This window comes from Gymnodraco acuticeps, unplaced genomic scaffold (genome assembly GCF_902827175.1).
Source record: "Gymnodraco acuticeps unplaced genomic scaffold, fGymAcu1.1, whole genome shotgun sequence".
In the NCBI taxonomy this organism is placed as follows: domain Eukaryota; kingdom Metazoa; phylum Chordata; class Actinopteri; order Perciformes; family Bathydraconidae; genus Gymnodraco; species Gymnodraco acuticeps.
The window spans coordinates 7903808-8047986 of NW_022990295.1; the positions used below are offsets into that span (position 1 = coordinate 7903808).

The following is a 144179-nucleotide window of genomic DNA, read 5'->3' on the forward strand; positions in this document are numbered from 1 at the left end:
ACAGCTTTTTAAAAGTATGTTTTCCTTCCTAAACCTTGTCTATTAACCTGTAATCCGGGCGTGACATACTGTAGAAACGCAATCCAACCATTAACTTGTGGTGGACTGTGAATTGTGTGTATTTACTCAAGTACTGCATTTAAGCATTTTGCACTTCACTCGGGTAGTTTCATTTCCTGCTACTTCCTACTTCTACAACACTATCTCAGAGGCAAATATTGTACGTTATATTTATTATCTGGAACTATTACTGTGAAGATTATGATTCAGGTTCAAAATGTAAACTATAATCAGCAATATACAAAGTAACAACATTAAAGTGATGAACACATCAATGCATCAATTGTTATAAATAAATGATATAACGTAGACCTATATATCATCTGAAATGGGAACTATGCAGCGTAAGTACTTTCAATTTTTGTGCTTCAGTATATTTTGAGGTTGTACTTTTACTTTGAACATTTTGTTCGCAGGACTTTTTCTTGTGACAGAGAATGTCAACAATGGTGTATAACTACTTTTGCTGAAGCAAAATATCGAATTACTTCCTCCACCACTGCCAGTAACACAAAAGGGTTTATGATGTTGTAAAAAACAAAGCATGTTTATCAAGAATAAAACCTGCTTGTCCATCTGTCCTGATCGCTGGATTTGATTATATCTCCTTTGAGCTGGAGCTGGACTGCTGTCTGTCAGTAATGGTAAATAACTGTGATTATCTGTGGGTGTATGAATAAGCACACAATGATACAAGCAACTACCAGTTTATGATTCTTATTGAACTTTCACAAAATGATTACATTCACCGTAAGCCAACAACTGTGTAAAATAAAGTGAATTAAAATATATAAAGCTGTGTAAAAAGAAAAACATATAAATACTTTAACGAAATATAGCCTATACAAAATAAAACCAAATAACTAAAAATAGATAATTGTAAACATTAAGTACACAAGTCATTTACAGGTCTGTATTTTATTCTTTGTACTGCTTTTCATCCAGTTCATATATATTAATTTATCTGAAATAGGTTTTACAGTTTCTTTATCATTAATAATATTGGTTTGTCACCTATTGACATAGTGTAGGCATCATATTGACCAAAGCCACTGAATGAGAGCTGTTGTCAGGCAGGAAAGGTTTCTGCTGAAACCAAAACCCAGGGGGGTTTCTACACATTACGTAAGCCCAAGTAATTTCATGACCTCAGCAGCTTGTCACCCTGCCTTCCTCTGTGGGTGAGAGGTGAAGAAAAGGTGGGATAACGCAAGCACAAAGGTCAGAATGAGCAGGTTTAATTGTGCAAGAGAAATAACTATAGCTCAAGATAGACATTGGAAGAGGGAGGCTGATGCTTCATGAGATTTGATCAGAAATGTCCCCCTAATTTTATTTAGGCAGAGACAAGAAACATACTGCAAGCTGTGCACTGAACAAGTGAGTTATTATAGATATACGCACAAATAGCTGTTATAGTTGACATATTTACATGTGATATGAGTGTGTTTGTGTGTGTTTACATATTTTAATGAAAGCAAACAAGATAATTTGGGAAATTAAGTCAAAAAACATTGTAGAGTTGTGTAGGCCTACCACATGTTTTGATATCGTTTTTCCGTAGCTTAACACAGCCAATATTTACTCAAATTCATCAAGACTTTTCTCAGTTGTTGATTATTTGATCATTCAGGCCTTCAAGAAAAACTAAGGTTTTTTTCAAGAATTAAAAAACACAGGATGCCATTTTCTAGGTATTTATTAAAATGGAAAAATGCCTGGCACAGCGTGTGTAAGTAAGTCAATCTGTATCTGATCAACTATTGCCAAAAGTTCTTAGATATAATTTCAGTTGTCCAACGGGGGACATTCCTGAGTTGAGATCCTTTTCAGGGAGTACACAGCCATTTTCATCCCCACCACACAGTTGGAAAACACAGCCCATCACTGAGATACCCTGAGTGTGTCCATCTATTGTCCTTTAATATAGGTTACAGATGAAGTTGTTTAAATAGACCCAAACATGACAGCGTTACTTAAAATAATGGTCAAGAAATCTCACAGAAACATCAAAAATCATTAATAGTCAGATACCTAAACAAATCTATCTGAATATAGACTACTTTTCTTTGTACAAATGTACAAGGCAAACCATTTCCTAAGAAAGGCTGTATTTAAATGCACAAAATCCGCTTATTCAGTTTAAATAGAGAGCAATGTGTATTGGGTTAATGTCTGTTAAGGGCCCCAATTGTAACTGTCAATACTGGGTTGGGCACAGTCATTCATTTCGAAGGAGAGAAACATGTAACTCAGTTTTTTCCCCCAGATGACATAAATAGCAATGTTTTGAAAAGAAAAGTTAACATTTTACTATCAAATGTGGTTTCTTACACTAGGTTATTGTAGTCCTTGTGTGTTGGTGGGAGGAGATTAAGATATTTGGACAACAATGGAGGTCTATGGCACAGATAAAAGAGCTACATCAGGTTTTGACTAAGCAGACCATTCGTGTGAGATGTACATTCATAGTTTATGTTGGTTATATAAACAATATAACATATAATTGTCCGTGAATAAAGATTTGAGAAGGCGAATTGTCTCGTGAGTGCCACACCCGCCTACAGCAAACCACGGCGTGTGAAGGCAGCGAGTGATTGGACGAGCATCACCATGGCAATGCGATGACGTCTTCGTCCCTTGCTCTAATTGGAGGAAACCCCGTGGCCCCAGCCGCTGCAGCGTTCCGGTCTACCAAACTAGCCCAGATGGACCGCCTCTTTCCCCCGCGCTAAACAACTATTCGTTTACACACCTAAATGTTCCTGACAATCAAGTGAGATTTCGACTAGTGATTGGATAGTTGATATCAAGTTGACCCGCCCCATTTGAGCACGTTCAGTTGTATTTTCGCTGCTGTTGCCATTCTCTGCCTTTCTGAGCAACCTCTCAAATCGGATCAATTTCAGGAGCAAATTTGGACCTCAGCAGGTCAGTAACGATGAGTCTTTTTCTTGTTTCTACCCTTTAAGAATATAAACGCTGGTCGTTTACAGAACTGTGATATTGTCGTTCGTTTAATGCTTAGTGTGAGTAACGCTAACGTGACATTTTTTTTTTTTTTAAAGGAGTGGCCGATGTAGCTAACGCCAACTAGCTTTTGCTAACTTGCATAGCTAGCAGCAGCAGACAGCTTTGTGGCTGCAATGGTAGTAACGTTAGCCGATTTCAGCTTATACACCGTGTATAAAGGCAACACTGGGTCTTTTTTATTATTGTAAGTTAAGATAATTGTGGTTGAAGCGAAGCAGTGTCTGTAAACGTCATTTTTATTCGTTCAGCGCATTTCAATGACTGCTGTTAACCTAGATGGTACCACTTTCCAGCACCACCACACCAGGCGGATGTATGTTGTTTCATGTCATGATAATCGGTGGGCCATTTTGCACTGCATTTGCTTAACGTTATATTTATATCCACACCTACTAATTGAATCTTCTCCTTTACGCAGCTTGTAACCTTACTGAGGGAACCGACACCGTCGATCTCTTGCTACGCCCATTCCTTAACTCAACAATCCAACAAAGATTGTAGTGTCCCTCCGGATTTCTAGTCCATACGTCTCCAAGACATACAAACACTATGGAAAGAGCGGATCTTATTCAAAAGGCCAAGCTCGCCGAGCAGGCTGAGCGTTATGACGACATGGCACAATGGATGAAGAAGGTTACGGAGCAGGGAGAAGAGCTGTCAAACGAAGAGAGGAACCTGCTCTCCGTCGCCTACAAAAACGTGGTCGGGGCGAGGCGCTCCGCATGGAGGGTGTTGTCCAGTATAGAAACTAAGAGCGAGGAAAGTGAGAATAAACAGAAGATGGTCAAGGAATATCGGGGGAAGGTGGAAAGCGAGTTACAAGATATCTGCAACGACGTCCTGGTAAAATATCACATTTCTACAATTTATGTTTAAGACTGCCCCCTCTCTCCATGTTATCTGTATATGAGCTAAATATCCCTTTCTTAAAAACCTCATAAGTACATCATTATGATTTAATCAAGTTTCATTAGTAATTGCCATAGCTGCAGTATGGTTTGATTCTTACTCTCGAGGCAAGTTGCCAAGGGGGGAGGTGTTCAAGTGTATTAAGAGAAATATCTGATTTAGCTTAGATATTAAGGGATAGACTTTGGAATTGGTGAAAGACACTATGTGGTCAACTTCAGGTGTGATTCCATGCCTTATATGTAGTCACAACATTTTAAGTGGTATATATTTAGACAATTAAAGATGTGTTAAATTGCATCTTCCCTGTTTCCTGTAAGCTCCTCCTGTAACTATGGCCACAAAGGACAAGGAAGTATTATGTGGTCCTCCCACTGTTCATGTCTTTTGGGAATCTAGAATTAGAACAATGAGCCTGAAATCTTTTGAGGGCATGAACTGACAAAAGGTCATAGTTATTACACCAGCAAGGTGGGTCCGAATGTGTGGAGAGAGAACTCACAGGAAGATATGCTATATTCTCTTGCTCTATAAAGCTCTGATGTGTTAGTATCCATGTAGTCCCATCTGGCCGATAGAAGCTGAATCTGGTCAGTGCAAGAATGACATGCCTAAACAACTCAAACACTCCCTGAAGCCCAGTTTGTACAGATCATTAAAGTGACACACGCCTGCATAGTCACTTATTGAACCCAATGACGCTGTGATTGACAGTGGAGCTAAATGCATTCTCATACATTACACACACATGTAAAGGCTTAGCTTTGCTGGAATACTAGGGGGTTGGTGTTATACTTTCCCCTCTTGTTAAATCTAATGCAACAGCACAGATTGGTGCGTTGCATTTTTTTTCCTACCCAGCCTTGATAATGGATTATAGGAGATCTGGGCAGAAGCTTAGCACTAATATTGAGATAATTTCCATTTGCTGCTGTCTTTAGAAATGCACTGAAACGTTGCAGGGGGCATTCTTGTTCAACCAGATTTCCATAGTGTTCCTGAGAATACGCACTTGCGCAGCTGTGACTCAGCGCTCAGTATCTCTGCCATTGAGTATTGACTGAGAGTTTGTCAGCAGAGAAGGGTGTGTCAGTCCTCATGCCTTAACTTGTCTGCACAAAACCCGACGGGTAGGTTATTCACCCACAAAGGCAGAAGTGTAGACACCGAAATAGTCAAGTAAGATGATTGTGTGCCCCTTTTCTAGTTTCCTTAAAAAAAGACTGAAACCAGAAGCTCTTGCATCTCAGCTAAAGGCAGCAACAGGGACTCCAGTTTCTACACAGGATGTGAATGTAGGCCTCGTAGACTAGACGAGAGGCCAGCCGAGCAAAATTATGCGGTTCACTGATCTTCAGAAAAAGACACAGCATACTTTACCCTGACATCTGAAGCTTTTAAAGAAAGGGAATATATCAATTCCTGACATGTTAAAGATCTCACACGTAAAACCAGGCTTTGATCCACAGCCACTCTGTTTTTGCTTTCTACTTGGTGCCTGAAACCAGAGCATTGTGTTAAAACACCAGGCTACCCCTCTTTTCTCTATTGTGTAGAGCATTTAGTGATAGAGGAATGTTTAGCACTTGAGACATACATGTGTTTCGGCTGAGCTAATCTTTATGTCAGTAAATGACAGGGGAGTGGCTCCTGGGTTGGGTTAGGCTCAGAAAAGCAAAGATTATGTAGATTATAAGTAAATGTATTTAGGTCCGAGCAAAAATGTAATCTTAACAACCCTCTCAGGCAGAACTGTTGTTAGGATGAAGTTATTAGGCATTTTCATTCTGATTAAGTTAATATATTCCCTAAATTGTTTAATATGAGCATAAGACATGGTTTCAATGATGCAGATCAGCCTTGGTTATTTTCCAGGATTTCATTTCATTTTTTTACTGCTATATTACCATTGGTAAAGCATAGATTAAATACATGTTATGCTTTGTAATTTGATTCCAAAAGATGTAGGTGTTCTTTAGTGAAGGAAAATACATTTGCGGTAGAAAACTCACCAACACATTTATTGTGACTGTTGAAACTGAACATGCCAGCAAAAGAGTAGGGTATGGATGGTTATGCCTCATCTGCAACAAGACAGGAGTCAGCAATAAGGCACAGAAGGAGAGTAATGTGTGTACTTTGGGGCAAAAGACAGTTTGGGACACACTTGAGGCCTGGCCTTGTAGAGACTCCAACAGGAGAGACTTAAGCTTTAGCTCACACAGTAAGCCAATACACCTAATAGAGCAGAACTGTTCATATGAATCATTGAACTGAGCAGCCATGAAGTAGTAGTAGTAGTGCTCTCTGGTGGATGGATGCTAGTAGGACACTTACAATGGGTGAGCCCCACCTATTTAGCGTTTGCTCACACACCAATAGTGCCCATTTTGACAGTGGTTTGAAACTGTTTTCGAAATGTCTGCTGTTTCTGTTTATTCTAAATATCATCCTTCAGATTTGTCTCTTCATCTGTCAGTCAAATGTCACAGTGTGCCAAGTCTTACGGTTAAATATTTTCTCAGTGCATCTGATTAAATTGATCTTGTGTTTTCCGTCTTCACAGAAACTGCTGGATGAGTATTTAATTGAAAAATCCAAAACTTCCGATAGCCAAGTCTTCTATCTTAAGATGAAGGGGGACTACTTTAGATACCTCGCCGAAGTTGCCGGGGATGACAAAAAGAGTGAGTTCATGCCTTCCTGTCAAATTGTCTGTGTTGTTCCTGCTACTTTGCTTCTCATTTTATGTGCGGTTTTTAAGATGGGTAGTCATTTAGAGTGCATGTTAAAGGGTTGTGCCTTTTTAACCATCCAAATAGTAGTGTGTCCGAGCTGAGAGCTGGAAATGACGTAAAGTAAGACTTTTGGGCCATGTGACCACCGGTCCCCAATCTCACAGGACGGTAAACACGACTGGGTGGCAGCTGATTGGCCTGAACCTTCTAAACGGAAAAAAATTGAAGAGAAAAAAAACGTCCCTTTCTGCACTCCCTGTTCTCCTACTAGTGCTTTGCATTTCAGATCCAATTATGGAAATAAATATTATACAGACATTTTCCATAGGCATATCTTTTAATACTCATATTGGCTTTGAGGTGTTAAGATTGACTTGTTAACAGAGGAAGAACAAAAGCTGTTGTGCAACTTCATTCCAATATTCCACTAAAATGTCCTGAAACAACCTTTTGCAGTTTGATAAGACATCATTGTAATGTGAACAACAAAAGATGATTTAAAATTGGTTTAGCCCACAAAGCTTATGAAAAGACAAACTCCCTCAGAGGAACCCATCCTGTCTCTAGCTCTCTCCCTAATAGATTTTTTTTTTTTAACGACCTAAAAATACAGTTTCAATTTATATTTTAATATTTATTTATCTCTCAAAACATCAATTGACCCTTTGTGTTTATTCTGTCTGTTACCTTTTAGAGACCATTGCAGACTCACAGGAGGCGTACCTGAAGGCGTTTGAAACCAGTAAGATTGAAATGCAGCCCACACATCCCATCCGCTTGGGCCTGGCGCTGAACTTCTCCGTCTTCTACTACGAGATCCTGGGCTCTCCAAAGAAAGCCTGTGAATTGGCTAAAACGGTCTGTATGCTTCATCGGTCACTTTACCTCGTCGACAGGTGTACTATGTTGCATGTATCAACATTTTTCTTTTTGCTTACAGGCATTCGATGAAGCCATTGCTGATCTTGATAAGCTAAATGAGGAGTCCTACAAAGACAGCACTCTGATCATGCAGCTCCTCAGGGACAACCTGACAGTGAGTGTTCCCTTCTCTCATGGCACAAGAATGATCTTCACTATGTTTGCCTAATTGTCTTTCTTATAGTCTGTTTCCTTCAAACAAACTTCCAATGTGTTTTTGTTTTACTTGGGCAAGGACAAAAGCCTGATTTCATAGTAAGGGCGGAGACGTTATGAACCTTAACAATGATGGCCCGCACTTCAGGATTAACAAAAGGTTTTGGAAAATGTATTTCTTGTGTCAAGGATTATTTACACTTGGTGATGAGCACTCTGGTAGCTGCGTCTACAAAGACCTTACCATTTAAGGAACTATGGCTACACATCTAAAAATTAATAATGAACCGTGGCTCTTAAACTTTGACCTCCCTCGCCTTGTCAGAAAAAAACAACTGCTTATCATCAAGCTCTAAAACAAAAATGACTTAGCATTGCGATGGTCAAACAGAATGGGACAACAACCTTCCTAATCCAAATGTAAATCCTCCTTACAAATGAGCTGGGTGGCAAACAAGTGACGGCAACAAGCTACTATAAATACAAAAGTCGGTACCTCAGGAAAAAACAAGTTGGCAGGACAGCCTATTGGATACTGGATCACTTACACTTTGATGATCGGAAAACTTTCCTCATTTTCTGCACAGTTAAGCTCTGGTTAAGGTGTTCTTTTGCTTATTAACAGTTCATCTTAAACAGTTATGAAAATGAATTCCCAACAGTCCACCCAATCAGCAGTCATGCTATTTGCAGTGTCCTTAGTTAACCAACAGGTTAGCTAGTTAGTTTAAGCAGTTTTTCCCCCCCGCTTGGCAGCAGGGGTAACTTCTCATAAAGTAAGCAATAACCAAGCCCACAATGAGTTAGGATACTATTGGTCATTTTACTCTAAATTATACTTAAATGGGTGTGAATCCTGATTCATGGTCTTGCCAGAAAATGAAACTTGTATCCTAATACAACTACTAAGATTGTTAAATTGCCTGTTTGAGTAAAGTTGTGTGTTCAATGTGTGTTCCTCTCTTCAGTTATGGACATCAGATGCTGCTAGCCAGGACGAGTGCGAGGCTGAGGGACAACAAGAGGCTGAAAATGAAAACTAAAAACCACCAACCCTCGATGTTGGGGTCATCTCTAAAAACAACAAAAGGAAGAAAAAAAAAAACTTTTTACACATCCTTCATTCCTTATTGCTCCACTCAAACATTCTACCAATGAAACTGATTGCTGAAAAGAGTCATGTAAGGAAATAATAATGAATAAATAATTCTTTTCATAATGTAGATTTTGGCAACTGGTGAAAAGAGAAACCCTCCATTCCTTTGGTTTATGTTTGTCATGGCCTTCCCCATTTGTGCAGTTTCAGCCGTAGAAAAGTGATCCATAGCTTGACATGGTATCAAACCCTTAGCTCATTTTAGCGGCAGGAAAAACTAAAGTCCCATCATTAAACAACTGGATGCTTTATCAAATCATTTGAGACCGTTTGGAATTGTTCCCAATAATTAATGTTCAATATAAAAACTAGTTTCTCCCATACCCTTTTTAAAGTGTGTCTGTCTCTACACAATTATGTGGTACGGTTACAGCAGCTGACCCTTAAACTGATTACATTTGAATATTGCAGGGAAAGCTAGTGCACTTTACATGCTGGCAACAAATAGTATAAAACAGAAAAGTAGTGCTAATTGGTTAGATCCTCACTTTCTGCCCTGGTTATGATGCCACTCTTTCACTGAAGCATGCCTGTTGTTTTTTTTGGGGGAGGGAATCGCGTGGCTTGTCTGAACAAATGCTGGGACCTTTTTAATGGGAAGAAGACAATTCTGTAATGCATGTCTCTGGAGATATTACACTGGAATGGGAACAAATGCTGTAACACACATGTCAAAGTCTCAAGTTAAGTCATTTTAAATCCCCCTTTAAGTGGGTGATATAAGTCTGTCCAGTGATTGTCATTAGAGATTTGGGCCACTATTGTTTTACTATTCATTCAATTGTAGTCCCCTAAAGCCTTGTGGAACTGTTCCAATCCCTATGTATCAGCTATGTTAACATAAATAAAACATTTTATAAACCAAGTCTGAGTTGGTATGTTTATTTTATTTGCTTGATAATGTACTTCATGTTGTCAATTCTCTATCTATTATTGCTACTTACTTAACAGCTTGATCACCTTTAAGAATGAGAATGTTTCTTTCTTTGGATTTAACATCATTATTGCCCCAGAATGAAACTTATTTTAACAACATATGCAACTACATTTGAAATGCTAGGTAGAAAATGGATAATTTGCATATATAGTCAATTAACTCCAGTGCATTTAATGTATACTAAGCAAAGCAGCCCCACCTTATCAGCTGCAACATCAAAGTGATTATCACAACAATGCAAACATAATAATCTAATGATATAATATGTGCATTGTTCTGAAATGATCCATTCTGCATATTGAGTACACACTGACATTTGAGTGCACGTCTGGTCCCTATCAGTGGTGTAAAGTAACTAAGTAGATTTACTCAAGTACTGTGCTCGAGTTCAATTTTGTGCTACTTTCTACTTCTACTCCACTACAATTATTTGATACCTTTAGTTACTTTACAGATTTGGATTAATGATGTGAAATAGTATCAACATTTAAATCCAATTTACACCTGGGGTAAATTCACAAGCTACCCTGCAGAATAAAAAATAATTAACACTAGCTGCACCTTTACCAGCTTTGATAACAATTTAATGCAGGGGTGTCCAAACTACGGCCCGTGGGCCAAATGCGGCCCACGCTCCATTTTGAATCGGCCCTCAGCAAATTCCAAAAGTATAATGGAATATGGCCCACAAACTTGTGCTTGTCTTATATTGTACTAATTAAATATAAATGTAAAAATATATTACACAGTAGTATTCATGTGTTAAGACCACTTTTCAAATAAATTCAGTCAATTAAAGTTGGAAACTTTTTCTAACATATCTTAGTTGATAAGAAAAAAGCCCAATGACTTATTTACATAGCAAGCTTGAAATATACCCTTCCTATTTCTCCTTATTGTAATCAATCTGAGGTTTCTGTTTTAAGGGATGAGCTGCCAACACTCACAAGCCTCATTGACCTACATTTGATTGATTTTGCTAACTTATAGCTGAACTTATGAGGTAATGTACCTCTAGTGAGCGGCCCATCCCTTCCTGTATATTTCTGTATGTGGACCTCTGTGAAAAAAGTTTGGACACCCCTGCTTTAATGCATCAATAATTATAATTAAAACATATTATTCTGAAATGGACCGATCTGCATAATGAGTAATTCTACTTTTTGTACTTTCAGTACTTGTTTATGCTAATACTTTTCTACTTTTACTTGAGTAACATTTTGAATGCAGGACTTTTACTTGTAAAGAGTATTTACAGTACAAAGAGTATTCCTACTATATGGTACTTCTACTTTTACTCAAGTACAAGCTCTGAGTACTTCTTCCAGGCCATTTCCATGCTAATATTTTTGTACTATTACAACAAATATTTTTAAATGCCAGACTTTTACTTGTAACAGTATTTTAAGAGTGTGATTTGTTACTACTGAAATACAGATATACCTGAGTACTTTTTGCGCCTTTGGCATGAATAAACTACTTGTGTGTCTCGTCAACGCTTCCTCGCGGGTGGTGAAATCTAAAAGCGGATGTTTTCCACTCGGTGCATTTCCGGGTAGCTCAGCTAGCTAGCTGTCCAGACAAACCGAGCAACTTTTGACAATGATAGCACTAGCATAGCTGGCTGAATTGAGTGAAAATGAAGAGCATACTGTTCATTGCCTTTCTGGCTCCTTGTTGGGTCAACTGTGCTATTAAGTCGAGAGTTATTACGGAGGAGAATCACGAAGAAAACCCGGAGTACGGTGAGTAACGCAAGCTAACTCAGGCTAACATTAGCTAGAATGTTCAGGCTTTCTGTTTTATGAACTATGTGCTTTCTAACTATCTATGTAATTAGTATTTACTGTAATTATCAACCAGTATCAATTACAGTGTAATGCTTAGGCGATGAGTCCTGTATACTTTGAATGAACACACGCAGTTTCTGCTTGGTCCTGGATGACAGTCTCTCCATGTCTTCCAGATGCTCTGAGCTCCATCCTGTCAGATTTTGAGGTGCTGCCATTGTCAGGCCTCCAGCTGCACTCCGTAAGAAAGAGGGACGTCCACACCCAGTCTCACCTGGAGCGCCTGGTGAGCTTCAGAGCCCTGCACAGGTACAGCAGCCCCCTCATGTCTCTGACACAAGCCCACCTCAGAGAACAGCTGTTGTGTACTTTGGAGTAATGATGCAGAATAAGTTCACATTTTAACAGGTGGGAGAACTACTCGGAGTACTCAAGTACCAGACTGTAGGAATACTCTGTTACAAGTAACAGTCCTGCATTCAAAATGTTACTCAAGTAAAAGTACAAAAGTATTAGCATCAAAATGTACTTACAGTTCTAAATGCAAGTGGTTTGATTCCAGAATTGGAGGACATTTCATGTCCCCCATATAAAAAATCTAATAATCCATGCCCAAAATGCTAAAACATGCACTTGTTGTGTTAAACATACTTGTCTTGAGACAAAATGTATATAAAGTTGTAGAAAAAGTGGTTTCAAAATATTATTTAAATTATCAAATAGCTCTCGAACATCCCCTAAAATGGCATTTTTCTCTTGTCCCCGCTTCTTGGTGACCAACTTGCATGTCAAATATAACATTTAAAATAGGGATTTTATTTACTTTTGTTGGTATTATTCTATTGATATATGTCTCTTGTAATGGTAAAATCAATTTGTTAAATCATAAAGATATTTTAAATAACAGTAATTTTGCACAGAAGGTGTGTCCCTCAACATGCGTTCAACCCTGTTACCCAAACCTTTTTAGATTGGCACAGGAAGTGAACAAACTGTAAGTCAGGTGACACAGTGGAAGTGACATCAGCAAGCCATGTGCTAGTGCCATGTGTAGACCAAAACTAAGTCCTCTCTTTTATTTTTCATATTTTTACAATCTTTTCAGTCTTAAAAGAGTGTGGCACTCTGACCCACTCAACCCTGTTACTGATATTATCAGAATAAAGCATATTCATGTCAAAGTTATCTTTCTTGCATTAGATATCCAAGTTTGTCCTTGCCTTGAAAGTAGCATTACATGCTACATCTAGCAATAATTCCTGAGGTTAAAGCTCAAATTAGCATTGATTTTCAACCCTGTTACTTTCAACCCTGTTACTATAATTAGAGTAACAGGGGTAATTCTTCATTGGAAAATATACATTTGATGCCTAGCTGGGCAAATCTCTTTTTTTGATGGTTTATTATCTGTTTTTCCTAAATACATAAAAACAATTATAAAATAAAAGGTTAATTTTTCAAAAATGTTGGTGTCTAAATTGTCCTCCAATTCTGGAATGACGTACATGTGTATATCAAAGGTGGAACTAATTTTAATAACTTTATATGCAGCAGGGTAGCTTGTGAATGTTACTCTAGGTGTAACTAGTATTACGTCTTATTTAAGTATTCTCTATATTTCACACTATAAATCCAAATCTGCAAAGTAACTTGTATAAGTACACTATTTACCTCTGAACATTAGTGGGGTGGAAGTACAATTGTATTTAAGTACAGTACTTGAGTTAATGTACTTACTTAGTTACTTTATACCACTGCATTTTAAACATCATTGGCCAGACTATGACATATAATCGAATGAAGAGATATTATCCTAACAAAAGTACTTTTTGAAGCAGCAATGCAATCATGTTCAGGTTAATGTATATAAGCTTTGTTTTCTTTCTTTCTTTTTTAGAAATTTCAAGCTTTACCTGACCACGAACACACACCTTTTCACTGAGGACTTTAAAGCTGTGTTTGTTGATGAACATGGGAGGGAGGAAAAGTACGATGTTCATCTTCAGAACTATTTCACTGGACATGTTGTTGGTGAGTACAAACTTCTGGCATAAGGGATTCACCAATGCTTCATTTTAAATACAGTTTTTTACCCTAATTTGGATTTCCCAGGCAAGTTTTTTTGCATGTGCAGGAGGAAAACTTTAATCTGAGAAATGATGACTAATTAAATGGCACTATTTGCCATATTATATCAGCAATACATATAATGTTGGGCTGATGTAAATACTCCTTGGTCATTTAATTGATCAGTGCACCTTTTTACTTAAAACATTACTCGATCTAGTTTGCACTTGTCAATCGTTTAATTAAAGCTTTATTTGTTCTGTGTTTCCAGGGGAGGAGAATTCCCGTGTGCAGGCACACATAGAAGGAGATGAGTTTTCTGCTCACATTCTGACTGATGAAGTCGAGTACAACGTAGAGGTAAGAACTGACTGTAACATAATCGTTTTTATGTGTAGAGTCAGAGTAGAGAGGGTACTGACCCATTTTTTAAAAATACGCTTAACCCCAAGCCATTTTATCCAAGGCATTTGACTTAGTTTGGCAGTAGAGAGGCCACACTGTTGAGGACTGTGATGGCCTTTTCAGCATTACCAAGTGCAATTGTATGCTTTACGCTACAAAACAAAAAAGAACATGGTGCTTTTGCTGTACTCAAAATCTGGGATGCTTTTGGTGTTTATGCCGTTAGATGATATTGCTTCTCAGCATAAAAAAGACTAGTCATGGTAGTGCCATCCTCTGTGATTGCCTTTTGGATATACCAGTGATCATTTGTTATATTGGTATAATAACCTGGGCTTTCTGTCTCTGATCATTTTAACAAAGGGTACGATAGTAGTTTGAAGTTATTTCTGATTTGCCCGTCCAAACTCCACCTGTAGTAGCTTATGCAAAATATGTTAAAGCTGCCAAAGAGGAAGAGGAAGGCAGCTTTTATGCCTTGTAGCCCAGTTTATCTCATGCTGAGAATTTCACATCAATCCATTTGCTTTTGTTCTCAAGTTCCACCTGTTTTTCTCTGGACTTCCAGCCCCTTTGGAGGTTTACAGATTCCCCGGCTGATGGCAGGTTGCTGGTTTATCGCTCGGACGACATCAAGAATCTGAGCCGCATCGCCTCTCCAAAAGTGTGTGGCTACGTCCACGCGGAGGCTAACGATCTGCTGCCACAGACTGCCAGGAGGAGTTGGGATGGACAGGAGGAGGTGGACCAGGAAAAGGGTGAGCTCGGCTTCTGTTTTCCTCACTAAGCTGTCGATACCTGCAAATGTGTGTGGTGCTATTCGTAGCAGGAATGTGGAGGAGAAAGAAACGGTAAGTACAGGGTTGGAGATCAAAAAAATGTGTTGATCATCTGCTCTGCGCTCTTGTTTGTGGTTAGTTTAGAGTAGATACAAAAGTAAAAGAATAACGCATGTTTAGGATAGAGAGAAGAAAGGAGATGGCTGTAATGGTGAGACAAAAGAGGTGGGTGTTAGGTTTCTGTAACAGTCACTTTAATAAAAGCCTTTTTATCTGTAAAACCTAGCCCAAGCCATTCACATACACACTGCTGACAAGTGGGTATTATGTAACAGCCAGATGCCTTTTGATTCCTTTGTGCTGCTTTGGAAATGTAAAGCATATAACCTTGATAATGTGCCAGAGGAGAAATCTAACACCTCTCACTGGCTGCTGGTTGAAAGTGCTCATCGGGGATATGATGTGAGGTGAAGGTTCTTATGGAGGAGGCATTCAAATTCATGCAGGCTCTGCTGCCCAATCAGATGCCTCCGAGTCGTCACCGGTCTCCCACCACACAGGGCAGCGCACCCCCACACTTCTGAACAGTGTATGATGTAATGCTCAAATGGGATCTCTTCCTGTTTTTCCATTTCTGTCAATCTTCAACTACTCATTGTTTTAAGACTCAAGGTTTATGAGGCATCTCTGTAGAGTCTATAAATCCCTGTGTCACAATGTTTTGCCCGGCCATATTGTATCTATACATCAAGGCCTATACTGCAAACACAAATTAGGCTTTTTATTTTGTCCACTAGATGGGTCAGTTTTGTAAGTAGTAATTCTTAGTCAACTAACACTTATGCTGTAAATCAAGCCTTAATTTTCTGGCTGACACAATTGCGTAATTATAGCGAGGCTTGTAGACCGTTACTCAGTTGTTTATGTAAATGTGAACTACATGGATCAAAACTGTGGCTTAGCTATGCAACTCTGTCTATAAGGATCTAACCGCCCACGGTTTCACTACTCTACAGCCTTTACATTGTGCAATCAACATCTTCATTATAATACGAAACAATGTGCTTTCAGATTGAACATAACATTGATGTATAGAAGTAAAAAACAGTTAGCTCTAACTGGATTTATTCTTGCTCGAAGAACAGAAGCAGCGTTTAATCAGTTCACATGCGAACTAAAAAGAATATGTGCTGCTAATTGTGAAAATGAGGGCAATTAACAATGTAATACTGGAGCATGGCCTCATTGTTTAACTTCCTTTCCTACATTAGTTTCCCTCGACTGTTGCTGCACCTCAATATGACAATGCTTAATGAACATTAGGGCTACTTTGTTCTTTTGCTTTTTGGCCGCCTGTGACCATTTTCCTTTATCTACTCCTGTGTCTCTTTGTGCCGCTGGTGCTTCTTCAGGCTTCCTCCACAGAGAGAAGAGACAGGCTCACGATCACAAGAAGAACACCTGCCCCCTGCTGCTGGTCGCAGATTACCGCTTCTTTGAACACATGGGCCGCGGACAAGAGAGCGTCACTCTCAACTACCTGGTCTGTTTCCATGATGCTATGTACCAAAAATATTCCAGAGATAATTCACCATGTAAAGCTTGAACCTGCATCCATAGGGTATTATGAGGTTGATGTATGTTTTTTATTTCAACAGTTTAGTTTGAAATCAAATGCACTAATATATGATCAGCATGTCGACTATACATGTGAATATATCTAAGGCAAGTTTATTATGCATCACACAATTCAGCAATACGGCAATTCAAACTGCTTTACATTAAACATCTAAAACATTGAGACAAAGCGCAAAAGAAACCCACCACAATGGGTGCTTTAATCCAAGTAAAACCGTTGTTAAATAGCTACAAAAATGAAACATTTGACTACAATAAGACTGGTGTCAAATAAAAGAAAGAGCAACAGATAACAATGCAGTGTTAGATATTTAATTATTTGATTTCATAAATGACAGCAGGAAGGTTTTCAGTCGGTCTGGATTTCAAATAATCGAGACTTGCAATGGATCTGTAAAAGCAAAAATAATTGTTTTTGTGATGTTTAAATATGTCTTAATGTTAAAAAAATCCTGTTTTTTCCCCATCTCACTCCAGATTGAGCTGATTGATCGAGTTGATGACATTTATAGGAACACAACCTGGGATGATGAATTTATAGGCTATGGGGTTCAGATCCATCAGGTGTGTGTTTGTGTGTGATGATCAACTGCATTTTAATATCATTTCACGCCTAACTTGTGGAGCAATTTGTGGCGTTTTAGCATCAGACATCCCTGCTATCTGACATCAGTGTGTTTGAGAACAGCATTTCTAAGGAGGAACTGAACGCCTTTGTGTTTGCCCTCCGGGGTATTTAATTTGTTCCACTGGCTTTGGGAATGAATGGAGACTCTGTATGTCATATTGTGAGTCCCGGGTTTTCTCATCTTAAAGCTATGCATTCATTTAGCTGCTCAGTTATTTTCCATCCATGCATTTCAAGAAAAACTTGTAATGTTTAGGGCTAGGGTTAGGGGGTTAGGTTAGGGGGTTAGGTTAGGGGGTTAGGGTTAGGGGGTTAGGTTAGGGGGTTAGGGTTAGGGGGCTAGGGTTAGGTTGGTAGATTCCAATACCTATAAAGAAGGCTTCAACTGCAAGCCACAAAACATGATGCTGAATGACTGATTTAGAGTTACATAGTTGTTGTTATTGTTGTTGTTATTATTATTAATAATTGCATAGTTTTGACTGAAACTGAGGGAATGATCTTCACACTATCTTTGAAATATATGATGAAGCAATCATGATGTGATATATATTTTTAAGAGGGTCTGCACCAAACAAGGGGACAACTAAGTCTGTAAAATACCTATGTAGGCCAAGACTCCTCTGCAGCACCCTCATATTTATCTCAGATATTTACCATATACTGCCCTTCTGCCATTTGGATATTTCATTAGTCCATACTGCAATTTTGAAAGATAAGACAAAGTTAAACAACTTAAAATGTATCTGTGACTTTAGGGGCAACATATATCTAATGTGTGTTATGCATCTCGGAGTCTTGACTCGTGAGTTTCCCTGAACGATGATCATGAGCCAGTTCACTGAGATTTGTTTTAAGGCTTTGTATCAACTTTGATGAATTGTTCAAAAATTGTGTCTTTGGTTACCTCTCTCAGATCATCATCAACAAGGAGCCTACAAAGCCCCCCCCCGGGCACAACGCCCGCTGGCTCAACTATAACATGAAGGACAGTCCCGTGAAAGGAAAGGTGGTCTGGGACGTGAAGAGACTTCTGGAGGTAAAAAAGGAGACCTAGAAAAAGTGTACATTAGGAGAGGAGAGGTTGGGGAAATACAGTGGATCAGTCAAAACTTATGATATGGGGATATTCAATTTAGAAGAAATGTAAGTGTACGAATATCAAGGATATGTTCGAGATCATTTGGAAAACAATTGACTGGTGAAATGTCCTGCTCGGTTCAAATATTTAGATTTTGAAATAGTTTATCCTTTTGTTAATAAAGTTAATAAATCTGGATTAGGTTTGATACATGTTTAGAGTAATGCTATCTCAAATAGTTGAATTTCAAAATGTTAATGTCCTTGTCTTAATAAGTTCATAAAGTCAATGTCATAAAACGTATACAAAAGAGAACGTCTTACAGTGTTGAGACTGCTTGTGTGAGACAGGGAGTCAAAATAACTTAAACAAATGGAAGATAATATTTTAAATGTTGTCCCTTTTTAGCAATTCAGCTCGGACATCGCTGACAACGCCTCCACTGTGTGTCTGGCCCACCTGTTCACCTACCAGGATTTCGATGAGGGAACCCTGGGGCTGGCCTACGTGGCCCCCTCCAAACCTCAGGCCCTGGGCGGCCTCTGCCCGAAACGTAAGGACGCATCCCATCATGGCCAAACGGCTTCATTTTGTGTGCTGTGTGTCTTTCTCATGTAAAACATCACCAGTATGTGGTCAATTCAGTCTGCCATGGATCCATCTCAGAGCAATTGTTTGTCATGTTTACAGACCATCTATGTTGCCCTTTCAATGACAATCTCCCACAATCATGTGAAGTTTTATAAAGCTGCTGATCTGTTTGAGTTGTCACCATAGTAACGACAAAAATTACACGCAAGTGTGGGAAAACAGATTAGTGGAGCCATGGGTTTTTTTGTACAGCAAACCGGATAGATAGATCTTTAATTTTGTCATTGTACAGGTACAACGAAATTACAATAAACTCAAGGTGCCAACACGCAACAATAAGACAATATAAAAACAACAAGACACTATAAAAACAATAAATGGGACTTAAAATAGACATGATAGGGAATATGTACATAAATAAATAATAAATAAAATTGCACGATTCCCCTCGTATTGCACGGAAGGCTTATATAATTTAAATATTAGCAGCGTTTAGTGCACATATGGCCCTGGGAAAAAAACTGAACATGAGTCTGTTTGTCCGGGAAGACATGGTACGGAAGCGCCTGCCTGAGCGCAGCCGTACAAAGTGCTCGTTACCCGGGTGGTGTACTGACATCAAGCTCTAATTTTTCTTCTTGTAGCATACTACCCGTCTAACTCTGCAAAGCCCAGTTACCTCAACACAGGCCTGACCAGCACCAAGAACTACGGCAAAACCATCCTAACAAAGGTTTGTATTCCTCGTTTTCAATCATTGTCTCGTGCAAGGCTAGTAACTGGATGCACGCGGTTTTAGCAGGATTTAATGCAACATGTCATGCAGTGTCGGCACTAAGCAGAGCAGACGCATACTATATGTGTGGGTGGTCTGAGTGAAGATGTTAACACTTGCATTTTGGCACCTCGGTTATCAGTTTCTTGCTCGCTCCTTAGCACAGTTTGAAGTGACTTTTTTACCATAACAAGAGCTTGGAGTGATTTTGTGATATTGTAACCTCTATTATAATATGTATGTTTTTTGTCAGCAATAAATGGGAGAATGTGCTATAAGACATGTTTTTTGTCCTGCAGTTTGTGCCATTCATTCCTGATCAATACAGTCGTAAACTATATGTTGTCCCATCAGGAAGCAGATCTAGTGACGACTCACGAACTCGGCCATAACTTTGGAGCAGAACACGATCCTGACAACATCCCATACTGCGCTCCCAGCGACGACCACGGCGGGAAGTTCGTCATGTACCCGATCGCTGTGAGCGGAGACCATGTCAACAACAAGGTACTCGTAAAGCAGTACAATGTTCAAATCAAACTTCAACATACAGAAGGATACAGCAGAAGCATAACCATCTGCTATACAAGAAACTATGCAGACAGTTATGAGTAAACACTGAGTTCACGCTGCATAACGAGACATGATCGGAGATGCTGAACATTCAGTGTTGGATAAATGTGAGTCACAGTTGTTCCTGTAGAACATGATGACGGTGAATATACTGCACCTCCCCCGGCATCAGCTTTAGAAACTAATATGCATGACGATGCTGAAGTTAAGGGTTTAAAATGCTGCTGTTTATCAAATGGGATTTTCCTGCACATAAACAACAAACAAGAAATCTTGGATCACATCAGTATGCATCTTTAAAAAGGCATACAAAGATAGTAAAACTGTTGATGGGGCTGTAACTTCATTCTTACTTATCCAAAGAAGAATCAAACATTTTTCACTGACATTTTATCCTTGCAGCTATTTATTTGACAGAGATTTGCATGAGGGTTGTGAAATATATCGATATTATACCAATATTGTGATATAAGACTAGATATTTTCTTAGATTTCTGCTAACGTATCTGTTTTTTCCTGGTTGTTAAAGCTACTTTACAGTACAGTTCTGAACCCACCAGACGGTTGAAGCTTTTTCTATTATGTACCTTTAGCTACTTTATATCCACATTACTGGTTATTTATTAAGAATCGAATTGTGAAAATATCATGTGAAAGCCCCAACAGTGAAGCCTGCAACAATGTTGAAATATCCATATTGAGGTATTTGGTCGAAAATATACATTTTGCCCTAATTTACATGTTGTTGTTTTAATTGTTCCACTTTTAGCAGTCCTTTGCCACATCTTCTTTCCAACACTCCCACTCACTATCTAACCCTCGTTTACTTCTCCTTCCCTCGTGAAGCGCTTCTCCAACTGCAGCAAGATCTCCGTAGGGAAGACGTTACGTTTCAAGGCCCCCGTGTGCTTCAAGGAGAGGAACAGCAAGGTGTGTGGGAACTCCAGAGTGGAGGAAGGGGAGGAGTGCGACCCCGGGCTGCTCCACCTCAACGACGACCCCTGCTGCACAGCTGACTGCAAATTCAAACCTGGGGCAAAGTGCAGGTATGAGGTCCAAATCACAGATGCATTTCTACTAAAAGTCTAAAAGCTCACAACATTTGATGAATTGAGCTTCAGATGCTTCTAGTTTAAGGCACACACACATTCCCACGTGTCTGTTCTCTCCACAGTGACAGAAACAGCCCTTGCTGTAGGAGCTGCAAGTTTGAGCATGCAGGAATAAGATGCCAGGAACCCATTAGTGCGACCTGTAAAGGCATCTCCTCCTGCACTGGTGAGCGCCTCCTGCTGGTCTAACACAAGAACTGCGCAAACGTTTTTTATACATTTACACCTCTCTACCTTCCTAACACTAAGAAAGTGGATCACATCACTCCTGTTCTGAAGTCTTTACACTGGCTTCCTGTGTGTCAAAGAATAGATTTCAAAAATACTGCTGCTGGTTTATAAAGCACTGAATGGTTTAGGCCCAAAATACATTTCTGACCTCCTGCTAAATTATGAACCATCCAGATCTCTCAGGTCTTCAGGGACTGGTCAGCTTTCTGTCCCCAGAGTCAGAACTAAACATGGTAAAGCAGCGTTCAGTTATTATGCTCCAAATATCTGGAACAAACTCCCAGAAACCTGCAGGTCCGCTGCAACTCTGACTACTTTTAAATCCAGACTGAAGACTTTTCTTTTTGCCGCTGCTTTTAATAGATCTATTCACATCTTAAACTGCACTCTAACTTTTATCCATGTACTTTTTCTTTTAATGTTTATTTTATTATCTTTTCTTTTTAATGACTGATTTTAAATGCCATTTTCTTAAAGTCTTTCATTTTTTGTAAAGCACTTTGAATTGCCTTGTGTTGAAAGGTGCTATATAAATAAACTTGCCTTGCCTTCCTTTCACCTATTAGGCAACAGCAGTCAATGCCCCCCTCCTGAAAACGCTGAAGACAACATGGTGTGTGTTGACAACGGTCGCTGTCTCAATGGAGAGTGCAACCCTTTCTGTGAGGCCATGCAGAACCTTCAGTCCTGCGCCTGCAACGGTGAGAGCTGCTGTCACAAGTGGATCGATGTCAAATGTTTGGCCAATGGAACAGCAGAGTCCTAGTGATCATGGAGGCCCCGGAGTTTGACATGAAACATCAAGACATTTGAAAGAAGTTGAAATCATACCTTGGGGAAATATTTCTTCAATTCTGAAATACATAAAAACATTAGAAGGGCCTCTGGTAGATGTGAAAATCCTACAAGCCAAACAGTTAAACAACCTTTTGTTTAGTTTACATCCAGATATAGGATTTTTAAAGATTGTTTACAGGTCTGAATGACTGGATGTAATGTGTGCACTGCCACTGTTAATGCAGGATAAAGTTATTATAACTATTTAAACGTTTTCTGTTTGCAGAGACGGAGGACTCCTGTAAAGTGTGCTGCAGAAGGAGCGATGGCGCCTGCGCCCCCTTCATCCAGTCCAATACTAGTCTCCTTTTCCTGCGCAAAGGCAAACCCTGCACCGTGGGCTTCTGTGACGGGGGCGTGAGTCACCAAACCTCTTATATCTGTCCATCAGCTGATTGTACCATGTTTAGTTATTTGTGCTTAGTTCCTATTACTGTCCAGCTCTGAAAAGCCTTGTATGAATGATATATGTTTTAGCTTTATTTGGCTGTTTGAAGATCATCAACTTCTTCCTGTTTTGAATACAGGGAAAGTGCATGAAGCAGGTGCAGGACGTGATCGAGAGGTTGTGGGATTTTATCGACAAGCTGGACATCAACACATTTGGTAAGTTTGTTACAACAGACCACTAATCATGAGAATGTGTCAAATGTAGGGTTTTTACAAAATGTAGTTCATTTGATTCTTTTTTAGGTTTCGTTCGAAGCCTTAAGTGCCTGCCGTCAGAATGTATGAAAAATGAAAAACACCTCTTTTTAATAAATACAACTTGTCAGAGTGTACCCCTTTATGTGCATGGCAAACAAGCTGAAATATGTTGTTGTTGTTAGGAAAAACAACAACAAATGTGGATTAAGCAGAATACTTTGTGAGATCAAATTGACTACAGCTTTGTTTCATATATTTTGACTTTTGGACAAAATAAATGCTGTTTTTATAATTATGTTGTCAACATGATGAATGATGCTGCAAACAATGAAGCTGCACAGCATTCTGTACAGCCCTAATAAAGCAGACCTAAGGATTTGAAAAGTCATTATCTTCTTTTGGATGACCATCAGCTGAGTTACCTTTTCTGTTGTTCCTTCTATCCCCCTAAACCCCATCAGGAAAGTTCCTGGCTGATAACATCGTGGGTTCCGTCGTGGTGTTTTCACTTGTCTTCTGGATTCCTCTCAGTATCCTCGTTCACTGTGTGGTAAGAATCTGCTGCTCATGGATTTTTATTAATTTCCAGCAGTCTTTAGTTTTTCAATCATCATTATACTATTATACCATTTTTTACTTAGTCAAATGTTGACAGTCTTTTGTGGTCTTTTTCCGCAGGACAAACGTCTTGACCAGCAGTATGAGGATAACACCAAGTCCCTTTACTACCCTCCAAGCGTAGGTTTCTCCTCTCTTAAATGCCCAAATAGGATCCTGTGCACTAGCCTTGCTGCCACACTAACTTAACTAATACAACCCCACATGCTGACAGCATTAATAAGAGAGGGAGAGGGGAGTCTGAAGCCTGATTGTTCAGGTTGAGTTACTCGTTTTTTTCTGAATCTCTGTCGCCATTAAAAATCAGAAACATATTTTTTCTTCATTAGACTCAAAGCACAATGAAAACAAAGCCAAAAAACACAAAGCCTCTCTCAGTGTAGGTAAACAAATAAATAAAAGTAAATTGGCGCTAAAGCATGTTCAACCATTATTTGAGATTAATTATACAATGTAACCGTTATTACAGACTTGATCAAAAGCTAAACACATTAAGATTACTTTAAGTAAACAACAAACACAGCAATACAATGTGTATTGTAATAAATAAAGGTACAAAATAAATAAAAGAATAAGGGGGGCTTACTTCTTGAATTTGACTAAACATATCAGTTTTTTTAACAGTGTAAAAAAAACATGAAAAATGAATAATATTTGATTATGTGCGACACAACTGGCCTTTGCAACCCTTCTTACAAAAGAATCTTCTTTGGTTAATTTTCTTTTAAAGGCCCTGTAAAACAAATGTTTACAATCAGTACATGATGTGATTAAGTTAAAAAAGCTCTCAGACAAGAACACAGATACTAATGAACATTTAGCCTTATAAAGATTTCCGTAACACCATTCCCAAGACAGTCCTGAGACAACTGATGTTTAGTCTGAGTGTTGAAAGCACGTGGTGAGAGCAGACCACACATGGATTCAGAATCCATCAGTCAGCCTCACCGTCAGGTTCCAGCTCCGTTGACCTGTGCATCACTCTTTGCCTTGGCCCTTTTCATTCTCATTGGAACTGCAGCAGATGGTGGAAGTTTGTAGTAGGGCTCCCGCCATAGGTGAGTGCGTCTGGCTTGGTGTTGCGTTGCCATGGAGTCCATGATGATGCATGGTCAGCTGCCCACGTTTGGGATACTCCTGCAGTCACTTACTCCTTGATGTAATCACTGATCTGTTTGCACGTTTCCTGCGTCTTTGAGAGGCTCAAACTGAAGCTAAGCTAATGTGACTGGATAGTTGTAATGTTGTCCACACAGCAGAGTCTTATCTGATCAGAAATTACCTCAAGAAAGCAAGATTGCATTTTAGGAGTATTCAAACATCGAGAGGACTGAACAGGTTGCACCTTGGTTGTGTTTTGTGAAATCGGATGCCGTGTGCGTTTTTTAAGTTTGTATCTGCTGCTGTTCAATGCTCCAAGAGAGGGTGTTTGTTATTCGTTATTTTATTTGACTGGCTGTGTACAATGTGTTCTGTTTAGGCTGATTGGGAACTTGTGGAGACTGAGGGTGCATTCCTCTATAGACGTTTTTCATGGCAGACATTTTGACAGGAAAAGCAAAGCAGCAACTAATGACATTAATGATGGCAAAATTCCACTTAGGTGTGACAGGAAGTCCTTAAAGTGAGCCAGCATGCACAGTGTGGATGGACTGCAGCCATTATTAATATTAGTTAAACCTTTGATTGACAACACAAAATGTCCACTGTGAGAAATGTTTCTTTTTACTCATTCCCACTTTGAAAGGGGGTGCTGTGGGTGGAGATGGCTGATGGCTATTAGTAAATTATTTGTAAGTATAATTGAACAGCTTTAGAGTTCTGATTATTAACTATAATGTGATGATGAAGATATAAGTAGAATGGAGTAAAAAGGGAATGGATCCCTCCTCAGTCGGAGACAGTCAGATTTGTTGTGTTTTGGTCTCACATGTTGTTCTCGCTCTGCAGAGTCAAGAAATGCTGAACAATCTCGAGTCGGCGTCCGTGCGCATCGTCAAACCTCCCTTCTTCTCCGCCGGCCGGACCGTGCCCTCCTCCCTGCCCCCCCCGCCTCCGCAGCAGAGCCCGGCCGGGGCCTCTCCCGGGGTCAGCACGAGTACCCAGGCCCCCGACCTGAACTCCGGCTCCATCCCGGACAGCGCCGGGGGGCCGCGGATGGCCACCATCCAGGAGGACACCAGCAGCGGCTCTCACCTGGGAGAGGAGGGCCTGTCGGACGATTTCACAACCGCAGGAGCCTCCTCGTCGGCTACGAAATCCTCCTACGAGGATCTGACCGATCAGAACCCGCAAAGCCGGGACCGGAGGCGCCTCAAGAGGCAGGACTGCATTGACACAAAAGAGACAGAGTGCTGAGAGCACTTTTAGTTTAAAAGCATCCACATGTACATGGTGTGTGTTTTAGGGTTGGCCAGATGAAACCTGCTCTGTGGAAATACATCCGCCACAGTTCGGCTTCCCAAACACATTCAATTATCTTTTTGTTGAATATGCAATTAAAAAAAGGTGAGCTATTTTCGTGGATCAGTTAGCTTAAAAAAACATCACGTTAACAGCCCCGTATGTGCATTTAGTACTGTCTTCAAAGCAATGCAACCTTTGCCCCACTGGCAGATTAACAGGTGAATGATGTGAAATAATATCGATGATGTAGCTGTGGTTATTTTACCGTAAATTAAACATTTCAGTGTGCTCAGCGGCACAACTTGACTTTAAAATGCTTTTTTTTTTAACTGAATCAAAACTGCACTTGAAGTATTTTTCACATCACTGGAAAATGAAATATGTTCTTACTGTGTTTCCTTGATGGTCTCTTTAAAAGATATTTTATTATAGTTTAACCCTTTGAACCTATTAGTTTGTATTTGTCCAGCTGTTGACAGTCATGTTGTCTTCATGGAACAACATGGTGCCTTTTCTGAATTTGTGCCTCATCATTCTGAGCCAACGTATGTCTTTGCAAAGAGCTCCAGTATACGAGGCATGAATATAGACAGTCATGAATTCAGTGATTTAAGAAACTTCCTGAGGTGATCAATTGATGTGTTTTTTTTATTGTGTCAACACGAGTAATGCATCTGTTATTTTATGCTGTCTCCCCACTGTTGCCTGCTGTGTGACATGTTGTAAAATACATGAAATCTAGATCAAGGGAAAAACTAAAGTGTGGCTAACATGTACTCTCCTGGATTAATTTGAGCTGTTAGACAACGAGCAGATGTCGTGTGTCATATATTCTGATGTGTATATTCTTAATGTTTCTATACTATAAAAAGTAAACCCTTGAGGTCCTTTTTTTTTAAGTTCGTGCTTGTATTGTCTACGCATCTCAAAATAAAAATATCTTTATTGTGCATTTCAAACATTCGTCACATTTTAATGGAAAAAAACTGATCAAAGCTGCTTTGTTGTTTAAAAGCAGGAATGCACTCCTGTGTGAGGCTTTCCGGTTACTCTGGAATTAACATTATTCCTCCACAGATGATCCATCTCTGTATGATATTTCAGATCCTCTCCCTCACTGGTCACAGAGGAGGCTGCTCTCGGGGCTCTTGGCGTCCACGTCCCCCCAGTACGGCAGGATAAAGGGCAGGTGGGCCACGCGACTCTCCAGCAGCTCCCACAGGTGCTGAGACACAAACTGGTTCCCCTCCTGGGACAGATGCAGCCCGTCAGACAGAAAGGCTGTGTAGTCCTGTGGACCAGAGGACAAAACAGGAAGGCTATAAAAGTAAATTCATATATACGCCGCGATCCTGAGTCGAGGCTGATCCTGTTGCTGTGGTCCTGTGTCCTGGATCCTCTATCCTGAGTTCTGGATCTGAGTCCTGGACTTCGAGTCGTGGCTGAACCTGTCTCTGTGGTCCTGCCTGACTCTCAAAATACTACTTCCCTGATTACTCCCACAGGATTGTTGACATCCTTGTAGATTCATCTTCTTATTATAGACACATGCATTTCCAAACATTTGGTCTACCTATGCTGTAAAATGTATCATCTCTTCGATTTACACACGGCATCTATTGCACGTCTGTCCGTCCTGGGAGAGGGATCCCTCCTCTGTTGCTCTCCCTGAGGTTTCTCCCATTTTTCTTTAAACTGTGGGTTTTCTCTGGAAGTTTTTCCTTGTACGATGTGAGGGTCTAAGGACAGAGGGTGTCGTATTGTCATACTGATATTCTGTACACACTGTGAAGACCACTGAGACAAATGTAACATTTGTGATATTGGGCTATATAAATAAACATAGATTGATTGATTGAAAGGTCAATGCTTTCAGTCAATCTCATATTGAGACATTTGAAACCTAAGGATGCAGGATTGACGATACATACTACATTTATATACAGGGCTCGACATTATAAATGGCCCGCTGGCCTGGAAGCACTATTTAGACACCCCGGGCCAGCATAACGTACTTTCCACTTGCCCGCTCGGGCCACTAAAATGATTGCTTTAAAAAATAATGTGTCCTGTGGTATTGGTATTTTGTTAAATTGTTTCATTTATTAACGCTACAACATAGCGTTTCGTGAGTTGGTTGTCGTTGTTGGGTGAAAAGCAAACAGCTGTTTGCACAGCGCGAGCAGGCTCCCGTGAGCGGGAGCGCGCTCCTTCACTACAGACTATCGCGCCACCTAACCATTCGCCAAAATGTTTTTAATACCACCGGTAACCGGCCAAGCACCGGGCAAAAAACTATCTTCAAATAAAAGAAAGTTACCGGAGGAGTTCAAGGAGAGTGACAGGGAGTATGAGAAGAAGAGGGAGAGAACGTTTCAGCCAGCTTGATCGATGGAGTTGGCTTCTAGTGGTGCAGTGACGCATCCTAAAACCCTAAAACCCTTCACTGGCTTCCGGTAACTGCTAGAATCCACTTCAAGACACTGGTACTTGCTTACCGTGCTGCGAATGGATCTGGCCCTTCGTACATCCAGGACATGGTTAAACCGTACACCCCAGCGCGTGCACTACGCTCTGCATCAGCCAAACGACTTGCTGCGCCCTCGCTGCGAGGGGGACCCAAGTTCCCATCGGCAAAAACACGTGGGTTTGCTGTCCTGGCTCCAAGATGGTGGAATGAGCTCCCCATTGACATCAGGACAGCAGATAGCTTGCACATCTTCCGGCGCAAACTGAAAACTCATCTCTTTCGACTCCACTTCGAGCGTTAGAACTATTAACAAAGCACTTATATACTAATAAAGGACTGGCTTATCTAAAGCCAGTTGAGTAGCACTTGAAATGTTTGGCTCTATGAAACCTGATGTACTTATATGATTCTGTTTTCTTCAAGGTTGTGTCTTCCTGGTCGAATGTACTTATTGTAAGTCGCTTTGGATAAAAGCGTCAGCTAAATGTAATGTAATGTAATAATCTATCAATTAGATTTATGATTCGAAAATTATAAAAGTAGGGTAGACATGTGGATAATATCCGGCTGAACAAAACGTGAATTTATCAAACAGGTTTGTTTTCCACAGACCTTATTTACAGCTATTTTCCAAAACCCTGTGGAGAAATCCCATTGCTTTTTTGTCGAGGAAACCATCAGCTTACTTCCTGGTTTTAGGACGCGTCACTGCACTGCTCTATATGATGCCAATATAAACAAGGTCTATTGTCGGCTCTGTACATCAATGCCGACCTATGCTGACAAGTAAGTGAAGAGTAGAGAATATAAAGGTATTGGCTATAGGGAAATGTCCCAGCGGATAATGAAGGTTCTAATCTATTACATTACATTTCTAACTCCTGATGACAGGAAGGCAGAAAGCGCATTATACAAATAATAATACTCATAATAGCAGACATTTTTTAACAATGACCACAATATCATTATTTTAATAAACCAAATATTAACAATTGAGGAAAATGAGGAAGAACTGATGATTCAAATGTTGTAGTACAAGTAGTAATGTAGTTTGTGCATACATTACTATTGCAACAAATGTGTTCATTTTCTTCATTATTAGTCGATTTTTTTTGGACGAATGCAGTGGTTACAATGGTGGGGCCAGTGATAATACAATTCTTGTACCCTGGAATTGTACCCTTAATGTCTACCCCTGAATAGAATCATTAATATCAAACAAAATACTGACATCTTTGACTGCCTATTCAATTTCTTAGCTTAAAATTCTATACGAATATTGTACAAATTCTGCCGGCCTTTTTTTTTTATAGCTGTAAGAGCCATTTAGGCACATTATTTGATGGTAATGAATTATGGTTTGGTGAGCCAATTGAATATTCTTTAATTGAACTTGAATGAGCTGAATAACTATGAATTATAATTATACTGACGTATTATTTTTCTTATGGACTGCTCTAGTTTTATGTTTTGTTATTATTCATAGCAAGCGGAATGTAGTAGCGTGCTCAGGTATAAATGACGCTGCCAGCGTGACACAGCAGGAAGTCTAGAGAGGAAGTTGGAAAAAAAATGTGACCGCACACATCCGTACGACTGTTGGATTTGTTTGTTTATATGTTTAAATACCGTGCAAAGGTTGCAAGTCGGCATTGGGCCGCCAGCTGATCCATTGAACCTCCTAATAAAGCATTTGAATGGAACGAGCAAGGTATTTGGATTTCTTGAACATACGTGAGTCAATACTCAAATTCGCCTCTTAGACTAAGTGACCTTTGAACATTCCTTTTTGCATAATTGGCCACTACAATAGCTTTTATGTCATGTGACCCACTTACTCTAAATTGATGCAGCATTGTATTTGATTGTATCTCCTTTGTTGGATTTTAGTCCACTTTCTATTTCATGACTATTTTTAAGAAGTTCTTAAGGTGTTTGCTGCACAAGCCTACCAATGATACTAAGAACAATGGGGTGCTCCAAAAACAAGAGGAAAGACCTCTGGCCAATGTTTGTGGTAGTTCAGGCAATGGAAAACTGCTTAATTTACATATAAATGATTATATCAAATAGAAGAAGCACTACAATCCATCAATAACAATTACGCACCTGTCCATCTTTCTGCATGAGTGTCCAGAGGTCCAGCACGTCTGCACCACACTGACTGGCAGCTTGGACACACGCCTGGGCATACTGACCCGCTACAGAGTTATGGCGATTGAGCGTACATCCTGAAAAAGAGATGAGCAAGCACTCTTATTCTTTGTAGGCCTGAAGCGTATACATGGCTTGTGTAAGGACAGAAGAACAAGAGAGAGGAAACATTGTGAATGAGCGTTACCTTTCACAATGCACTCCTTCTCCCACGCTGACTCATTAATGGGAGGAGGGGTGATGAAGATGACTCTGTCTGCTGACACTCCCACTGAAGCCAGAAACCTGGTGATCTCCTTCAGGTTCTCTGAATACTCCTGCAGAGGGACGTGCTGCTGTGGGTTTTTATCTTGGTAACAGGAACCAATGAAGGGGGGATACATTTATAAAAAGGCAGATTATTATTGGTGACAATGTGTCTGTTAAACATTGTTTTCAGTCAATTATCTAGAATAATCCCCCAAAAAATGTATATACAAAAAAGTATGCCGTTTATGCTATATATTGTCCTACAGTTAATGTATCAAGTGGCGGTTCACACCTGCAAAAGATTATAAAATGTTTTATATAAATAGCAAAGGTTGTGTTAAGATTTGTTGGAGTAGTAAACAAAGCACCACCTTTCAAATATTCATAAAGCAAAAGAAAATCCAACATGGGATCATGTTAGAAATGTGGGTCTTCATTACGATTACGAAAATAAATAGTATATATTGTTTACTTTGTGTATACTATGGCATACAATACATAGTATGTTGGTCAAAAACCCAAAACTAAAATTGTATACGATAAAAAAAAGTTAGAATGTCAAAAGAAAGTCATAAGGCGCATTAGGCGCATTCCCACTGCGGTACTTTTCCCACAAAGGTTCATGTGAACTTAGTTCATGTGAACTCTTAAGTACAGATCGCGTTCACACTGGAAAAAGTCCCTGGGGGTGGATTCATGGATGTATAATAAGAACTGGATACAGCGTGGGAGGCGGGGCCTCATTCATTCCTATGAGAGCTGCTCATTAGCGCATGATGATAAAATGGCCCAACTTTTGAGAGAGTGAAACGTCACAGATTACCCAGCATGCCTGAGAAGTACCCGTATGTGCACTCATAGAGCATGCGCAACTTTAACCAAAATACTCGTTCACATCAAGCACGTCAATTTGCGTACACGTAACAGCACCGCGCGTTCATGACAGCATGGTAATGGATTGTTGTTATCATGGATTTGATATGAACGAGGCGGCAGTTAGCAGCTAGCGGCTAGCTAGTAATGATGCTAATGTACACATCAATCGTTATGTACTTATATTACGCTGTAACAGGATCTAGTGATATCCAACAGAGCTTCATTTAGCATGAAATAATTATTGCACTGTATATATATATATATATATTTATATATAGCCTATTTATATACAGTGCAATAAGCTTCTTAGTGCAATACGAAGCTACAGGGACGTTAATAATGTCGGTAATATTAACTTTATTTAATACAACATTTACGGTACAAGATTTAATCATACAGCCCATGTAGTATGATAATGAATTACAGCAAACATGTGCAATATATCCATTATTACAGCTCCGTGGGATGGCAGTAAGACGATATGGATCCGTTCTCATTGTGCATCCATGGGTAAAGATAAACGCAACTCACATTGGTTCCTCATACAGCATCTCTGTAAACTACGTGTATTCACTGAATTTCACTCTCTGCCTTTAACGGCTCGTTGTAGCTCCAATAGCTCCAGCCCCACCCTCCCTGTGAGCACAGTGTGCTCTGATTGGTCGGGACACGTAACATGAACGTGCCGGGCGGCGCGGTCCCGTGGGTTAGATGCGCGTTCATAATGCAGAGGGAAATAACTCTCAGAATAACGTTATTAGCACATTTTTACAACTTGAGGAACGAATGTTTTTAATAAGGGCTATACAAGTGTTCATACTGGATAGTTTATTTAGTTTAAAAAAAATTATCCAACGAGTTACAGACCACTCTTTCCCCATGTAAGTCAATGGGAAAAAGTGTTTCCGGGCCTGGCAACCAAACGGAAGTGTAGTACCGCCGTTTGGCCAGCACGAATATTTTCATCTGAGTCCGGCGCACTTCCTGGGGGCTTGGGTGGATTAGGCAAATGAAGCCGCTGACGTCACTTGTTCTTCTTCTGCTTTGGGCTTACTGGCAGGCCGCAAACCACTTCACGGCGTATACTGCCGCCCAAAGTCCCCGGCCGGAAGTCCCCGGAGTTGGGGACTGGCTTCAGTCGAAGCTGCTGGGACTCCCAGCAGCTTCTACTGAAGCCTTCCGAGTAAATCGCCAGAACGCCGACACCTCCTCATCTCCACCGCTCCCATGTTTTATTTTGTGTTGCCATAAGTTAGTCTCTCTGCGCTGGGCTAATGCTAATAATGCTAATGCGAGGATAATAAAATGGCGGCTTCACAAAACTTTTTGTGAGTTTTACGGGGCGTGGTTTGCAATCCGCCCAGCAATCAGAAATATAGCTCTTTTCTCACAAGAGAGCCGCACGAAAGTCCCTGCTCTCTAGCAGGGACTTTCGTGGGGGTAAAAAGGTTCACATGAACTAATTTTAGTACCGGCTCTTTTTGGTGTGAACGCGATAAAAGAGTTCACATTAACTAAGTTCACATGAACCTTTGTGGGAAAAGTACCGCAGTGTGAATGCGCCTATTCACACGAAAAGAGCTACATTTCTGATTGGCTGGAAGGATTGCAAACCACGCCCCGCAAAACTCCCAAAAAGTTTTGTGAAGCCGCCATTTTATTATCCTCGCATTAGCATTATTAGCATTAGCATTAGCCCAGCGCAGAAATGCAGAGAGACTAACTTATGGCAACACAAAATAAAAACATGGGAGTGGTGGAGATGAGGAGGTGTCGGCGTTCTGGCGATTTACTCGGAAGGCTTCAGTAGAAGCTGCTGGGAGTCCCAGCAGCTTTTACTGAAGCCAGTCCCCAACTCCGGGGACTTCCGGCCGGGGACTTTGGGCGGCAGTATACGCCGTGAAGTGGTTTGCGGCCTGCCAGTAAACCCAAAGCAGAAGAAGAACAAGTGACGTCAGCGGCTTCATTTGCCTAATCCACCCCCAGGGACTTTTTCCAGTGTGAACGCGATCTGTACTTTAGTTCATGCGAACTAAAGAGTTCACATGAACCTTTGTGGGAAAAGTACCGCAGTGTGAATGCACCTACTTCTATTCTATTGAATAGTGTCTATAAAAAGGACAAAGAATTGTATGTTCTAACAATGTAAACAACATGTAAATAGTAGTGAATACGATAAGCATGAAGAATTGTGTTGGATCACAACGAAGGTTTACAACACAGGCTGTGTGTTAATAAGGTGTTAGTGAAATTGTACCTTGCAGAGCACAGTCGTTGGATCCAAAGAAGACCGTGACAGCAGCTATGTTGTTTTCTTCTGAGTTGGTGCTGCTGAAGAGGCGAGGCAGCAGTATCTTACCCCACCTGGAGTTGTAGCCAGACAGCCCTCTGTTTAAAACATCACATTTCCTGATGGAGAAAAACAGTGTGAGAAAAAGTTTTTAGAGAGTACTTGTCCATGGACAAGTGAGTTTGGCAATTTACTTGTCCGAATACATTTTTCACTTGTCCAGAATGGACAAAAATTGGGGCCACTGGAATCTTCTTCTTCGCCATCGTATTTTACATTTTCCCACGGTTTTTATGACACCGCTAACGTAAGTGAGCGGTAAGATTTTACTGCATCACACAAAGGGTTGGGTATCGTTTGGATTTGAACGATTCCGGTTCTGCTTTTCGATTCCGGTTATTTTCGGTTCCGGTTCTTTGAGAAGGTCAAAATAAGTGCCATGACAAACTGGGAGAAAAATATATTTCTGAAAACATTAAGTCAAATCTGTATTCCTATTTACAAATCACTTCATACTGTTGAATTTCTTACAGTTATTGAATACAATTATATAAAAATAAGCTCTGCATTGTTTAGTTAGTTCTAAGTGGTGCAGTTTGAGAATGTACAATTTGCCCAGTCTCCTCTGATGTTACACTGCAACCTGCCTGTGAGACAGAGTCCAACCACACATGTCCAACACATAGGACATAACCTAATAATACATTATATTTATAGCCTATAGGCCTAGCGCTTTTTTACAACTCAAAGACGCTTGCACGCATTTATTTAGCCTACTTTTACAAACAGTGAGCAGCTGCTCACTGTTTGTAAAAGTATATAAATAGTATTTTCATTTCAATAATGTAGCTACTTTCTATACCCTGCTTCATAAACAATACTGACATCCCTGTGCTCCTCCGAGTCTGGGGGTCCGAGGATGTGAGGACAGCGCGAGGACACAGACAGGGAGGCTCTTTACTTCATAAAGGAAATGGCGGTCAATATTAACAACACATGAGCTAAAACGCTGAGAGAGAGAGAGAGAGAGAGAGAGAGAGAGAGAGAGAGAGAGAGAGACGCTGAGCTGCACCGGGCAGCGATCAGCTGATACGGAGTATAGAGAGAGAGAGAGCTGCGGTCCGCGGGGCTCGGCCTCGCTTCCTGTCCTCACAACTCTTATTAATCCCGGTACCGGACAATTGTTATTTGTTCCTACTAGTTTTGCTTCCCAACCCTGCCACTGTGCTACACTTCCCGCCCCGCCCCGTCTAACTGTACAGAAAGCGGCGAGATGCATTTTCTTAGGAATCGACAAGCAGAACCGAAACTAACATTTCTAAACGAACAATGGCGGACACGTACAATTTGCGAATGAGTTCTGCCTTTTGTAAACTGAAAGTATTAATAATTTGTCAATAAATCAGGGCGAAAAACGTCACTTGTCCGCCGGACAAGTCAATTGAAAGATCTACTTGTCCGATATTGTAAATAACACGTCCCGGACGGTGGGACGTGTACTTTTTCGCACACTGGAAATATATTTTACATTCAGATATTAGTCAATGGTGCTTTATTTTTGGTTGATAACCTACATTTAATTTTTTTAAAAAGTGAAATATAAAATAAACATTAAGACGAGCACTTTCATTAAGGTTACAATATATTAAGAACCAATAAATATAGTAAATACGTACCTCGCTAGCTTGTGTGCAATGTCTGCACCCCAACCATTGGGTTGAAATGAACCCTGAAAAAAAACACAGCAGTTGTATTTGTTCCAAAAGTTAAGCTAGTAGCTAACGTTAACTGTGACTACTTTAGAAGTTAGAAAGTTAGAAAGTTAGCATTAGCTGCTAGCTTGCAAAATACATCAGCCTTTAAAATATGTTTTGCATGAGCTTACCTGTGTGATGGAGTCCCCAAATAAAATCACTTTAGGCCAAATTACTGTTTTGATTTTAGACATATTGAAATGAAACTGAACTGGCTGCACAAAACCTAACACTTCCGGGTTATGAGGGATGTTGGTTGAGACGTTTTAACAAACTTCAAAAATAAAAAACATATTTACATTTTTTAAAGTATGCAATTTACGAGAAAACGTATTCAATAGAAAAATCAACACAGTATAGGAGACAGGATTAATTCCAGGACTGTATATGAACACATAATGCTAAAATATTTGCATTGCCATATCTACACTGTAGATACTTTGGATATGACAATAAAGCCTTCAAATCTTCAAAAATCCTAAAAATATATATACATGTATTTCTTATTTTTGTATCGTGTTAATGTTTGTTTGATATTTTTTATATTTTTTTATTTTATGTTTCACCACATGGGGGCGCTGCGGGCAGACCCGCCCGCATTGGAATCCCGGAAATCATCTTATTTATTTGCCCCCTTCCAACATGGCGGAGGTCAGGCTTCGCTTTAGAAGGGGAGCCTACAACTTTGCACTCAAAACCTATAATCGACAACTCCTTGAAAGTCAGAATAAGCAACGTGAAAGTGCAATAACAGCCCCGTGTGTCTATGCGGGGTTTGGATGTGGTGCGTTTCAAGATGGAGAACTTTATGGAGCTGACAGAGCGACCGCGGGAGTTTCTCAGGACAGTTACACAAGGGTACCACCACTGTTTGGTAATATTGACAATGGGAATGTCGCTCAATATCACTCCAATTTAGAGTATTTACTTTCTAATAAATCTCCAATTCAGAATATAGACCTACATCGAATTTACGCCAAATTACGTTGGACTTCCTGGACGTTTAGACCAGCTGATCTACACCAGAGCCTCGGTTTGTGTGGAGGACATCCTTCACATGTTGTGTTTATCAGAGCTTACAGCGGCAACGGGGCCAGATCCGAGCCTCTTTACAAAACCAAAACAGAATACTATGAAATCATGGAGGTGTCACCCACCGCCAGCCATGCCCAGATAAAAACAGCCTACTACAAGCAGTCCTTCCTGTACCACCCGGACCGAAACGCAGGCAGTGAGCACGCCACCGTCCGCTTCTCGGAGATAAGCGAGGCCTACACGGTGCTGGGAAACAAGGCTCTGAGGAAGAAGTACGACCGGGGTCTGCTGGGTCCGTCAGACCTCTTAACAACCAGACCCTGCGGCAAGGACACCGGGAGCTCCGAGAAACAGCACGCCGGGAGTAGACTGAGGTCTGTGGTGGGCCTGCGAGAAACAGCCGTTGACTTCGACAGGTTTATCAAGAGCCACTACAGAGAGCAGCTCCAGAAAGAGAATAACCGCAAGGTCCGCAGAGAGGAGACACGGAGGAAGCAGGAGGAGACGTTTCGGGAGAAGAAGTTGGACACGGCGAGCGAGGTGGGAATTCTGGTGATGCTGATAACAGGCGTGGGTTTACTGATCAGCGTATACAAGGCGTGATGTTCACCCACATGGAGGATGTTGGACTTCATTCATCACCACTTCTCATACTACAACAAAAAGACTGCTGTTGAAAGCTCTTTGTTTGAACCCTGTTTGACCGCTCTGCTTGAGAAGGAAACTTTTGTGCAACTTTATTTTTAAGTCAATGTGACGCAGTGCAATTATAATAAGATCACACTGACAGCTACAAATACCGCACAGTTCTGTATACTTTCTGTCTGTCTGTGGGAACAGTATTCACAGTTTTATCATTTATCGTTTTATTTGACCTTTGTCAAGACTTGAAGGTTAATCTGTTTTTTAACACCAACGGCCATGTAAATCAAAATAACATTATAAATAGTGCATTAAAATCATTAATATTACAGTAATAAGAATACAAGTTTCACAATACTGATGGAGAAACACTTGATCCAGTACTCAACGATCAGGTATTGAGGTTTTTAGCTCCACCCATGAGTTTTTAATTCCTTACTCTGCCATAAATGGTGTCTTTTAAATATAGTACACAATTCACAGGTTGGTTCAGCACCTGGTAGTGCTACAGTTAATTTGTGGCTTTTATAAAGTCATCTGTCATGCAGATTTATTTATTTTTGATTATGGTTTCAAGTATTGCTATTTAGAAATATTTCAAGCAATGTAAAAAAGTAAGGGATGTGTGAATCAAACCATTTAACAGGGGCATAATAGGAACTGTATGTTTATGCTCAATGAAAAGGTGCCTTGAGATGATATTTATTGTAAAACGTTATATTGTACAGATATTTAACTAATAAATGGTTTATGAGCAGTGCCTGTGTTTATAAACTTTGCCTATAAAACCTCTCAAAGCAGCTGAAAAGTGATGAAAGCAAGCCAATTGCTCAAATATTCAAGACACAAAGCTTTGTTTACGTCTGTTTTAAACATCATGTATTGAACACAAACATTTAGTGCATTTAGAAATTCACAGTTCACATCACAGTTAAAAGTAGACACAATTGTCATATCAGTGCACATTACTAACAAACTGGCCAAACACGACTTGCAGTGCATCTACAAGAATACTGATAACTTATTAAATATAATCAAAAGTGCTTGCATAACAAAATCAACACTAAAATATATGAAAAAACACAGCTTATGCAATTCCCTTTTTTTACATGGTAGCTCAATGGTCAAGAATAAACTTGTGTATAGGCTGATCTAGCCTAAAGTTAAATGATCTGCAATGTGCCGATTAGTTTGGTGAAATGTAATTGGGATTAAAAGAACTAAAACACTACAGGGTAGGGCTATCACTATGATTCTTGGCCTCCAGTGAGACTGTAAGGAATCTTGGTGTTATATTTGATCAGGATTTATCCTTTAACGCCCACATAAAATCAATTTCAAGGACCGCCTACTTCCATCTACGTAACATTGCAAAAATCAGGCATATCTTGCCTCAAAACGATGCAGAGAAAATAGTCCATGCGTTTGTTACTTCAAGGCTGGATTATTGTAACTCCTTATTATCAGGGTGTACCAAGAAGTCAGTCAAGTCGCTTCAGCTGATTCAAAATGCTGCAGTGTACTAACCAGTTAGGAAAAGGGACCACATTACTCCTGTTCTGGCTGCCTTACACTGGCTCCCTATAGAACACAGGATATAATTTAAAATTCTTCTTCTCGCCTACAAAGCCCTTAATGGGCAGGCGCCATCTTACCTTAAAGAACTCATTATCAGTGGCGGCGGGTCATTAGGGGCAGGTGGGGCACAGCCCCACCTAGTGTCAGAAGAAAGTATTACAAATAATGATTACAAAAAAATACTAAAAAATAAATAAAAAAACATATAAAATATATTTTAAGGTCATGTTTAATAATCTGATTCGTCTGTACATTTCTGTTTTAGTCTGTGTTCTTCTAATTAGTGTCTAGAGTGCCGTTTTGAGCTGTTTAGAGCCATGTGGGACAAAACCCGATCCTGCCCTTCCCTCTCACAGTCTAAGTGAACGGTGATTGTAAAAACTACACTGCGCATGCTCAGAGTATTTTTCTATTGAATGTGTGTGGCAAAAAAATAATGACCGTAGGGGCAGAGTGCTCCCATCCCCACCATACGTCATCTCACATAATTCAGAATTGATTGGCTGTAAGTACTCACGTGTGCAGTGCTGCGAAACGTCACGTGTAGTTTAAAGAGGAGACGAGAGAGCAGCATATAGCTAACATCACCAGCGATTAAAAGAAGTAAAAAACTGAAAGAAAATGAATGAAGTTGACCATTTACTGGAGCACACATTTGAGACACTTAGCCCACCATCCACCGGATTTCCAAATGGTCCAGACTGCGGGCAAAGTTAAACGTGGGTTTAACGCTGAGTGGTTTGCTAAAAAGAAATGGCTAACGGCGAGCATCCAGAAGAATTCCCTCTTTTGCTTTCCTTGCCTGCTTTTTGGTGAAGATCAAGGTACTTGGTCGAGGACAGGTTACAAGGACTTAAAGCATCTTTCGGAGAGGACAATGAAGCATGAGAGCAGCAACAGTCATTTGGAAAATGCCGTAAAATTGGGATTACTTGGAAGGGTGAATGTTGCAGCTCAGATTGACAGCGCCTACAGACGTGGCATTGATTCTCATAATAGGAAGGTGGAAGAAAACAGGTACGTGCTTGGTCGGATCATCACCTGTATTAAACTGTGTGGGAAATGTGAGACAGCACTGCGGGGCCACAACGAGTCGGCGGACTCTCTGAATCCAGGGATATTCAGGTCAATTTTCGAGACAATGTGTGAGGGCGATTCCAGGCTTCAACGGCACTACGAAGCTCAGCTTGTTTTCAAAGGGACATCAAGCACCATACAGAATGAACTCTTGGACTGCATGTATGATGTGTACAGGGAGGAAATAGCCAAGCAAGTGGACAACACATCATTTGTTGCCGTTCAGGCCGACGAGACAACCGATGTCTCCTGTAAATTGCAAATGGTGATTGTGCTGCGATACATTATGCCTGACCTCACAGTTACAGAGCGTTTTTTGGAGTTTGTGGAAGTAAAGGACAAAACTGGTGTAGGTCTCTCTAACAGCATCAAGGCTGTTCTGGAACCCCTGAAGCTGAAAGAAAAGCTAATCGCTCAGACCTATGACGGGGCGGCCGTCATGAGCGGTAACGTGCGCGGGGTACAGACGGTGATGAAGGAGACGTACCCAAACGCTCAGTTTGTTCACTGCTACGCCCACCAACTGAACCTGACCCTGCAGCAACTGTGTTCAGCAAGGATGAGCATCCTGAAGGGGTTTTTTTGCAGATCTAACTGCTTTTTCCACTTTTTTCTCCGGTGCTCCAAAACGTGTTGCAGCTCTTGCAGAGGCAACACAGAGACGCATCCCACGGCCACCGGCTGTGAGATGGAACTTTAAAAGCAGAACTGTGAACGCGGTTTGAGAGACCCGAGATGCACTACTTCAGTGTATGAAGCATATACGCGCACAACCAGGATGGGATGCGGTCACCATAAGTGAGGCATACGGCCTGTCAAAGAAACTGCGGGACCGAGCATTTATGCAGCTCCTGGAGTTTTTTTCGTTGCTTATGCCAGAAGTGGATGTTCTATACAACACTCTGCAAAAACGAAGCATCGATGCACCTGGGATCAACAGCGCGCTCTGCCGTTTCAAGGAAAATGTTCAGAAAATGAGGCAGAAAACTGATGCATTGGCCGCCACTGCTCATGATGGAACAGACGAGCCAGGCCGACGAGTCAGCAGCACAGCGCCGGTGATGAAGGAGGCTTGTGACACAGTCATCTCACAGGTGGAACAGAGGTTCTCACAGAGTGACCATTTGATCGCTGCAAAGCTTGTTGACAGCTCATTCTTCCCACAGCATGTCCTGTCATTTCCTACACCTGAGCTTGACTGCGCCGTGAAACTGTGGCCTGCGTTGGGAAACAAGGAGAAGTTGAAGTCTGAGCTGACCGCGCTCTACCGCCACAGTGAGCTTCACACTGGAAACACTGCCCTGTCTCTGTTGAAATCCATTCACGAGAACAACTTGGAGGAAACGTTTGCTGAGACTGTTATTTTGGTCAAAATAATAGTGACAACTCCGATGACGATATCCGAGTCAGAGAGGAACTTTTCCACCCTCAAAAGGATAAAGACTTTCACTCGCAACACCATGGGACAGCCGCGACTTAACGCATTGGCCATGCTTTCAATTGAAAGCCAGTTGATCCAGCAACTACAGGACTTCATCCCCAAAGTGATAGACACATTCTGTCAGAGGAAGGACCGCCGTGCCGCTTTTCTTTTCAAGTGAGCCTTCAGCTTTGGTAAGTTCATTTATGTCATATATTTTGTTGATCTTCTGTGTTTTGCCTCTGCTGGATCGATTGATATTGTGACCTCGATGATGAGTGTCTGTGTTTTCCTTATATTTACAGTCTATGGTGTTTTAATGCTAAAGCATTACGGTTGTTGTTATTGTTAAGAATTACTTTGTGATGGTGACCTTTACTCCATGTATGAAGGTGCATTACTATGACATCCCCACGCTGTGTACGTAAATGTATGCGCTCAGTGTTGCTCCTGTGGTCTTCAGTATGTAATTTGACACTCCCCCTCTCTCTCTCCTCCCCCCCTCTCTCTGTCCCCCCCTCTCTCTCTCTCTCTCTCTCTCTCCCCCGACCTCTTTCTGCCCCCCCAGTTTTGTACACCTAGAAACGCCACTGCTCATTATACCCTACTGTCCTACTAGGGCAGGGGTGGCCAACCCGCGGCTCTCGAGCCGCATGCGGCTCTTTGCCTAGTTTCATGCGGCTCTTCAGTTCATATCGAATTTTATGTGTGAGTTTGGGGGAGAGACACTGACTCCTGACTAGTGTTGCACGGTGTACCGATACTTGAAAGGTACCGCGATACCCTGCCGTTAAAAACGTTACGATTCCTCCGTTTCATTAGTATCGGTACTTTAAGAATAACGGGGAAAAGTACTCCGGTGAGAAAGCGCCGTTTTAATAAGAGCCGTGTGTTCAGCGCTCTGCTTCCACTCCCTGCACTGCAGCCGTGCCTGCAGTCCCGCCCCTCTCAAGCACGCTCTAAGTCCCTCCCCTCTCAAGCACGCTCAAGTGCCTCCCCTCTCTCGTGCACGCGCTAGCTGCCAGAGCATGTGAGAAAGCGAGAAGCATGGCTGCAAGTGGGAGTGCAACTGCCGCTGCGCCTCGGCTTGTTGACAAGAAAGACGCCAGAAGCGAAATTTGGAAGTATTTGAGCTATATCTCTGACAGTGAGGGCAAGCCTACGGACACCACGAGGCCTGTCTGTCAGACATTTATTAATTTGATTTAATACGAATTCTTGTCATTTATTGTATTTATTGTTCTCATTGTTTAAAAGTTTGTGTTATGGTTCTGGTGTGAAATAAAGCACAATAATTACATTTAAGACCGTTTCCCTTTTTTAAAGAAAATATCGAAAAAGAATCGGAATCGCAATTCTTGACTTGGTATCAAAACCAAAATGTTGGTATCGTGACAACACTAGCTACTCCTGACAGTTAAACCTGATATTTAGTAGGTCTGTTAAGTATTGAATGCTGATAATTCTGACGTAATTTGGCCGGTCAAAGTTGTTTGGCCTCGGATAAAATCGCTCCGTTACTTTCGTCCCGTGTTATGTATGTGGTGTATGTGTGGTGTCAGTATGAGAGGATGACAGCGCGTATAATTTGTATGTGGCCCAAGAGCCAATCACAATAATACCTGCGATGCAGTGAAACAATCACCTTTGAAGGGGGGAAAACCTATCGTTGATTAAACATTATCCAGTGTTTCCCCTACCATTGTCTTGGAGGGGCGCTGCGCCCCGCCAACAGAGCCCCGCGCCCCCCTGAAATTCAAGGTGTTTAAAAAAATATATATATAATTTTTTTTTTAAATATATATATAGCACCAAATTGCAAATAATCTATAACTACTGTCACTTTTCACATTGAACATGTGCTCTTTTATTAAATAAACTAAACACTTTCATTTTAAGTTGTGAGTTTAGTGTTTTTGACCCTAAGAAACACTGATGCATTATTCAATAACAATAATCCACAGCTCCTCTCTCTGCTCCAGAGGATTTAAAAAATATATATCCCAATGCCACAAAAATGCATCAGTGACGTGGTTGAAATCTTGTCTCCAGAAAACAAAAAACTGAAACAAGCGGTATCAGTGACTGTGTGTTTGATGTGGCTCTTTGAAGTAACATAGAAAAAATGTGGCTCTTAACCTCTGACTGGTTGGCCACCCCTGTACTAGGGCATTGCGCTCCAAGAATGCAGGGTTGTTGGTTGTTCCTAGAGTCTCTAAAAGTACAATGGGAGCCAGAGCCTTTTCTTATCAAGCTCCACATTTGTGGAATCAGCTTCCAGTTTCGGGTTTGTTCGGGCGGCAGACACCCTATCCGTTTTTAAGAGTGCGCTTAAGACCTTCCTTTTTGATAAAGCTTATAGTTAGGGCTGATTATATTCAGCCCCTAGTTTTGCTGATATAGGCTTAGTTTGTCGGGGGACATCTTACTTCTTCCTTCGCTCTGTCTATACCTGTGTACTCTCATGTTCCGATTAACCCAGCTTCCCCAAATGTCTTTCTTTTTGGTGTCTATATACGCTGGGATCCGGAGACATGGATGATCCTGCGGTCCTGTGTCCTGGATCGCGAGCCCTGGATCGCGAGTCGTGGCTGTGGTCCTGGATCATAGGTCCTGGATGGATATCCTCGTGGATTCATCTTCCTATTATACACACATGCATTTCCAAACATTTGGTCTACCTATGTTGCAAATGTATTATCTTTTCAATTTACACACGGCATCTATTGCACGTCTGTCCGTCCTGGGAGAGGGATCCCTCCTCTGTTGCTCTCCCTGAGGTTTCTCCCATTTTTCCCTTTAAACTGTGGTTTTCTTCGGAAGTTTTTCCTTGTACGATGTGAGGGTCTAAGGACAGAGGGTGTCGTATTGTCATACTGATATTCTGTACAAACTGTGAAGACCACTGAGACAAATGTAACATTTGTGATATTGGGCTATATAAATAAACATTGATTGATTGATTGATTCTTCTGAACACATCCGGTTTTTAGCAAACAAATACAAGCTTCTAATCGGCTTTCAATGCTGAACTTGTGGAAGTATCTTGATGTTTACATCCGTGATGACTTAGCTTCAGAAACTCTGTGCCTCAGTAGTTTAAAGGTGACTGGATTTGAACACGCCTGCAGTCCGTCTCTCCTCAGATGACTGGGTTCAGGGCGTCATAGAGCCGCTGCACTGACAGCTCCACCATCTCTCTCAGGGAGTCGTCCTCGGTGCTTTCATCCTTGTAGCACACCGACTGATTAGGGGAGAAGAAGTCAGTGAGAGAGATAAAAACGATTGTACAGCACAGACATTGTTTTGGTGCGTCATTCTTAAAGCTTCTCACCCTCGTTTCCAAGCAGATGTGAACAGTCTTCCCATCTACCGTCAACGAGACGTTTTTACCATCACCGAAATCCACACAATCTAATCCAAACATGTCCCTACGGAGAGAAGCAATATGTTGTATTTATACTAAGTTAGCGTATCCAACATGGGTATTCAATGTAACAATGTCATAAACAAAGTTAGTATGAATTGAGCGGCACTCACTGCAACATGACTCCTAGTCTGTTCTGGAAGACCTCCATGTCCAATATGGCACTCTGGGTCTCCATCGCTGTTGATCATGAATCATATTAAATAATAATTCATACAAAATAAAAAAATACATCGCAATAACAAGACACAATGCAATAAATGTAAAGTTAGGATTGTGTACAGTGGGATTGTATGAGGTATTTATCCATGGTAGGTATTTTAGCCTAAAAATTGCCAGTATTGTAAATTACGCAATGTTTACAATATTTTGATCACAATAAAGGGATACAAATATTCAAGACAAAGCATTTTTAGTTGGCTAAAACACCATTAGCTGCTGCCTCTGTCCACAGCAACACATTGCTTGCTCTCACGTGGTTGATTGATTGATTGATTGATTGAAAAGTTTATTAACAGCTTGTATATTGGGTACAGTACAGTACAGCTCAAAACATACAATTGTTAAGGGGATGCAGACCAGAGAAAGACTATCGTCTTGTTTACATCAGGGTCCCCCATTTCCAATTCATCATATCATTTAAGACATATAAGACATATTTGACATACAGATGGCTTATTTACAATTTACATACAGGTGGTTTTTTACATACAGATTGCTTGTTTACAATTTTCATTTTAGATTTCGTTCTAATGCATCCTAACCGGACATTTAAGACATACCAAGTCTATAGATATACAATTAGTAACAGAGTCTAAAATGCGAGTATATACATAGATGGGGGGGGGGGGAAGCTGTCCATTGAACGACAGGTTGAGATTTGTACCATTACCGGGGCCAGTTTTGCAATGCTCTCCCCCGAAGGTGCTCTTTAAGAGAGGTTTTGAAGGTAAGTATAGTTTTACTTTCCTTTACAGTTGTGGTAACACCTGACTGTCGCTCGGAAGAGGGGGCATGCAAACCACGTCACTATATACCTAATACAACCCCACTTCAAGCAATCTGAACTGTCCCTTGTGGGGGAAACTTCTGAAGCAATTGGAGTCAGGACTCAGAGAGACACGAGGAGAACTGGAGCTTTGATGGCAAACACTGACGGTTTATTTGGAGCTTCGGCCAGAGAATTCACAAGACATGTCACGGGCCACGGGTTGACCACACGGTTGAGATGCCACCATCAATTCTCAAGAACCCTCTTGTCGCTCGAGGTTTTAACTAGTTCAGAGTGTAATAATCAACATTCTTCAATAGATAGACTAAACAGCTGAGGACACTGAATCACATTTGTTGTCGCTTATGGCTCGGGGTCATCTACACCCCGAAAAGGATGTGTTCCAGGTGTCCCACAACAATAACTATCTCTGACCGACAGTTGCCCGGTCACAAACTGGTAACATCAACAATATGCTAGGGCAGCCCCTCCTTATGGGAGATAACGGCTGCTCAAGGTCGGTCAGCTGCGTCAGAGGGCGAAGGAGGACATGCAGGGTAAATTATTGCATAACAAAATCAACACTAAACATCCCTTACTTTATTTTTTCTTGATTATTGGGCAAATGGGTTGGAGTAAAAGTAAAGTAATTTATTCTATGCTTCCCACAGTCCATACATTATTAAAACTAAAGATCCAGATGAGCAACATAAACAGATGGTTGTCAGACTAACCTTTCTGAGCCTTGGGGTTGGACTGGACTTCCAGCACTACAGTGGTGACGGCGTCAGCATACATGTCGTTGATAGGGTTTCCTAGCCTCTGAAATAGGAGATAGAGAGAAAGGGTTGTTGGGTAAATTAGACTGGAGAGGGTAAAGTCTTGCTCTTCTGCGTAGGACTCAGCAGGACCACAGCTAAGGGCCTGACCGCTCACCTCCAGCAGCACCATGCCGGCCTCGTGGATCAGAGTGATATTTTAAAAAATCTTCAGAGTGTGCTTCTCCATTCCATCAAGCTCTTCCACTTCACCTGAGACAAGAGGAAAACAAATTGCTAGTCATTATGGTGTAAACTCAGAAAACTGTGAAGCACTGCATGAATGGATCAGAAACAAGAATTATTTGGGAGAAAGTTTGCACACAAGCAAATATGGCAGACTTACCAGTGAGGCTCCTCAGGTGGCAGACGAGCAGTGAGTAGGGCCCAGTGAAGGGGATGGCCTATGGGGGTTATTCCCTATCTTTATTCAAGAGCGTGGTATTTCAATTTGAGAGCATACTTTTGTATTTATTTCCCTCAAACCCTGTCCTCGCACTCAAATAGTGCCTGCTTGCACTTAGATGTGCTCTGCTTGTGCTCAAACTGTACGCTTGCACTCAGATATATTGCTGCTTACATATTTTTTCTGCTCTCAGATTTATTCTGTGCGCGCTCGAAACTTTTGTGCAACAATCCTGTCAAAATCCCTCAACCAATAGGAGGCCAGGTGTCCTTGCGGGTGCGTTCGCTTTACTTATTACAGCGTCCCGTAAGGGCGGTTACTCTTTGGTTTATAAACTCCCGCCCTCCACGGCTTTATAACATAGCATTATGTACTTCACTTGTTTGATTTACAACTTTTTTTTGGGGGGGGGGAAGCACAGTTAGTATATATATACCAGCACCTTACATAATAGCTACGTTCAGTGGCGGACTGGGACTAAAAATCAGCCCGGGAATCTCGACCGGCCCTCGTTATTTCTAGTAAATTGTCAACGGGGGAAGGGGGGATTGCTAGTGAATTTTCCGACCGGCCCACTTCTTCCTCCAGACTGTTGTTCTGCTCCAGCACTGTTGTGCTACGGCTTGATTCGGCCCGACGCGAAGCGGAGTGTCGACAACCCCATATTGTATAGATATTCGTATATCACGGCCTGAAGTGAGCTATTGCATTTATAAAACGGTTACCACGTTTGGCTGACAATGTGAAAGAAAAATACACACTCCAATTTAAATAGTTTTTATTATTAAATAATGATGTTCAAAATAAAATAGTCCCTCCGTTGCCTTCTGCACAGAACATAGTGCGAGGTGGTTGCTATGCAACAACAATAACAGCTAGAGAACATATTAGACGTCGTTTAGGTGCTTTTTTTTCTGGAGATAGGCACTTCTCAATCCACTCCTCCATAGTAAGGCCACCCGGAGGTCGAAGTTAACCTTAAATGTTTCCATCTTAAGCTTTGTTAGTTAGCCTAGTTAGTTAGTTTCATAACGGACGTAATGTAACAGTTGTAACGGTTCTCAGACGCGGAGGGATACTGATTTGTGAAAAGTAACTACAATTATACTCGGGATATACGCTCATTATATCACGGCTAAGAAACATCAGATTGCTTGATTTGACTTGTCCGTTTTATAAACATATACTAAGTGTGTTTACCCCCCCCCCACAAAAAAAAGTTGTACAGCGAAGTGAAGTACATGTTATGTTATAAAGCCCTGGAGGGCGGGAGTTTATAAACCAAAGAGTAACCGCCCTTACGGGACGCTGTAATAAGTAAAGCGAACGCACTCGCAAGGACACCTGGCCTCCTATTGGTTGAGGGATTTTGACAGGATTGTTGCACAAAAGTTTCGAGCTCGCACAGAATAAATCTGAGAGCAGAAAAAATATGTAAGCAGCAATATATCTGAGTGCAAGCGTACAGTTTGAGCACAAGCAGAGCACATCTAAGTGCAAGCAGGCACTATTTGAGTGTGAGGACAGGGTTTGATGGAAATAAATACAAAAGTATGCTCTCAAATTTAAATACCACGCTCTTGAATAAAGATAGGGAATAACCTCCATAATGGCCTGGGTCTGTTTCAGTGTGCTCATGGCCAGCTCTGTGTATGTTGCAAAACAAACACGTCGGATCACTACATGATGCCTTGCTTCTTCGTCCAGTATTGTTTACAGTCTTGTTTCAACAGTTACTTTATCACTTTATTTTTGTATTGTTATCAACATTTATATTCTATTTTATCTTTATTTTTTACCTTGTGTGAATCCTGTTTTTTACTCTGAGCCCCGTTTTTAGAGATTTGGGTGTGGAGGAAAAGAGAGATGGTTGTGCTTTCTGACACTTGGTGAGTTCCCTGACACACCGGGGACACATATTCATGTATAAAAGATGTACAAAGGTGCATTTTGCATTATAGGTCCCCTTTAACAAAAAGGGCAGCAGTTTGCACAACTGAGTAGAGAGAGATGGCAGAAACACAAAAAGCCTTAGGGGCCAAAAGAAAATGATCAATAGTACTTAGATTAAATGTCTCAAGTGTTCTTCTTGGTTATTATGAGTTGCAAATATAAAAAATAAATATCACACATGCATTTTAAAAAGGCTCATTATAGCACAAAGTACCTATTTTTTTTATTTTTGTTGTCCCATAAGTCAACACGTTTTTTTTTACCCTCTCTGACTGAGATTCTCAAATGTATCGTAGCCAATGAAGTGATTCTCCTGGGGCTGACTACCAACGCACAGACGCTGCATCCTACATGGGGGACAGTTTGTACTAAAATACTTACTGGAGAGGTCTGAGGGATTGAGGATGTGGTAGTTGAAGTTCTTTTTCACCAGTATGCCCGACACTCTCTGGCCTTGAACACACTTTTCATCAGCCAGGGAGCCCATCACCTGAAGGACAAGCAATGTAACACAGGTATTAAACATGTCTAAGCCAAAAGAAGCCCAGAGTGACTTGAGAAAAGGAAATCTCCAATTAAACAGTCTCAGGGATAGAGAAAAAGGTGAAAGGTGTATTGACCTTGGCCAGCTTCTCTCCTCTGAAGTTGAGGGTGACAGCTTCTGTGTTTCGAGGGTTGTGGACTTCGATGTGAACCTGGTCATTGTCCTCGTACTCCCTGATCAGGGCAGCCTTCAGACGGGCCATCTCATTCTGCTCCCCGTGGACCAGGATCTGTCGATAAGATGTAGACAGAGAGTAAGGATTTTCATTACAACTGATACAACTCAAGGGTACAGACAAAAGAGAGAATTGGAACACAAATCAATGCGCCTCATTCAGCACTCACCATTCCTAAGAAGAAAAGTATTTCTGAAACCCACTTAGGAGTTTTCACAAACATCCTGGCTTTGACCACTGTTTCTTATTTCTAATCTACATACACTCAAAGCACACTTTTGCAACTGTCTGCAATTTAAGAACACATCCCGAATCTGACATTGACTTATCTTAGGTCCTTTCTTTATAACACATTTAAAAACCGACTCAGGAAGATATTGGTACATTAGCTAGTTTATTTGAGCTCCTCCTACCACATGTGGTGGTTTGAGGGCCCTGATGAACTCGCTGGTCTGCTGGTAGTCAGTGTGGGCGGAGAAAGAGACATCTTCAGCTGCAGCTTCTGCCCCGACATGGTGGTGATCTCCTCGGGCTCAGACATGATGTGCTGCAGAGAGCACAAAACACACCAGTTAGCAGCTGTAATTATACAATCATTGTTTCAACAAGCACATCTGATTTGAGTTCATTTGGATACACATGTATATAAATGATGTCGCTTTCACCCAATAAACTAGTTACACCTGTCTATAATGCATGCAGCCACTATGGTTTCTTAATTTTAAAGAATTTTCCCTTTTTCTTAAATTATGATTACTATTAATTCATGTTTTTATGTTAATTCCAAGTCTACAACCCTTATTTTAAATCACTTCGTGCTGCATTTCTTGTATGAAAGGGGCTCTAAAAATAAGGTTTGTTAATATTATTATGACAGATCTGCCTGACCTTGGCCAGTGTGCCCTCTACACAGTATCCAGCGATGATGACTCCGTTCCTCTTGTCAGTGCACCAGCTCTCAAACAGCTCTCTGGAGAGCCCGCTCTGCATCATACCCGGAGACGCCATCACCACGCTGGGGCCGATGTCATTGAAGTGATCCATGCTCTGGAAAAACACAGACACCACGTTTACAGATATTCAGCAGCAGCCCAAAGATAAAACAGCCTGTATCTGTTTGGCTCTCTACCTTGAGGTTGCTGATGTGCTTGAAGACAAAAGGGTTGTTGATGTTGATATTGATGGCCTTGCGGATCTTGTCGTTCATTGCGTTGACGTACGTCTGGTACACGGCCATGCACTTCTTGGCCAGGGATGAAGCGTAGTAGATGGGGATGTCATGGAGCTCAGGGTGGTTCTGCCAGTACTCATTACAGGAGAACATGAAACACAATCTTACAAATTGAGATGCAACAGAAGAAAATAAATTGTAAAACAATGGAAATATTAAGCAAATCAGGATAAAGGGTCTTTCATGACAGTTTAGAGTACGGCATGTCAACTTCTGCAATAAACACATCACGAAAAACTGTAGATACAGTATATCAAAAATATGTTCTATGAGACATTAAAAATAATCTTTTTTTTGTATTAGTTTATTTTTATGTCCATAAAAGAATGTTGGAAATAATTTCCTTAAATTATTTTGAAAATTCAACAAGCACGTTTATTTTATTACAGAAATAATAGGAAATCTTATCTGTTTATTTATCCCAAGTATTATCAATCCACCCTAGCAGAAAGGTTAACTATGTTGTTCGAATTTGGAGGCACAATTTCGATCAGGGAGTCCCTCTTGACTTCTCACCCAGGATGAGCAGCAGCTCTTGGGCCCGGCCCAAAGCGAACACAGGGAGTAAACAATGACCTTCTCTGTTGACAATGTCATGGACTGTGTTACAGAACCGAGCCTCCCGCTCCTCCCTCTTCTCATGGATGTGCGTGCCATAGGTTGACTCCTGCAGAAAGAACACATGTATGCACTTTCCTAGATTTGATCAGCTAAACATCCATTAAAATTGTGTTCAATGTGAATTATTACACTGCATACTATGATTAGGATGTCCGGTTTGACACTGGGGATCTCCGATGCCATCAGATGCCTGTCTTCCTGTCGGGAGAAGTCTCCTGTGTACAGCAGCTTTTGTAGGAAAAAACACACAAATAATCGATTTGTGAAGTGAACCTATTTTGTATAAATGAACAGAACTCTGTTAAAAGCAAAACAGAAGTAGTTACCTTGACTCCAGCTATTTCGATCATGAACATGGCGGCTCCCAGCACATGGCCAGCGTGGTAGCACCAGAACTTTATTCCAGCCACCTCCTTCACCTCGTGGAAGTTGATGGTCTCAATCTTATCCATGCTCTCCTCCAGGTCAGTCTCAGTGTACAGCATGTCATCTGCAGAAATGTTGCTGCAAAGAGAACAAATAACTTAATGGTTATACATATAAATCATTTGTAAATATGTTCCATATCGACAATTGCTGTTGCTTCTACCAGACTTTGACGTAGTCCGACAGTAGCCAGCGGTAGATGGCCTTAGTGGCGTGGGTCATGAAGGTCCTGCCTTTAAAGCTGGTCTTCTGGAGGAACCAGGGCAGAGCTCCACAGTGATCCAAGTGGAAACTGGTGGGAGGATACATACATCAAAATGAAATATTGTTTTAGAATAAAATCAAAATGACATACAAGCAGGAGATGCCATAGTAAGGAAATAAGCATTTCAGTTTGAAAATATATATTTAACACACAAAAGAGAGAAGGGAAGACTCACTGGCTGATGAGCAGCAGGGCTATCTCAGCCGGGTCGATCAAGTCTATGTACGGGAGAGCATCCATTCCCTCCAAGCCAGGGTGGATACCACAGTCCAGCTGCAAAACACAAGTATTAGTGTCTACAGAGAGAACATTTCTTTAGATCCTAGGACATATCAAGAGATTAAAAAAAAGACAGGTTAGAATTGTACTTCTCTAGTCTATAAGCTATAATAACCACAAAGGTACTTGTGTCACGCAATCGTTTACTAACATTACAAATCATTTGGTATTGAAGATCTCATAATTTGTTATAAATCAGTGTGCCTTAGTATGTTTTGGTCACTATGACTTGGTTACAAAGCTAAGTACAAGTCTAACTTCTCTCTGGTTGCCCTCACAAATATTACTGTATTTATTTCACCAAGGACAATGCACTCAGTGTCAACACTGCTTTCCATGAATCATCGGCACACAACTAACACAGGACTCAATAAAGCAACAATACAATCATTAAAACATATACAATAATAACAACAGTGAGCCTGCACAAAGTAAGAACATATAATTGCACGACCTATATTCCAGCTCCATAATAAAGATGTGTCTCTAACCTATTCATTCACAACATAATATTTACCATAATTTTCCTTCCTTTGAACTCCAGAATGATGCATGATCTCCCAACCTCCTGACCAGCACCCCTGTAGTTACATACAATAAAATAGAGGTTAAACTAACATAACATTTATTTCATGTCATACTGGTTAAATAAAGAGGCAGGCGTACAACACCTTTATTGATTTAAAAAAAAGAACCTAAATGAACTCACAGTGGACGAATTAGGAGCTGGTCGCTCTCCTCTGCGGGAACAATCACCTCTACTTTGCGTTTTGTTGCCATGCAAAATGTTGCAGGACAGTTTAAAATATAGAAGTGATAAATGCGTTCATACTGTGCTGCACTGTTTATAAATGAGGGGAGGTGACGTCACAGTTCCGGTGGGGTGTCAAAATATAGCCGACAAGAATTCAGAAGCGGCAGAAGTTCCGGGACAGCCGTTAGCCGGTTTTTGCCGTAACGAATATAAATTAACAAAATTATTAAATGTTACAAACAGTTACGTTCATCATAAATATAACACTTTCTAGAAACTCACAAAATGTGTTATACACATGGCTTTCGGATACATTTTCTGTCTTAGAAACTTCGTCGCGTCCCCTTTAAGTGGTGTTGGGTGTAGGCTGTGAAACTCAAAGGGAAGCTAAAGAGTCAAACTGAAGGTAAACAGAAAGCTACTTTGAAGAAATTAAAACTGAGAAGTTACGATATAAACAGGTATTCATTGTGTAGCGAGCTCTATTTAAGATGTTACGTGTGTCATTGCCAACCACCTGTGAATCCTTTTCAACTTCAGTGTGAAAATGACTGCGGTGGGGGACATTTAAGGTGGAGTAGGATGAGTTTCATGCATGTATAATATACAGCATCATTAACGAGCAATGTATTATTCGGAGCATGCAAGTAAGGTTGCTAGATAAATGATGCGTTCAAGTCAAACGTAACCTGTTGATTGTATTGTCTGGTGTGACATTAGTCGTGGGGGGCTCTCTGTTGTAAATAGTTTATGCCCCCCAAGCCCAACCTCTCCCCCCGGTGTGACTCCATCAATAGGACCTGCAATAGTATTTCACTCTGACATGACATGATAGAGAATGGGGAGAAGTCTTTTTTACAGTAGCAGGTGTAAATGGTTTCCAATTTAACTGGTGCCACTTTTCACAACACCTCTAAAGCAGTATTACTAGTTTCAATACATTTCAGCCTCAAAGTTAGATAAATAATAGTATTTGAATAAACATATTCACTCAGTATTACAAGCACAACAAAAATACTATGTATTACACTATTATTCCCATATTAATGTTTACATCTACAGAACATTCAACTGTACAATAGATAGAGATCAGAGATGGTCATCCCTATATATTAATAATTATTGAAACAGTCACCATTTAAAAATGAGTGTATGGCACAATAGAAAGGTGAAGCGTCAACCTGAATTTCTGGTTTTTGAAGTCAATTTAGACGCAATGTTAACAAAATATATATATTTTGAGGACAATGCTGTTTTTTAAATTGATTGATATCGAACGTTAGCAGGAGATCCTTAAAAGCTATTGGATGCACATTTGTATTTATCAATTCCTTGCAAACCAATCTGTAATGAATGCATTGTGTTGATCTCAGGTTTGTCCTTTAAAAGAGATCTTGAGACGTCCTAAATAAATACATCTTTAGTAACTAACACTCCTATAATGTGAACACATTTGCAGCTGTTACAGTAACTATTAAACCATGCAAAGGATAGCTGAAGGATCATTATGTAGCTGAAGGTCCACCATCAATTATTCAGAACTTAGACCTCATTCAATTATTCATCATGTCTATTGAGACGTGAGAAGGCAGTCCTGTGTTTAACGCAGCCGTCTGTGATGACTCAGGTTTTGGAGAGGCTGGAGGGCTGGATGCTGTCGTCATGGTGAAGGATGTTCCGGAAAGTCAAAAAGCGGCACAGTAGCAGCAGCTCGCAAAGCAGTGAGATCAGCACCAAAAGCAAAGTAAGCAAATGTACACACACACACACATACATACACACACATACATGTTACAGGAGAGCCACTTTCCTCTTGTTGAGCAACCACCCCCCCTCTTGTTTCCAATTCATGTAGTCTGTGGACTCCAGTTTGGGGGGGCTCTCCAGATCCAGCACCGCCGCCAGCCTCGACACCGACTCCACCAAGAGCTCAGGTCAGCTTTCTACGCTTTTTTTTTCTGAATGAGTTTTTTTATGTATGTAGCAGAGCATACAGAGACCATATATTTTACTATATATTTTTTAATGTTATTATAGTTTTCTTAAAATAGTTTTATTTTGATGTATGCACCACAACACCAAGTCAAATTCCTCGTATGTGTTAACCTACCTGGTAATAAACCTGTTTATGATTCTGATTCTATAAATGTTGTATTAATTAACACTTAAGTTGTTTGATTTCAATTTGCTTTATGTTTCATTTAGTCCAGCCAACTGCTTTTATTTGGGAGCAATTTGTTTGATTATAACCCAAACTGATCAATAACTGTTTATGAATTATGTGTATTATTGCCAATAACAGAATCAATGACATTTTCAATCAGTTTTTCTACCCGAATTATCCAAAGATGCAGCTTATGGTATGACTGCACAATATGAGGAAAATGTGTTTTATAAAAATCAAGTTCAATGAAAACCTATATTAAGAGGTAACACTTAAACACTAAAGGTTTACATGTAGTCCTAGTCAAGTGTTTAGTCTTAAAGGAAATGTTATTTACTCTCCAAAGGTAACAGCACGTCTGAAACATGCGCTGAGTTCAGGGTGAAGTATCTCGGAGCCATTGAGAGGTTACAGTTTGACATGAGCAAGTCCCTGCAGGAGCCTCTGGACCTCATCAACTATATCGATGCTGCTCAGGTAAAAAGCTGAAGGCCACACACTTTGAGAAGACGTACAGCAGTCGATATCACATCTTTCAGTTATGAAGACGCCATAAATACTCTGCTCCTTTCACAGCAAGATGGAAAGCTGCCCTTTGTGCCCGGAGACGAAGAGATGATACTGGGAGTGTCGAGGTACGGAGTGAAGGTGGCCTCGCTGGACCAGTGTGTGAGTAGAAACAAACTTTGAAAACTTAACTTTAATTAAATGATCATTGACTCTGCAATATTTCCGCTTCATTGATACACCCAAACAGCATGTGTTTATAATGAAGCATCAATTTATATTATGGAGATGATACTGCAAAGCTGCTGACTCAAATATGTCAGCAGTTCCCTGGATCTTTGGAGTCTGCCATATTGCTACATTACTTATTTGACACTAATGTTTAGAAAATACTAAAAACATATTAAAAACATTGCTCTCATATAATTTCATGATACAAACTGTTAATTAAAAGAAAATAGACTAAGTCAAATAAAACCGAACAATTGAGAAAGGTTAAGGATATGTTTGTAACAGACTGGTCTATTAAAAATGGTCAACTCACGGAAATCATCACATTCATTAATTTCCTTTACAATACTGACAATGGTAGAGAAATTATTTAGTTTTATATTAAAAAGCTACTATAAATCTGCTATGAATAGCAGGTAATACGGTATTTTATCCTGTTAGCCTAATTACTGAATTCTGCTTGCAGTCTAACCTACTGTAGATAACCTTAACCACAAAATAATAAAAAACACATGCTTATTCCTTACAAAGATGACATGTTTAACAGAGATTTAGTTAGCTTTCTTAACCACATTACAAATAAAGAAATGTTTGCTTGCATGAGTGGGTAATAATACACTTGGTTCCTCGGGTCCAGGACGTGCTGCACCGCCACCCTCTGTTCCTGATCATGCGCATGCTGTGTTACGATGACGGCCTCGGAGCGGGGAAGAACCTCCTGGCTCTGAAAACCACGGACTCAGAGCAGGAGCAGTGCAGCATCTGGGTGTACCAGTGCAGCAGCTCGGTGAGTGTGACGCAGAATAAAATGAAACCGTTTTCTGGACTTTTTGTATTTCCCCGCCTGTTACCGATCATCTGTCTGAACAGGAGCAGGCGCAGTCCGTCTGCAAGGTGCTGTCGGCCTCCTTCGACTGCGCGCTGACCTCTGACAAGTCCTGAGAGAAGAGGGAAGACACATCTGCAAAACACGAGTTAATCACAAGACTGCCAACATATATGCAACCGTTTCCCTTTTCTTCCCTACGTTGCTTTGTTTGCTTTTAAAGAGATTATCTGGAGCACAAATCTGGTGTGTTTGAGTTGATTCAAGCCTTTTTGATGATGGAACGTTTGTGATCCTTTTCAATGATGGAGAAATCACTTCGCTTAGTTTGCTATACACACCTTCATGATATCACAATTTGTTTGTGATACCTTGCGTTTTTTATTTTTAAACCTTTCCGGAAGTCAAGAACAAAAATGGAAACTTTAGGAATAAAAGGAAATGGTTGCATTTTTTTAAAATAATTTGAATGCAGTGAACAATGTGAATTAATATCATTTGATGTAAATCATGATAGAGTGGTACATCTATGCGGTAAACAATCATTTGACAACGTGCACAATTTGTTTAAGTTTGAATTCATTCGGAACTCTTTCAGTTTCGATCTGCTTTTGTGTGTTTTGTCGTGTTTTTTAACAGTATTGGTACAGTAGGCAGTAGCGGTCACTTCTTGACTCACAGGTACAAAGTGAGTGTGTGAGAGTGTGTGAGAGGAGTCTTACCTCTTTTATTTGTGGGATTTGCTCATTTTTAATGATTGTTCTTATTGTATCTTACCAAAGCTTGATTTTATTTGGATTTGTTAACTGCTTGTTGTAATGTAGTGAATACAAATGCGTACATTTCTTTGGACTTGCTGGCACCAGATAAATCCTAAAAGGCTGTTAGAAGCTCATAAAAGATTTTGGAAGAAAACATGTTTACAGTTGTGGTACTTACTTGACTTCACCTTGTACATAATAATAGCCAATCCCCCCATTACCCTTTGGTTTGGTACAATAAAGGAGTGGATAGCTTTTATTTTGACTGAATAAAGTGTTATTTCTCCTTATTCCTTCAGTGTCATCTTTTCTTATGAGTGTGTGTAATGTTTCATCTTTGTTTTAATTATAAATAACTGCAGTGTTTTCCTGGGGGCCCATAAATATCACAATGTATGTTTTTACACTGCAGTGTTTTCTGAACCCTGCATAGACATGCTAAAATAATGGCCATCAGAGGGAGCTCTTGGTACATCTGACTTTTAGTTGACACAACTCAAATGGTGTTCAACTTCTAAAATGTAGGTCGTTACTTTACAATTTTTTTTATTGGGAGTGAAACGTCAATAAATAAAGGATGTGTTGTGAGCAACAATGCAGTATATGTAGGCATTATTTACTCAAACTCCTTAAGAAAGAAACCAAAGCCCTGTGTTATTTAATATTTTATTATTCCAGTTTCATTTCCCCACTTACTTGCACAATGGAGTTAAAAGTCGATGCAGTGATCCACAGACAGTAAATGAGAACGCATGAAGTTTATTTCCCCAGTAATGTGTGTGTGTGTGTGGATTTGTGTTTTCAGCACACACACACACAGGTCCAGCTGAGGTTGCATCTGTAACTGCTCGTCACCTCAGCACATTAAAATACATTTACTGCCCAGCTAACTCTTGCTTTTTTACATATAAATATCAACATAATCAAATCTATTTACATGAATAGATTATTAAATCTTCCTGTTTCCAGTGAGTTCATATTAAACATGAAGAAGAGAGTGCATCAGCTACCAATCACACGCTCTCCTCTCGTCATTCACAAACCAACAGAAGGCTCTGGGTTCAGGTTAAACGCCTAAAATATCAACATTATGAACAGAGAGAAAGTTGCTCTGCAACCAAAATGAAGTTAATTACATTGTCTTTTTCATATTTATTTCACAACACTATAGATAAACCCATATTCCTACATTATTGGACCCCAGAGATGTACACATGAGGTTTAAGCTGTAGGAAGGATATTCTCTCTCAGTATAAAGTCAAAGATGGAGACAGACAGCTCATTTAGGTGGAAGTAAATAGTCAGAGAGCTAACTCCTGCTTTTGATCCCATTTCCACACTATCATATCCTCTTAAATGCTTTCACTCTGAGCAGACAAAGACACGCACACAAACCACTTCCTATAATAAGGCAGATGACAGCCGAGGTGTCAGACTCGGCACAAAAGTAATTACAGGCGATTCCAGTGAGTGTCAGTAATGGACCTAAAACATCACAGCAGGAAGTGTTGAATACTATCCTCTCAGGTGAAACCGCAATGTGTGGAAAAGCTGCTCCATCACACATTCACACCGGGGTAAGATGAAAAGCTTCTGCTAGGTGTGAGTCAGAGGCTATTTTTACATTATTTTAGCCCCTTTTCAACGCTGCTCTGTCTTTGAAACGGGGACAGGGGAGCGCTCCTTAGGGTGCAGCTTCTGGTATATTATGCGGTTTACTTAGCACCATTAGAAAGACCTCCACACTGCTACAGAATTTAAAGGTCACACCTATAAGCAGGAAGGCATCTGAAATCGCTCATGCACAGGGGTGGAATGTAAGCATGTTGATCACATTTACAGTTGTTGGAAAGTTAAAATACATCGCTGTTGTCTTCTCATCTGAACAGATATGGATTAAATCAATACTGTACATATTAACCTTCATCATGTCACATGTCGTCTTATGTTGTCACGAGGATAAAGACAAGCAAAGTGCATTTATTGCGAGAGGTCATTCACTACAGTCTTTTTTTTAGAAACATTAACAGCAAGCGTCTAAAACCACTAACAGTCCCATGACTTTCTGTCTGTTGCAGCAGAGGTGGCGATACAGCAGTGACACTTTAAGAAGCTCGCTGATGAAGACAACAAAGACAGGGACGATGGAGGATGTTGTGCGGACTGGCCGGGCAGAGACGGGCGGAGGAGGGACGCTGCATCCGGCGACACTTCCTGAGACCCGGAGAGGAAGCTTTCAGTCAGCGATGAAGTGAACGAATGTCACCGGGAAGGCTCCTCTTCTCATCGGATCGCCTTCGATGTGGCCCAACTGGAGAGAGGGAAGACAGAAGGGACGTCAGAGGATTATCAAAGTCAGCGAAGAAGACTCACAACACTTTAAGACGTGTAGTCAGGTTACATCTACTGGGGGAGGCTAACTGATTGAAAACTAGAGCATATGACTGCTTTCAACAACAAAAAAGGTCACATAGGTCACATAAACATCAGGGCTGTACCGAACAGATTAAGCTTCTTTCATAACTTTGATAGCTTTTATTTAATCAACATTTTACTGCGGTCGAAAATCTGTATTGCTTGGGGGTCTAGCAATAATGTAAAAATAATCTATTTTTTCGCCCATTTTTTTGCGTGATGACATTTAATGTGAAGACATACATTGAAAGAATTCAAATGGACTTTAAGGAACTTGAATGAAATTCGGTACAGCCCTGTCTACCACACTATAACACCAATAAACACAAGGGCTAGGTTACAACATATTTAGAAGTTCAATATCGATACTTAAAAAACAATACTGATGTACACTTAACATTATGCAGCGACTTGTTACGAAAAATCAATGTAGAGTACAATAGTGTAATGTAATATATTCATTTATACAGACATGTTCAGTTTACATGACAACAAATATACATTTAAATTGTAATTTAAAAAACAATAAGGATTTCTAGGTCTAATAACATTTATTGCAATAATAATTCAGGAGAACATGAACTAACATCTATCCTTACTGGTCATCATCTAATGGAGCACACTAGTGGACTATGGGAGGCTAAAACACAATTAAGCTAATTCATATTTAAAAAAGGCATTTCCGTATTATATTACCTTGGCTGATAAAGAAGAAAGTACAAATCATGTCCATTTAAGTCATTTTAAACGTCTTCTATACCTGCAAATAAAAAGCTAGTACATGTTTCTGCTCCATCAATGTGTACACGAGGCTAGAGGCGAACCATGACAAGCAAATGAAGAAATAAATACAGAACAATCATCAATTTAGTTGGTACTAGAAACTTGTGATGTAAACAAATTGCACTTCCATCACGTATTTCACTTCTCTTTTGAAATAATGTTATGCTCAGTTTTTAAATGAAACTTTGAAGCATCCATCAATGATGTTGTCAATCTAATTCCAGTCTCATAAAAAGCACCAGAGTCACACTCACTGCAGCTGATTTCATTTCTTCCTGCTGCCTGGTTGATATTCGATATTTCAGCCACACAAAGAGTGATAATGCACGACAGAGAGGAACCATTGGGGGTCCTCGGGGGACTTTAGGGTCCACGCAGAGAGGGAGAGTGACTAAATACGGTCATATCTGCAGAGGTGGCTCAGAGGAAAACAAGTTGCAGCTGGTCGATGCTACACAAGGGGCTCCACAGAGGAAGCAGCAGCAGGCGGAAAAAGAGGAGGGGGGGGGGTATCAGCCTGCATGAGGTCATGGCTTTTTGCACCATGGTAACCGAGTGCACTGACATCCACAGGGTGAAAATAGGACCAGAGTTCGACATGAGTTCGTCAGAGTGCTTTGTGATTTAATCTGAGAACAAGTATCCAACATCCCGAAATATTCAGTTTATCAGCGTGAGATACTGACCCACCACTCCTGGTCCTCCTCTCCGTCCACGATGATCACCTCGCCCTCGGAGAAGGTCAGCTCGTCCGGGTTGTCAGCCATACAGCTATAGATGGTTTTCACTCGCTTCGGCCTCTGCTTCTGTCAGAACAAAAAGGGTTTGTTCAAGTTGGTGAAGAAGAGAGAGAACATGTAGTGGATGCAGCAACACAGTCTGCTGTCTCATGTTGCCCATTTTGTCTGTATCAAAAATATTGTGATTTTTTTGTAGTCATTATAAAGGACTTAAGCAAAGTACCTGATACCTGTACCACCTAAAACCTACCACCTAAAACCCTGAGAGGCCAATTTGGGATTTTCGGCTCTAAAGGCCGAATGGGCAAAACACTTTGTCTTTTGTAAAATAAAGGGACTTCTTGTCATTAAATGAGCACCTCTTCAGTCATCATTTATCAATATAAGGAATAAAACCAATTAGACGTGAGATCTGACATTAATAGAAAAAAAACCCTCCACAAATCACTTCCTCCATCATGAACAAAACTAGATGGACATCTCTCTACAGTTATAGGACACCTTAATTTACACCTTCTTTATTAACTGGACATCTATGGTGTGTGTATTTTGTTCCGTTTCAGTATGTTTTTTGCCCGTCTGAGCAAACTAATGTCTTGCTGGGCATAATAAAGGTTAATGTGATTTCCAATTATTATTATTATTTCCAAGGACTGTTGTGGAAAATTGCCTGGAGTTAGCAGATATTAGAGCTTTCAAACTGTTGATTCATCCAGTGACACAATGTAATAAGTGCTCTCAGACGGGAATAGAATAACAAAGAAATGCTATAATCCTAAAATTCACCAATGAATGACACATTTATAGACATTTTGTTATTCTTAACTGAAAGCTGTAAAGCTAGAAATCAACCGCCTGTTCCACATTAAAGGTCCCATGTCATGCTTTTCCAGTTATTACCCGTCCCCTTGTGTGTTATGAAGGTTTTTATGCATGTAAACGGTCTGCAAAGTCACAAACCCTCAAAGTACACCTGCGAGTAAAACTCTAACACAGAAAAGACCTGCCTATGCTGCCCCAGAACGCCTCGTTGGAGATTTCTTATTTCTTCCTGGGTACAGTGACGTGCCCATATCCAAATGGACCAATCCGTGGAGCCGTTACGTTACGTCCACAGAGCCGTTAGGTTAAGTCCGTGGATTGGTCCAAATGGGCCAATCCACGGACTTCCTCACACACACTCAATCTTTTCTCAGCTGCAGCTCCACCGATTTCTCCTCCGAGACGGCGGGACGCGGCGAGGCTGTGAGGTGGTGTGTGAGCACACACACTGACTCCCAGCCAGGCTGCGGGTGTGTGTGTGTGTTCGGGCTGGGTTTCGCTGTGTCTCGCTGTCTCGCAGACGGCCACTGGGCTCATGGGAGGGGGGGGCAGGAGCTCCAACAAGCCGTTTAGGACAGAGAGTGAATACACATACTACTACACAGAGATGCTGTATGAGGAACCAATGTGAGTTTGGAAAATTGCACAATGTAAATCTGTTTTAGTAGACCTCAACACTGGAATTATGATCAGTAGAAATGACCATGACATGGGACCTTTAAAAAATCTCAAGGAGAGCTCAACAGCTTCTCTACAAAAACTGAGAAAGAGCTCTTTGCCTTTCAGAGAACAGGAGGGGAAATGACTGCTTGAGTAGGAAATGAAACTACTGAATAACGGGATGAGTAATCTGTACAACAGATGAATGAATAAGCACTTAACAGTCCACAATATGTTGATGACAGTAAGAGGAGGAATGAGACTCACTGGGTAGGCCTTCCTCTGCGTGGGGGCTGCAGGCAGACACTGACCCATGGAGTTCGGGGGGCATCCTGGCACTTCCTTAGCTGGAACAGGAAGAGGAAATTATATCACAACGACAACAAAACTTTCCACGTTTCCACAGGGCAAAGCGGATCTGACAGATAGTAGAACAATGTGAATGCAGCGTTCTGTATACTGGACAAACACAGATTCAACAGCATGGATATGTTGTGTCTCTTATCTGCATGCTCACCCGGTCTTTCAATAGAAACACTTCGATTTAGGGGTCTGCTGTAGCTTTTATCATTGCTGTAAAACAAAACAGGAATGAACTCATCAACAAAGTAATAGTTATATGAAGACACACATCCAAAACGGCCCAGCTCTAACTGCTCTTCAGCTGTGTTGCAGATTTATGGCAGCACTATCAGCCGGTGGGAGACCCAGCGACAGCAGGGCGACTGTGGAGGAGAGTTATTGCTCGCTGCAGAGCCGGGAAGCTAATGAAGCGGCTAAACAGCAGCCCTGTCGGCTTATTCTTCTCAGGAAACAAACACAACCATAAAGACACGCATTCAACAGCAAGATACACAACCCTGGGGTCCAGCACCGTGTCCCTGTGTGTGTGTGGAGAGTTATAGCAATCTGTGAAGCGAATTTAGCTCCACTGGGCTACGACCGCAGACTCAAAGCAAGGTGTACTTCACTCACAAAATAAGCACATTTATGTCAATTATTCACTCTGTTTGAAACTGAATTCTTGAAGCAAACTTGATATTTCATGCATGCCTCTACAGTAAATAGAAGAAAAAAAAAATAGAAAAAAAATAATAATCAAGTTTTCATTCAAGAATTGAAGTCAACACTGGGTGAGAAATTGATGTAAAAATTCAATTTTTTGGGGGTGAAATTTTCCTTTGAACACTAACATGTAAACGTTACAGGTATAGTTGTAGACATCAGAAAGGACGGTAGGGGTCTTCTGCTCTTACCCTGCAGGAGATTTAGGGGGCGCCGCTCTGGACCCCAGCGGTCCCTGGCTCGACTTGGTCATGGACTCCATCTTCGCTACAGGAGGACCCAGACCTGAAAAAGACAGTAACACTTTCATTATTTATTTTTTCCTTTAACGTCTATGTATGTAGTACACGTCTTTGCATTCTAAATAATCTCTTCATTACGATATTAAATAATACATAAATAATAGTAAAATTAGTGGTTGAAAGTAGAATAATCAATAACAACACTAGTCATTAGTTGTGTCCTTTAATCTTCTAGTGAAACTGAAAGCAGTGTCCGGGTACATTTTTGTATTTTTGTGCGCATAACTGCTTCCCGATTCTTTTTCATTGTGATTTATATATTTTATGAAGATGCTATTAATAAACAAGAAGGGTTATTTTCAGCTTGAACAGTTTTAATTGTTTTGTTGAAGTCATTTGTTATTAATGCAAATAAAAGAACACATGCAAATAATTTAAACAAAAACAGACCACTTTGAATCTACCACACTATATTAAACTAATATGCCTTCACTGTATCAACGGTGTAGTTTAAGGTGGAAGAATGGGTCTGTTGGGGTTCATACCTCCAGCCGAAGTGAGTCTCAGGGGGGGGACAGGAGGGTGCATGTTGGGGGGGTCCGAGGAAGACCTCTGTCGGCCACCAAGGTCTAAAGGACCGGGTTTCCAGCTGCTGGACGCTGAAGACAGACCGATCCCCCCCAGGCCGGTTAACTGGACTGAGATGTGATAAACAGAGAGAGGTCATTTAGATTAAACTACAATAACCGTCACACAGCTGTATGCCTCTGACAACATGTCAAGTTGCAGTTTACATCCATATCTGTCTAATCACTTCATCACTTTATCCTATTAGATATCTGTGTGAAACTGTCATAATGAACACATGAAGTCTTACGTTATAGTTCTAAATGTGTTTTGTCAGGTCACGGTGACCTTGGCCTTTGACAAGCAAAATCTAAATCAGTTCATCCTTCAGTCAAAGTGGGTTTTTGTGCCAAATTTGAAGTAATTCCCATAAGGCATTTCTAAGATATCATGTTCACGAGAATGGGATGTACTGACGGACAGCCCTAAAACATTAGGACTCTGGCCCTGTTGCCAACGTGGAGGCATAAAAAGAGACAGAGAGAGAGACAGAGAGACAGAGAGAGGGCACTGCACTTTCCCAAGACCGGCGACCACTTTAGAAGTCAAGCTGTTTCCATTTGAGTGTAATTGAGAGCGACGGTTAATGGGGAGAGGGAATGTGCAGAATGTGAGGTGGGCAGCACAGCTGGTTGTTTTACTCCGGTACGTTGGCATTGCTCTAGACGGCCACTGATGTTATTAAAGAGCCACTGAGCCCGATGTGTCACAAGTCGGTAAGCCAGTAAAGCCATGATGAAGGTTTCTTTAGCAGCACATAAAGAGTGTTTTATCATTAAAAGTTTTTTTTTTTTATCAACATAACATACCGTCTCATTACACATAAATTAGTGCCCAAAAACATTCACTCACAAAATGAAATGTAAATCCTGCCAATTTAATAGTGTTTTTAAGTGCTGCATGAGCTGGCACCAGGTTACTTTATTAAACAGCTCATCCCCTAATCCATCTCTCAACCCCTCAGATCTAATCACTGATCTTCATTCGACACCCAGATATAACACCAAAGGGGATCAGGCATATTCAGCAATGAGCCAATTAGATCTTCTGTGTCCCTTTATACATTTAAACCTGTCTAAAGAGCCATCCCTTTTCTTCATCCCCTTAATTATCACCACAAAGACCTATTCTGACCACACACTGGTTTACTTATATTCTCTATATGTCTTTGTCTTCACTCATTCATCCCTGTTTTAAATGTCTTTGTAAAGTTCTTTGCTCAACATCAGTTTTCTTTTTGAAATAAACTTGACATGACTTCAAGTAGTAAAGATGTCAACAACTTTCTGTAAAATCTGCCCATCCATCTGTCTCCAATGTGACTTCTCCCTGCTTCAGTACTCAGAGACATCTGTGGTGGTGAAACAGGTCAAAAAGTCACCAAGACCTGCATAGTAATTAAAAAAAAAAAAAATTGGAATCTAGTGCAACAGGGCCGAATGAGACCAGGCCCTCACAGATACTGTAGATTTAAATGGGGCTTATTTTCTAGGGCAACACTTCCCCGGGGAAGGTGAGGAGGTCAGACTCAGGAGGTCAGACTCAGGAGGTCAGACTCAGGAGGTCAGACTCAGGAGGTCAGACTCAGGAGGTCAGAAAGGTTATCAGGATCATCTGGATCCTTTTTATCCATGTAGCATATTTATAATAGTATGATGAAAGAATTAACTCCATTTTCCCTATAAAGGCTAAAATTGCCTTCGAGTGCTGCTGCCTCCGAGCTTACCCAGGTTCCTCGGGGGCAGAGGTGGAGCGGAGTTGGAGGCAGACTGAGCCTGGTTGTTGTTGAGGATGGTGCCGTATGTCTCGTTGTTGACCAGGCTGGGCATGTAGGCTCGCTGCTTGTCCTTCCCGAGGCCGTCGCGGCCCGCAGAGCCCAGAGCGGCCTGCAGGTGGGAGCTGCTGCTGGGGGTGTAGCAGCTGACCGGACGCTCGTCTCTGCGGTGAGGGCTGGGCTGCAGGGGCGGCAGGGGCGGGTTAGAAGTGCAAAACTAGATTGATCTATTGTATGCGTTTACTGAGTGCATGTGGGTCACAATGGCTTTTTACATTTTCTGTTCTTTCTTCTTAAGAGTTTTTTCATAATATTCTTGAGATTTGCCCACTTTCAAATGTTGTGATATTTTACAACTTTCAAGTCACTAAGGTTGTTATTTTAAAATAACCCTTAAAAAAAACTGCCATTTCATCCTTATTCTACTATAGCTTTGTCACCATGCTTTTTGCATAATGCGTTGGACTCCACAACCAACATGATTAGCTCAGGTCAAACAAAACGTAACATATATGAAACCAAATACCAAACAAAAACTAAAGTAAAAAAAGGAGACAAAATAATTATTCTTCAACTTGCCCTGAACTGAGCGTTTTGGGAGCTGACAAATATTTTCGGTTAACTAAAATATTTAACAGAGTCTCCAAAAGCACTGCATTTATAAAAAGAAATGGTTCAGGGAGAAATCTTAACAAAAACACAACGCCGTGGGACTGCTTTATGTGTCTAGTAGTGCATAGATCTTTCAGTAAATAATCTATTAATATATTCAGGGAGAAAAACGTAGAAAAGAATTCGAACAAAACTAAATTAAATGGCCATTAGCAGAAATCTTTAGGGCCCTTCAGTTTGAGGTATAATTATCCTCAAAATGTTACCTTTAAAATTAGACCTTTCTTTGTAATTTGTATTTATTAAACTACTCTTATTTCTCACACTGATTACAGCATGTCTCTCACCTTCTCATCCAGATCTTCGTCACTTTCATCCAAGTCTTCATGCTGCAGGCACCATTCGTATTCAACATGGACGTGCGCGTTGAATTTCCCCGACAGTGCTTGGCTCAACTGTACACAGAAACAAATCCAAACACAAATGACTGACAGCTCTTTATACCGTTTCAGAGAGTGGTGTTGATGCAGGCATAAGCCAGGTCTAAACACAGCAGGCTCACCAGCTCTTCACACTGTAGGTGTTTGAGCCTCCGGGCGATATCCAGCGGAGTCTCCCCGGCCTCATTAGCTGGAAGGGACAACAACAACAGAAACATATCATCACTACTGATTCCACATGCCACAAACACAAAGCCCATGGTCCTTCCTCCCGTCGCGCTGTGACATGATAAATGTGTGATTAGGCCGTTTCCCACACTGAACAGCACTCTTGTTCCTCGGTGTCCTCCCTCTCTGTGAATCTTTTATCTGGCTGTTTTGTTGCGGAGGAGAAAGATTAGTGTTGTGAGAAAGAGTTGCCATGGTCTGCTGGCAGAGCCCGCACCTCTGGGAACTCCAAGGGGAAGACGAGGATGAAGGGGTGTGCGTTTGAGGGAGAGAGGGGACGTTTGTGTAAGACAGTGGTGGACGAGGTAACCCGATCATTTAGCACTTACTTAGCAAAAAGTAATAATACAGTAATGTAAAACTGCTTGGTTTCATTAAAGGTCCTGGATTCAAAATCTTAAATAATTAAAAGTGCATAAAATATTAACAGCCAAATATTCTTGAGGGTTGACATACTCACTAAGCCTTGTTTATTGTTTATAGGATTATCTTCACTGATACATAAACATGTGAGAAAAAATATGAACCATAAAAAGTACTTGTTTTGCAGTGTGGCCTGAATGTTTCAGCTTGCTTTTAATTCGGTTTAAATGTGTATTTGCATATTTATAACAAGACTAAATAACTCATAGAATCATGAAAAATAAGATTTTTCTTGGGCTGCACCAGCTGTTCTTAGCCAAGATATGTCTTGAATTGTAAAAGTGCAATGTGATTTAGATCATCAAGCATTAGTTTGAATTTAGGAAACAATTTACATGTGTTTTAAACAATTAGTGCAAATTAATCCAGGTGTAAAATGGAGAAGGATGGAAAAAAGGAGTAGGGAAAGAAAGTCTGTTTCCTTACCGATCTCTATGGAGGCTTTCCCTCGCAGCAGCAGTTTCAGACACTCGCTGTTGTCGGTCAGGCAACAGTAGTGCAGTGCGCTGCTGCCTTTAGCCGTCTGCTTATCCAGATTTAAACTGCAGAGGGACACAGACAGGGAGGAAAAACTTCAAATTCGAACACAGAAGGAATAAACACTCCGTCAAGAATGTTGTTTTGCATTTGTGCAATATGTGAAATATTTAAACCCTATATTTATTGTGGTTTTTCACAGTAGAAAACAAAAAACATGGCTCTATAAGAATGAAACAATACTGTTAAACGAAAGAAATATAAAACTAAAATGCATTTTTACACTTCAATTTAAAAGAGTAGCATATTCAATGATTGCAAAGTTAAAACCCTCTTGGCATATTGTATTCTGTGAGTAATACACAACTGAAGTGAAGTGCAACCTAGTTGTACTGTGTTTTTAACTGAATTTGTTTACCTGTTCTGAGTGAGGAAGTCAACAATATGAAGAGACGTTCTGTCCACCAGTCTGACCGCCAGATGGAGGGCCGTCTCTCCTTGTTCCTGAAATAAAAAGATAACATCTATTAAATATTGTCCCCTGGGTATGTGAGGTGTTTGTAGAGAATTAAGGTAAAAAGCACTAAGGATGCAACAGATTGTTTAGAGTAAGAAGTCAAACATTAAGTTTCAAATGGTTTCAAACATTAGACATAAATATGTTGTGTCCCTACGTGTCCGTTGGCCAGAGGTATGGGCTCCATGAGGTCCACTCCCTCGGCGTAGACCTGGATGAGGGAGAAGATGTCCCGGGCCTTCACCGCGTCACACAGCGTGTGGAGCCGCGACATGGCGTCAGGACATTTCTTCCTGGCGAATCGTTTCTCTGTGTATTTGGCGGTGATGAAGTCTTTCCTCGCCTGCCTGTTTAAACACGTGAAGAGACTCTGTTAGAGCTGATCATCTAGTGTCTCTATGTGTTTGATTAGCGCTTTAAAACTGGGGATTCATCAATAAAAAGCCACTAATCATAACTGATTACAATTTCAGTGTTTGATAGGGTTAATAGTCTACATTGAAAGGAAAGCAGTGACATATGTCATAGAAATATTAGTGTTAACATGTTTGAATACAGACAAAAACAATGTATCATCATTACTTATTTGTTCTGGTGTGAGCTGTTCACATGTGCTATGACTTTCGTGTTACAAATAACTAACTAATAGGCTAGTGTTATGGCAATTATGGGTTTAAGTTGCAACAACACTAGCCTTCAGTACGAGGTTTCGGCAATACAAAAACAGATATCTTTAGTTGTATCATTTCATTGTTTTTTTACATATTTCTAGTGTGGTTTTCAACATAATTCATGGTCAATAAGTACTTTGTTCCAGTATGTTTATTTCAATATCATTTATGAACTTTCTTTTTAAAACAACTGTTCGCTTTGCTTTTATATCGTTTTTAAAAAATGTATTTAAAAGTTTGAATCTATTTATATTTAGTCGCTCTATTCATCTGTTTCCCATTTCTCGTCATCAACGTATGGCCTGATTTTCCAGTCACACTTAGGAAACATGATCAGAACAATGCTGGATAAGATTTTGCCAATATGTCAGTGATGGTGTGGACAGTTGTTGATCAGCTATGGCAGAGTGTAGTGCAATACAAATGAGAAGAGAGAGAGTGTGGGGGGGGCAGATAGAGAGGGGTGATGTGGAGATTGTGGGGGGGAAAAGTTGAACGGGTGACTTACATGTCACTGGATGGGTTGGGTTTCACCACATTTTCAGCACTCAAACAAGCCTCCATGATTTCATTAAAGCCTGCATTCCCCACATTCTTGGCCAGCTGTGGAGCACACACACATGGACACAGCAACACACACATTACAACTTAGATATAGTAGACATTTTCTGCACCACACGCATTATTCTAAAGGTCGTCATCTCTGCCTGCTGGATGCAGTACGGTGTGTGTGGAGCCTTATAACCGGCACAACGCCCGTCTCACTGTGGGTTACAGGACTGGCGTCTGCACACCGAGGAAAGCAATCACGACTGGAAGCATTTAATCCCAACTGTCCCACAGGCGGTAAATCTCTACACTAAACAGTGATTAGAAAAGCCATAAACATCTCAGCTATTCTGAGTGCGGAGACTTCCAGAGGTTTCGAAGGGAAGAGGAGAGGAGATGAGGCTACTCTCCTTCCTTCCTGTCTCGACTTGCTGTCCCTTATTTCCTCATTTCCTTTCCTCTTCTTCCAGTTTGATCTGCTTTAAAATCTCCGCAGAGGTTCATACAGAAAAATCGATATAATGGAAGGACTCAAACTGCGACATAAACTGGGCGTGAGGTGATTCAGCTAAAAAAACATGCGCCAGCAGTGATTTACCAAGAGCTCTGAGGTGCTGAGAACGTCCAGAGTGAGGGACTGGATCCTGGAGTAGTGGACTCCGAGCTCTCTGTGGATCCCCGAACATTCAATACAGGTGAGGATGCCCAGGTTAGTGGACAGCCACGTCGGGTCTGGGGAGAAAAGAGGGAGGAATGAGTTTGGGTGACAGGCTGTCCTTGGGCAGAAACCACTAAAGCGATGGTAATTTCTGCAGCATGCGAGCCAACTTTGATTGATTGATTGAAAAGTTTATTAACAGCTTGTATATTGGGTACAGTACAGTACAGCTCAAAACATACAATTGTTAAGGGGATGCAGACCAGAGAAAGTCTTTCGTCTTGTTTACATCAGGGTCCCCCATTTCCAATTGATCATATCATATAAGACATATTTGACATACAGATGGCTTATTTACAATTTACATACAGGTGGTTTTTTACATACAGATGGCTTATTTACAATTTACATACAGGTGGTTTTTTACATACAGATTGCTTATTTACTTTGATGTGTCCTTGTGGAAAGCTAAGGGCTGGGGACATTTAATAGCTGCCTGAAGGGCTTTCTGTCATCTGACAGCACACAATGTCAGGGGAAAGTGACCAAGCTGAACTGTAACCAAGTCTGGCCTCCATTCTCAGTGCATGTGTGATATATCACTGTATGTGTGAGTTAATGTATACACACACATCTGGAGGAGGACATTTCATGGGGTTTTAGAAAAATAACTGGGGGACAGAATAAATCAACAAATACAGAGTAGTCTGCAGGACTTTATCATACCAACACCATCCCAGTCTTTTATTCAAATGTACTTTGGATAAACTTTACAACTAACACCTTACAAAAAATACACATTTTTAAGACTGATTTCTAAATGTAAAAGCAAATCTTGTTTTTATTTTTTTTACTTTATTCAAATTCAGAAACTGCTTCAAACAATGTAGTTCAATGTACATATTGTTGGTTTAATTTCCTTGAAGGTAAGGAAGCAAACACTTGAGTTGAAGGATTGTCAGTGATCTTTGTAGTTAGAGAATAATTATATAGGGATTTCTGAAAAGAAATCTAATTTGAAACTGTGGATGATTACTGCTATATCCTTGTTGATCATGTACCGTTGTAGGGATGTTGACCAGCTTCTTTGTAATTGCTAAAAGGATTATAATGTATGTAGTGGCCAATTGTCCAATACAGGAATGTTCAAAGGTCACTTAGTCTAGGAGGCGAATTTTAGTATTGACTCGCGTATGTTCAAGAAATCCAAATACCTTGCTCGTTCCATTCAAGTGCTTTATTAGGAGGTTCAATGGATCAGCTGGCGGCCCAATGCCGAGGTGCAACCTTTGCACGGTATTTAAACATATAAACAAACAAATCCCAGTTGTACGGATGTGTGCGGCCGGTAAAAAACTTTTTCCAACTTCCTCTCTAGACTTCCTGCTGTGTCACGCTGGCAGTGTCATTTATACCCGAGCACGCTACTACAATCTGCTTTCTATAAATAATAACAAAACATAAAACTAGAGCTGTCCATAAGCAAAATAACACGTTACAAAAACAGTATAATAATAATTCATCGTTATTCAGCTCATTTAAGTTCAATTAAAAGAATATTTAATTGGCTCACCAAACCATAAAACAATGTGCCTAAATGGCTCTTAGAAAATCCATCTAATATTTATTATGGGTTCTGGAGAAAGGTCAGCGTTAATGGAAACTATGAATAATTTGTAGTTTAGAAGCTTAAAAGCACACAAAACCACTGGTGTCCTCCTGTTTGCCATCATTATCAATCACATTATTATCTTTAAATGTGTCATTTGTCTTTCTCTGCCACTCACTGGGCGCTCCGCAGTCACAGCACAGGTCGTTTCCCGTCATCCTCTTCACCTCGATCAGGATGGCCTTGGTCAGCTCCTGCACGATGTTGTTCTCTCCGACATGCTGGTCCCCTTTGAAGGCCTGATTCAACGCCTCCTCCTTACTGTTCTGCAGCACTGAGATCCAGCTGGATGAGGGTGGAGGGGAGGGTGGAGCAAAAATGAGAATAATGACAGAAGAAGAAGGAGAAGTGGAGGTCGAGGGAGGAGGAGAAAGTAGGTTTATAGGTGAGGATGGGAGCAGCCGGAGGAGGGAGATAAAAAGGGGAGAGAAGGCCGGATTAAAAGGCTGTTAACATTCAGGAAGTTGGAGGTAAAGACAAGGCCGAGCGTCTGACTGTGTTTGAGGTAGGAAGTGTGTGGAAAGTGGACGAGGCGGTAAACAGGATGCACTTAGGAGCGCCACACACACACACACACACACACACACACACACACACACACACACACACACACACACACACACACACTACACACACACACACACACACACACACACACATCACACACACACACACACACACACACACACACACACACACACACACACACACACACACACACACACACACACACACACACCACACACACACACACACACACACACACACACACACACACACACACACACACACACACACACAACACACACACACACACACACACACACACACACACACACACCACACACACACACACACACACACACACACACACACACACACACCCACACACACACACACACACACACACACACACACACACACACACACACACACACACACACACACACACACAGGGAAGGAAGGAACAGGCACTCACATCTGACAGTCCTGGTCGTCCTCGGCCTGAAAGTGATACGTTCTGTCGTCTGAAACAAAAAGGAAACGGATGACACAACAGCAGAGAGATTTGGGAGAGGAAAGAGAGGACAACATGAACTAAAGAGAGGTGGGAACACAGGGAAGATCTCAGAGCCACTAAAGTATACTGCTCAACTGAAAACAGTAAATCACTTTTTTTTAGCGCTTTTCTCTGTCTTCAGATGTGAATACTAATAACCTGGGAGGACTATTTTTAAATCTCTGTTTCCAAAGCAACCTAAATCATTTACACCGAAGCTGAATCCTTGCCTCTCCAGCTCAATGCCACTATCTCTTACGTGTGGAAAAACTGGCCAAATTCAAAAGGACTGAAAAGGAAAACAGTTGCTGAATTATTTTCTGTCAATTTACAAATCAATTAATTACCCTAGCTTTTTTCTGTTTTGTTATTAAATTCCAAGTTCATGGCTAAATGCGACACTGATGTGCGGGATGTGTACATTTTGAAAAGCTTATCTGTGGCTTTCTGCCGTTTGCTCAATAGAAAATAATCCACACTGCTGCACAACAAACCTTGGTCAGCTGCTGCCTGAATGAAGCCAATTAAAATGTGGCATTGAAATGCTACGTATACAGATTATGAAAACCGTGAGAGCAGGACGGCAACATATGAAAAAGCCAAGAGAGAGACGCCTGAACTTACGTGATATGAGGTCGAAGCTTCTCTTCTCTTCAGGATTGTGTTTGACCTGGCAGGTGAGCAGGTTGAGTTTAGCTGGTGGCCGGTTAGCCTGACGGAGAGAGAGATGGGGAGCAGAGGCAGAGGGAGGGAGGGAGGGTAATGATAACATTGCAAATGAGTGAGAGTGTTGTTTTAAACCATATCTGACTGCAGCTGCAGCCAAGTGAAACATCTGATAAGAGCTGCGTGTGAGAGGAGCTGCTTCAAGGAGCTAAATCTTTATATGGGAACAAAGGAGAGGCTCAGCAATGAGAGAAGAAATGAGAACTCTCTGCTGTTAATGAATTCATGTTTAATGGGTGAAGATAATGATTGCCTACCAGAAAAGGACACTTTAATGTGTGTGACTAAATGAAGTGTGATGTGTGTATTTGTTTTAACGAGGACACACATAGATCCTGTTCTTGTGCAACTGAAAGTGTTGTACTCACTGTGCCGTGTGAGATGGTGAGGTAGCCGTTCTTCGCTGTGCACTTTCTCTTCTGCCACACTTTCCTCAACCTGTGACACACAGACAGCAGAGGTAAGAAGTCACATACACTAAACTCACATAGCAGACACTTATGATAAAATATTTAATATGATCACATGTTATGATACAGAGTGGATGCATTAGTTATGACACACAGACTGAGCAGTGTATTCACATCTATAATTTAAAAAACAAGTGAGATCACCTGAAACAAGCAGCTGATTCATTGATCCACAGAAAATGAATCGCAAAAGGTTTCGATAAATGATTATTCTCTTGTGGTTTTTTTAAAATCACCAGCTTTTCCAAAAAGAGGATTTGATGATTGTCTGTTTTTTCTTGTTTGTTTGATTTTATATTATATTATTAATATTTAAAACAAGCAATTCAAAAGATATCACCTTGGGCTCAGATAAATTGTGATGTGTCTTTAACAACTAGTAAATGAGAAGGTAACCAGCAAGTTGAAGTAGATACATTATTGTTTATTTCACATAAGTTAAAATCTTTGTTTCCCTTTGTTATATTATTTTAATATATTATAACACATTTAGAACTCAACACACAATGGGAACTTACTTCACAACAATTGTGTTTTAACCCCTACACAACCACAACTGATCATTTGAGCTAATTTGACAGACTCACCCATCACTCTTCTTGTAGAGGCAGCCGCTGCGCTCCGTGCCGTGCTCCTTGTTGCCCTGAGGCTGGTGCAGGCTGTAGGTGGTGCTCTGCCGCACCTGTGAATCCTGGGAAAGCAAACACAAAGAAACACACACACGAAATCAATGCCTAAAAACAAACAAAGAAAACTAAATAAGCAGGCGCAACATGAAGGATTTGCAAATTCAAATTGCCGTCTATAGGAGCCACTGAAGCGGTAAATGGCTCGGATTTAATGTCTGACCCAGAGTCTCCTGCTTCTCTGAGAATTTAGAAGCGAGTATGAACAACAAAAGATGGCTGTCAGCCTGAATGATTTTGCACACATGGGGATGAGACAATAATAGGAGCTTTTACACCTCTGAATCTAAATCTGCGACAACAGTTTGCAAAAAGCTTCCAGGATAGAATTACAAATCCCATTTTGATCGTAAGCCTGTATGCAGTTTGAACAGATTAAACTTGATTGCATTTAACTTTATATTCAGGTTTGAGTGCAATGTAACAACACACAAGTGTAAAAGAAGGACCAAACAAAGGCCAGCTTTTTGTACGAGTGACGTCATTTCCTGTCTGGAAACACTACAGGGAACAGACTTCAGAAGGCAGCCGTTAATGTGGCTTTAATGATTCTATTGGCGTGTGCTGTTATCAGCAGACACACACAGCCAACAGGATAATCTTGCAGGAGCAGGAATGCAGCTTAAGCTTTTCTCATTGAAAAGTTATTTAAAATAAAAAGCACTGAAACAGATGCGGATTTAAAAAGAACATAACAAATATCAATCTAGCACAACGACAGAAGCAACACAACACAATGGAAACAGAATGCACACAACCACAGAAATGTTTTTCCATGAAATCCACTTACTCTCCTAGACTTGTTTCACAAAAGACGAAGGCAGCGGAGGAAAGGAGAAAACAACCTTCAGGTGAGACCAGGAGCTGCTGCAGTCTGCAGCTTATTTAATGGCTCGCTAAGCAAAAGGCTGGTATAAGTTACAAACCATTTCCACTCAGTCATGTGTAGTGGAACATTGATCATAGCAATGCATGTATAAAACAAATGGGAATCACCTCAGATGTAACTTCTACCACAGACCCTCAGTCTAAAAAAGGGCCGAAAGATAATAGATTGAGGACTGTATATACTGATCATAATCAGATTTTAAACTATATATAAGAATTGAGAAAACTAAAATATGACTGACATATTGTTATTTGATGTTCAAAAGACCCTCAGTGCTACGTGTTCGTGAGTGTGTGTTACCTCTTTCTGATCCACCTGCAGTGCTGTCTTCAGGACGTCTCGTAACTGAGTCAGCTGTTTCCTCTCCTCGTCCTGCACCTGCTTTATCTGTCATGAAGAAAACATTTCAAGATTCAAGGCAAGGCAAGTTTATTTATATAGCACCTTTCAAGACAAGGCAATTCAAGGTGCTTTACAAAAATGAAAGACATTCAGACAAAGGCATTTAAAAACAGTAAAAGATAATAAAAGAAACATTAAAAGAAAAAATACATGAATAAAAAGTTACAGTGCAGTTTAAGATATGAATAGTTCACACAGAAGTTCCACTTTACTGATGAACACAACGGCTCAGTTTCAATTACAAGCAGCGACAAAAAGAAAAGTCTTCAGCCTGGATTTGAAAGTAGTCAGAGTTGCAGCGGACCTGCAGGTTTCTGGGAGTTTGTTCCAGATATTTGGAGCATAATAACTGAACGCTACTTCTCCATGTTTAGTTCTGACTCTGGGGACAGAAAGCTGACCAGTCCCTGAAGACCTGAGAGATCTGGATGGTTCATAATTTAGCAGGAGGTCAGAAATGTATTCAGAAAGCTTTATTGTCATAAGCACAGTAGCTACAGTGTAGATATGGCAATGGGAATCTTAAGTCCCAGGCTCCTCCAACAATGCAACAAGACCCACAACAATAAAATAATGCAAGATTATTTTGCCAGACCAACGTGGAAGTCATCCGAAAACAGAGGAAAGGGAGACAAGCGAAAGAAAGAAGGTGAAAGAGTGAACGTTTTTCTCACCGTGTGCAGATCTGTGGCCAGTTTTTCTATGGAAGGTTTTAGGTTGTCCACAGCTTTTAGACCATCCTGAAAGAAACTGAACAGGAAACATGTTAGTTTAATAAGTATGTATGCAAATAAAGGTTTTGAATCCCATTTCCCTGCAAGATTTCTCTGTCTTACTTGCACTGTGCATGGAAGTACTTGATGAGGTTCTGCAGCAGGTCCACTCCCTTCTTGATTTTGATCTCATTGACTTTGAGGAGATACTGTAAACACATGGAATACAGATTCAGCATGAGGCCAGGTTCAGTCGGAGGGAAAGGCAGCTCCATTTCAAACATTATTCATCCCTTTCATCTCATATGCAGACACTTCAAAGCAGAAGTCTACATCTTTCCAGTGAAGCTTCATTAAAAGTCAAACATCACAGAGGTCCAGACCACACACACGTCATAAATGTAATCTAAGATTTGTATTTCAAAAGTGTATACACATTATGAACTACACAAACTTCTTCTAGGTTTGACAGATAGTTGCAGTAATTAGTCAGACTCACCTCACACATCTGCAGCTGGAAGAATCTCCTCTCCTTCTCCATCTCCTCAGCGATTTCTGCGCCGCTGATTTCCGTCCTGATCATCCCGTGCTGCCTCGCGTGCTCCTTCTTCTCCTTCTCTATCTTGGTGCTGGAAGGAAGTGACATCACAGGGGTCAAAGAGCAAACAGCAAATGCATGGCAGTACCATAAACCATGGGGGAAACCGTGTGGTTTTGTGGAAAATCAGCTCTATTGCTGACTTTGTTGTTGGAGGAAATGTGGGGATTTGGAGGGTGTGTCGCGTAACGATAATTATGCCATGCTTATACTTCAATGTTTAAATTAAAAAGGGAGTTATGTATTCTAAAAAGTTAGGTATAGGTTTCTGGTATGAGCAAAGGAAATAAGTAGTTTAAGATTTTGATTACTCTTTCATTCCTGCCTGAAATCTTTCAAACACCAGGTTACCTGCCAGTCAGTATTCAGGGCTGATTTTTCACAAATACCATAAACTTTGCATACAGTAGGCTGTCTGTAAAAACCAATCAACAAAACACACACACAAGGGAGGGGGGGGGGGCACAAGACCATGCAACAGGGCATTCTTTTCCATATGCTGTTTTTCTGACAGCATATTCCCTACGAAGACGATGCAGCAATCTGTTCCCTCTCGCAGAGACGGGACAAGAGTGTCAGTGTTTGCAAGCTGTTCCACAGATTTCATCATGATTCATGAGCATCAAGCTGTGCTGGTAGGTTGACTTTGCGAACTTTTAATAGACCCAGGCTGTAGTTCCATATTTAACAAATATTGTAATAATATTACATATTTGTTTTAAGGTGAATAGATATGAGCTCATGAAACTTCACATTCAGAAGGCATAAAGCGCTACAATCTAAATCGACCGCTCTCTTTGTATTATGATTCATGATGTTGCAACACTTTTAAAAGGAAGCAGAAATCAAACTTGTCAAACTTCGCAATTGCACAATATCTACTTTCATGTGTTATTTGTCATGTGCGCAAAGGCTTCATGAAGTAGACTCTAGCCTCATCCCAATACCCCTCCTCGACTCCTCTCTTCCCCTCCTCCGGGACTTGACCCGGAAATCGATCAAGACACGCCATTTTGAAGGACGTCCCAATAGCTGAAATGCACACGGAGGAGTCGAGGAGGGGTGAGGGAGGAGGGGTGCAGGAGGAGACGAAAGGGAGGATACACGCGAGCAGACTACGCGGAAGTGTTTTCACCACTCGCGTATAAAAGCCCCGCCCCCACCGTCACAGCTGGTCGATTTCAACAGAGGAAAACCGACAACTGGAAGATGAGTGGAAAAGCGTCACATAAATGTATAAGTGCTCTCAGCTCCGTGGGAATTATTATGTGCAATTCATTTCTAAAAGGCTTTCACATTACTATAATTATATTTTTATTTAAATGTAGGCTACATTTTACACCAAAACGGAACACAAAAGCAGGACCAACCATCATTGAATTCCTTGACTAACAAGAGAAAGATTCATTCATTTAAATAAATATGTAACCAGAAATGGGCCGGTTCTAAGGGGTTATTCAGTTAAGCCCGATGAGAGGGGATACAGCTGTGCACGTCATCATTAACAGACGTCGTTTAAGAGTGACGTTTGAGTGAACGAGGACATCCCAATTAATACCTGAGGACGCCTCTGTCCTCGCGTCACCTCCTCGTGTCTCTCGCTCGTATCTTACGGAGGCGGAGCTAAGATGCAAGGAAGGGATGCGAGTGAGGGAAAGGAGGAGTCGAGGAGGGGTATTGGGATGAGGCTACTGACTTGATATTTATGTGTTTGTCATCAACTGTGAGTCGCAGTGGGAGGAGACAGTGATCAGTTTTTTGTTTTCAAAAAGTCAGTTTCTGTTTTACCAAGGAAATTGTTTTAGACATGGTTGGAAAACCAGAGTGAAATGAACCACAAAGTAAAGTTAGTTTTGGTTCGTACATTTGCCATTCAGTGCATAATGCCAAAATTAATTTCATCGAGTACAGAGCGTGCCTTTGTCAGCACATGAATCATCAGCGCTGAGAGTGTTACAACATCATTGGGCTGAGACTAATGGAGAGACACGTGTTCGCCAGGCTGTTTGGACGCCTGCCAAGTGTTCAACTGATGATCGGGTTGAGAACCAAGTCCCTTTCAGTGCTGTCAGTCCAGGAAGTGATCCACCAATTAGGAAATAAAGACAGGAGAGGCAAGAGTTTTTGAAGACGCATCAAATATAGGGATAATTTGACTTATTTTAGGAACTCTTCCTGAATGAACAGCATTGTAAACGAGACAACTCCCGACCAGAACACTGAAAATGGATTCCAAACTCAAGAGTCGGATGCAAAGTGCTTGCAAACCAAATCAGGGATTGAGAAATCAATACTGTGCGAGACAAAATGATGCATCTCTTTGTGTCTGTGAATATAAAACAGCAGACCGCAGAGAGGTCAGAGAAGACCGGAGGATCATTGATAAAGAAGAGAGCGGCAAGAGACATTGGGGGTGTTTGGGTGGTTTTCCAATTAGGCAGAAAACTGGCCTCTAGTGATGGTTTCTTTTCACCATCAATAGAGTAAACTCAAATGCAAAAGGGAAAACGGTCGAAACAGTCCTACAGCATCAGGATGAAACTGGATTTTCGTACAAAGCCCGCACTGTCTGATTGAAACGGTTTGGAGAGAAGATGCATTACCCTTTCAGTAAAGAATGTCCTTTGCTGCTTGTAAAATATATGAAAGTGCAATAAAATGTCGTGTCCTTTGGATGCACAATCAGTGGAAATGGTGTCTCAGTGTGGAGAGGGAAAGGTGATGGTGAAGGCGAGTTATTCACATTATCACAAATGTGTTGACAGATCATCACAGATGGGGGTTAGAGGGGGGGGGAGCAGTTAGTCGAGACAAGTAGACAGAGACAGGACACAAACTGCAGTTTAACATACTAACTGACACGTGTGGCTTTAAATTAATCTAAAATAAGGATTGCTGTGTTATAACAAGGTTTAAGCATTGGGTCAGCAGGGAGCACAACAATGTAATCAATTAACTCACACACTGGTTTTATTTATGAAAGAAAAGTCGTTTTTGAAGTATTCATAAAAGGTTTCTTACACTTTTGTCTCGTAGTCCTTCCAGGCTTTGTCAAAAGGCTTTTTCAGATCCTGTCAAAAACAAGCAGACAAATTAAATTGTGAACAAAAGTCAAAAATATAGTGCAGTAATAAAGGAAGGGTTTGACAGTATGAACAGACCATTTTTAGAAATTGGCAACCAATTCCTAGCCTTCCAGGCCACTTTTAAACACAAAGCAAAAAGGCACTGTCATGGAAGCCGGAAATATTCAGTTGTGCTTTGAGGATGTGGGATAGGTATTTGACACCTACAGTATTTAGGACATTTTATAGACCAGACAGTTAAAGGAATACTTCCACCATAAGGCCATTAGACAATAATTGAAACACCTTCACAGCAACCACATCACAAAGATCTCAACATCATCACTGTCACCGCTAACCAACTGTGACAAACATTTTAGAATGTCACTACTAATGAGCAATGCTACTGTATCTCTCAGGGTGTGTGTGTGTGTGTGTGTGTGTGTGTGTGTGTGTGTGTGTGTGTGTGTGTGTGTGTGTGTGTGTGTGTGTGTGTGTGTGTGTGTGTGTCTCATTATGGTGTGAATCATTTATCTGAATCATCCTCCTCACAGGTGCAGACCAGTCTACAGCTGTGGAGGAGCTGTGTAAGATTACTGTGTGGAGGGTTTTTGGGAAGGCAGGTGAGTTTTGAAATGGTCACACTGACAACGAGTGATGCTTCCTATTGTCATGGGTGTGCTTTCTACAGCTGCTTGAGCAACACGCTTGATTAAACAACACCGCGTACACTGCGGGGCTGATTAAACAGCGATTATGTGAAACAAAAGCAGACATCGCTGGGTGTAATTGGCTGTAAAAACTACAATGCATTGAAATTAATTGTTGGCCGATACCAGAGCCAGAACGCCCCAGGAGTCTGCCCCAGGAGTTTAGACGTCTCTTTGTGAATAAATACCAACAACTACAGTTAGCATCTGCTGAATCCTGGCATGGAAGTCTGATGTTTAGAACATACTAACAATTTAACCTTAACCGACACTCATGTATGGCTTACTGTGCATTTCTGTCCATGAATGTGAAAAGCACACATATTTCTGTTCGGCTGATAGGCAGCTTATGGCCTCAGTGCGTTGTTAAAGCTCCAGAGTGGACTGTGATCCCGCTGTTGACCTCCACTCCAACAGCAGAGGAGTGGCAGGCTCACCCCGTTAGCCCCCAGGAACACGGCCCAGTTCACTGCGCCAAGGAGCACTCAGCCAGGCAGTCAACCAGCTCAAGAGCACAAACCACCAGAGGAAAGAGAGCATAAAAGGACGATAAAAACACACACAAAAGCTGAAAACCAAAAAGAACGCAAATCTGTAAAGAAAAAAGCCCAAAGCAAGAGAGGAAGCAGCTAAAAGAATGTACTGTAGGTCAGCAGAGAGTCAGAAATAACAGAGAGGGTGAGCGGAAGGAAATGTCATAGACAGAGAGGAGAAAAATGGTAACAAAGGCTAAAAATACCAGAATCAGGCATTGCTGGGCAGGGACCGGCTGAGCAGAATAGGCCAGAGCACGGGGCAAATCTCTCCCTGAAGGAGCAGCGAGCTCTTAGCGCCCTGATTCTCTGTCTGGCTGAATCCAAAGGGCGGAGGAGGAATGTCATGCCCTTGAAAAGGGCCTCCATTCGCAAATGTATCACCTTTTCCTACCTTCCGACCACACATGTCCATGAATAGCTGTTCCTGTTTCACATTCCTCACACCTTTCCCCACTGCAGTAATGAGTTTAGTTTGGATCTGTACATGTGGATGTGAATATTTGTAGGAGCAGTTCACCGAAATTATAGAAAAGACGTTCTCCCATTTAAATCTAGGGTTATCTAGCATTAAAGCAACCAAAACCTCTTTTTAATGCAAAAAACTATAGTCCATCATATGAGAAGTAAAGACAAAAAACTAAGAGAAATATATCTCTTAAAACTTGGCAAATAAAACCAAAGTGTGCATGCCAAGATACCACTTGAAGTAAAAAGTGAAATTGTGCTTTGTAATAAATGGATTGAACTGACCCTTTATTATATCTGCTGTTTCTAAATGTATGTTCAGTTATTTTAAAAACGACTGATGCTGCTGATGTAGTTGATAGCAGATTGTGCAAATAAATGTGGTTGATTAGTATTCCAAGCTTATCTTTATCTCATACAGCGAGCATGTGTGGGTGTTTCGGATGTTCACGACCCACTGAACCACAATGAGACCCCCTCCTCACACTCCTTACTTACACAAACACAGTAGACTGTGCAAGAACTATGCGGACACTGTAACGGAGCGGTGATAAGCTGCTGTGACTCATGGTGGGTTAGAAACACAGACTGGTCAATGAGCAGGGGATGAGAGGAGCGGTATGACATCATGCTGCCGTCCACTCTGAAAGGCCGCTGTTAGCAGAAAGCTCTCGTGGACTCAGCACTTTCCATTTTCCACTGATGGAGTGTGTTTATCTTCAGTAAAAACACCCCTGGGTCTTCCAGGGACCCCACCCAAGCGTTTATGCTACTGCTGCACTAACTGAGCTGTACCCTGGCCTGAATACATACTTTAGCTAAATATTGCTTTAAAACAAAATGTCTTTACAGAAACACTTTACCTGCTTCTGAATTGCCCTCTGTAGTGAACCATGGAGGTAGATGAGGTGGAAAAAGGTAGATTTTAACATCAGTGATGGGTTGCTAGGTGGTAGCCCTCTAATCACAGAGCCATTAGTGGCTATCCCCCCTCGGGGTTAGTTCATCACACTCATTGTCAGAGGCAGCACTGGCAGAATATTAACAAGCTCGGAGAGAATAACGGCAAACAGAAAGCCATTAGGTCTCAAGTTAAATCAAATGAAAAGGACTGGTGGCTATTATAGCCGCCACATACAGCAGACGTAATTGCAGTGCATTTAAGGGTACCAGTTTGCACTTTTTATGCATTGACAGAAGATTAAATATCTTAAAATAACTTGGCATTTACATGAAGAAGAACCCGAAACATTTTATTAAACTAAGTTGAAGTCGTAAATATATGCTACTGACATTTACTCAAGGTGTATTTTTTCACACAGCTCATATACGAATCTTGTTTTTACTTTTGGATAATGACGCATCAAAATTATGACTCTCTGTATACATCTTTCTTCCTCTCTAAGGACATGCATATCAACCCGATATGTTAGCCTACTCTCACTGCAGCCTTTCATGCAGGTCTGGGCTTCTTCTGCTTTCGCCTCTCCTGACAAGTACTTCCCCTGGGAGACGACAGGAGTGAAGAAGTGGGATAATGACAGAGGAAGAGGAAGATGTTGAAGAGGAAGGCTAAGGGAACTGCTTTGGGCTGTGGAGTTGAGCAACAAGTTGAGAGGGGAGATGTAGCCATGAAGGAAGAGGAGAAATAATCATCACAGAATGTCTAGATTCTCCTGGCACTGAGGTTAATGACATTGCAACAGTGGTGACATTAACTTTAGTGTGTGTAAATGTGTGTGTGCCCTAAGGTATGACATAACCAGCAGCTCATTAGCCCCCCATGTCATTTTGGGTAATAGGAATCATCAGATGGCTAATGAGCAATAAGCGGGTAAGCTTCACAGATGTGACAGAGTGAGGGTTCAGCGGCGGGGACAGAGTGAAGGAAACACAGGGAAAGAAATAATGGGAGAGACAGAAATGATGTAAAAAAAAATAAAAAGCGAGGAGAGAAGCAGATCGAAGCTAATAAGAAAAGCTTGAGATGCACAAAAGAGCAATGGAAGAAAACACAGGGACAAACATTTCAGAAGTCGAGAGGGTCACAAGGACAACCGCCATATCCATGGCAACCAGCCTCATTAATGAGCTGGCTTAATCGTATCATACCTCGGTAGAAACTGCAGCCAACCATGTGCCTGCAGAGTGAAAGGTCACAGAGCGGCAGACAGTAACGAGTGCTGATTTCATTACAGAGCAGCAGGGACTGTTAACCTGAGTCTGTCTGGGTTCAGTCCGCTCGCTGACGCACATGACTGACTGGCTGACTGACTGCTGTGTATTAAACCTCAATACCTTTTTGGTTTGTCGCACTAACTATTAAAAACTCTCAAGTACAAGGTAAGGCTGGGTGGGAGAAGTGTTGCATGTCATTCCTTTTGTTTCCCTCCTCTTGTTTCCTGTGAAGTCCGCAGAATCAGCAGGCATAAAATACCCTCCAAAATTGCTTTAACAATTCTCAATTCCTGTTTTTAGGGAATAATTCTTGAACGCCTGCTTGTATAATGACTTATATTTGTAAATTACCCCGCTGCGGGACTAATACATAAAATAATCCTGACTATATAACAATTCAGAACATCTTGGGGAAGAATTTTGCAGAAAAACATCAATTTCTTAAAGTTTATTATTCAAAAGTATGAGTTTGGCGCTGAACCGTTTCCACACATTTATAATTCCCTAATATCTTTAAAATAAGATTTTAAAGAAGGAATACATTGCATTTAACTGTTCAAGTCTTTCAGAGGCAGATATTACTGTTTGCCAACTTCATTGATTAGATCAGGGGTGCCCAACCAGTCGATCGCGATCGACCGGTCGATCGCGGGGAGATTCCCAGTCGAACGCGAGATGTGTCTAAAAATAGAACAATAATATTCAGTTGTATCGTTAATGTCCTATAACATAATCTTCCTGTGCCAGAATAATGCACTTGACTGCATCAAAGCTTTGTGATTGGCCGGCGTGACCCCATGTGTCGGGGCGTGGCTGATGGGCAGTGGGCAGTGCACTAGTTCGCTAACGTTGTCCGTGTCAACACCAGGAGTGACAGGCCGCACACACACAAGACCGCAATTATGGCAGAAGCAAAACATATATAATTTTCACTCCGAGTGGGAGGATGATTATTTGTGTATCTATTCCAATTCAAAGTCCATCTGTCTCATCTTCAATGCGAACGTGGCTTTATCGAAGAAGGGTAATTTAGGAGCGGCATTTCAAAACAGTGCACAAACGCTACGAGACGGAATTCCCTCCTCCCAAAAGGGGAGGGGCCTGAAAGGACAGCTAAATGCACAGCAGTCCATTTTCACCAGGCCCAACAACAAGAGCAAGGCTGCTACCAGAGCATCTTATCGTGTTAGTCACGTTCTTGCTAAACACATGAAGTCTTTCAAAGACGGCGAAGTTGTGAAAGAAGCATTCCTGGAGGCTGCTGATGCGTAATAAAAATAACAGTAGCATTTTCAACAGGTTTTTGATATGATAAAAACTCAAGTTAGATACCGTTATTAATCAACTGTAAGTTTGAGTTTGTTTGAACTTATTCATTATAATTATTGTACAAAATGGTATAAGAATGCAAACTTAAATTGATTATAATCTATTATCAATTCAGGTTAAGAAACTAGTGTTACTTGCATCCTATTTTAAAAAGGCATTTCTTTTTATAATCTACTAAAATGCAACAAAAAAAGGGTTTGATTCTATTAATTTTGTCTTTTTTATTGTGTAGCTTCAGATCTGAGTTGTCTTATTAGTAAGCCTAATTTATACTTTTGTAGCAACACTATTTTTATATAATGGCAAAGAAAGGGTTCAGAGTCTTTTCTTTTTCTCCTGTGTCATATGTGGCAGCACTGTTCAATGTTTCTTGAAAACATTACCCACTGTAGTGACGTGTGAATAAACTCCAACTCTGTATCAACAACACTGTTGTGTAACTTCAGTTAAATACTTGTAGTGTGTAGATTAGAAAGAGGTAAGATAAAGGATCTGCAGTATTTTATGGAGTATTAACCGTACAAAGGTCAGTTTTATACAAGTAGAAGTGTGTATTTACCTGGTAGTAGGCTGTCAGTAATGGCTACGCCTCTCTATTTGGACTGGTAGATCTCGGCAGACTGGCAACTTTAAAAGTAGCTCTCGGTTCAAAAAAGGTTGGGCACCCCTGGATTAGATCATTATCTCCAACATGTTCCAGTAACTGGTTCACCCTGATGATACAGGCAAAATGTGATGTAACGCTGAGTTAATATCAGCCCCATGCTGACACTTTTTCACCTGCTCAATTGAGTGATTGCATGCTCCCACTTGAGCATAAATGATGTTGACTGATTGTAGACTGCACTCAAAATTAAACACATTTTATAGAGTGATGGTCATTTGCTCCATGCTGACAGTTTTGCACTACTTCATCATGTTGAGTTATTGCAGGCGTCATGTTAATACTCACGTCAGTAAATGATCAGAGGTAAATAAAGTTTGGGATTTTATTTCTCGATTTTGAAGCTAGGTGTATTCTGGTAACCCTCAATCAATCTAGCCTTTACCCAATTTACTTTTTAATAACACCTCATTGTGATACTAAACGTGTGGTGTTCACTGAGGCGCGAGGACAGAGCATTCATCTCCTCGTATAACACTTCCTGCTCAGTAGTAGAGTAACACAAGACCATGCTGTTTTGTTTCCTTACCCCTTTGACTCCCTTGAGGTCTCCTTTCAGCAGGCTGTCCAGAGGAAAGGTGATGATGTTGTTCATGTTTTGGAACTGGAGGAGGGTGAGGAGAGAGACAGATAAGAGTTGAAGGGTTACATCAGAGGATTTAAAACCTGCAGGAGCCTAAAAGTCAGGGGCACCCGACACCACAGAGTCAATCCTTTAAGTGTGTTGTTTAAGAGTGTGTGTTTGTGTGGCCTAGCATTACTATACCTGTTTACACAGTCACGTGTGGGGACTCTCCTCCCTTATGGGGACAAATTGGAGGTCCCCATGAGGGGAATCATTAATTTTAGGGTGAAGACTTGGTTAGGTTTAGGATTAGGGTTAGGGTAAGGGTAAGGTTAAGGGTTAGGGTTAGGCATGTGTTGGTTATGGTTAAGGTTAGGATAAGTCTCCAAGAAATGCATGTAAGTCAATGTAATGTCCCCTGAAGTGATGTATACATGGTATGTGTGTGTGTGTGTGTGTGTGTGTGTGTGTGTGTGTGTGTGTGTGTGTGTGTGTGTGTGTGTGTGTGTGTGTTGGGTGCTGGGTGCAAAGTTAAAACAAATCTAATTTTTTTTTCTGAACAGTAAAGATGGTGATAATATCCAATACTGAAGCAATACGGGTTATTGGGTTGACGTGTGCCGCCTCAGCAGCAATTGCACCATCTTTATTTGCACATTTTAATTTTACATTATTAAAATACATCCATTATAAAACATTACGAACCTCCCCTGTGTGTATTGCTGCACGTGGAGTCTAGGAAGCGAGAGCTCAAGCTTCGAGAGATTACATCTTCACATCCAGGTCAGGCAGGCAGCTCATATTTCTTTAATATAAGGTGTTGAGATAACACTAATAAAAAGAATCTCCTGATCTCAGTGTGAGTCGATACAGTGTCTAAGGCGGAAGCAACAGACCTCACATGATGGTGTCAGGTTTTTCCAATAAAGCTCTGGCCTCAGTACAACAAACCTGGCTTTAAGAGATCAGGTTGATTTAGATCCAGGAGATATGTTGTGTTGCAGTGGCTCTTTGGCCGCCTCAATGGAAAAACTAGAGCTACCTCCCTGGGGGCTTTAAGTTCCAGCTGGACTCGGTATGTGCTCGATGTGTGTGTTAGTTAGAGACTCACAGGGACTCAATGGGATGGAGACAATTAGAGAGGAGAGGATGGAAATCTTGCTTTTTCCCAGAAGATTTTACTCCACCCCCAAATGCACACAGAAACACACAACGTAGGCTCACCAGGTTTTTGAAGAGCGCAGTGAGCTCCTTGGTGAAGACGGAGAACTTGAGGAAAGCTGAACCCAGATCCGGATCGTCTCTGTACACGCAGTTCTCTCCAAACTTCTCCAGGGCCTGAGTGTACTGCTCCTCGTTCTCGACATGCGCTGAAACACACACACACACAGAGGTCAGCTTGGATGGGCTAGTGTAATCAAACTGAGGGCTTTCACTTTAATTGTTACAATTCAATAAACAATCTCTGGGTATGAATAATGGATGGTGGTCTTCTAGGAGGCCAAGATTTTCCGGCTCCTGATCCTCCCATTACATTTCAAGGTTTGCTTCTGCACACAAGTGATCGTTTGTATATTATATTTGATATTTGAGTGTAAGAAAATCTTCTGGAATAAGGACAATGAGGTGAGGAGTCTCTTCTATACAATGCTGCAGTTTTCTCATGCAGCTTAATAATAGCTGCATATAACTTAATAATAATTTTAAAAAAATATATCAAACATTATTATAGATGTAAACTTATGAGGGAGGTAAGAATCCTGCATCACTGACTAGTTCTTCTGACCATCACCAAGAAAATAGTCATGAAGTTGATTAGTAAGCCAACAGAAAGTTATTTGCCAATGATCTTGATGGTGAAGGAGGTGAGGTGAGAAAGGTCATTTGTATATACTTTTATGCAACGTTTAAATGGCTATGAGCCTAATATTTCTACCTCGAATAGCTTCTGCACCCTGGCCTGTATGTGTGATAAAAACACCAGAGGTAGAAGAATATTTTGATCCTCACTTTATTAATGATTGTACTGAGAGAGGTGAAGACAACTCTCAGAAGTGACAGGTAGGGACAGAGACAAACAAGTGACGGTAAAATAAATGTAAAGACAGGAAGAGGAAAATAAAAATATACAGATTTAACCCCCAAACTCTAAAATAACCCCAGTCAGTTACCAGTGAGGGGGGACCCATAAAGCAGCTGTGACAGAAGTCTCCCAGCGTGTCTAAAGTCGACCTAATCTACCACCGGGCTATGCCTAGATGATTCCACTTAATTCACTTCACGCCAGGGTAGGCAGCTGATAACAGCTAATGCCATCGGGACAGCAACGGAGGGATGGGGCACTGGGGACTGTTGCTATGACAACAATCACTAAGAGACAGAAAAGGATTTGAGGGTGGTGTGAGGAAAGGACATAAGGAAAAAAGAGATGTCGGTAAAAGACACCTGCTGCCACATCATGACTGCTTTTACACGCACACACACACACACACACACACACACACACACACACACACACACACACACACACACACACACACACACACACACACACACACACACACACACACACACACCACACACCACCACACACACACACACAACACACACACACACACACACACACACACACACACCACACACACAAACACACACACACACACACACACACACACACACACACACCACACACACACACCACACACACACACACACACACACACACACACACACAGAGAGAGATATAACGAGCAGCTACAGGATTCGCAGATGTGTCAGATGTGTTGATGAAGCTGGATAAGGTCATGTCTCTGCTGCAGAGATATCCATCATGTTATTAAAAGGGGAAAGCTTCTGAGTCACTACCTGCCGACCTCCTCACATCAGACAAATCTAATTTAAACCGCAGCTGAGCTGATGATAAAGCTCCGACAAGACTCAGCACACAAGTGGTAAATGAGAGTTTTGAACAGCTGTTACTACAAAGTACCTGAGATAGTGACTTTTTCCCACTGCCTTGAGAACACAGACAATAAAGTTAAATTGAGTGGTTAATGGTTTAGTAAAATATAGTATATGTGAAGTTGCATTGAAAAAAAATACACACCCAATTATTATCACTCAGTCATAACCTTAAACCAGTACTAGTAATTAAGTAAGTTATTTTTTAAGCAGCTTTAAAAACGTAAATATTTGTCGTCTAGACTTTTAGTAAACAACCTACAGTATCTTTGGGAGATAGTTGTTGGGCCAAAACAAACATTGCATCTTGTTGATGCAACAATTCATAGATGAATGATATTTTAAATAAGCCTTATAAAACAGCTTGTGGTTCAAAGCAGTGAAATGAGTCGCACATATAATAAACTTTAAAAGTGTGTTTTGTGTCAGACACTGAACCTGACCACACACTCCACTGTTTACATATCAGCTCCAGCTGTTTGGCTGCGGCTCTGTTGTTTTTGAAGTGGCACATGAGCGCCGACTAACTGCCCAATCTACCCCCGGCTGCTTAGTGATGTAGTACATGTGTGTTTATTGAAACATGAAACGCATCACAAATGCAGTCTGCAGAGCAGCTTCAACCCAAAAAAAGAGTGCATTACACGCCAAAATATGTATGTACTTTACTCTAGTAAGACGGCAAGGAAACCAAGAGCAGTGACACCGAGGGCAGAGGCAGCCTTTGCTTTAGTTTACACTGCAAACAGAACCTGCTAATTCAATGCGGTTCAACATGTTTCCTAAACATTTTCAGTGCATTAGCCTGATGTTAAAGAGCTTTCTTAAAGTAACATTGTCTTTGCATGCTAACAAGTACTGACTCTAAAAACTACCCCCTCTTCTGTAACCTTTTGTCAATATTTCATGCCATTTATAAACGCTGAACACCCACTACTATTGTACCATTTTGATGCTTAAAATGCTTACAACAAATCTATTTCTAACTGTGGCACATTGTCATCAGACATCACTGTTGAGAATTACTTTATGCGACCATTTGTGAGGATCCCAAACTTCAATTTGAGAACTAGTGAACTACTACTGAAAGTGTCTTAAGGCACTGGTAGCATAAAACCATCTACTTATTTTGTTACCGACAACATCTTAGTTTAGCTGATCTTCCCAGATTGCATTGTTTTTTTGGAAATTAATTATTCATTTTCATTTCAAACCTTTATTTAATCAGATTGGTCCCTTGAGATCATAGATCTCTTTTTCAAGGGAGACCTGCAGCATATAGGTTCCACATGAAACATAAAACAATAAAGGACATCATACATTATATTTACAGGATACATTTACATAGTTATAGACATTTACAAGTGCCCATAGTATCAACGAGCATTTCATTTAGCCTAGCTTTAAAAACATGCAGAGGAATGACATTGCTCAGTTTCAATTCTTGCTGAAGTTTGTTCCAAGCAAGTGGAGCTGCGCACATAAAAGCTTAAGCCTATTATTAGCATTTGAGAGCTCATTTATTTAACTAGTAAGAGTTCATCTGCATTTACTTGTACTAGTGATTGGTTTTAATTTTATACATGTGGTTACGTTCATTACAATTTTACATATTTCCTCTTGAAATTAAACTTTGTAAGTGGGTTTTGGCCCATCTAAAGGGTAAGAGATATACTTAAAAATGTTTGTTTGGCACTAAATGTAAGACAGAGAGACACAAAAAAAAGATTCCTGTTGCTTGACCTCGGGAAATGATAAGCTTGTGTTAGCTGAAGGACAGAGGCCATGATGCGGTTGAACAGACAAAAACACACTTTTTCACCCGGCAAAAATGACTTTCTCATACACAGTTGTTAACAACCTCCTTTACAGTATCTTTACTGTTAAAAAACACAATATCAAGTTTATCTGTCCCTGCTGAGGCTTCTCTGACATCCAATAGGCTTGTTTCTCTACTTTTTCTATCTTTCTTTCTTTCTCACTCACAAACAAACAGTGACACACAGGGTTTAATCACCAGATAGCAGACTGGTCTCTGCTTCCTCTCTCCCACATTCATTCGCTCACACTCTGTTCTGACGGGTCAACGTTTGACGAGCACACAACATATGGCCGAGCTCATATCAATTCCATATCTCTCTACGAACTCTATCAAAAAAACACTTGAACCCTCATTTACAATATGGGCACATCTAATATTCCATTATTATTCAGAAATGTGACAATATTCCAAATGAGATATGGGTCACGTTAACACCATATTCCACTTAGATGTTCCTGTATTAGGGCCTTATTCCAATGGCATAATTTCTGATTAAGACACGATATTATTCAGGATTAAGAAACATGTGTAGAGCTCATTCGGTATGCATCTCAATTGGGGGTTCTCCAGAACTTTGCCACAAACACACCACATTTCTGGTCAAAGGAGATACATACTTGAATTATTATGCCAGAGTTGGATATCAACAGGTGTTTGGATATGTGCAAATATTAAAAGAGGAAGGCTGTGTTTGCAGTGTCGAGCCCAAATTGAAAACGTGCTATATTTCATTAGCCGTGAAAATAGCTAAGAACACATATTGCCTTATTTAGAGAAATGTAAAAAAGTCAAACATTTTCTTCATTTAAACACAGTCAGTTACCTTGCAGGCAAGAAATACATATATGAGTGCAGCCGTAACTTAAAAGACATGGCAGCCATCAGTTTGAGTGTTTTCAATGACGCAACATTGTCAGGTGCTGCATTATTCAGGACTTCCATCCAGCCCTCCTGCCCACCTATAGGTCTGCCTCGAGTCGTTATCTGTTCAGCAGCTTTGGCACGTCTGTCCGAAGAGCTCTGCTGCAGGTTCTTCAGCGGTTTGAAATGCTTCTGCTGGTTTATTCATCAAAACCAAACATCTGACAACCTGACAGGCCCCTGCAGCAACATGGGGCTCTCTCGCTCATCTGTACAGCCATTCCTGTATTTTCCCCCATCTCTTTAACTGGCAATTCCAATATTTTTTGTATTCACTGCTACAAAATTAGATTGCTTGCTCAGCATCTCTGGTTGTAACCATTCCAACTACACCTCCATCTTCCTCCCTATCCTCTCCTCCTCATTTCATTTCATTTTTATTTGTCCTGCTCATGGTACGCAAAACCAAATGTACAATAATTGCCACAAAACATGACTACACCACCATTGAGCGAAAAGGAGCAGGGAGAAGAATACAATCGTAAGTGACCTGCCCCTTTAAAAAAAAACATACAAATAGATGGTCTGCCTTTCATAATAATATATATATATATATATATTTATTTTTTTCACAGTCAAACATAACAGTATCTTAGGATACTAAGAGAAAAAAAATACTTATTTCCCACTTGACGGTTAATGGAAAGAAACAAAACACCAAAACATCACATGTATAAGGAAAAGACAAGTGCAACACCCTCATCTGAGTCCTACTGGAGAAGAAGGTGGAAAGCGACGCATGATGATAATAATAACAATAACAATGGCATCATTACTATTCCTCACAGCTGAAAATATGCTTCCAGGGTTTGGGCTCGACAGCCTGTCATACCTACAGTTTATCTCTGAGTATTGAGGCAGTCGGTGTTGAGGCTCCCTATTGTGTTTCTCATTATTCAGGATTTGTCACGCATCATCTCTGAAGAACATGCTTTCACTCGCTCTCTTTACGGTTTGCTTTAGGTACTGTGTAACAGCTGCTTAGTGCGTGTCAGCAGCAACAGTAAGTATAGGTTGTCTTTCCTTTCTGTGATTGCAAAGCATATTTTCCTTGGGCAAATACAGTTGTCATCTAATTTAGTAATACATTTTACCTGCATGATTTTTAAAAGCTAAAAGGGATATTTTTTTACTGCCAATATTATTTCTTGACTGAATGAGCGGAAAGAGGCTGAAACACAATTGAGCTGAAAAGGTATAAACTATCTCTACTTCCGTCAGTAACAGCAACCCCTTTCACATTAAAATAACTTGATCAGCTGTTGACATACAACTATTATATTGTTGCTACTGTATCTGCAGTAAATTGGCGTTAACTTTAATCTATATTTGGAACATACATTATATCTTAATCATGTGATTTCTACCAAGTACCCTAGAGCTACAGGGTTGGCAATGACATAAAACAAAAGAGCTCCATAGTGTCGTCTTGTTTGTTTTCAAAACAGATCAGAGTCTGGCAGAGATTCCCTTGGAGAACTGTGAATGATAGCATTCCCACAGATAATACAGTGTTTCTATTTTAAACACTGATCTGGACAAGCTTCACACTTTGAGGCAAAAATGTGCTTTCTCACAATTGTTTCGACAGAAAAATACTGCCTGAAACACCGGATAATGTCATACAGGTCTACGTTCCTGCAATAAAGTATAGATTGAAATTAAGGTTATATATATATACACGGTATAAACAACAGGTGCATTTAATCTGGCAGCTGAATGGGAAAACACATACTGACTCACAATACCAGCCTTTTATGTCATGGGATAACAAAATAGAGGATCTTGTAGCCACCAAAAGGCACTTCATATATGTAAATGCAAAGTGAGGTGTGTCCATGCCTCAGCACCCACACACAAAACGCAGCGTGTACCCCTCCCCAGCTGTTCCTTTGGGGGTCTGGATCGGACAGCTGCCCCTCTGAACAGAGCTCACACTGTTCTGAAAAAGACGTGCTCAGCACATTGTTCAGAGGTCCCTCTCTCTCTCTGCGGGGAACTGTCAGGCCCACCAAACAAAAGACACTGCAAACACCCGACACTGGCCCAACCAGCCACAATGAGCACGGTAATAATAACAGAAAAACTCTCCTCCCTAACTCTAACTCCAAGGCAGTGGAACAAATGCATTATGGATGAATTCAGTTCATATTTTCAAATGTTTATCCATTTAGCATTTTAGTTTGTACCTCATTATACTATGTTAAAGACATATAAATAGAATAAAACGTAAAAATTGCTGAGTATGTTAATTCTGTCCAGCAGCCACTAAACCCCAAACTCAAAGAGATACATTCATTTGATAAAGAGATATCAGAAATATGATAAATCAATGTCTTAATTGTTTTCATCATGAAAAGGAGCTAAGTGACATCTGTAAAGGCTTCCGACTGAAGTGGAAGATAAGAAAATGGAAAGCCAGACATAAAGAACAGACAGGAGGACTCACCCAGACCAGACGTGTAGATGGCCTTCACAGATTTCTTCATCTTGTACAGAACACTGCGGTCCACGTCCAGCGCCTGCAGACAGACACAAAGAGTCAGAGGCTGAAATGTCACCACTCAACTCAGTGTAGATGTACTACTTCAACCAATTACTTTAATTTACTTTGCATATTTCAAGAAGATAAAGGAAATGTATATATTTGAGATTTCTTTAAATAACGCTTGTTGTCATTTTCCTGACACTTCTTCCAATTAACGTTACTTGGTAGCGAGCCAGCAATGTGTGAGTATGACATCCACATTTTATATTCCACCTATAAAGCTTTGATTTGGTGACCTGAGCACAAAACAAGAACTGTGTGAGATGTACGCAGCGATTTATGGGTGTAGAAACAGGTTAGTATTCTGAGACAACAGCACTGTAAATCACCTTTGTATGGATGATAATGTTCAGAGTGTGTGTGTTTGTGTGTGTGTGTGTGTGTGTGTGTGTGTGTGTGTGTGTGTGGTGTGTGTGTGTGTGTGTGTGTGTGTGTGTGTGTGTGTGTGTGTGTGTGTGTGTGTGAAATGAAAAGCAGAGTCATGATGTACAGTAGCATCAGTATAATAGCTTGTAAGACACATGCAATAAGCATCTGTAGGCTATACATGAAGCATAATCTCTCTAACCTCTCGAGTTTTATTAGAGGGAAACGGTTTGTAGAGTGGCTTAGACAGGCCGGGGAGTGTTACGATTCGTAGACACAGCGTACCTCCCTATCTCTCATCAATTTCCAACTAAGGCTCCAGTGGGGACCTTGTTTCCCGAGTGTGCATCTCCACTTATGTTTCTTACTCTCTTACTTGCTACCCTTTGCCCTCAACCTATTCTAAGGGAGTGCTTGTTCTTCCGTCTGTCTGTCTGTCTGTGTCTGTGTATTCTCTTGTTCCGATTAACCCAGCCACATTTTTTCTTGTTTTGTATCTATATCTACGCCGGGATCCGGAGTCGAGGCTGATCTTCTTGCTGTGGTCCTGGATCCGCTATCCTGAGTTCTGGATTAAGTCGTGGACTTCGGGTCGTGGCTAAACCTGTCTCTGCGGTCCTGCCTGGGTCTCGTCTTACTGCCTCCCTGAAGGCTCCCACAGGATTGTAGCTGGCATCCTCATGGATTCATCTTCTTATTACAGACACATGCATTTCCTAACATTTGGACTACCTATGTTGTAAAATGTATTATCTCTTCGATTTACACACGGCATCTATTGCACGTCTGTCCGTCCTGGGAGAGGGATCCCTCCTCTGTTGCTCTCCCTGAGGTTTCTCCCATTTTCCCCTTAAACTGTGGGTTTTCTCTGGAAGTGTTTCCTTGTACGATGTGAGGGTCTAAGGACAGAGGGTGTCGTTTTTTTCTCATACTGATATTCTGAACAATCTGTGCTGTTGTATTTGCTGTAAAGTGTCTCTACTGTAGGCTATTTTTATTATATGTACAGCACTTTGGCTCGACCAAAAATCGTTTATAAATATGCTATATAAATAAAACTTAATACACACACACACACACAGTCCAGCTGAGACAATGCAGCACTGTAGCGATGATGAGTGAGGGAGTCTCTGGGGGCGAGGGGGAGTTTGGGATATTAGTTTTTAGGGACTTTATTAAGCACGTCCGCCCGAGCTGGCCAAAGTCGGCGCCACTTTTTCCTGCTCTGCTCCCCGACTGACTGAAACACATGAGATCCCCAGACTCTCCGAAACAAAAACACACAATGGCCCCCATTCAAACACACCAATGCTGTACACACCCACACTGCACTGCAACACCACTGCATGCGATGACAACATGTATTACATCCATACATCTGTGCTGTATTTAAAATCCTAGTTATGAGCTATTGCAAAATGGAAGAACTATTCAGAACTTAGTTTTCCCATGGGTGATATTTCACTAACACACATACTTGCAAAAAAAAAAAGATATATATAATGGAACAGAGAGAGAGACAGGCTGACATGACTTTAAAGGAGAACTGACAAATAAATCAAGTGTCAATGGTAGAGGCAGAATGAAAAAATAATAAAAAGCATTGACAATATGCTCTGAGACATTGCAGATGGATCATCGACTACAAGCTGATCCACAGCATTTTATTGTGGAGTCGCCTTTTTCAACTACATATTCTTTAAATATACGGATATTGGCTGAGGTGAAAGTGTAAACAGCCATGCATTTCCTACATTTATTCTGTTTTAATCGGTCTTATTCACCTCAGCAGTTACGTTTTACACCTTGGGAAAAGTAGAGACAAAACAAACTAATCAGTCACAAGAAAAAACTCAAGGCTGAGCTGCAATTCAGTCAACAGCTGATTATTGGATTGATAACCACCAGCTGCTGGAGAGACAACTTGACTGGGACTCTTCTTGGGTGACTCGGACTCGACTCGGACATAGGTAATGATGACTCGGACTCGGACACTCCTTGGGTGACTCGGACTTGGACTCGAAGAGTGGTGACTCGAGAGTGACTTGGACTCGTGAATTGGTGACTTGACTACAACACTGAAAGGCACACAAAAACTAAATTCAGATGCTTCAGTCTCAGAGTCTTGGTGGGTTGCATGATGGCTTGTGATTTTAAAACTGTTATTAATACAGAACCATTGTTAATGTTTTTAGTAACACCTGTGCTTTTCCCGCTATGAAAGGCAAATTGTCCCCAGTGAAAATATTTCAGAGCCTGCATCAAGTTTGGACGAAAATGGCCCACCTCATTTATGTTGCTCAACAAACATAAAAAGAGAACAGCACCATTACTAGTATTACTTCAAAATGTTTCATATATTAACAAGGCTTTTGGCAGTGATCGCAAAATATCGTTGAGATGTTTTTTTCTCAAGCAACATAAATTACAGTTTTATTCCAACTGGATCCAAATCTGAAACAATTCAAACTAACAGCTTAAAACAAATGTACAATAACCCAAATGACAAAAACCAGAGCAGGAACCGTTTCCCAACAAAGGTTTTGACGCAAACAAACTTCCAGACAGTAGTATAGTAGTAAAAGTAACATGCTAAAAATAAAATCTGATGTCTTATGGGAACTGTGCAAATTAAATGAAGCCGACCAGAAGCTGCTTGTTCCTCTGAGTCAAAGTAAGACTTAGAGCGACGTGGTTTTAGTTAATTCAAATGTTGTAAAATGACTCATGTTACATATGCTATTATCCTATTAACTGTAGCTGAGACCCCACACAGCCATACTGTTAAACAGGTACTCTCAAAACAGGCAGAGACACAGTGAGAAAAAATACATGTGCAGAGTACTATCTTTGTCCACACCGCCAAACCAATCCAACCACACACAGACTTTTAAAGGGTAACTGGAGACAGCCACCGAGTGTTTTCTTAGCAGAGCTGATACCACTCTGCTCTCTACGTTCAATCTACTCCCAGGACTCAAAGCTAACGCCTTGAGAGCATTTCTGCTGGTAGCCAAGCTTCTGTCAGACAGTAGAATGTGGATCTACATTTAAAACAATGTCTTAGTCTTTCACAGAATAAGATCTCTCCTTTGTTTCAGTTGTGCTGGAAGCAATTTCTAAATGAGCCCATAAAAGCTTTATTTATCATTTATTGATTGACTTTTTGATGGTGTGACTGTGTTTGGTACTGAGGATAAGAGGTCAAACGAGGGTGAGCTACTAAAGTCGAAGCATGCAACGGTGTTTGCATAAAAGACATCAGACTGTCTGTGTGTGTTTCATCATGCATCATTTTATAATTTCATAAGAGAAATGCAAAATACTTTCGAAACCAATCTGCGAATGTGGCTTTCTGTTAATAGCTTTTTGCTCAAATATTGGTAAATGCAAGTCACAGATTATTGTAGCTAGCATGACATCACTGAGTTTATACACAGATATGATAAATCAGGCGGTAAATAGACACGCAGCACTCTGACCAGCTCATCTGGGCTCCCTGGAAGCAGCATTGATGTTTCTGTGGAGGAAGACAAGCCAAATGGACAAAAGATTTATAGTAAGCTGTTCACTTTGTGAGTAAAGCTTTTGATGCATATGCTGCAGCAACACAGTCAGTTTCATGTTACTGCTTTGGTAAGAGAGGTTCTTTATCGGCTACATGCAGCACAATGCAACTGTTCAACCCTTTTTGACTGCTTGATAATGTCATTATCATGGGCTGCCTTGTGATCCAAAATGTGACATGTGAATATTCCAAAACAGAGCGTGTCATATTGCTAACCGTGTCTACACAATCGCCAGATTAGCAACTTTAAGAGGCCAACCTTTGCCACATTCTATACGAATAGAGCATTTGGCGTTTATAGCATTTCCACACTTTGAAAATGACAAATTCGATTTGATTAAAGGCTTCTTACTTTCAAAAGCGTGCCTTGCATCGTTCTTGTATGCACTTCATCTGCTTGATGCAATGCTTAAAAAAGGAGAGCGGAACTACTAACAGCTGAAAAAGAATAATACAAAAGCAGATGCTGGTGAAACGGCTCCCGGCAGAGTTTGGACAATTAAACACTTTCATATGTTTGCTTGGCAGAGGCTTTTTTTTTACAAATTCCCAGTTTGGCTCACATGCGTTGTTGGTGCACATTTCCCTTCGGTATAGAAAGGTGAATGATCAACACTTGGTGAGTACACTGTCTACTGACACATTGGTAGATCTAAGCCTCTGGTTGACCTCCACATGACGTCAGTAATCAGCCTGCGAATCAGTTTGATCAGTTTAAGCATTACACGCATATTGACACTTAATCAGGCGGTATCACGCTCCAGCAGACCCTTTCAATGTTCACAGAGTGGTCCGACGGGAGAAATAGGCGAGACAGGTGGGGGGCAGACAGGCGGGGTGATAAACCAACCGCAGCTGAACACAACAAACACACTGCTCTAAATCATTCACACTCAGATGACATTGCAGTCACTTTCACACATTTCCCCTCCAACGTGCTCTCCAGGGTTCAGCAGAGCGACTCTTCCCCAAGCACCAGGCCACTCTACATGCGAGAAGTCGTTAGACTTTTTGAACCCAACAAATGTCAAAGCAAGAGGGACTTCCACTGTGCTGTGTCTGGATCAGAGCTGCGTCCTCACACAGTAGAAACAGCCTCTGAGCTGCCTCACCAGCACTGTACATTACGTTACTGCAATGTCAGCATTGTTCCTCTCCTAATAGGCACTCAAAGTCAAAGGAACCAGAGTGGATCTTCTTTCCCTTTACAGCCGCTGACTAATCTTTTTGGAAGGAGGAGAAACTCCCACATGATCCAAAATTATTAACCGCCTTAATGCATTACATCATCTTGCCATCATCATCATCATCATCATCTCGATTACTATAAGGCACCACCTGCTGCCAGCCAATCTGCAGAGACTACCACAACACTGCAGGGTCATGGGGGTTGTCGCCACATTGATTCGTTCACTTATGGTGATGCGTTTGACAAACAGTAGAGCAACGTGTATAAGGTGACTGATATCTGTGAGCACAGTACAGAGATAGTGTCTTATGTGTTGGCATTGACAAAAAAAGCAGGAAAGGGCTCACATTAAACACAAAGAAAACACAAAAGATCGCAGCTTGCCTCTCAACACAAGAATACGACAGTTCAGTCGTTCTGAATGAGAAGGTATTGGCAAGAGTCTGTCCATATGATATCATGATGAAGGGAAAATATATATTTCAATACTGTAAGGCTATAAATATATCACAATTTGTTCAAATCTAATTAAGGAAAACTGTCATAGTACAAAGAACACACAAATATAAGCATTAAAGTCAATTGTGTTTTCAAAAGGCAATATAGCATCACAAGATATTATATTGCGATTCTAATTGTTTATGTAATTTTCTTACACCCCCTAGATTTTACAACCTTTTTAAAAAATATGATTTGATTATAGTGGTGAATGAAATCTCATTCAAAAAAGAGAGAGATGGCCCTCTACCAGGCCTCATCATAACCACCTCTTATTAGCCCTGCAGTTACCACAACCACCTTTTGAAGAAAAATAGCGTATGCAGAAAAATAAGCCCCAAATAAGCGACTAATTTCTGCATAAAATTGCATTTTTGACCCACAAGGCAAATCTAAGGTGGGTAAGCACATAGTAGAACGAAAAGTGCCAAAACCAGAGCGAATGAATCCAAAGTGCTTGGCCCAGCATTTGCCAAGGTCTTCAAAACCAAAACAAGAAGGGGAAATGATCACAAAGTCTTCACATAGTGCAGCCATTGTCCACTTTCTGGGTTGTTCACATGAAACGCTCAATGTCCCTTTATATGGCTACAACTCAGGAAGAATGCAAAGCTAGTCCTGGATACTACACAAAGTGGGGACATTTTGGATGAGTTTTCTGATAAAATGGTACTGCAGTAGGGCTGCTCGATTATGGCAAAAATCATAATCTCGATTATTTGGGTCAATAATTATAATTGCGATTATTAAATGAGATTATTTTGACTTTCAAAACATCCATTTATTGGGGGAAAAAAATGTGAACAGTATATTTTTAACTATTGTTTTACTTTAAGTATAATTCAACTGAAAAAAAAAGAAAAAAAAAAAAAAAAAAAGAGTAATAATAACAATAAAAAAATAATCGTTTTATTTCGATTACGTTGTTTTCGTAATCGTTGCAAGCCATAATCGTAATCGCGATTAAAATACGATTAATTGAGCAGCCCTACACTGCAGTTCACTGATGACTACTATTTGCTGAATACTTTGTTTATAAATCAATGTATTTAAAACAAAAAAAAGAGGCTATTTTTTCATTTCACAAATGAATAAGATGTTTGGTCTGGTCAAATGTGGGGTTTCATTGTCCCAGGGGGGGGGGGGGGGTTATTTAAGCACATTCAGAGCATGAACATGTAATTGCTGATTTTTTTTCTTCCCTTAAATACAATAACAATCTACCGTGATGACAAAAAGGCAATACTAATAACCCAATACTAATATTGGGCTTCTGTGAACAAAAAGCTGACTGCACATGAACACAGAACAAACGTAAAGAGGACAGGACGCTGCTGTCTAAGAAGAAAATGAAGTCCAGCCTGTTTTAGCGGATAGTGCTCTCCACCTCTCACTCCGCTGTCTGCAGAAGAAAGACATTCCTGGATGATTGCATGCTGGAGTGACTGACATACAAGACAGAGAGCCAGCCCCATTGTTCCTGCAGACTAACTATCTGCTGATGACAGCATGTCTGCTCGGCAAGAAGCTGCCCTGCTTTTCTCAGAGGCCCCCCCATCACAATACAACACACACACGTTCAATTTCAACAAAACACAATCCATGCAATTCTTCCCATCTGTAGTAACACTGTCGTCATCACCACACACAATTTTAAAGCAGACACACACACGTTAGTTATGTCTGGTGGTTCTTTATAACTTGTCTGCTAACCTTTCCTAACCCCTTAAGCCCCCTCCCCGCGACAGTAATGCGAGAGGACAGTCTGCCGCACAATGTGAAAACTCTGGGATAAGAAGGTAAAGTCTGGGATGCAAATGTCCAACTTATGTGGTGCATGTGTGGGTTCAATATCTGTGATGGTTGTGGTGGATTGTAATCGTGGTTTTATGAAGGTGCCAGATGTTAAACGCTCAAACTTCAAAACCAGAGAAACTTCACTCGTCAAAGAAAACTACTAAAACATCTAAGAGTGTGTTAAAAGGGCTAGCTCTTGTATAACTCACTCACACTTACCCTGCAGGACTATAAATAAAAAGCTCTTGTTTTGATGTGAAGATCATGGGTAAGACTTGACACCATGTTAATCATATTTATTTCACCACAGCAGTGACGCCAACCTACGCTCTATGGAGGACAAACTAGAAACTGGATCCCTTCCTTTTGAAATCAATCTTTTTGATCAATAATTGCCGCTGGATGTGGCACATTGGTAATATCCGTTCTCCTGACAAGCATCAGTCCACTGAATTACAGTTGGGCTGTGATATTTTCACAAAAACCCAATGACATCCGAGTTAAAGGCGTTGAAAGATTGGACCACCAACAAAATATGTATCAGTCCATTATCGGGAACGTCAAGATTCCCAAAATCCCAGACTGTTCCCACCTCAAGCTTAAAGACTAAAAGGGGTCGAGTGTTTGTGGTGAGGGCTCCTCTGCTGTTAAAAGACCTGCCGGAGAAACATAGGCTTGCTTCATCAATATCTTTTTTGAAATCATTTTTGAAGGCTCTCTTTAATATACTCTTTTATTTATGAGCTTCTTTAATTTCCTATTGATTTACACTGCTTTGTTCTTGGGTGTTGTTGAGGTAATACACCACAACTCCCATATGGCTGCCAGTAGTTATGTTAAGTCACCTGAAAGAAATGTATGGAGCATTTCCCCGTAGAAAAAACATAAAAAAACACCATCAGGCATAGGCAGTCTTGACCACTACATTACAGGAGGAGACACGTTGGCTTTTCTGCAGGTGTGGCGTTACAGTGGTCGCCTGGCGCTGTGTTTGCACTGCTGGCCAGCTCTCTGCCAGAGAGCTGGCTCCACATGTGGCACAGTAAGGGTAAACACAGGAAGGGCACACTCTTTTTACCTCAACATCAACAGAAGAAAAGCTGTGACTCATTCAAAACATATGTCAAATATCCAGTGCAGTCGTCAAAGAGAAGGTAGATCCCTGAGGAAGACGGTGCTCTACTTAAACTGTTCACTGTAACTTTGTTACACTTTAGAGATATCCGATAAGATCGAACCCCAATCCGTGAGACTTTCAACTTCAGTCCGAGTTTCTTTAATGAAGTACAAAGCCACTCTAAGAAAAGAAAGTCCATCTGAAAACACCCTTTCAAGTGTTTCATTCACAACTTTTCTTCATGCTGAGAGAGTAAAGTCAATATTGGGATAGAAGTTGGTTACATGGAGCTGACCGCTGACAGGCCATGGTTTCAGGGTTTCTCTGTGCTCACAGCTGAGATGTGTGTAGTCAGTCTGCCCCGGGGGCCACATGGAAAACTCCAGCATGCAAGTTCATTGGTAGGCAAGAGAGGAAGGGAGGGGTAGGGTACTTTTTACTACAGTTTGCCTTAAGACTATCTAACACAAGCTCATTAACACACACAAGCCCAAATGCACAGATATTGAAACCTACCTTGCGAGACTCAACGCCAAAGATTGACTGAAAACTAGAAGGGCTTCTTTGGTTTAGTTTCCCCTGCAGCTTTTTCTGGCTTTGCCGCAAGTTATTCAAATATCTCATCTACCTTCTGGTATTTTAGCACCGGGACACTTGGGGCTTTATAGCCCCTCGGTGAGCACTACAAAGACCACTGTTGGACCAGAGCCCTGACTGCCAGTTGCCAGAAATCACACTGGGGTGACAACATCAACTGCAGTGATTTAAGTGTTAGAGAAAACAATCTTTTATGTTAACTGCTCAGGCATTGTTCAGAACTTTTACAAGGTGATATACCCGGGCAGTATTTTTGTTTTTCGTTTAGATTTCCCAGGCGGCTGGTGATAATACTTCAGTGTCAATGTTTCGTTTTTGTGTTTAGTCTTAAGACAATGACTTGTTAGAGCCTCAATGTTACTAACCAAGTTTTAAGTTCACTTAACTGTTGTAATTTAAAGATGAGCATTTACTCAAAGACTGCAATTCTTCCACCATATATTTGCATCCATCACAGCCTCAAAAACAATGGATAAAAGTCCCAGTGGAGACCTGATGACGGCAAGTTTAAAACCTCTTAAAAATAGTCCACCCGACTTTGAGGGGAGTCTTTAATTAAGTGTGTAAACTAGCAGGAGACTAATAAAAACCAAGTTGGGAGGAGTGGCCATGAAATAAGGACCAAATGTGCTGAGCTTTGAGAGAGGAAAATCTCCTCTGACTTCACCTTGGAGTGTCTCTTTGGCTCTTTTCTCATAGATGTACGTGTCGACCTTGTGGCGTTGGAGCAGCAACGCCAGAGGCAAAGTGCACAGTTCTGTGAGTTAGGTTGATGATGTCTGAAAAAGACAGAGGGGAAATGACGTGCTTTCTCCTGGAAAGCACTGCAATGAAACACTACAGAGAGCGTGTGCTTGTATGTGCACCACTGTGGGTTTGAGATCTCCCTTCAGACGCACACAAAATATCCTTCTTTTAAAGTCCGCTGGGAACTTATAACATGAAAAGACAATGACACAGACAACCTGCAACTTGGGGGATGTTACAATTCCAAGAAGGTGAAGTTAAAACACTGCAAACCACTAGAATTAGATTCCAGTGGTGGCAGCGTAGGATTGTTTTCTATTCATTTGATGCAAACATTTCCAGTTACTTCATGTTTAACCAACTAAATAGACATTCAAAAAGTGTCATTAGAAGCTTAAAATATAAACTTGTAAAATTACATTAGGTACAGCCCTACATACAATTCATCTAGTTTGTTCTCTGTGGATTCAAAAGCATGCAGATTAAAGCTACCTTGAGAGGGAGATCCCAAGGAGTTCCAAAACATTGCCCAACAAAGTAAAAATAAGTTAATCGAGAGAAAGTGACAGCAGGATAACACAACTGTGAGGATTCACCCCTCCCACCCCACTATGGCCCCAATCAGAGCCGAGTGGCCAGGACTACAAATCAATGGTGGAGTTCATTAATGAAGAGGCAGGGAACAATAGCCGCCAACAGGGGCCTTCTCATACAATATGGGCAAGGACACTGATGGATGAGATCAGTTTTAAGATCCCATTTACCCGAGTGCCCCTAGTGTCCAACCCACTAACCTCTGAGTCTGACAGAGCACCCTGATCATCATGCTGGACTGAGTGTTACCTTCCTCCAGAAGGAACAGACTAACTAGGACTGACAATGTCAAATGGTTAATCTTTGATATACTGTATATTCACTAAAATACTAAATGAAGGTAGATGGTTTATAAAAATGAGTAAAATCATATAAAATTTAAAGCCTATCTGGGGATAAAAGACATCATGGCTTTGAATCGATGGGGACAGGACCGTGACCTTCGCCCATGGTAGATCCACAGGGAGATCTGCTGCATTATTATAGAGGGCAGGATCAGAGCCTGTCTCTGGGCGATAACACAGATCCTGATCTAACGATCCCGAAGGCTGAAAAGACACCTCTCATTCCAAACAAAGGTCCCACTGTAAACACTGAGGTACCACACATAGAGGATGAAATTGAGTTTGGACATTCCCAAGGTTAGTATACATTGTTATCAAGATATCTGGGTTAGAAGATCTGGGGTTATGTCCAGCCCCTGTTAACTAAGGCCAGCTAGCCAGGTTAGTTCAGTCTCATGAGTGTGGACGATCACATTGAATGTGCCAAAGCTTCAGATCCCAGATCACCTGTTTGGTGTCATTTCCCAAACTATACTACTGTCCAGAACAGAGTTCAAGTAAACGCTTACAGTTTCCAGGGACAACAAAATGAAGTTCTGGTCCAAAACTTTCCAGATCAAAAACACTCACTTAAGGAAACTCATGAACAATTATTTACGTAAAACCAAGAGTTCTCGCTCAGGATGTATTTGGCATGGCTTCAATGTCCTTGGCCTACTCTGGTGCATTAACTACAGTATGGCAATGTCAAGGGACAGCAGGGCAGTGCACAGAGTGAGGGTGTTGAGAGGAGGAGACAAAGCTGCAGTGATCCTGCCAGAAATCTCATTTCAATTATAGGAAGCATTAAGCTTCTTAGGTGGTATGGACTGAGTGGCTGGGGGACTGCTTGCTTGGGCCAGACTGCACACTAAGACCATGTGTGTGTTAAAGCTTGTAGATCCGTCCGTGTGTCCCTAAAGCTATTAAATGTAGATTGTCCCAGCATTGATAATCTTTCAGTCTGGAGCCTTGTTAAAACTTTCCTCCTGACCACCTGTTGCAGGAGGACAGCTGTTGTCCCGAGCCAGGCCACAGCCGTACCCCCCTACCTTGGGGAATGGGGGTGGACTCAGGGCAGAAGAAGTCCAGGCCTTCCCTTGGCCCGGGAACTACTCAAGCATCAACATAAGCCGGCAGACTGACACATGGAGAAGACTTACAACACATTTGCCTATGTTGTTAACACATTGGACATTAATCATTGCATTTTAACCTTTCAGCACAAAGCAGTAGTAAAGAGAGTGTTTTGTTCTGCAACTACCGGTTATGCAAAGTCAGCGCAGTGTGGCCACTGAGGCAGCTGGAAATTGATATTATCTTGTACTAAAAGAAGGTTTGTGTCAAGTTAAAGCCGGTTGTTTTTGAATACATTCAAACTAACCGGTGGCCTGAGATTAAGCTTAGAGGTGCTATAAAGAGATGAGAGACTAAAGAAGCTCACAGCAGGCACTTTAGTTCATTAAGAATCTACTTACAATATGAAAAGCCCCATTACTAGGGATGCACGATATTAGGAATTATGACGTCATCCCGATAAACCCGATACCAGTATTAATAGCCCCGATAATATACAATATATTTTTTGGGTACAAAAAAAGAAAAAATACTGCGGTGTGGGTGGATTGGGATGAGGGGCGCTTGTTTTTCACTCGGCTCCTCACGTTTTGCCAGTACTGCGGTATTAGTGGTTTAGGAATAGGGGAGTTTTTCACAAATCCAGCGCTCCCTAACTCATGCCTGGTTGTGACGCAACTCAAGGCATATGCTCGAACCGGAGCTGCCTGGAGTGGACGCTGCAATCATGTTGCGCACACTTTTCGTACAATGTCCCACTGTCTGGCTTCCTGCATAAAGTCAAGTGCTCGCCGCAGTTGTGGCGAAATGTCGCTCCTCTGTTTTCATTTAAACAGCTCCTTATATCCGTTAGCGCAGCTAGCTAGCACCAGATGCTAACAACAACAATGCACGTAAGGTCTCTCTCTCGCTCGCTCGGGCCACACATACACACACCCTCCCGGTCCTCCAGATGGCCAGTCGGTGCCTGCCGGTGAGCTTGGAAGTGTGGTCTGCCACAAGCGGGCGGCAGGAGCGGGGCTGTCAGCATCAGCTTGTAGATGGTATTTTAAACTCGATGCGCTCTGAAACTACGGGGCGGCCGAGGAAAAAAAAATACACATGCGTTAATCGCGTTAAAATAATTAGTGGCGTAAAGATTTTTTTATTATCGGTTATCGGTATCGGTCTTGAGAAGCAGGAAGTTATCGGTATCGGTATCGGTTTCCAAAAACCAATATCGTGCATCCCTACCCATTACCATCAGCAAAGCCTGAAACAGTCTGTGAGAAGCAGACTCTGCCAACAGTTGCCTGTGGATGCTGGGAATACCGTTGCCATACCCAGAGGTACTCCCTCATAACCTCTCAACAAAAGCAGCAAGGCGGCATGCCATAAGACTGCATAGCTGGCATACCAGTCAGTTGGAACTCAGTTGGATGAATTCATAGCCAGAATGAAGACTAATGATGCTTCAGGACTGAGTTAACCCTGACCCCCCTCAACACCAGTAATGACCCATGAAAAGATGACTGGGCTATAAATAACTGTTATTCATGGGTGAAAAATGATTAAACTCAACAAAAAAGGGACATGGGACAGAGGGAGAGGCCCACTGGATGGGTGGGTTTCTGGCACTATATAAGGGAGATTATAGACCATGGTGCAGCACGGTTTTCTCTCAAGGGATACAGGCCATAGATAGCGGCAATATTGTTGGGTTCATGGATTCTACAATACATGTTTTTCCTTTGGAGAGACTTCTTTCTCCGTTTGAAAGGATCTCACAGGAACAGATGATAAGTTGCCTTTGATAAAGATTGTAGTGTTACTTCTAATTGTATTCGTTTTTTGCTGTTTTGTATGTTTCACTTTTGAGCTCTGTGTATGTTTACAAAGGCCCATCTAGGGACAAGTGTTGCACACTAGCTTCCTTGATAATGGTGTGGTAAGTGGTAGTGGTTGACAATATGAACATGTCCTTCTAAAAATAAACATCAAGTAAATATATAGGGCTTAAAAGATAGACAAGCTGAGGACATGAAGTGCAATACGTTGCTTATGTTATAGGCCAAGTGGGTCCAGAAGAAATGGAGGAAATGTGTATTTAAGCATCAATTACAAGTGATGCCCAAGCCTGAATTACAAGCATGCGCTCTGCCTGTCAAGCAACTGTAAATAATAAAACAGCTGTGATGTCATGAGACCTATTATGTCTGTCTGAATAACTACATGCAGCTGACAGAATTATCAAAGTGCCACACTGCTGTCAACACAAAAGCTGTCTTGAATGTCAAGTAGTCATGGTCGCTTTGCAGCCACAAGCCTTAATACTCAGCAATCTTCTGCAGTCAACTGTATGAGTCAGATCCGTATTGTACTCATTTTGAGGGCTCTTGATGTAATACGCCATTCTGAAGCCAATAACTGATCCACTCTGCCAAGTAATTATTACACCAACAAAGCCTTTAATGCTTGCCACAACTGCTCAGTGAGCCATAAGTGCAACCCAAATGTACTGGTACATAAACCTGAGCAACAAGTGAATGCACTTGACAATTGTTCAAGGAGACCGCATCATTGAGTGCATCATTTTCAAAGTCTCCCTCTGACGGGTAGGATTCAGTAACTAGGGCGTGAAAAAACCGTCACAGATACAAGAATAGAGCCAAGAAGACTTCAACTTGTGCCAGTTTCTGGCCTCAGACAGATATCCTGCAGACATCCCCATGAGTTTTTCTTGTATGAGACAAAAGCACTGGGGCACTTTCATCTAGATCAGGGGTGGGGAACCTCCGGTCTCCGGGCCGTATACGGACCGCGAGACCATTTGGTACGGCCCTCAGGTAATTTATAAAAACACACGCAAAAAAGAAAAGAATTAAAGAAATCTAGACCGCAAAATAATTTGCAGGCACAAGCGAGTGCCTGTTTTTCCTGGCCAAGGTCAGGATCCTTGAACGAGCCTAACGTGTCATCACGTGGTATATGTCTCGTCTGACAGGGGTGCAGTTCTGACGGAGAGCACCAGAACGCCACTCCGGCAGAAATTGCAGTACCCATAAGGAGCCGTACACATGCCGCAGTTTTTTCGTGGCTGGCCTTTAGTTGTAAGCCCAGTGGCGACCTGTCATACTGATCATACAGTCAATAACTTTGTTGTTATTAGCATCTGGTTAGCTAGCTATGCTAACGAATATAAGAAGCTTTTTCCACAACCAGTGAGGTAAAGGCACATCTTTATATGATCATTATAGTTATAAAAGAATAAAGTAAACAGGTATAAAATACTATACGACAGTAACAAAAAGTTGTTATTAATAAACAAGAATACAGTTTAAAAAGGGGAGTGATTTGTCAAATTATCCATAAAGAAAAATAAAATCTGCTTCCAGTTCTGTTTCATCTGGGTGTTGAGAGATGTATCCATAGATCTCTTCATTTTGCTCTCAAAGTGCACCAGATTGATGCTTTTAACTTCAACATTTAAAAAAAAAATCTTCCCGGGGAAGCATGCCCCCCGGACCCCCCTAGAGGAGGTTAGGTCCCCCCCACTTAAATCATGTTCACATGGATAGGAAACTAAATACATTTGCACACATCTTGTGTCCATATCTTTCTGTTTTGGTGGTCATGCCATAACCGTGCACGTGCATGCATGCGTGAGTCATGGCAAGATATCTGGATTAAGAGGTTGCTTGTTCTTTGCACAGCATGAAAGAAAGGCCAAATGAATGGGCTGTGATTTTAGTTTTTTGAAGCAGAGGTCAATCATTTGTACGGCCCTCGGAGGATGTTGAAAAAATGTAAATGGCCCTTGAGAGGAAAAAGGTTCTGATCCACCCCTGATCTAGATCAATACTTGACACAGAGGTCAGCTCAGCCCTCAGGGTAGATGACTTATTTAAAAAGGGAACTTGTGGGGTCATGTTTTTACCACAAAACGTTAACATGATGAAGAGTTAGACAACTGGCAAGGAAAAAGGATGCCATTCAACTTGTCAACTTTTCAAATAGGGACAATTATTTGGAGTACATTTCACATTGTGTTTTAACTGCATTTCAATGACACACAAAAGCATTAGAGCAAAACGGACAATTCTACAAGAAGCAACCTTTTTTTTTTAACATACATGTCTTATAAAGGCTCATAAAGAAAGAGCAATCAGGAAATATCCACAAACCATAACAACGGATCAACTTAGACACCCACTAAGCACTAATGCCATCCAGGTCATTTTGACACTTTAAGGGGAAAATCCAGATCCGAGAGCTCTTACTTCTGAACAGTCTGGACTTGCCGGAGAGAAGTCAAGACAAGAGTGGAAGAAGCAGAGCCATTACTCACAGGAGCACAGAGGGGGGTCACGCCATAAAGCCTGACATCCTCTTACTGGATAAACAGGTTTTTATTGCTGTCGTTTTACCCACACACACACACACACACACACAAGCTCTCTGAATGGCTTCTTAATAGCAGTTTAAAACTACTAGCTTAATCAAGCTTGTGTCAGATGGAATTAGGTTTAGAAAGGAGGAATCATGCAACATTGGTGCACCCATTCACGTAACACCTCTGAGAGAGTATCCAGTGTATTTAAAGGTTTCCTATAAACAACAAGAGATAGTGGTCAATTTTAAAATAGTTTTTAGACGGTGAAGCTGTAAGTGCATCAGCCATTTTAAACAAGTGCATATCTTCCAAATAGTTTTTGTCCACTACGTTGTTGCCATACACCATATGGTGTTTTTACAATCTGATATACACTCCACAGATCCATAATCAGAACATCAGATTTAAATTGGGCCCATTCACAAAAAGCTAATATCTGAAATGAAACGTCAGCGTATGGCAGCATCACAAAAGTGTGCTGCTTCTAAGAGCCCCTCCGCTGCCGTCAGTTCAAGGATAAAAGACAAAAAGTCAGCGCTTGTAAAACAAACTGCTGTTTCTAGAGGTCAGAATCAGCACAATGTTTGAAACTCAGCACAATGCTGAAAACAGCTCAATCTGATATTTAGATTTCCACAGTCTTCGTGAATAAACAGAATATGGATGTAACATTATACTTGAAGGTGAAAGTGTCCACTTTTTGATGGTCTGTCAAAATGTTCAGGAAGTGCTTACAGCAATATAAAAAGTGCATTCTTTAAACTGCATAAATGACCAGCTACTTGTAGATTCCGGTTTCATGTGTACATATGGAAATGCGCTTTTGTTTGCGTGTGTGTGTTTGAGATTCTGGGCAGGCTGGCAGACAATAAGTGGAAGTGTTCCCTGTCCACTGCCGTGTTTAATTGGTCAAACAGCCAAAAGTGAGCAGGGTCTTGTTGTCCCAACAAAAGGCCTTGTGTTCCCTGAGCCTCAGCGTGGGGAGGTCACTGTGAAACAACAACATGCTACTCCACATCTCTGCAACAACAATTCAGCAGCTTCAACTGCAAGGTTGCAGGATTGTATTCTCAACCCAACCTCACAAGCCAGCAATTACTGCTGGGCTACTATTTTAAAAGCGTCAAATCTCCACACGTATTTGCTTACTTCTACAGAAAAGCACATTCCTCTCAAAGCAGTGGTGAAATCTTTCCCAAAAGCAGATTAATTATTAACCAAGATAACAAAATCAACCAGCAGTAGCAGCGAAAGCAGAAGTTTGAATTAAACGGTGTTTGATCCCTGAGTGAAGCACCTGTCTGTCTGAGCAGGTGTGTGGCTCAGCCCTCCACAGACACACGTTACAAATTAAGTGGTAGTAAAGCGACTTACGACTGACGACTTATCTCGTGTTGCACAATCTGAATGTCTGTTGTTACAATAAAAAAGGTGAAACATACAATTTGTCGATCACAATTGAACTATAACTTTTCCACAGTGAAATCTGGCGGCAACTGTATCACACAATATCACATCAACAGCGCAGAAACACACACATAACACACCGAGCTGCTCATGTGGGAAATTCTATTTTTACCATGAGTCAGGGCGAGGCTCTACCATACAGCACACAAAGTAGGGAAACTATAACAAGGGAGGGAGGGAGGCGGTGGAGGGCTGTCAGGGAACAAAGCGGAAGTGTCCTTCCTCCTGATGACCTGCAACACAAAGTGTTCTCTGTGCTATACAGTGCGATGCAGCTGCAGTAAACTGGAGTAACATTTCTCCATTTATCGCTGAGGGCACTAATATGGAGGCAGATAATACAGTATAAATCACCCTGTTTGCAGTATATGTGCCTTATAGAGTCATTCTGTTGCTCTCTGTTTTCCCTGTTGTTGTCTACACTATAAAGAGGAGATATTACATTTCTGTCTAACCTGGAAGAGGGATATCTTGTCTCTCGCTCTTCCTGATGTTTCTTATGTTTTCCATATTAAAAAGGGTATTTTTGTCTTACCTTAACTGAGGGTTTGTAGAAGGGGGAGTTGTATATTGGTCATATTGTAAAGCCCATTGAGGGACATTTGCATGTCATGATTTTGGGCTTTAAAAGGGAACTGATTTGACTTGACTCTTGCTTGCTTATTGTTGAGGGGACAGACATATTTCAACTTGTAATCAACACTACTGTAAAATGGCACAATAGAGATCCAGTACAGTAATAAAAGGTTTTCTTGGATGAGCTTGAGGGAAAAGGAACATGGAGCATGATGGATGAGTAGAGGTGCAATAGAGGGCGCTTTCTTCTTGCATGTGTTGAGGTCACCTAAATCCCAGAGCTGACATACATATTTTAAATTAATATTGATAAAACATATCATGGAAGGATAACATAAGAGGGGATACTATTCCCATTTTTCTCAGATTAGTGTTTATGGGGATTTCTATCCCAGTGCCACTGAAGCCACTCACCTCCTCCAGAGCAGACACTGTATTCCTGCAGTGGGACATCCTGGTGGTGAAATTAGAGGCAGTCGGTGATTTATAATCTTCATTTGTCTCTGCCACAAACTCGGAAACTGTGATTTGTTCCGGCATAATTAATCCTTTGGCTGGTGATAAGAATAAGAATAACTTTTTTTTGTAATCCAAGTTCTGTTCTGTACGGTTTTAGGACAAATTCACAGCAGCAGCAGTAGTTGTGTCTCTGAAGGTCCCCTGGCAAAGTTAACCATCTCTGGGTGTGTTTATGTCATTCCCTTGTTAGTTCCCAACACAATCCAGAGCAGCGGTGTTACACGCTGGATCGAGGAGTTGCACGGTGCCTCTCACACACGGTGCCGAGCTACAAGGTGATGGTGGGATATATTCCTGATGGATTTCACCCCACTACTCTCTTTCCATTCAGATTCACGGGTCGTACTCTGGTCACAGCAGAGAGTAAAGCTGCCTCGGTGGAGTCTGTTATCCTATCTCGGTGTTCCCAAACCTCCGGTAGCCCTTGCTGAACAACTTCTTCCTCCTTGCCCGGGGAAACAACAAGCAGGCGTTTCAACGGGAGCGCAAGAAATTGACAAAGGTAGAGGAGGGGATTCAATGGACGCGTAACCGCCAATGAGGAACACCAGTTGGTAATTGGCAGCCAATCAGGATCCATGGAAGGCGTGGACTCATGCTGCCTTAAAGTGCTCCTCGTAAACTTTAACAAGTAAGTTCAATTGTATTGTGCTCAGCTTCTCACGTAATATTTTGTGTAAATATTGTCTTTATTTTTAATATGTTACAATTGTCTTGCAATAGTTTTTAAAAATAGCTTTTATAATAGTACTATTTGTTTATTGTATTTTCTATATTCTTCTTTCTGTGTCTTTGCCAAATATACCAAGCAAATGTCTTGTATGTGTGTAAACCTACTTGGTTTACGATTCTCATTTAAAAAATCTAAATAATATTTATAAATATTTGTTTTGGTTATTCTTTAATTATAAATGAAAATCACACTCATAACAGTGCATTTTTATAAATATAATTATACAAAGAAAATTGTAAAAAAAAAGTTATTAAGTTCCAAACACTGCTTTTTTATATTTGGCACATCATTAACTGAAAGGATAATGTGCATAATTTGTTAAGCGACCAACAGACAGCACTTTGATATAAATGTTACATGTTTTTACAATAAAGAGAAGATTGTGTTTCATTAAATAATTACAATACTTGTACTTAGTAAGCTTTCAGTCCTAACCTGGTCATGTTAATGCTTTACAGTAGGCCTACTGACCAACTGTGTGTAAACTGATGTTTAATAGTCTTACATTTTCCTGACTTCCCTTCTTTCTCATTTGTTTCTTGTGTCAATGTAAGTATAGACAACAATGCTAGTTCTGATTACCAATGTGGAAAACACTTCCAAACCTTTGGTGCAATAATGGTCATTAGGGGTTTTAGCAACTGAGATTATGATTAATGAAGCTTCTTAGCAGCAGTAGTAGGCTACTTATTCTTCTAGTAAAAAGTGTATGCACACTCTTGGAAAGAAACATGAGCCTGTACTTATAGTTACAGTAGGTTGCTACTTCCCAACTTCAGCAACCTTCCTGTTAATTAACTCAGATGTGACACATATTTAAAAAAAATGTCCTCATTTAGGACCTTGATTGATCCATTGCAGTACAGGCTTTTGTTGCAAAAGTATTTCCAACGGCACTTGAAAGCAGCATCTTGATGTCAGCGCCACCAGTAGTTTTTTTTAAGGTGGAGATAGGAGAAGCAGCATGATGTGAGAATGATGCAGTGTGTGTTTCTGTGTAAATGTAATGTATGTTTTCTTTCTGATGTGTTAAGTGTGAAAGGCACATTGATACACTCTGTGAAAAACAACTGTTCAAAGAGTGCAGTATCTCATATCCTGGATTAATTATTCACTCAATGGAAATAACATCTATCAATGCAGTGACCGTTCAACACAAGCTACCTCACCATGACACAGGAACCACAGTACTGTTTTAACATGTTGTCAGTGGTTTATGTATTTATTTGAACAAGTATACAAATACATTAATCTCAGAAAAGAAAATAGATGATTTATAGATAATAGTTCTGTGTTTACATTTATAAGGATAATTGATAGCAGTTATGTACTGTATGTGATCAAGAGTTCACATGATAGCAGTCACTGCATAATGTGAGAATATCTTAAATTGTGTTATGTTGGACACACCCAAGAATAAAACTGTAGCCTCTGCTCCCTGCATGCCTGCGTTTTTCCTGGGCCATAGATGAAAAATCTGCTGATGCTTCCCAGCTCAATCAACGCCGGTTGGACAACTACCGGTATAAATAGCATCCCAGTGGTCGAGGCAAAACCCTGGGCAGCCTTTAAATCACAAACTGGGCTGTGTTCACACATTCTTTTAGCTCTGCAGCGTCTCCTGGCAAGCTGCTAAATGAACAGCCTGAGACCCATGCTGACCCTGGCTAGCTACTCAGGCCTCTACTCCCTTATGAAATGAATACACACACTCCCAGCGAACATCTGCTATCCAGAGACAGAGCAGCTCAGTCAGTGAGGTCAGCAAGATCAAACAACACCAGCCTTCCTCTTCACCGCTGAATTATCTGTACACTTTTTTAAGTAACATCTGCCTTTCTAAATTCATGTTTTATCCTTTAAATCAAGACCAAACCATGCAAAAAAAATCTGTACTGCATTTCCCTCTTTCTGTTGCTGGAGAACAGCACAGGAAACCAAGGTGAATAGGGTCTTCCAGCATGTACAGGTTGGAAACATCACATGAAAAGGACATTGTTTAATATTTTATGGGACCTGGAAAATACTCAAACAGGCATATCAGTGAGGCATCATACAAATGCAGCTCAAGGAAACACTGATCAAATACACTGTGCCATGTAACATTTGCATAAATAATCCATACCATACTTTTATTGCATCATATAATCCTCAGTGCCCCAAAAAGATACAAAGGCAGCTGCCTTGTTAAAACAGAACACCAACACCACCCATTATTTATAAAGACCTACTTTGCATGCAAACAACTCAAAGAGTAGTGTAACAAGTCAGAGCGGTATAGCTGTTGGATGCACAGTGACTGAAAAGTGATTTAGTGAGACACCAAACTGAAGCATTCACTGCTTTGGTGCACAGTAGACTATTCCCACGAAAACTGAACTGATAGTAATGTAAAAGTGAAACACAATGCAACCAGGCAGCTCCGGACAGAACAATAGCAGAAGCAGATGTCATACTCAGAGTGGAAAAAGATGCTTGTAATTTGTATTGTTAACTTCCCCAGAACCCTGGGTGTGTCAGTACACAAGCATCTGATAAACTGTTTTGGTATTTGAATTTGAGCAGGAACAGATAGTCATTGATAGTCATTGTCATAGCAATAGAGGGGACTGGGGTTTGAGTGAGAGTCACTTTTTCCTAATTGCACTGCCATGACATCATTATTTTGTAACGGGTGGGATATCCTTGCAATCCAGCTTCATATGTTCCAAAAAGGGGGAATTAATGACTTTATTGTTTAGAATAAATAGAAACTAATGCTTACCATCCTCAAACTGTAGATAAAATGGCATACCCTGGGCCAAGCTCAATACTCAATCATTCTCACATGGGGAACTTATCTTAGCTTCTCATAGATCAAAGACCACATCCGTAACCAAATACTGCATACAGATGAGGGTTTGTTACACAAATCAGTTGGCAGCACATAGGCTTGAACTGATCAAGCGGTGCCTGGTGAACCTGAGCGGACGCTGCACGCTGTGGGACTCCTAATGGGAGAGGGATGAGGAGAAGGGCAAAGGAACAAGAGGGGTGGGAGAGGAGCGCTGGGACAAGAGCAGTGAACTGTAACAGGCTTGTTTCTTTACAAACAGTAATAGAGGACGCTGAATAAGGAATAGAAGCAGAACTACTAAGACCTTTATTTAAAAGGATTCTCGATACATGCAATGCCTTAATAACAATAATCCAAAAATATTTAGCAGCATTTGAAACAAAACTCAACTTTTGTTGATGTATAAATGTGCTGTGTCTACACAATTGGATGGGAAACTAGATCTGATCTGTTGTTTGTGATTATAGCTGTAGATGTTATACATTTCATCATCACTAAATGTCATTCTGTTGTATTCATTCCTTCATGATGATGCCAACCACATTTCTGAAAGCCAAAATCGGAAGAACAATTCAGACTTCTCCACACACTGCCAACATGAAATACCCAACTGCTGGCACCAATCACAGGCAAACTGAAGTAAGTTACTCTTTTTTGGATAAGAGTACTTTGTGGACTCAAATTGAGTTTATTTATTGACGTGTAGACATATCACATCACAGCTCTTAGGTTAAACAGTCTGCCCGGCATATTTCTGTACGACCAGCAGCTCTAGCTTACTGTGTTGCTCGTACAAAACAATGCCCTTGCTTTTTTGGTAAAAAACCTGTTCATAACCACTGTGGCATCTGCAAAATGAAAAAACAAACAGTAGATTGAGTCAATTACTCACAGACCCATAGCCAAAGACATTCTTTTCAAGCCAGTGAAAATGTCAAAAAGGGTCAAAGGTCAGTGGTGGATGCAATGACTTTCAATCAACAATGGAAATTCAATTAGCTACTGGAGATTAAAATATCTCCTTTGCTATGAGGCTGGCTATAATATATGACCTATACACTGCAATGTATGATTGATTGTGTTCATTTTTCTTTACTGAATAGCAAACAAATAAGGTCATTTGGTTATTAAATCCAGCATAAAGCCAACAAAAATATCGGCAAAGAATCACATTGTTTACCCTCCACCTCCAGCTCTTTTACATTTGAAAAAGCATTAGGTTTTCCTTTATATTAATAATATCCAAATCTGAGCACTACCTAGCCAGCTGAATAGCTTGCTTGTGTGAAATGCTTGAATGCACCCACAGATATACACACACACACACACACACACACACACACACACACACACACACACACACACACACACACACACACACACACACACACACACACACACACACACACACACACACACACACATACACACACACACACACACACACACACACACATACACACACACACACACACCATGTATACATCACTTCAGGGGACATTACATTGACTTACATGCATTTCCTGGAGATGTATCCTAACCTTAACCATAACCAACACATGCCTAACCCTTACCCTAATCCTAAACCTAACCAAGTCTTCACCCTAAAATTAATGATTCCTCATGGGGACCTCCAATTTGTCCCCATAAGGGAGGCGAGTCCCCACACGTGACTGTGTGTCTACATGCGGTCTTCTCTCTGCTTCCCCTTCACTGTAACTCAAGATGAACATAAAGTTTGTGTTGCATACTGCAGCAAAAATCTTGCCTTATTGCATAGTATGCTGTCCCCTCTGACAGTATGTGGAGGAGGACATCTCTAGTGATCTCCCTGGCTCCTAATAAAAAGTTGAGTGGCTTTGAATTCTTTCTCTGTTTATATTTCTAGTCTTCTCCCTTGGCATTGAAACCACAGGATATTATTTATTAAACCACAAAACATAAACATGATTAAGGTCTCGGAAATCTTAGCAGTTCATTCCCTGTGTCCCTATTCTGGGAATGTAAAGCTGGTCAAATCACTGCATTGAGCAGCTTTACTGCTTGTACACCACATTAATTACATCAAAATAGCAGCCCCACACAAAAACAGCAAGAGCTACATAAAACAAAACATGCAGACAAAATAAAACAAAAAAAGTGCCTGTGCAAAAAGAAGCACTGCACAGTATGCTGTAGAGTGAAGGATCAAGGTTTAAATGTACTCTGAAAATGCAGAACATCACTATTTCAGCATCATCTTTTTCAAATGTCCACAGCTCTATATTAATTTCTCATCATCGTTTTGGATAAACAGACACACTCAACACAGTGCAGGTTTACTGACTCTTCTGAATCAATGTTTGCAGGGATCAATTGAGGCCAAAAGAAGAGAAGACAACAATCGTGACAAAAAGTGACACTCTTGCTCTTTTCAAAGTCAAGATATGCAGAAAAATACATGTCTGTACCCAGTACCTCGACTCTAGATCTTTCTGACTCCCTTACACACATTTAAATTAAACCCAGGGGTAAACACTAAACCAGCGGGTAAAGGTACTGACTGAATCTGCATGTCTGCAGCACCGGGAATCCCAATCAGCCTCATTGACAGTCCAGAGCAACGGCTGTCATGGTGAAGGTGGAAGTTCCTTCTGATGCCACAACAGGCGAGTTGAAAGCCTCTCTGGCATTTGAAGTAGCTGCGTTAAAGATCAAGAGGGACGGGATCATGGTGGGAAATAGTAAAGGATGAAAGTGTAGCTCAAGGGCGTTTGGATTCTGCTCTGTTTAGAGAAATACCTTCACAAACATGGATCCCTGTTTTTTTTATAATTCAAAGTGTCCAGTAAGTTCAAAGAGAATGACAAGTTGACGATACATTTTATTGTGCCACAGGAAAGAATAACCAGCACAGTGTGTGGAGTGAATCTATCCTCTTGGGAATGCTAATGGAGGGGCAGTGAGATCAGTCCATGTAACTCAATGAGAGTGTCTGTCCCTGTTGAGTGAGCTGTTCAGACAGATTGTGTGCAGAGTGGAGTTATCACATCCATTTTTCTTCATCCATCTTCCTGAGTAGATAGCATTTTTGAGTGATATTGGGCTATATAAATAAACATTGATTGATTGATTGATTGATTGATTGATTGATTGATTGATTTTGCCATATGGAAAAGCCAATCATGGAAGATCAGTCCTGTAGTATTCAGCAGCAAGGGAATGATAGTACTTCATGAATACAAGGTTTTCTTCATTTTGTATCAGATCAATGCACAATGTATATCTACCATAACAACAACATAAGAATATTCACAACGGTTCACTGGGTTAGATTGAAAGATAAAGCTGTGTGACTGACATCAACATGGCCTCATTGGCCTATTGATTCTATAGTTTGAAGTCACCTTGAACAAAAGCGGATTATCTGCCATTAATCTTAATCCATTCACCCTGTTGGAATGAGGCAACAATGAACACCAGAGCTGTTGTGCTTTTTGCCCAATTGGTTAAAAAGAATTGATTAACGACATGGGAAATCTTTTTGTGAAATGCACGGACACATCCTCCATCTCTTTTGAGAGAGTTGGCAACAGACAGAATAAATCAGAAAACTAAAATAGAAGACAAGAACAAGGACCTAAGACACATAGGGTCGAACTGTAAGTGAGCGGGAAATAAATGAGTGCCCCACCCTTCAGCTAACTGTGGGCAGAAAATAAAACAATAAGCTGAGAAAGCTCATGTTCTCCTACTGAAATAGACTGTGGTTGCGGAGTTGACTCCACACTTTCCGAATGTATTGTTGACGTGGGAAAAGGATGGGCGTGCAAGAGTTTATGCAGTCTAATTAACATTTGACTTATTTTGGGTTTAACTACTCTAATTCTCATGTTGTAAAATAAGCTAAAGTGGCCAGACGTAATGTCAAGGGATTTCCTAAGCCTCATTTATTATTAATGAAGAGTAATATAAGTGTAATTCTTGGTTTAGGATATTACTCTTCACTCTTTTTAACTTCGAGAAGTGTTTGCACTGATATTCTGTATCCACAAAGCTGGGATTTGTGGTGTGTAAGAGCATATTGATTGGGTAACACGGTTTATTGATTGAAAAATATGGCCTTGTTCTTGAGCAACATCTCCCTTCGGTTTTACTGCTGGATTATCTTTGACGGATGATGATAATGTGGTCCCACAGAAACCCCAATGGGATCGCAGAAGCATTAAAACAGTCAACTAAGCTTTCTGTTTCTGCAGGCATTGCTAAGCCAATATGGAAAGAAGTAAAGGAGAAAACTGCAGGAGTCATAAGATGATTTTTAGAAACGGAGGTATTGTTGTGGTAAATAAACAACTTGATGGACTTTCTATTTCGAGAAGCCTCGTCCTATGGGATGGTCTGACCTCCAAACACAAAGACACTTCCTGTCTGATCTGTAAAGAGGAGCGCTGAATGTCCCAAGGGAAGCAAGACTGAGTGCAACACATGAACTATTGACTATATAAGGAGCTTATGGACTTGGTCACCACAACACAGATCAGCCATACAGCTCAGCTAATAAACAAATGTGAGTCACATCATGATGGGGAGTGTTTTTTGGAGAAGATAAAGGAAAGAGAAATGCAAAGTGAACACATAGTATACACACGTGAGTTGCCTGGCCTTCATTATGAATCAGTGGGGGCCTTCAGTAGCTCATTTACTTATTCACATGCGGCTACAGCCTTTTAAATAGGTTAGCAGAGGCTTTTGTCTCACCCTGCTCTTTCTCACCGTCTCTTTTCTCTCCTCTCGAGTATCAGTCTGTGAAAGAGGAAGCGGGGAAGGGGATGGGGTTGCCATGGCGATGCCAATTTAACGAACTGTGTCTCTTTCTGTGATTGTGGGTATAATTGGATATCGTTGAGGAAGAACAAAAAGGCAGTTGAGTGGAGTGACGTGAATGCAATAAAGCTCTGTCCCTGTCGTTTACTTAATGTCATAATCTGTGTCTCTGTGTGTAGGAATAAATGATGAATGATGATTATATAAGAGCTGTACATGAAGTGCATAGTGAGTGTTTCAGAGTAGTGATGTAGTCCACTGAGGAAGAGAGTAAGCATACATAAATTACCTTCAATAATAAAAGCACTTATGTCATTCAGTCTGAAAGGCTTTGAAATAAAAGATGAATTTCTTTATTGACAATTAATTAATGTTCAGAGATAACGTTATTCTACTAAGTGTTTGTGTGTTTTCTGCTCTCTTTGTTTATTTGGCAGTGTGTTCTTGCTCAGCCAGCTTTTCTTTAACATTGGATTGGATATTGCAGTCAATATGTACAGTCTCCAAAAACCCTGAGATACACCACTGATTGAATAATAATTGAATACGCCCATCCCTCTGAGGCAGGCAGAACAATATATACACACACAAAATGTGCTGAGTCATTCTTCACCGCATACAGTCACATTAACTTGGTTCATTCAAATGTATTGGTTCACCTAAGGTTTTGACACCAAGACTATAAGTGCAGTTTAAGCAGTGTTGGAGATTCACACCAACTGGTTCTATTACCACAGGGACTGAAAGCACAAACAGGAAACAAAAAGAGGTGCAAGAATGCTGCAAAGCACAGACTGTTGATGAGAAAACATAAGCCTCATTAACAAGGACATTATTAGGAAGCACATACACTTTACTTTGAAATAAAAAATATGAATTATCATGCATAGGCGGATGAGTTTCCTTAGTATTTTCCTGGTTTGTGAGATTTAGGGCACTTTTAGTAGGGCACCACATTGGTTCGAGTTGTTGTATTAGACATGTAAGTTATTAAGACATGATATACAATTTGCTTCATAAGTCTTCATCTACATTCATATCTCTCTATAAAGATATTTTCTTTGCTGATGATAAGCATTCACCAACAAAAGTGAAGGCACGCTGTTAATATTCCTGTCTTAGGTTGCAGTCAGATGAGTTATCATTGGTGTTTGAGTGCTGCCCTCTATTGGCTACTGTGTGCAAACTTTCTAAAAAAAAAAACCCAAACAAAACTAGATGACAGTAAAGACATTTTACATTTGAAGTATGATCATTACTTCAGAGGAATAATTCAGGTTTTATGGTTAAACATGTCATTGTTGTTTAAGTTTAAACCCACAAATGTTACGTTTGAAGAACTTGGAATATGGTACAACATCTTTCTTCACATGTCCTTAATAATGAATGCTTATGAAAATATTTCTCAAACAAGTTTTTGGAGAAACTTCAATTTATGTATATCCTAAATTGTATTTAAGTAGAATCTGAGAACAATTCTGCAAACCACTAGGTGGTGCAAATAGACAATGAAGAATAAAAGGCTACTGCAAGTTAAACTTCCCTATGGTATTGCATAACTATTCAACCAAAGGCTATCTGATTGATCACAATAGTTGTATTCCCATTGTCAAAATATAATTCTCAATTTGTCCTGTCTTTGCTACAACTTCATTTGTATATCTTGCCTATTTCCACATTATATTCTTACTGCAACGTAAAGACCTATATTCTTGTGTTTATATTTATTTTTCTGTTTTACAAGCACAGTAAAACTAAAAACATAATTAACATTTTTAATTGAATTGGGAATATGAACTGTAGGCCTACCATCGACAACAAATACACATTTAATATGTTACGCTCCTGGTGTTAATTATATTTATTTTATGTAAATAAAAATCCCAGTGCAGAAAGTGCAGATGCAGGCCTTTGAACAACCATCACTGGCCTCTTTGTAGTCATTTCCACCAATGCCCCCTTACATCACCTTTTTCCTTCATGTGTGGAATGCTATAAATGTGGAGGGGAGGGCAGTGACCGCATGCATTGTGTTCAGTTCAAATCCAATTTGCTTTGAAGACTGTACATCAAGACCCCCTCTCCTTGGCAAAATGGGATTGGCTGATGGATTTCCTCTTCTCCATACGATAGGAGGAAATATATGGTTATAACGGAGGGCTGGGCCGCCATCTCTCCACCCACATTTTCACCATTTTTTATTTGTGCCAAAGAGAGTCTCATATCAAGATAGTAATCGTCCCGCTCCATCACACTAGTATGCATTGTTTCCTTCGTGGGTGGCATTTCAATATTTGTAAAGATTTGACGAGAAGGCAGAGGAAGTAAGATGAAGGCTGAATGTATCGGTTTATGAAGGAAACATAAGCCTCATCCCAATACCCCTCCTCGACTACTCCTTTCTAGTGATGTGTCGGTCGCGAACCGAATAAGTGAACGACGGGAGCCGGCTCTCGCCCGCGAACGAGCCTGTTTTTTTTGCGGAGGGATCTAGATCGGCACGAAGGAACATTATGCAATGTGCAATGTGCATATTTCCCCGCTTATTACATGGCCACATTCTCAAAAAAGTAACGACATGACTCCCAATATTAATTGAAATGCTTTTATGGATTTAGAAAATGATTTTATTGATTTAAAAAATAGTTTTATGTATTGATTTAAATTGACATGCATCCGCTAAGAAAAATAGTCCGTTGTTACTGTTTGAACGTAGTAACGGCAGGAACTGCTTCGATAGTGTTTTTGAGGAGCTTTTTTTAATTACAGATTTGAAAACATCGTTGCTTGCTTTAAAAGTAGCACAATTCATTATGTCAAACCTTGGAAAGTATCTAGATATCCCTGCCCTAATGCAAAAGTAACTGGCAACTGAATATGTGTCGCCGTTTGATGTCTATGTCTGGACCGCTGCGTAAAAAGGAGAGTTTCTGCCCCATTACTTATCTTCTTACTTCTATAAGAATAAAACACGGAGGACGGAGATCTCTTTTTGTCCCCCTCTTCTCCCCGCTGCAGCCTAGCAGCTGATCTCAAAGCACGCTCCCCTCTCCTGCAGGGGGGCATAGTCACCTGCAGCTTACAGAATCAGCCCCCTGCAAAAACAGCGCTGGCAAGCAGGGCCGTATCCAGGATTTCCTAAATACCGAGGACCAAACATGCTAGGGGGGTTCGGGGGATACCCCCCGAGATTTAGGGGATTTTCATGATCTAGTTAGGTGCTTTTGAAGTCCTATGGGGGGTCACACATTGGATAATATATTGATTTCAAACCATGTCAGTAGGCTGACAATGTCAGCATCAATTATTTTTGAAAGTGTAATACATAAGAATCAGTTGATTGTTACTATTAATGATCTGGACATGCAGAAGAGCTAAAATGATCACAAAACATTGTCAACATTCATTTTCCATGTCTCTCTCCTTTCCATGACCTGCAGCCTCTCTTCCATCTCCTTTACTCTCTCTGTCCTCTACTCTCTCTCTTTGTTCAACCTCTCCCTCGTTGTTCACTTTTTGCTCCTCCTCACTTGTCGCTCCTGCCAGTGAATTAAAAGCAATTCAGCAATTTAGTTCATTTCACTCGTTTGTTTGCATTCTTTTTTTTAATTTAAATCTGTTTTGTTTGATTCTCAAAAGAGAACAAAGATGTAAGCAAATTGTGTTTTATACAATTGTATGTTATTATGACATCATAACTGCAATATATGTATGTTTTAAAATTATGCCTATTGTAAATTAAGACTATTGTTATAGATACATAGATAGATAAATAGATAGATAAATAAATAGATGGGCTTATTAAGCCTACATTATTTTGTGTGACTCCAGTTCCTCCCTGACTTCCATCTCTCTCTCTCTCTCTCCTCTCTCTCTCTCTCCTCTCTCTCTCCTCTCTCTCTCTCTCTCTCTCTCTCTCTCTCTCTCTCTCTCTCTCTCTCTGCCTGTCCTGTCTCTCTCTTACCAAAGCTGAGCTTCGACTGATGTAGTCTTTTCATTATATCTGAGTCAGTGTAAAAAGAAAATACAATGTTATATCTTCAATGTTAGTGTGCATGTTGTCGGACGTCCACTGACTAACGTAGAGCGTTCACACAGGATCTGCTGGTCATATGATGTCCTGATGAACAGAAACACAAGCAGCCCGCTGGACTCAGATCTCTAGATACCTCATCACTCCTCCGCTGCAAGTCCGGGCTGCGGTGGTTTGTTGATACATGTCGTCTTCTTCTGTTTGCTTTAATCGAGGCTACGTAGTTATGCAGCCCCCATGGTCAGTAAATGGAAGTACTTCAAAGAACCCCGTTTAGTGCAATTATTTCACAAGTTTTGTTACACAGCTCGGAAAATATTACCGAGGTCCGGACCTCGGTGACCTCAATGGTAGATACGGCCATGCTGGCAAGAGCAAATAGAGCGAAATGAGGCATGGCTAAAATGCAGGATCTTTTTGGTATTTTGAAAAAAACAACTATATTTATATACTTTATATAGGTCGATACAGTAGCCCCTTTTTTTAAATAGTTTTTATTCTTTCACACACACATACGGGTTTTGGGCCGAGGGCGACACCGTACTTCCGGTATCCGCCATTGCACACGAGGTGCAAGCAGAATATCATAGTCTATTGCCTTAATCAATATAGTCAACTCTAAAATACCACATATATGCATTGGCATGATAATATTATTGTGACAAGTGGGGTATTCACCTGGTGTTTCCAGAAGATAGACGTAGATGCGGCCAAAATCGACCGAAGGCCACTTTCGAGGGTCGTAATTCCATACATTGTAAGGGCAATCCGACAACCCACACAGCTCTAGTTTACGCTGGTAACGACCTAGAGCACACCCCTCAAGTCCAGAGATGTAATCCGAAGACATGCAGCGATTTCTTCGGTCGTTAATTCAGAAAAAAAAACTAGTGCGCTCTGCCTGGCTACGTTAGCTAGCTGTTTATATTAGCACCTCCAGGATTTTTGCACCTCCAGAAAAATGGCGTGTTTATATATATATATATATATATATATATGGCGCGCGTTGCATTGTGGGTAGCTCGTGACGTCACTGTGTGTGAAAGAATAGGTGTTGCTATCTGTTTTGTGTAGCGTGGTTATACAAGCAAGTCAATGCATTCATTGGGGGTGGTATCAGAGAGTTACACAGGTCTGTAAATGCAATGAAAACAATTGGCCACAGCAAATCGTTTATATTAAACATGTAATTTTTACTTTTGAATACTTCAGTACAAAGGATGTATTGAATAATTTAAGCGATATATGTGTACATATATAAATCATTAGTCAAAACAGGGCTACATTTGATTGAATTAAAAGGTATAATATGTGGTAAACTGAAGAGCCGTTTGGGAGCCGAAAGAGCCGGCTCTTCTTGGTGAGCCGAGCCAAATGATCCGGCTCACCAAGAAGAGCCGGAATTCCCATCACTTTCCCTCACTCGCGTCCCTTCCTTGCGTCTTAGCTCCGCCTCTGTAAGATGCGAGCGAGAGACACGAGGAGGTGACGCGAGGACAGAGGAGTCCTCAGGTATTAATTGGGATGTCCTCGTTCACTCAAACGTTCAAACGTTCAAACGTTCTTATTATACATCCATGGTCAAGTCCCGGAGGAAGGGAAGAGAGGAGTCTAGGAGGGATGAGGCTATAGACATTATATAAAGAGTGTAAAAAAATAGTGCAATTATTGATTTTTGACACAGCTACCACGCATGCTCACAACGAGAACGTCCGTAACGTTTTTTAAGACGCCTTTTAAAACGATTATTTGCATACCTTTTTGTTATTAGAGTAGGCCACTAACACATGAAATCCCTTAAGATAGGTTAACAACAAATATATGTGCTACAGCGATAGAATAAGGCCAAATGGGAGACATTATCACCGACGCCTAGCTAGGATTACGACGTCCTGTGCTCCTTTGACGTAAGCGTTGAGGAGAAAGTGGTCAAGCAGTAGATATCTATCTTGTTGCGGTTACGTACTCTTTGTTGGATGTTCGCGGTGGATGACAACCGTCCAGCCCGTCTCAACAACAGCAGCAGCAGCAGCGGCAGCAGCGGCGGCGAGGCAGCAGTGTATTATCATCGCAGCAGTCGAGGGGAATGAAGTGAACCGGAGGAAGGAGAGATAAAGGATTTACGGACACCGACCAAGCATGGCTACCCAAACGACAGTATCATGCACTGGATCCACTCTGTTGCAGCCAATCAGCGAAATTATCAATCTCCCCGTTGACCAGGTATGTTTTTGGATGGAGAAAATATCATTACATGAGCCGTCTGAATGGAGGATACATTTCAAACAGCAAATTCATCGTAGTTAGCTAGCATTACTGCACATAACGTTAGCAGAGGCTGATGATGCGCAGCGTTATTCTTCCCAACACGTTATCTTTGCCTCTTAACATTGCGGATTCACTGAACGCGAGTGCACAAAATCACTGTCGGTGTTTCACTATCACCATCAGCTAGCCCCCTGTCAGGCTACACCACAGCTAATGCCTTTTGTCTTTTCCCATCGATGCCCAGAGCCTAACCCAGTGGTTCTCAAACAGGGGTCCAAACCCCCCCGAGAGCCTTTGATCTGCCTGCCGTCAGATCACTACCATAATCTGGATTAGTTTGTTAAATTTCACCCATTTTGAAGTTAGCCCTATAATGGTCTGTATGTAGGCCGCAATGAACAATCTGCTATATTGAGTCGTTTTTTTTTTCATTTTTAGAAAACACAGATCTAATTTCATGTAAAATGGTTTACAAATATGATGGTTGAGAATCTGTAGTTGCTGATGCAATAAGAAGATGGACTTGGTATGATACTCATATGGTTAATCAGTGATCATTCAGTTTACATCCACCTGAAGGAGGAAACACTGTTTGGAGCAAGCCATGCAGCTCATATGTTATTATGAGGCAAAGCCTGTATTCAAGAAGTCCATGTAGTAATTACAGTTTGAGTAGTTTGTTTCAAACATGTGACTAGGGTTATACATTACTTTGCCAGTCATCATTGCTCATCTCTGAGAAAGGGCACCACACCTTCACTGTCATGCTTTTCACATTCTGAAAAATGGGTTGTGGGTAACCACTGTCATTGAGATAAGTCTAGAGTGATGAGAAACAATGTGCTAGTGGAAGATATCTTAAATGCAATCCATTGCAAATATGGGTGCACATTTTTGCACTGCATATTCATGACACTTTCACATTCACAGGTTCAACACCTACACCATTGTACAGGCGTATGCAAAGTACATATCATAGCCTGATTTCAAAGTTTACCAGAGCCTTTATTGATGTGTGGAAGCATCCAATCATGTCTGCATGGATCAATTTATATTAGACAGGCTTCTTTGGGAAGAAAAACAGATTTGAAGTGCTACAATGGTTTGTGTGAGAAGAGGTATCCCCTGTTTACTACAGTGGTTTCCAGGACAGTGGTTTCCTCCAATTACATAGGAAGCTTCAGCTTTTTTTATATGGTGGAGTCTTAAATATCCTTCTGAGTTATTGCCTTGATGCCTACTGTGCTAGCCACATAGTATTGTTTTATGTAAGAATCAGGTAATGTTCTCATGTACTGAAAGTACATTGTGATCTGGAATGATATGTTCCAGTTAGGGGTGAAAACCAGGGGATACACTTCTGTCCCCATATTACCAACATCAGTTTGTGTAACCTTTCTTGTACATTGCCACATTGATTATTTTTCTAACAAATGGACTTTCTCTTTTCATTATACGAAAATGAAAGCAAAAAGTCTGTGCATCAGCCGCAGAATCACTCGTTCTTATCGTTAATCTTTCCTTACATGCAAGCCTCATGACTCACTCTTCCTCTCCCACTGGGCCTCAGCAAAGCCTTGTTGTAAGCACCACGGATTATAAAGGTGTGTTTGGTGGGATGTGTGTTTTCTCAGCTGTGATTGCTCATTTGAAATCATATAGAAAAATTGGATGTGACGATATTATAAGAAATGTTCAGCATTTTGAATTGAATAATGCCAATTCAATTTGACCTCATGTGAACTGGAGACCAGCAGCATCTTAACGCCATGTCTTGTCTTGTTGACAAAACAATAAATCTGCTTGGCTGGCTTTCATCTCTTCATCGTACCTGCATATGCAGACTGGAATGTCTGTCCACCCTGAAGTGCTCCAGGCAGTGTTAGCAATGCTGCTCAGTAAGGACTCGCTGCTCAAAGAGATCTGTTCGGAATCATAAATACATTATTTGACCTTGAAAGGAGTTCAAATGCATTCATTGCTATGCCTCTCTATTAAGTGGAACAATAAGAAAACCATACATCCATTTTGAATCTCATAGTCCTCCACTGTGCATTTCTTTTAATAATAATGAAGTATTACATTGATTTAAATGATTATAACATGGCACTTTGTAAATGATTGTTAGACAACCTTATCAGAGGCACTCTCTAAACGGAAAGACAACCAAAGCTTTATTAGATGAACTTGTGTTTTAAGATGCTACATTTATAGCATTTCCCTTTCTAACTCAACATAATAGCATGTAGCAGCCTCATCATCTGGCTACCCCATAATTCTACATTGTTACAGTTTAATTATGAGCTACATTGCTAATTCCACTCCTTGGCTTGACCGTGGAGTCACACTTTCTCAATCTTCAACAATAGTTTTTGACCCTTTTTTTTCACCAGGCCTATGTCTCAATGACAGTTGTTCATGCCCTTTCCCTCAGTGCCATACCACTGCAGTCAGAGGAAGTCGACATATAGCCAGGAAATTACCTGAAATGCACTCACTGTGTCTCGCTTCTTTCCATTTAAGTATTCATAGTGGCTTTCTGAGTTTCTCTTTTGGCTCTGCTCAGTTTTTTATCTCTATTTGAATAATACTGGCTGCGTGAGAGATACTATTACACATGATACTGATAAACATTGGCCCCTTTGCTTTGTTGGACAGGTGTCACCCTTGTGTGACAGTGTTGTGTCTGCCAACTGGATGCCCTACAGTGCCAGGGCCGCTGTCAACACCATCAATACAAATCAATACGGCCGCTCAGATACAGTACGATCTGTGTGGCCCACAGACATTGACACTCCTTTTGATGAAGCTGCTACAGTGTGGCACCTCACTACTGTGTGTTGTGAGGACTCTGTGTGTCCCCTGGGAGAGAGAGGCCTGTGCACTGGCCTGTGTCAGAGCTATAATAGGGGCTGTGAAATTTGAACTGACATTCTGCTTCTCCCTCTCTCTTCTCCTCTCCCTTTCTTTCTCTATCTACCACACAATGCTTGTCCCCTCTCAGTAACATGCTGTTGCTGTTTTGATTAAGTCCTCATGCATTTGTGTACTCCTCTAAAACCTCTATGCTGCTCAGGCACTCTGGCTCAAGAGTTCTGGTATGGAAAATATGGCTTTAATAACACCTCCTGATCCCAGGCACCCCAGATTTAGTTGGTTTATATCTGCGAGTCAAGTGCTGCTCTTAGTTTGGAAGACATTGATTTTGTTTTGCTACTTTTGTTATCTCTCTGGAAGTACAACATGTACAAATGGTATCCCTTATGCAATCATATTATCCTATACAGTTTTGCTATTTGACATTTAAACATAGGTATAAGAAAAATATCAATAGGGAAATAGTAAAATAATATTTTAAGAAAAAGAGAAACAAATATACTAACAAATTGGAATCATAGCAAATTAAATAACTAAACATACTCATATATATTTCTGTTAGGGGTTAAAAGACACGTTTAGTTAATATTTTCAGATCACCACATATAGTTCTTTATGCTCTTTTTTCCAACAGCACATGCTTGGTATTGATCTATCTCAACCCCTTTAGGATTTAGCATAGCATTAATACACATTCAAACAATTAAGCAGAGTAGCCTGGCAGATTAGTTGGCATTTTAGGAGGCAGCTTGAGACTGAATCAGGCCCAAAGTATTGGGTGTAACATTTGCTGTCAATGATGCATGTTAATATCACACCAGTATGAGCCTGACATCATCTGTGCAGTGTCGCAAGCCAGGTTCCATTTCAGATCGTTGTCTATTTCCCAACTATAATGCTTTTTACAGGCCATGGCATCATGAGGCTCATTGTTGAGTTTCAACAACCAGTTGACTCATGCACCCTCATGGCTAGTCCTGAAACATTGTGTTATATTATTCATGACCCTCTGAAACACAAGACCTCATACCAGAAACCTGGGTAGTTGCAGTTCAAATTGGTCCCAAAAGACATTTAGCAATTAGTTTATTATTGATCTTTAAAGGTGGGGTAGGTCAGTTTCAGAAACCGGCTCGAGATACACTTATTGTTATATTCCATAGAATGCTCTTAACATCCGATAGCAATGAATATCTGAAGTGCTTTGACAAAAAATCCATAAAAAAATGTCATCTGTGGAAGCCGTGGAGCTGTAAAAAGTACAACCAATCCGTTTAGCCGCGCCGGCTAAACGGATTGGATTGCCGCCCTGTCTGTCAGCCTTCCATCTCGTGCACGCACAACTGTATCTCGTGCCCTCATTGGGCGTGCCCTCATTGGGCGTGCCCTCATTGGGCGTGCCCTCATTGGGCGTGCCGTCATTGGGCGTGCATTGCAACAGTACTTCAATGACTCGCCAGCAACAGGCGGCCACTTTCACCATGGCAGAGTTCGGTTCGACATCGTCTACTGGTGGCAAAAGAAATAATGTAACGGAGCAAATTAGGAACAAAAACAAAGTGGAAACTAGGAGAATTCAAACCAGAGTCAATATCGGAGTTGCTTTTCAACGATGGCGACTACTGATGGAACACACCTATGGGGGTTATTCCCTACCTTTATTCAAGAGCGTGGTATTTAAATTTGAGAGCATACTTTATGTATTTATTTCCCTCAAACCCTGTCCTCGCACTCAAATAGTGCCTGCTTGCACTTAGATGTGCTCTGCTTCTGCTCAAACTGTACGCTTGCACTCAGATATATTGCTGCTTACAGATTTGTTCTGCTCTCAGATTTATTATGTGCGCGCTCGAAACTTTTGTGCAACAATCCTGTCAAAATCCCTCAGCCAATAGGAGGCCAGGTGTCCTTGCGGGTGCGTTCGCTTTACTTATTACAGCGTCCCGTAAGGGCGGTTACTCTTTGGTTTGTTTTGGTGCGATGACAGGGTTTGAGTGAAGGAACTCAATAAAGTATGCTCTGAAATTTAAATACCACACTCTTGAATAAAGATAGGGAATAACCCCCGTACACACCGAGTTGAAATCTGACGCCGTGGTCGCTCTTTTTCTCTTGGACAGGTAATTATCTGTTTTGTATGGTTTACAATTCCCCTGAACTATATAGGCAACCTAAGTCATGTGCGCGTTCATGTGTGTTGGAGGAGGTGCTCTGTAAGGAAGGGGCGGATTCTTTTCGGCTGTGTACTTTCAAATGTTAGTGCACTCGAGCCGGTTTCTGAAACGTACCTACCCCACCTTTAAATGTTTTCTCTGAGAAAGGACATGTCTCACTCTGTAGGTTGTAGCATCAGCTGTTCTTCCCTTCCACAGCTGCAGCTGTTTCAATATGCAGCATCTGGGCTCCTGATGAATCCTTCCATTGGCCTTTTTCACACGTACACAATGGACCTTAACAACGGGCTGTTTGAATGTGGGAGCTCCTCATTGTCTTTGAGTGACTGATACACGCCCTTCTATATTGTCTATTGAGATGGTACACTGGATGTCTTGTTTACTGTACTGCGCGCTCTTGGTAAAGGTGGTTTGAATCTTTCTAATTGCATCGCAGTATGGAAAAGTGTACTTTCCCTAATGTGTGTGCTAGACAATCTACAACCAATAAGCTAACCATGATACTTTTTACCTTAAAACCTGTTTCTTTAACATATTTTTGGTAAATATTAACTTTTTGGATCAGTCAATGTTTTTACTTTCAACAATGACCTTGTGTCAGCTGATTATTGTCGACAGGAATAGTACACTACAGTGGTACTGTAGTGTAATGTGTTTATGTCCAGTGGCTGACACATTGCTTTACTTGTTTTCCATGATTACATTACAAAATAAAGATTATATTTATTACAGCGTTGCTATTTTATATCAAAACCGCATCACCTCTATTGAGGAATATGCAGTCAGACATTGTTGCTTCAATATACCAACAATGTCTTCAAGGTACTAGCCGGCGGTGCTACTGTGTGTCCTCCTGTGGTCACAAAAGGCTGTTTATGTGACATATTAGCTCTCAGTTCGTCACAGTCAACGGCCACATCTTTTATCACGATAACAAGCCCCTTTTGTTGCTGCTGTTACATTTCTGCCAGGCTATTGTACTGTAGGCCTCGGAGCCAACACAGTGCAGAGGGTTCGTCTCCCTGCTTTCCTTTTATCCACTGACAATTCCCCGCTATCAGCGACACACGTCTCACACTGTAACATACCAAATGGGTCGGTTAAAACAAGTTGAACTGAAGTAGAAAAAACATGTATGGCCAAAATCGCCCTTACTGTAAAGATCAGGATGCTTAAAGGTGCCCTATTATACTGTTTTTCATTACTTTATTATAGGTCTCAGATATATACAAAACATGTCTCTGAAGTGTTTGGCTCCAAATACCAAACATATCCCATAATCCCCTCTGTTTCAAAAGTCTGTTACTTTAGATGAAAATAAGGAGCCACTCCCCTCTGAGAGATATTTGGCTAAAAAGAACACAATGGTGCTCTAGGAGGAGATTCAGCGGATAAGGGGGGGGGTTACCTTGGTTGGTGATTGGCTAATGGTCACACAAGCCAAAACATCGTTATGACATCATAAAGAGGCCAAAATCTGATCAGCTCATTTTCAGACCAGTTTTTATAGAAATGGATCAGGACAAAAAGAGAGAATCTTTTTTCCTGAAACTTTCAGAATGTCTTTACACAGAGGGGACACATGTTTATGTACAAAAGACATGAACAAGTGGATTTTGAACAATAGGTGACCTTTAAATCTCTTGTTCTTTGTAAAGCAAGTGTATCCCATTTGTGCTAATGTTAACCATTCCTTTAATATGTGGATGTATTAACAATAGTGGTACGGATTTATGGTGCTTTGCCTGAAGAATCCCCACTTGTCTTCCCTTTAAGGTCCCCTGCTGCTAGCTGAGTCCCCAGAGCCCCTGGCTTGGGACCGCTGGTTTTACTTCTAAGCCCTCAGGTCTCATCAGAGTTCTTCTACCTCCCAATTGTCTTTAATTGTCCCTCTCTTGGGAGTCATATCCCTCCAATTGATTTCTTTCCCCTCAGCCCTCTCTAATGGAGTGCTCCTGGCTGCTGCCATTTTTATGGTACACAATCAACACAAGCGTGTGTGATTCCTCCTGGGGAATATGAAAAGACTTGGCTATGTTGTTAACATCACTGGGTGGTAGACAAGAGCAAAACAGAAATGGTTACTAACAGGCAGGCCTTCATAAAAGTGGCTTTGACTTTATGATCATGTGTTTAATGAGGCTTGACTGTGTGGCATTTAATCCACAGAAAGAGACAAATTGAGCGTGGAAGAAGAGTCAGTGTTACTGTCAGAAGGCCAATCAACATGTTTATCCAGCACAAATAGCTTACGTAATCATTTTGTGGGATAAAGATACATTTTACTAATGAAATGATGATGGTTCATTACACAATATTACAGTAGATGTTTGCTTGAGTGACCCCTTCTGATCTTTTTAAATATTTTATTTACAAAGTTGTATTTTATTGTCCATAATGTTTATATTTCATAAAGACTGCATTATATTGTGATACTGTAACAAGGGGATGGATTGCAATTGTTATAAAACTAATTATAGGAAAACCTTAATAGTATAAGAAATGTCCATAAGCATTCAAATCGGAGTAAAAAAAGTCTACTTTTCGATGCAATCAGAAAAGGGGGATCTGTATTTTATCATACTCACTGTAACATCCATCATAGTATAGTATAGTAAATATTCATCACAATTGGATAGCAAATATCCCAATAATTATCTAAATGTTGTCACACCCCTATTCATAGTCTGGAGCTTTAGCTGTTATTGTTATATCCAGGGCTGCACATAACTGGTGCGCATGCGCACCTCCGCCAAAAAAAGAGCACCGGGTCATTTGAAACAAAGCGCATTTGCGTACCAACATTGAGAGGGAGAGAGAAAAGAGAAAAGATAAAATAGAGGAAATAGAGAAAATAGAGGAAATAGATGAGAGAGAAAGATATTTGCGAGTTGCATATGAACCATGATATGAACTCAGGGCCGGCCCGTAGCACTGGCTAGATGTTCGCCTAGGGCGCCAGATCTGGGGAGGCGCTGCGCTGGCAGTTCTGGGAGGGAAAAAACATTTGACCGTTGGGGCTCATCCTAATTTTCGGCCTTGATGTAACAACTATTCCATAATTAAGTAAATGTAACACCCTTTTCACCCCGGTTCACGTTTCATTTGCCCTGTACGATGGGCGCTGTAAAGTGGATGAAAATGGGGGATGTTGGCTTACTGGCGCCCGCAGCTCACAGACAAAATGCGAGTGAGCGAGGGAGAGAGGGAGGGTGGTACCAGCGCTGTTGTATTATAATCTGGTGCCGTGCTAGCTGCTCTAACGGAGATAAGAAGAAGGATGTTTCTACAATAATGTGGAGGGAGAGTCCTCCCGTCGATGAGAGGCTGATAAGTTTAACTACAGCTCAGTGAGGTAAAGGACTCTTAGTCTAATTCAAACGGTTTGGTCACAATTTATGTAAACACATATTTCCAAGGCACTCCTTTGTAATTATTGGGATAAAACAGGTTGTAAATCATTCCAATGTCTATACTATAGGACAGTAACCCAAAATATCCTTTAAAACTGGAGAGATAAAAAAAAAATGCATAAATAAATAAATGTTAAGGTAAAATAAGATATGAATGAACAACACAAATAAAATAAGTTACATTCATTTGTATTGGCTATGGTAGTATTGGGTTATGTTCACATACTTACTTGATTACATCCACTTGTCTAAGATGACAACAGAGACTTTCGACCCCAACCCAGCTGTTGACTTGTGGATGCAAGCAGCTAATCGCAGACTCAACCAGAGAGAAAGAAGTAGGCCTACATCATCAGCTACCATGTCTGACAGAGAGGAAGACAGTGAGGAGAACAGTCAGGAGGGTAGTGATGACAGCTTGTAGGATTACTGGTCGTGCTAATGTTGTCTTGTGTTCACCTCTGCATGTGTGTTCTGTGTTCACCTCTGTGTGTTCTGTGCCGTGTGTCTGGCAAATAAAGTCAAGACCCCCCTCCAAAGTTACGGTTTATTTCATTTTAAGGATGAGCACCAAGCAACATCTCCAGGTGCTCCTTTGAGAACCAGGGCAAAAAGGTTATGTGCACCCCTGGTTATATCAAATGTCAATGTACATTTTTTAGGAGATTTTTTGCTCCTGGAACCAAAACTTGGAAGTTCTGCTTTCCTCTCGACACGCAGCATGTCCTTGTTATGGGTGCGGCTTCATTTCCTGCAAGCAGTAAATCAGTCATGGTATTGCAAAGCTATTATACTAAAAGCATCAATAACGTGTCAAAGGAGGCCTGGGTTAAGTTATTAGGGTTAAGTTATTAGCATTATGTAAAACAATATTGGATTCTGTATCTCCTGCATTGCTTCGATCAAACTAAACATATAGGGTGGCTGCCATACTATAGATAAATATAGGCAGGGAAATCTGTGCATCTGTCAGTCCTCCTCTCTCTCAAGTGCTCTGCGTTTGCCTCGGAAGTGATGTCCACATGACTCAGCTTACTCACTCATTGGTTCTGTTGGTAATGGTGTGGTGTTATGAGGGTGGATTTGGTTGCTGTGCTAAAAAAGGCTTGCACTCTTAGTCGGCTTATAATACCAGTTTAATGTTTGCATGGAACGTCACATAGTTTGCACAAAGAACATTTTTTTTCTAGGGAAACATTTTAGTGGTATGAAATTACAAGCCGAGCAACATCTGATGTTGTAGATAAACGCTTACAAGCAAGCCCAGCCTTGAAGATTTGCCTCTTGATATGATCTGGCTATCCTAGTTCATCTGTGTGTAGTTCACTTTGATAGCAGTTAAGCATTTTGAAATGAAATTTGTTTGCTTTTATGTTCAATTTCATGCCAGCCAGCTGTCTATAAATTCCCTGCAAAGCTCTTATGTGAAACAGCTGTTTCTTTTCTGGTGTATTCACTGTGCTTGGTCAGGGGAGAGGCATCCAATATAAATGAGAGCACATGCATATTTAGCAATGTGACTTTGCACTGTCACTTGTAATTCCATTGAGGTAAGTCGGTAAAGGCTGATTCACCTTAACAGGGACAGATACGCTCTGACACAGTAACCAAGCCCCTGTCACCTTAATTCTCAGTGGCACTACGCCCCTCCAATACATAATCAATCTATTATTGATCATCCATTACTACAAGTTGCACTGTCATCTGAAAAGTTCAACCGCTAAACGCGGAATTGATTCACAATGTTTAGTCCTCAGGGCCTTCTGCCATTGATTCCCTTGAACCTGGTCTCCTCTGCCACTAAAGTATAATCCATACTTAAAGGGGGATATCATTCAATTTAATGTTTTACATAGATTCTCTATATATATTCATTTGAGATCTTTAAAAGTACAAGGCTGTACAATAGTGCTGGGGGGAAACGATTATTTTGAAAACGATTAATCGGGCGATTATTTGATCGATTAGTCGACTAATCTAACGATTATTTTTCTGTTGCTCAATTCATAAAAAACGTAATGTAAAAAAACATTTTTTCACGATACTGTGTCTCAGGGGATCTTAATATTTAAGAACCTATTAATGTGTTATACCAGATTAACGGAAATAATCTCAGCTAACTGACGATACAAACCATGTTTACCAAAACAAAACACAAGTCTCATAAGAAGCATCTAAATGACCCCTGAGCGAAAAATGCTAACGGACATTGGCACAGAACTCAAGATAAAAGTACCCTTATTACTTATCGTAGCTGCACATACAATATATCCGATTAAAGCTGAGACTCCACAGATTATGTAGGTATATAGTATCATCACTGAGTGATCCGGACTCGCGACAGGGGAAGCAAATACAGTCATCACAACACGTACCTTCACAGAGCTTCTCGGGAGATCGTCTCTCACCACCGTAATCTGATCAAAAGACGTGTTCAATGGCAATAAAATGAGAAAAAACGCGGCTGACTGAATCGGTAATCCATAGGTTTTTAACGTCTATGTATAAAAAAATGATTGAATTTATAATCCATAATTCCATTTTATGTAAAAATGGAGAGCAAATGCTAGCTGCTAATGGTAGCCACCACAGCTAGCTGCTGCTTCTGCTAGGCTATGCAGCAGTCTCAGTGAGATATAAATATATAAATATCTTTGCGTTTTGGACTAACTTTAAAATATTCCCATGCTTTTGAAGACCTAGGGCGAGATGTTTTCGTTTGGGGGCTTCGTGCGCAATCCTGTGAGGAGGAGGTGGTAGCCGTTTCAGTCTCCATTGTGTTTGAAGTGCGATTGCGAACTGCTTGTTGCTTTGGGTGACCCACGTGTATGTAGCGACGCGTCGACGCGGAAATATGTCGTCGACGATATTTTGAAGTCGACGCGTCGCTACAGCACTACTGTACAAACATCATATGACATTTTTTTGTTTCAAGCCGTTTCTATTTCCAATCTGTGCAGGCCTGCTACTTCAGTGCTTCTGAGTTCTGCTGCTATTATAGATATCGAAAGTGAATGCAATGAAGTAACGACTCGCTAAAGTTGTGTCAGTATTACTAAGCCACGCGTTCTCTCTTGCAAGGTGTGAAATAACAAGAGAGATCAAAAACGTATCATACATTAATGAACAAACTGCGTCTTGTAAAAGTATACTGTATGTCGTTAACTTCTTCTCCCTGCTGTAAATCCCACTAATAAAATGGGATACGGCTTCAGACGAAACATCTTCCAGTGGCTTTTAGGGAAGTTGATGCGGTCACTCAGTCTTGACATGTTCGAGCAGTACCATAGAAGGAAAAACCACAGGACATTCACCCAGCCAGCAAATGGCTTAACATGCTTATGTAACAATAGCATTTCAAGTTTTGTAACAGTACATCAAATCCTTTCTTTAGTGCTGTGCTCAGTTCTGATATTTGAGCGTTATACTAAGATTTTAAGTATAGGATTCTGAGTGTACACTTTATACGTGTGTCTTTATAAAGCCTGCCGCTTTACTTGAGATCAACACTTACCACTGTGTACTTGACTGCAGATTCTTGCAAGAGTGTGAAGTCAGTTGTAAAGATGTGGTGTTTCAAAGTTGTCTCTACACTCTCAGCACACCATTGAGTCCTTTTGCATATTCTGTGCTGTATCATAGCAACTGACTGCTTTCTCTTTTCATCGAGGTTGTGTTTGCCAATGCTGGGAATATTCTCAGTTTCTTCTCTTGAATCAATGCCATTTCCCCTCGACACACACGCTATTGTTACAAAGTCACTGATTTAAACTGAGCTAATGAGCAGATAAAACACCTTTAGTAACACTCTGGTAATGCTGACCTTTAGTTAGAAGAATGAGTGCTTTCAGCGGGAAATGGCATGTTTGTAGTTAGAGGACCTGATGTTTTCAGATATGTTTTTCATGTGTGTCATGACTTGCAAGATTTCTCTAACAGGTACAAACAGGCAGTTGTTTGGGTACTAATGTCCTGCTTTACAAAAAAAGGCAGCTCTGCTAAATCCATCAAGCTCTTCTGGATGGAATTGAATACACTATAATAATTCCCATGGGGGCTTTGTATTCATTAAGTGATGCTTTTATATTTTTGGGAGATCTTGCCTCTATGATTAGACCACAAAATCACAAGCATGGACCGGACAAATAGTTCTGTGAGGATTGATTTCTGTTCTTACGTAAGTTGAAAGTGGCAGTTTGGCTTCTTCCCCCTACCATTCTTCAACCAATCCATTATTCCTGGCCCAGTCATTTAGCCCTTACTTATGAATCTGAGTCGCACCATTATTGTTTTAGTTTACTGGTGTTTCTTCTGGTCTATTGTTTGTGAGCACAGAACACATTTAAACCTTTTGGTCTCAAAATGTAAAACATATTCCCAAACCAGCTTCCCACTAATATTAAACATGGAGAACAACAATAATAAAGACAACTCTCTCCTCTAAACTAGAAATACATGACTTAATCATTAACTCATTCTCCACCTACATTTACAATCATCAACTTCATGCAGCATGCTGGGATCTATTATTTGTGGCTTTATTGTATTAACCGTCTGCTTGGATTTCTTTCTTTTATACAACCAGTTCAATAACAGCACAAAAGTATTGGTAAGGAAAGACATGGGCAGTTGGTGATTTCTAATATACAGTATACTGATCTAGCTGGGCACATTTGCAGGACACACGAGACCTGCAGCCTTCAGTATCCAGTGACCCTATTTCACACTTTCATAGACGTATGCTGTTATTCTTTATCCCGGATGTCTGAAACCCAAGAAAACACAAGCTGTATCCACTGGCAAATCTGGATTGGCTCCAAATCTCCTAAGAGTTCTTAAAAAAGTATATATTTTTCTGTGTATCTCTGTTCAAGTAAGACATATATATCAAATGGCTGACCGCTGGCAGTTGTTTGCGAAGAGTTATGTGCATATCAAAGGAAGCTATGAAACAATGCTCCGTGCTTATATGTGTATGCCTTCACATTATTCAGCACTGTGGAGGAGACGTTTGGAATAAAAACATCTCAGAGAAGACATAATCAATCAGCAGGTATTCAATCAATGTATTTGTTTGTCTGCTGCGAAATACCTTGTCATTGCTAACCAGACTGCATCTTTCCTTTGGACAAAGTGTAGGCTATTTCTAAAAAATATTCTTCTCTCTGCTTGTCTGTCTCTGTAATGATGCCTTTTAAATACTGTGTGTAGCTGGCAGGTGTTTGCTATGAGTTGAACAAATCAGATAGGCTAGCTCTGCACAGCTTCTTCTACACAGAATATTGGCTTATTATGAAGAAAATGTTCTTTATCCTTGGGTACATAAAGCCAAGGTCACAGCAGTGTTAACAACATTGACATTTCTTACGAAAAGCAGCCCTGTGATCTTTGCTTGAGTCTGTTGCACGTGTTTGAAGAAAGAAGACAGACACATATTGTGAGTGTGGTTCTGGCCCAGTGTTGCTGGCTACCTTGTGGGGAATGGCTGATTGTTTGGCTATTAATAGCCTGCCTGACCGTAGAGCCAGACTGGGGTCTG

The 144179-nt window shown here is 40.8% G+C and overlaps 8 protein-coding genes across 18 annotated transcripts in view; 5 read left to right on the forward strand and 3 right to left on the reverse strand.

Moving 5' to 3' along the window:
• Positions 1 to 2700: 2700 nt before the first annotated feature.
• On the forward strand, positions 2701 to 9838 carry LOC117549969 (14-3-3 protein beta/alpha-like). Of its 2 annotated transcripts, none has more exons than XM_034222176.1 (6): positions 2701 to 2991; positions 3512 to 3936; positions 6569 to 6689; positions 7435 to 7598; positions 7681 to 7776; positions 8786 to 9838. In XM_034222176.1, the coding sequence occupies exons 2-6, from the start codon at positions 3643 to 3645 to the stop codon at positions 8858 to 8860; spliced, it is 750 nt and encodes a 249-aa protein (XP_034078067.1). In that variant the 5' UTR covers positions 2701 to 2991; positions 3512 to 3642; the 3' UTR covers positions 8861 to 9838. The 2 variants fall into 2 exon arrangements, with proteins under 2 accessions (XP_034078067.1, XP_034078068.1); XM_034222177.1 differs by lacking the exon at positions 2701 to 2991 and adding an exon at positions 3324 to 3406.
• Positions 9839 to 11408: 1570 nt separating this feature from the next.
• LOC117549910 (disintegrin and metalloproteinase domain-containing protein 17-like) lies at positions 11409 to 27048 on the forward strand. 3 transcript variants are annotated; one of them, XM_034222048.1, is made up of 20 exons: positions 11409 to 11655; positions 11877 to 12009; positions 13598 to 13731; positions 14039 to 14127; positions 14741 to 14930; positions 16364 to 16494; positions 17067 to 17153; positions 18134 to 18256; positions 18707 to 18851; positions 19534 to 19622; positions 20019 to 20171; positions 21084 to 21283; positions 21412 to 21515; positions 22147 to 22281; positions 22644 to 22774; positions 22945 to 23023; positions 23527 to 23615; positions 23744 to 23803; positions 24705 to 24741; positions 25634 to 27048. In XM_034222048.1, exons 1-20 carry the CDS (start codon positions 11550 to 11552, stop codon positions 26017 to 26019), a joined length of 2601 nt encoding a protein of 866 aa, XP_034077939.1. In that variant the 5' UTR covers positions 11409 to 11549; the 3' UTR covers positions 26020 to 27048. The 3 variants fall into 3 exon arrangements, with proteins under 3 accessions (XP_034077939.1, XP_034077941.1, XP_034077940.1); XM_034222050.1 differs by lacking the exon at positions 24705 to 24741 and adding an exon at positions 25431 to 25476 and having other exon boundaries at positions 25634 to 25884; XM_034222049.1 differs by lacking the exon at positions 24705 to 24741.
• On the reverse strand, positions 27015 to 36240 carry iah1 (isoamyl acetate hydrolyzing esterase 1 (putative)). The gene is made up of 6 exons (XM_034222053.1): positions 36014 to 36240; positions 35805 to 35857; positions 34096 to 34247; positions 30901 to 31062; positions 30669 to 30790; positions 27015 to 27380 (listed from the first exon to the last, which is right to left on the reverse strand). The coding sequence occupies exons 1-6, from the start codon at positions 36074 to 36076 to the stop codon at positions 27204 to 27206; spliced, it is 729 nt and encodes a 242-aa protein (XP_034077944.1). The 5' UTR covers positions 36077 to 36240; the 3' UTR covers positions 27015 to 27203.
• Positions 36241 to 36495: 255 nt separating this feature from the next.
• On the forward strand, positions 36496 to 38319 carry LOC117549911 (dnaJ homolog subfamily C member 30, mitochondrial). The gene has a single exon (XM_034222051.1). The coding sequence runs from the start codon at positions 36525 to 36527 to the stop codon at positions 37518 to 37520; it is 996 nt and encodes a 331-aa protein (XP_034077942.1). The 5' UTR covers positions 36496 to 36524; the 3' UTR covers positions 37521 to 38319.
• A 6059-nt stretch (positions 38320 to 44378) lies between these two features.
• Positions 44379 to 57066, reverse strand: cpsf3 (cleavage and polyadenylation specific factor 3). Its single transcript, XM_034222347.1, is given in 20 exon segments — positions 44379 to 44878; positions 44969 to 45065; positions 45175 to 45241; positions 46787 to 46874; positions 46989 to 47083; positions 47217 to 47274; positions 48891 to 48922; positions 49611 to 49719; positions 49850 to 50002; positions 50362 to 50432; positions 50435 to 50495; positions 50837 to 50995; positions 51078 to 51259; positions 51696 to 51846; positions 51939 to 52028; positions 52127 to 52304; positions 52390 to 52518; positions 52667 to 52764; positions 53288 to 53351; positions 53480 to 57066. Coding segments are annotated over 20 exon segments (2055 nt in total). The 5' UTR covers positions 53551 to 57066; the 3' UTR covers positions 44379 to 44776.
• itgb1bp1 (integrin beta 1 binding protein 1) lies at positions 53675 to 58303 on the forward strand. Of its 5 annotated transcripts, none has more exons than XM_034222349.1 (7): positions 53675 to 53930; positions 55152 to 55268; positions 55380 to 55458; positions 56035 to 56165; positions 56265 to 56357; positions 57064 to 57213; positions 57297 to 58303. In XM_034222349.1, the coding sequence occupies exons 2-7, from the start codon at positions 55197 to 55199 to the stop codon at positions 57366 to 57368; spliced, it is 597 nt and encodes a 198-aa protein (XP_034078240.1). In that variant the 5' UTR covers positions 53675 to 53930; positions 55152 to 55196; the 3' UTR covers positions 57369 to 58303. The 5 variants fall into 5 exon arrangements, with proteins under 5 accessions (XP_034078240.1, XP_034078243.1, XP_034078244.1 ...); XM_034222352.1 differs by having other exon boundaries at positions 57300 to 58303; XM_034222353.1 differs by having other exon boundaries at positions 57303 to 58303.
• A 362-nt stretch (positions 58304 to 58665) lies between these two features.
• On the reverse strand, positions 58666 to 115999 carry asap2a (ArfGAP with SH3 domain, ankyrin repeat and PH domain 2a). 4 transcript variants are annotated; one of them, XM_034222218.1, is made up of 28 exons: positions 115396 to 115999; positions 96595 to 96667; positions 89666 to 89811; positions 88406 to 88480; positions 81951 to 82000; positions 78831 to 78960; positions 78455 to 78540; positions 78293 to 78368; positions 77517 to 77603; positions 76229 to 76332; positions 75540 to 75609; positions 75070 to 75157; positions 74365 to 74413; positions 73504 to 73670; positions 71657 to 71790; positions 71018 to 71112; positions 69996 to 70185; positions 69740 to 69825; positions 69271 to 69386; positions 68316 to 68383; positions 68101 to 68208; positions 67094 to 67322; positions 65286 to 65438; positions 64690 to 64783; positions 63951 to 64006; positions 63701 to 63780; positions 61902 to 62017; positions 58666 to 60324 (listed from the first exon to the last, which is right to left on the reverse strand). In XM_034222218.1, the coding sequence occupies exons 1-28, from the start codon at positions 115519 to 115521 to the stop codon at positions 60297 to 60299; spliced, it is 2880 nt and encodes a 959-aa protein (XP_034078109.1). In that variant the 5' UTR covers positions 115522 to 115999; the 3' UTR covers positions 58666 to 60296. The 4 variants fall into 4 exon arrangements, with proteins under 4 accessions (XP_034078109.1, XP_034078108.1, XP_034078110.1 ...); XM_034222217.1 differs by having other exon boundaries at positions 61898 to 62017; XM_034222219.1 differs by lacking the exon at positions 115396 to 115999 and adding an exon at positions 106493 to 106543 and having other exon boundaries at positions 61898 to 62017.
• Positions 116000 to 129867: 13868 nt separating this feature from the next.
• mboat2a (membrane bound O-acyltransferase domain containing 2a) overlaps positions 129868 to 144179 on the forward strand; it is a 41340-nt gene continuing 27028 nt past the window's right edge. The window contains exon 1 of the mRNA XM_034222216.1: positions 129868 to 130131. Coding sequence (XP_034078107.1) covers positions 130048 to 130131 — 84 coding nt within the window. The 5' untranslated portion in view covers positions 129868 to 130047. The remainder of the gene's footprint in view (positions 130132 to 144179) is intronic.

Coding starts and splice junctions, on each gene's coding strand:
- LOC117549969 (XM_034222176.1), top strand. CDS start 3,643: ATGGAAAGAGCGGATCTTATTCAAAAGGCCAAGCTCGCCGAGCAGGCT. Junction 3,937..6,568: donor ATATCTGCAACGACGTCCTG/GTAAAATATCAC, acceptor CCGTCTTCACAG/AAACTGCTGGATGAGTATTT. Junction 7,777..8,785: donor TCCTCAGGGACAACCTGACA/GTGAGTGTTCCC, acceptor TCCTCTCTTCAG/TTATGGACATCAGATGCTGC.
- LOC117549911 (XM_034222051.1), top strand. CDS start 36,525: ATGGCGGAGGTCAGGCTTCGCTTTAGAAGGGGAGCCTACAACTTTGCA.
- iah1 (XM_034222053.1), bottom strand. CDS start 36,076: ATGTCTAAAATCAAAACAGTAATTTGGCCTAAAGTGATTTTATTTGGG. Junction 35,858..36,013: donor TTGGGGACTCCATCACACAG/GTAAGCTCATGC, acceptor GTTTTTTTTCAG/GGTTCATTTCAACCCAATGG. Junction 27,381..30,668: donor TCATGCAGAAAGATGGACAG/GTGCGTAATTGT, acceptor TCTGGTCCACAG/GACTACACAGCCTTTCTGTC.
- itgb1bp1 (XM_034222349.1), top strand. CDS start 55,197: ATGTTCCGGAAAGTCAAAAAGCGGCACAGTAGCAGCAGCTCGCAAAGC. Junction 55,269..55,379: donor AGATCAGCACCAAAAGCAAA/GTAAGCAAATGT, acceptor CAATTCATGTAG/TCTGTGGACTCCAGTTTGGG. Junction 55,459..56,034: donor CGACTCCACCAAGAGCTCAG/GTCAGCTTTCTA, acceptor TACTCTCCAAAG/GTAACAGCACGTCTGAAACA.
- LOC117549910 (XM_034222048.1), top strand. CDS start 11,550: ATGAAGAGCATACTGTTCATTGCCTTTCTGGCTCCTTGTTGGGTCAAC. Junction 21,284..21,411: donor AAACCTGGGGCAAAGTGCAG/GTATGAGGTCCA, acceptor TTCTCTCCACAG/TGACAGAAACAGCCCTTGCT. Junction 23,024..23,526: donor GCTGGACATCAACACATTTG/GTAAGTTTGTTA, acceptor AAACCCCATCAG/GAAAGTTCCTGGCTGATAAC.
- asap2a (XM_034222217.1), bottom strand. CDS start 115,521: ATGCCGGAACAAATCACAGTTTCCGAGTTTGTGGCAGAGACAAATGAA. Junction 96,668..115,395: donor CAGTGTCTGCTCTGGAGGAG/GTGAGTGGCTTC, acceptor GTCTGTCTGCAG/GCGCTGGACGTGGACCGCAG. Junction 69,387..69,739: donor GACTTCCTCACTCAGAACAG/GTAAACAAATTC, acceptor GTCCCTCTGCAG/TTTAAATCTGGATAAGCAGA.